Here is a 144,179-nt window from a genome sequence, read left to right on the forward strand (position 1 = left end):
ATCAAAAGTATGGTTTAACTCTGTTAGCTGAATGCACAGATCAGAAAAAAGTTTCACAGAATGATTCTGTGTAGTTTATATTTGGAGACATTCATTTTTCCACTATTACCCTCTTAGCGCTCCGAATCTCCACTTGTATTTTCTACAGAAAGAGTGTTTCAGAACGGCTCAATCAAAACTAAGGTTCAACTCTTTTAGTTGAACAAACAGAACAGAAAGAAGTTTCACACAATTCTTCTGTGTAGCTTTTATTTGTAGACATTCTTTTTCCCAATATAGGCCTCTTAGCGCTCAGAATGTCCAATTGCAGTTTCTACAGAAAGAGTGTTTCAGAACGGCTCAATCAAAAGTAAGGTTCAACTCTGTTAGTTGAATGCACAGAACAGAAAGAAGTTTCATACAATGCTTCTGTGTAGTTCATATTTGAACATATTCTTTTTTCCACTATTACCCACTTAGCGCTACGAATGTCCAGTTGCATTTTCTACAGACAGAGTGTTTCAAAACTGCTCAATCAAAAGCATGGTTTAACTCTGTTAGCTGAATGCTCAGATCAGAAAGAAGTTTCACAGAATGCTTCTGTGTAGTTTATATTTGAATATATTCCTTTTTCCACTACTACGCTCTTAGCGCTCCAAATGTCCAGTTGCATTTTCTACAGAAAGAGTGTTCAGATCTGCTCAATCAAAAGTATGGTTTAACTCTGTTAGCTGAATGCACAGATCAGAAAGAAGTTTCACCGAATGATTCTGTGTAGTTTATATTTGAAGACATTCATTTTTCCACTGTTACCCTCTTAGCGCTCCGAATCTCCACTTGCATTTTCTACAAAAAGAGTGTTTCATAACTGCTCAATCAAAAATATGTTTTATATCTGTTAACTGAATTTACAGATCAGAAATAAGTTTCACAGAATGCATCTGTGTAGTTTTTATTTGAAGATATTCTTTTTCCCAATGTAGGCCTCTTAGCGCTTAGCATGTCCAATTGCAGTTACTACAGAAAGAGTGTTTCAGAACGGCTCAATCAAAAGTAAGGTTCAACTCTGTTAGTTGAATGCACAGAACAGAAAGTATTTTCACAGAATGCTACTGTGTAGTTTATATTTGAATATATTCCTTTTTCCACTATTACCCTCTTAGCGCTCCGAATGTCCACTTGCATTTTCTACAGAAAGAGTGTTCAGAACTGCGCAATCAAAAGTATGGTTTAACTCTGTTAGCTTAATGAACATATCAGAAATAAGTTTCACACAATGATTCTGAGTAGTTTTTATTTGAAGATATTATTTTTCCCAATAGAGGCCTCTTAGCGCTCAGAATGTCCAATTGCAGTTTCTACAGAAAGAGTGTTTCAGAAAGGCTCAATCAAAAGTAAGGTTCAACTCTGTTAGTTGAATGCACAGAACAGAAAGAAGTTTCATACAATGCTTCTGTGTAGTTTATATTTGAACATATTCTTTTTTCCACTATTACCCACTTAGCGCTACGAATGTCCAGTTGCATTTTCTACAGACAGAGTGTTTCAAAACTGCTCAATCAAAAGTATGGTTTAACTCTGTTAGCTGAATGCTCAGATCAGAAAGAAGTTTCACAGAATGCTTCTGTGTAGTTTATATTTGAATATATTCCTTTTTCCACTACTACATTCTTAGCGCTCCAAATGTCCAGTTGCATTTTCTACAGAAAGAGTGTTCAGATCTGCTCAATCAAAAATATGTTTTAACTCTGTTAGCTGAATGCACAGATCAGAAAGAAGTTTCACAGAATGATTCTGTGTAGTTTATATTTGGAGACATTCCTTTTTCCACTATTACCCTCTTAGCGCTCCGAATCTCCACTTGCATTTTCTACAGAAAGAGAGTTTCAGAACGGCTCAATCAAAACTAAGGTTCAACTCTTTTAGTTGAACAAACAGAACAGAAAGAAGTTTCACACAATTCTTCTGTGTAGTTTTTATTTGTAGACATTCTTTTTCCCAATAGAGGCCTCTTAGCGCTCAGAATGTCCAATTGCAGTTTCTACAGAAAGAGTGTTTCAGAACGGCTCAATCAAAAGTAAGGTTCAACTCTGTTAGTAGAATGCACAGAACAGAAAGAAGTTTCATACAATGCTTCTGTGTAGTTCATATTTGAACATATTCTTTTTTCCACTATTACCCACTTAGCGCTACGAATGTCCAGTTGCATTTTCTACAGACAGAGTGTTTCAAAACTGCTCAATCAAAAGTATGGTTTAACTCTGTTAGCTGTATACTCAGATCACAAAGAAGTTTCACAGAATGCTTCTGTGTAGTTTATATTTGAATATATTCCTTTTTCCACTACTACGCTCTTAGCGCTCCAAATGTCCAGTTGCATTTTCTACAAAAAGAGTGTTCAGATCTGCTCAATCAAAAGTATGGTTTAACTCTGTTAGCTGAATGCACAGATCAGAAAGAAGTTTCACCGAATGATTCTGTGTAGTTTATATTTGAAGACATTCCTTTTTCCACTATTACCCTCTTAGCGCTCCGAATCTCCACTTGCATTTTCTACAAAAAGAGTGTTTCATAACTGCTCAATCAAAAATATGTTTTACCTCTGTTAACTGAATTTACAGATCAGAAATAAGTTTCACAGAATGCATCTGTGTAGTTTTTATTTGAAGATATTTTTTTCCCAATGTAGGCCTCTTAGCGCTTAGCATGTCCAATTGCAGTTTCTACAGAAAGAGTGTTTCAGAACGGCTCAATCAAAAGTAAGGTTCAACTCTGTTAGTTGAATGCACAGAACAGAAAGAATTTTCACAGAATGCTACTGTGTAGTTTATATTTGAGTATATTCCTTTTTCCACTATTACCCTCTTAGCGCTCCGAATGTCCACTTGCATTTTCTACAGAAAGAGTGTTCAGAACTGCACAATCAAAAGTATGGTTTAACTCTGTTAGCTTAATGAACATATCAGAAATAAGTTTCACACAATGCTTCTGTGTAGTTTTTATTTGTAGATATTATTTTTCCCAATAGAGGCCTCTTAGCGCTCAGAATGTCCAATTGCAGTTTCTACAGAAAGAGTGTTTCAGAAAGGCTCAATCAAAAGTAAGGTTCAACTCTGTTAGTTGAATGCACAGAACAGAAAGAAGTTTCATACAATGCTTCTGTGTAGTTTATATTTGAAAATATTCTTTTTTCCACTATTACCCACTTAGCGCTACGAATGTCCAGTTGCATTTTCTACAGACAGAGTGTTTCAAAACTGCTCAATCAAAAGTATGGTTTAACTCTGTTAGCTGAATGCTCAGATCAGAGAGAAGTTTCACAGAATGCTTCTGTGTAGTTTATATTTGAATATATTCCTTTTTCCACTACTACTCTCTTAGCGCTCCAAATGTCCAGTTGCATTTTCTACAGAAAGAGTGTTCAGATCTGCTCAATCAAAAGTATGGTTTAACTCTGTTAGCTGAATGCACAGATCAGAAAGAAGTTTCACAGAATGATTCTGTGTAGTTTATATTTGGAGACATTTCTTTTTCCACTATTACCCTCTTAGCGCTCCGAATCTCCACTTGCATTTTCTACAGAAAGAGTGTTTCAGAACGGCTCAATCAAAACTAAGGTTCAACTCTTTTAGTTGAACAAACAGAAAAGAAAGAAGTTTCACACAATTCTTCTGTGTAGCTTTTATTTGTAGACATTCTTTTTCCCAATATAGGCCTCTTAGCGCTCAGAATGTCCAATTGCAGTTTCTACAGAAAGAGTGTTTCAGAACGGCTCAATCAAAAGTAAGGTTCAATTCCGTTAGTAGAATGCACAGAACAGAAAGAAGTTTCATACAATGCTTCTGTGTAGTTCATATTTGAACATATTCTTTTTTCCACTATTACCCACTTAGCGCTACGAATGTCCAGTTGCATTTTCTACAGACAGAGTGTTTCAAAACTGCTCAACCAAAAGCATGGTTTAACTCTGTTAGCTGAATGCTCAGATCAGAAAGAAGTTTCACAGAATGCTTCTGTGTAGTTTATATTTGAATATATTCCTTTTTCCACTACTACGCTCTTAGCGCTCCAAATGTCCAGTTGCATTTTCTACAGAAAGAGTGTTCAGATCTGCTCAATCAAAAGTATGGTTTAACTCTGTTAGCTGAATGCACAGATCAGAAAGAAGTTTCACGGAATGATTCTGTGTAGTTTATATTTGAAGACATTCCTTTTTCCACTGTTACCCTCTTAGCGCTCCGAATCTCCACTTGCATTTTCTACAAAAAGAGTGTTTCATAACTGCTCAATCAAAAATATGTTTTATATCTGTTAACTGAATTTACAGATCAGAAATAAGTTTCACAGAATGCATCTGTGTAGTTTTTATTTGAAGATATTCTTTTTCCCAATGTAGGCCTCTTAGCGCTTAGCATGTCCAATTGCAGTTACTACAGAAAGAGTGTTTCAGAACGGCTCAATCAAAAGTAAGGTTCAACTCTGTTAGTTGAATGCACAGAACAGAAAGAATTTTCACAGAATGCTACTGTGTAGTTTATATTTGAATATATTCCTTTTTCCACTATTACCCTCTTAGCGCTCCGAATGTCCACTTGCATTTTCTACAGAAAGAGTGTTCAGAACTGCGCAATCAAAAGTATGGTTTAACTCTGTTAGTTTAATGAACATATCAGAAATAAGTTTCACACAATGCTTCTGTGTAGTTTTAATTTGAAGATATTATTTTTCCCAATAGAGGCCTCTTAGCGCTCAGAATGTCCAATTGCAGTTTCTACAGAAAGAGTGTTTCAGAAAGGCTCAATCAAAAGTAAGGTTCAACTCTGTTAGTTGAATGCACAGAACAGAAAGAAGTTTCATACAATGCTTCTGTGTAGTTTATATTTGAACATATTCTTTTTTCCACTATTACCCACTTAGCGCTACGAATGTCCAGTTGCATTTTCTACAGACAGAGTGTTTCAAAACTGCTCAATCAAAAGTATTATTTAACTCTGTTAGCTGAATGCTCAGATCAGAAATAAGTTTCACAGAATGCTTCTGTGTAGTTTATATTTGAATATATTCCTTTTTCCACTACTACTCTCTTAGCGCTCCAAATGTCCAGTTGCATTTTCTACAGAAAGAGTGTTCAGATCTGCTCAATCAAAAGTATGGTTTAACTCTGTTAGCTGAATGCACAGATCAGAAAGAAGTTTCACCGAATGATTCTGTGTAGTTTATATTTGAAGACATTCCTTTTTCCACTATTACCCTCTTAGCGCTCCGAATCTCCACTTGCATTTTCTACAAAAACAGTGTTTCATAACTGCTCAATCAAAAATATGTTTTATCTCTGTTAACTGAATTTACAGATCAGAAATAAGTTTCACAGAATGCATCTGTGTAGTTTTTATTTGAAGATATTTTTTTCCCAATGTAGGCCTCTTAGCGCTTAGCATGTCCAATTGCAGTTTCTACAGAAAGAGTGTTTCAGAACGGCTCAATCAAAAGTAAGGTTCAACTCTGTTAGTTGAATGCACAGAACAGGAAGAATTTTCACAGAATGCTACTGTGTAGTTTATATTTGAATATATTCCTTTTTCCACTATTACCCTCTTAGCGCTCCGAATGTCCACTTGCATTTTCTACAGAAAGAGTGTTCAGAACTGCGCAATCAAAAGTATGGTTTAACTCTGTTAGCTTAATGAACATATCAGAAATAAGTTTCACACAATGCTTCTGTGTAGTTTTTATTTGAAGATATTATTTTCCCAATAGAGGCCTCTTAGCGCTCAGAATGTCCAATTGCAGTTTCTACAGAAAGAGTGTTTCAGAAAGGCTCAATCAAAAGTAAGGTTCAACTCTGTTAGTTGAATGCACAGAACAGAAAGAAGTTTCATACAATGCTTCTGTGTAGTTTATATTTGAACATATTCTTTTTTCCACTATTACCCACTTAGCGCTACGAATGTCCAGTTGCATTTTCTACAGACAGAGTGTTTCCAAACTGCTCAATCAAAAGTATGGTTTAACTCTGTTAGCTGAATGCTCAGATCAGAAAGAAGTTTCACAGAATGCTTCTGTGTAGTTTATATTTGAATATATTCCTTTTTCCACTACTACGCTCTTACCGCTCCAAATGTCCAGTTGCATTTTCAACAGAAAGAGTGTTCAGATCTGCTCAATCAAAAGTATGGTTTAACTCTGTTAGCTGAATGCACAGATCAGAAAGAAGTTTCACCGAATGATTCTGTGTAGTTTATATTTGAAGACATTCCTTTTTCCACTATTACCCTCTTAGCGCTCCGAATCTCCACTTGCATTTTCTACAAAAAGAGTGTTTCATAACTGCTCAATCAAAAATATGTTTTATCTCTGTTAACTGAATTTACAGATCAGAAATAAGTTTCACAGAGTGCATCTGTGTAGTTTTTATTTGAAGATATTGTTTTTCCCAATGTAGGCCTCTTAGCGCTTAGCATGTCCAATTGCAGTTTCTACAGAAAGAGTGTTTCAGAACGGCTCAATCAAAAGTAAGGTTCAACTCTGTTAGTTGAATGCACAGAACAGAAAGTATTTTCACAGAATGCTACTGTGTAGTTTATATTAGAATATATTCCTTTTTCCACTATTACCCTCTTAGCGCTCCGAATGTCCACTTGCATTTTCTACAGAAAGAGTGTTCAGAACTGCGCAATCAAAAGTATGGTTTAACTCTGTTAGCTTAGTGAACATATCAGAAATAAGTTTCAAAGAATGCTTCTGTGTAGTTTTTATTTGAAGATATTATTTTTCCCAATAGAGGCCTCTTAGCGCTCAGAATGTCCAATTGCACTTTCTACAGAAAGAGTGTTTCAGAAAGGCTCAATCAAAAGTAAGGTTCAACTCTGTTAGTTGAATGCACAGAACAGAAAGAAGTTTCATACAATGCTTCTGTGTAGTTTATATTTGAACATATTCTTTTTTCCACTATTACCCACTTAGCGCTACGAATGTCCAGTTGCATTTTCTACAGACAGAGTGTTTCAAAACTGCTCAATCAAAAGTATGGTTTAACTCTGTTAGCTGAATGCTCAGATCAGAGAGAAGTTTCACAGAATGCTTCTGTGTAGTTTATATTTGAATATATTCCTTTTTCCACTACTACTCTCTTAGCGCTCCAAATGTCCAGTTGCATTTTCTACAGAAAGAGTGTTCAGATCTGCTCAATCAAAAGTATGGTTTAACTCTGTTAGCTGAATGCACAGATCAGAAAGAAGTTTCACAGAATGATTCCGTGTAGTTTATATTTGGAGACATTCCTTTTTCCACTATTACCCTCTTAGCGCTCGGAATCTCCACTTGCATTTTCTACAGAAAGAGTGTTTCAGAACGGCTCAATCAAAACTAAGGTTCAACTCTTTTAGTTGAACAAACAGAACAGAAAGAAATTTCACACAATTCTTCTGTGTAGTTTTTATTTGTAGACATTCTTTTTCCCAATATAGGCCTCTTAGCGCTCAGAATGTCCAATTGCAGTTTCTACAGAAAGAGTGTTTCAGAACGGCTCAATCAAAAGTAAGGTTCAACTCTGTTAGTTGAATGCACAGAACAGAAAGAAGTTTCATACAATGCTTCTGTGTAGTTTATATTTGAATATATTCTTTTTTCCTCTATTACCCACTTAGCGGTACGAATGTCCAGTTGCATTTTCTACAGACAGAGTGTTTCAAAACTGCTCAATCAAAAGTATGGTTTAACTCTGTTAGCTGAATGCTCAGATCAGAAAGAAGTTTCACAGAATGCTTCTGTGTAGTTTATATTTGAATATATTCCTTTTTCCACTAATACGCTCTTAGCGCTCCAAATGTCCAGTTGCATTTTCTACAGAAAGAGTGTTCAGATCTGCTCAATCAAAAGTATGGTTTAACTCTGTTAGCTGAATGCACAGATCAGAAAGAAGTTTCACCGAATGATTCTGTGTAGTTTATATTTGAAGACATTAATTTTTCCAATATTACCCTCTTAGCGCTCCGAATCTCCACTTGCATTTTCTACAAAAAGAGTGTTTCATAACTGCTCAATCAAAAATATGTTTTATCTCTGTTAACTGAATTTACAGATCAGAAATAAGTTTCACAGAATGCATCTGTGTAGTTTTTATTTGAAGATATTCTTTTTCCCAATGTAGGCCTCTTAGCGCTTAGCATGTCCAATTGCAGTTTCTACAGAAAGAGTGTTTCAGAACGGCTCAATCAAAAGTAAGGTTCAACTCTGTTAGTTGAATGCACAGAACAGAAAGAATTTTCACAGAATGCTACTGTGTAGTTTATATTTGAATATATTCCTTTTTCCACTATTACCCTCTTAGCGCTCCGAATGTCCACTTGCATTTTCTACAGAAAGAGTGTTCAGAACTGCGCAATCAAAAGTATGGTTTAACTCTGTTAGCTTAATGAACATATCAGAAATAAGTTTCAAACAATGCTTCTGTGTAGTTTTTATTTGAAGATATTATTTTTCCCAATAGATGCCTCTTAGCGCTCAGAATGTCCAATTGCAGTTTCTACAGAAAGAGTGTTTCAGAAAGGCTCAATCAAAGTAAGGTTCAACTCTGTTAGTTGAATGCACAGAACAGAAAGAAGTTTCATACAATGCTTCTGTGAAGTTTATATTTGAACATATTCTTTTTTCCACTATTACCCACTTAGCGCTACGAATGTCCAGTTGCAAATTCTACAGACAGAGTGTTACAAAACTGCTCAATCAAAAGTATGGTTTAACTCTGTTAGCTGAATGCTCAGATCACAAATAAGTTTCACAGAATGCTTCTGTGTAGTTTATATTTGAATATATTCCTTTTTCCACTAGTACTCTCTTAGCGCTCCAAATGTCCAGTTGCATTTTCTACAGAAAGAGTGTTCAGATCTGCTCATTCAAAAGTATGGTTTAACTCTGTTAGCTGAATGCACAGATCAGAAATAAGTTTCACCGAATGATTCTGTGTAGTTTATATTTGAAGACATTCCTTTTTCCACTATTACCCTCTTAGCGCTCCGAATCTCCACTTGCATTTTCTACAAAAAGAGTGTTTCATAACTGCTCAATCAAAAATATGTTTTATCTCTGTTAACTGAATTTACAGATCAGAAATAAGTTTCACAGAATGCATCTGTGTAGTTTTTATTTGAAGATATTCTTTTTCCCAATGTAAGCCTCTTAGCGCTTAGCATGTCCAATTGCAGTTTCTACAGAAAGAGTGTTTCAGAACGGCTCAATCAAAAGTAAGGTTCAACTCTGTTAGTTGAATGCACAGAACAGAAAGAATTTTCACAGAATGCTACTGTGTAGTTTATATTTGAATATATTCCTTTTTCCACTATTACCCTCTTAGCGCTCCGAATGTCCACTTGCATTTTCTACAGAAAGAGTGTTCAGAACTGCGCAATCAAAAGTATGGTTTAACTCTGTTAGCTTAATGAACATATCAGAAATAAGTTTCACACAATGCTTCTGTGTAGTTTTTATTTGAAGATATTATATTTCCCAATAGAGCCCTCTTAGCGCTCAGAATGTCCAATTGCAGTTTCTACAGAAAGAGTGTTTCAGAAAGGCTCAATCAAAAGTAAGGTTCAACTCTGTTAGTTGAATGCACAGAACAGAAAGTAGTTTCATACAATGCTTCTGTGTAGTTTATATTTGAACATATTTTTTTTCCACTATTACCCACTTAGCGCTACGAATGTCCAGTTGCATTTTCTACAGACAGAGTGTTTCAAAACTGCTCAATCAAAAGTATGGTTTAACTCTGTTAGCTGAATGCTCAGATCAGAAAGAATTTTCACAGAATGCTTCTGTGTAGTTTATATTTGAATATATTCCTTTTTCCACTACTACTCTCTTAGCGCTCCAAATGTCCAGTTGCATTTTCTACAGAAAGAGTGTTCAGATCTGCTCAATCAAAAGTATGGTTTAACTCTGTTAGCTGAATGCACAGATCAGAAAGAAGTTTCACAGAATGATTCTGTGTAGTTTATATTTGGAGACATTCCTTTTTCCACTATTACCCTCTTAGCGCTCCGAATCTCCACTTGCATTTTCTACAGAAAGAGTGTTTCAGAACGGCTCAAACAAAACTAAGGTTCAACTCTTTTAGTTGAACAAACAGAACAGAAAGAAGTTTCACACAATTCTTCTGTGTAGTTTTTATTTGTAGACATTCTTTTTCCCAATATAGGCCTCTTAGCGCTCAGAATGTCCAATTGCAGTTTCTACAGAAAGAGTGTTTCAGAACGGCTCAATCAAAAGTAAGGTTCAACTCTGTTAGTTGAATGCACAGAACAGAAAGGAGTTTCATACAATGCTTCTGTGTAGTTTATATTTGAACATATTCTTTTTTCCACTATTACCCACTTAGCGCTCCGAATGTCCACTTGCATTTTCTACAGAAAGAGTGTTCAGAACTGCGCAATCAAAAGTATGGTTTAACTCTGTTAGCTTAATGAACATATCAGAAATAAGTTTCACACAATGCTTCTGTGTAGTTTTTATTTGAAGATATTATTTTTCCCAATAGAGGCCTCTTAGCGCTCAGAATGTCCAATTGCAGTTTCTACAGAAAGAGTGTTTCAGAAAGGCTCAATCAAAAGTAAGGTTCAACTCTGTTAGTTGAATGCACAGAACAGAAAGAAGTTTCATACAATGATTCTGTGTAGTTTATATTTGAAAATATTCTTTTTTCCACTATTACCCACTTAGTGCTACGAATGTCCAGTTGCATTTTCTACAGACAGAGTGTTTCAAAACTGCTCAATCAAAAGTATGGTTAAACTCTGTTAGCTGAATGCTCAGATCAGAAAGAAGTTTCACAGAATGCTTCTGTGTAGTTTATATTTGAATATATTCCTTTTTCCACTACTACTCTCTTAGCGCTCCAAATGTCCAGTTGCATTTTCTACAGAAAGAGTGTTCAGATCTGCTCAATCAAAAGTATGGTTTAACTCTGTTAGCTGAATGCACAGATCAGAAAGAAGTTTCACAGAATGATTCTGTGTAGTTTATATTTGGAGACATTCCTTTTTCCACTATTACCCTCTTAGTGCTCCGAATCTCCACTTGCATTTCCTACAGAAAGAGTGTTTCAGAACGGCTCAATCAAAACTAAGGTTCAACTCTTTTAGTTGAACAAACAGAACAGAAAGAAGTTTCACACAATTCTTCTGTGTAGTTTTTATTTGTAGACATTCTTTTTCCCAATATAGGCCTCTTAGCGCTCAGAATGTCCAATTGCAGTTTCTACAGAAAGAGTGTTTCAGAACGGCTCAATCAAAAGTAAGGTTCAACTCTGTTAGTTGAATGCACAGAACAGAAAGAAGTTTCATACAATGCTTCTGTGTAGTTTATATTTGAACATATTCTTTTTTCCACTATTACCCACTTAGCGCTACGAATGTCCAGTTGCATTTTCTACAGACAGAGTGTTTCAAAACTGCTCAATCAAAAGTATGGTTTAACTCTGTTTGCTGAATGCTCAGATCAGAAAGAAGTTTCACAGAATGCTTCTGTGTAGTTTATATTTGAATATATTCCTTTTTCCACTACTACGCTCTTAGCGCTCCAAATGTCCAGTTGCATTTTCTACAGAAAGAGTGTTCAGATCTGCTCAATCAAAAGTATGGTTTAACTCTGTTAGCTGAATGCACAGATCAGAAAGAAGTTTCACCGAATGATTCTGTGTAGTTTATATTTGAAGACATTCCTTTTTCCACTATTACCCTCTTAGCGCTCCGAATCTCCATTTGCATTTTCTACAAAAAGAGTGTTTCATAACTGCTGAATCAAAAATATGTTTTATCTCTGTTAACTGAATTTACAGATCAGAAATAAGTTTCACAGAATGCATCTGTGTAGTTTTTATTTGAAGATATTCTTTTTCCCAATGTAGGCCTCTTAGCGCTTAGCATGTCCAATTGCAGTTTCTACAGAAAGAGTGTTTCAGAACGGCTCAATCAAAAGTAAGGTTCAACTCTGTTAGTTGAATGCACAGAACAGAAAGAATTTTCACAGAATGCTACTGTGTAGTTTATATTTGAATATATTCCTTTTTCCACTATTACCCTCTAAGCGCTCCGAATGTCCACTTGCATTTTCTACAGAAAGAGTGTTCACAACTGCGCAATCAAAAGTATGGTTTAACTCTGTTAGCTTAATGAACATATCAGAAAAAAGTTTCACACAATGCTTCTGTGTAGTTTTTATTTGAAGATATTATATTTCCCAATAGAGGCCTCTTAGCGCTCAGAATGTCCAATTGCAGTTTCTACAGAAAGAGTGTTTCAGAAAGGCTCAATCAAAAGTAAGGTTCAACTCTGTTAGTTGAATGCACAGAACAGAAAGAAATTTCATACAATGCTTCTGTGTAGTTTATATTTGAACATACTCTTTTTTCCACTATTACCCACTTAGCGCTACGAATGTCCAGTTGCATTTTCTACAGACAGAGTGTTTCAAAACTGCTCAATCAAAAGTATGGTTTAACTCTGTTAGCTGAATGCTCAGATCAGAAAGAAGTTTCACAGAAGGCTTCTGTGTAGTTTATATTTGAATATATTCCTTTTTCCACTAGTACTCTCTTTGCGCTCCAAATGTCCAGTTGCATTTTCTACAGAAAGAGTGTTCAGATCTGCTCAATCAAAAGTATGGTTTAACTCTGTTAGCTGAATGCACAGATCAGAAAGAAGTTTCACAGAATGATTCTGTGTAGTTTATATTTGGAGACATTCCTTTTTCCACTATTACCCTATTAGCGCTCCGAATCTCCACTTGCATTTTCTACAGAAAGAGTGTTTCAGAACGGCTCAATCAAAACTAAGGTTCAACTCTTTTAGTTGAACAAACAGAACAGAAAGAAGTTTCACACAATTCTTCTGTGTAGTTTTTATTTGTAGACATTCTTTTTCCCAATATACGCCTCTTAGCGCTCAGAATGTCCAATTGCAGTTTCTACAGAAAGAGTGTTTCAGAACGGCTCAATCAAAAGTAAGGTTCAACTCTGTTAGTTGAATGCACAGAACAGAAAGGAGTTTCATACAATGCTTCTGTGTAGTTTATATTTGAACATATTCTTTTTTCCACTATTACCCACTTAGCGCTCCGAATGTCCACTTGCATTTTCTACAGAAAGAGTGTTCAGAACTGCGCAATCAAAAGTATGGTTTAACTCTGTTAGCTTAATGAACATATCAGAAATAAGTTTCACACAATGCTTCTGTGTAGTTTTTATTTGAAGATATTATTTTTCCCAATAGAGGCCTCTTAGCGCTCAGAATGTCCAATTGCAGTTTCTACAGAAAGAGTGTTTCAGAAAGGCTCAATCAAAAGTAAGGTTCAACTCTGTTAGTTGAATGCACAGAACAGAAAGAAGTTTCATACAATGATTCTGTGTAGTTTATATTTGAAAATATTCTTTTTTCCACTATTACCCACTTAGTGCTACGAATGTCCAGTTGCATTTTCTACAGACAGAGTGTTTCAAAACTGCTCAATCAAAAGTATGGTTAAACTCTGTTAGCTGAATGCTCAGATCAGAAAGAAGTTTCACAGAATGCTTCTGTGTAGTTTATATTTGAATATATTCCTTTTTCCACTACTACTCTCTTAGCGCTCCAAATGTCCAGTTGCATTTTCTACAGAAAGAGTGTTCAGATCTGCTCAATCAAAAGTATGGTTTAACTCTGTTAGCTGAATGCACAGATCAGAAAGAAGTTTCACAGAATGATTCTGTGTAGTTTATATTTGGAGACATTCCTTTTTCCACTATTACCCTCTTAGTGCTCCTAATCTCCACTTGCATTTCCTACAGAAAGAGTGTTTCAGAACGGCTCAATCAAAACTAAGGTTCAACTCTTTTAGTTGAACAAACAGAACAGAAAGAAGTTTCACACAATTCTTCTGTGTAGTTTTTATTTGTAGACATTCTTTTTCCCAATATAGGCCTCTTAGCGCTCAGAATGTCCAATTGCAGTTTCTACAGAAAGAGTGTTTCAGAACGGCTCAATCAAAAGTAAGGTTCAACTCTGTTAGTTGAATGCACAGAACAGAAAGAAGTTTCATACAATGCTTCTGTGTAGTTTATATTTGAACATATTCTTTTTTCCACTATTACCCACTTAGCGCTACGAATGTCCAGTTGCATTTTCTACAGACAGAGTGTTTCAAAACTGCTCAATCAAAAGTATGGTTTAACTCTGTTTGCTGAATGCTCAGATCAGAAAGAAGTTTCACAGAATGCTTCTGTGTAGTTTATATTTGAATATATTCCTTTTTCCACTACTACGCTCTTAGCGCTCCAAATGTCCAGTTGCATTTTCTACAGAAAGAGTGTTCAGATCTGCTCAATCAAAAGTATGGTTTAACTCTGTTAGCTGAATGCACAGATCAGAAAGAAGTTTCACCGAATGATTCTGTGTAGTTTATATTTGAAGACATTCCTTTTTCCACTATTACCCTCTTAGCGCTCCGAATCTCCATTTGCATTTTCTACAAAAAGAGTGTTTCATAACTGCTGAATCAAAAATATGTTTTATCTCTGTTAACTGAATTTACAGATCAGAAATAAGTTTCACAGAATGCATCTGTGTAGTTTTTATTTGAAGATATTCTTTTTCCAAATGTAGGCCTCTTAGCGCTTAGCATGTCCAATTGCAGTTTCTACAGAAAGAGTGTTTCAGAACGGCTCAATCAAAAGTAAGGTTCAACTCTGTTAGTTGAATGCACAGAACAGAAAGAATTTTCACAGAATGCTACTGTGTAGTTTATATTTGATTATATTCCTTTTTCCACTATTACCCTCTAAGCGCTCCGAATGTCCACTTGCATTTTCTACAGAAAGAGTGTTCACAACTGCGCAATCAAAAGTATGGTTTAACTCTGTTAGCTTAATGAACATATCAGAAAAAAGTTTCACACAATGCTTCTGTGTAGTTTTTATTTGAAGATATTATATTTCCCAATAGAGGCCTCTTAGCGCTCAGAATGTCCAATTGCAGTTTCTACAGAAAGAGTGTTTCAGAAAGGCTCAATCAAAAGTAAGGTTCAACTCTGTTAGTTGAATGCACAGAACAGAAAGAAATTTCATACAATGCTTCTGTGTAGTTTATATTTGAACATACTCTTTTTTCCACTATTACCCACTTAGCGCTACGAATGTCCAGTTGCATTTTCTACAGACAGAGTGTTTCAAAACTGCTCAATCAAAAGTATGGTTTAACTCTGTTAGCTGAATGCTCAGATCAGAAAGAAGTTTCACAGAATGCTTCTGTGTAGTTTATATTTGAATATATTCCTTTTTCCACTAGTACTCTCTTTGCGCTCCAAATGTCCAGTTGCATTTTCTACAGAAAGAGTGTTCAGATCTGCTCAATCAAAAGTATGGTTTAACTCTGTTAGCTGAATGCACAGATCAGAAAGAAGTTTCACAGAATGATTCTGTGTAGTTTATATTTGGAGACATTCCTTTTTCCACTATTACCCTATTAGCGCTCCGAATCTCCACTTGCATTTTCTACAGAAAGAGTGTTTCAGAACGGCTCAATCAAAACTAAGGTTCAACTCTTTTAGTTGAACAAACAGAACAGAAAGAAGTTTCACACAATTCTTCTGTGTAGTTTTTATTTGTAGACATTCTTTTTCCCAATATACGCCTCTTAGCGCTCAGAATGTCCAATTGCAGTTTCTACAGAAAGAGTGTTTCAGAACGGCTCAATCAAAAGTAAGGTTCAACTCTGTTAGTTGAATGCACAGAACAGAAAGAAGTTTCACAGAATGCTACTGTGTAGTTTATATTTGAATATATTCCTTTTTCCACTATTACCCTCTTAGCGCTCCGAATGTCCACTTGCATTTTCTGCAGAAAGAGTGTTCAGAACTGCGCAATCAAAAGTATGGTTTAACTCTGTTAGCTTAATGAACATATCAGAAATAAGTTTCACACAATGCTTCTGTGTAGTTTTTATTTGAAGATATTATTTTTCCCAATAGAGGCCTCTTAGCGCTCAGAATGTCCAATTGCAGTTTCTACAGAAAGAGTGTTTCAGAAAGGCTCAATCAAAAGTAAGGTTCAACTCTGTTAGTTGAATGCACAGAACAGAAAGAAGTTTCATACAATGCTTCTGTGTAGTTTATATTTGAACATATTCTTTTTTCCACTATTACCCACTTAGCGCTACGAATGTCCAGTTGCATTTTCTACAGACAGAGTGTTTCAAAACTGCTCAATCAAAAGTATGGTTTAACTCTGTTAGCTGAATTCTCAGATCAGAAAGAAGTTTCACAGAATGCTTCTGTGTAGTTTATATTTGAATATATTCCTTTTTCCACTACTACGCTCTTAGCGCTCCAAATGTCCAGTTGCATTTTCTATAGAAAGAGTGTTCAGATCTGCTCAATCAAAAGTATGGTTTAACTCTGTTAGCTGAATGCACAGATCAGAAAGAAGTTTCACCGAATGATTCTGTGTAGTTTATATTTGAAGACATTCCTTTTTCCACTATTACCCTCTTAGCGCTCCGAATCTCCATTTGCATTTTCTACAAAAAGAGTGTTTCATAACTGCTGAATCAAAAATATGTTTTATATCTGTTAACTGAATTTACAGATCAGAAATAAGTTTCACAGAATGCATCTGTGTAGTTTGTATTTGAAGATATTCTTTTTCCCAATGTAGGCCTCTTAGCGCTTAGCATGTCCAATTGCAGTTTCTACAGAAAGAGTGTTTCAGAACGGCTCAATCAAAAGTAAGGTTCAACTCTGTTAGTTGAATGCACAGAACAGAAAGAATTTTCACAGAATGCTACTGTGTAGTTTATATTTGAATATATTCCTTTTTCCACTATTACCCTCTAAGCGCTCCGAATGTCCACTTGCATTTTCTACAGAAAGAGTGTTCACAACTGCGCAATCAAAAGTATGGTTTAACTCTGTTAGCTTAATGAACATATCAGAAAAAAGTTTCACACAATGCTTCTGTGTAGTTTTTATTTGAAGATATTATATTTCCCAATAGAGGCCTCTTAGCGCTCAGAATGTCCAATTGCAGTTTCTACAGAAAGAGTGTTTCAGAAAGGCTCAATCAAAAGTAAGGTTCAACTCTGTTAGTTGAATGCACAGAACAGAAAGAAATTTCATACAATGCTTCTGTGTAGTTTATATTTGAACATACTCTTTTTTCCACTATTACCCACTTAGCGCTACGAATGTCCAGTTGCATTTTCTACAGACAGAGTGTTTCAAAACTGCTCAATCAAAAGTATGGTTTAACTCTGTTAGCTGAATGCTCAGATCAGAAAGAAATTTCACAGAATGCTTCTGTGTAGTTTATATTTGAATATATTCCTTTTTCCACTAGTACTCTCTTTGCGCTCCAAATGTCCAGTTGCATTTTCTACAGAAAGAGTGTTCAGATCTGCTCAATCAAAAGTATGGTTTAACTCTGTTAGCTGAATGCACAGATCAGAAAGAAGTTTCACAGAATGATTCTGTGTAGTTTATATTTGGAGACATTCCTTTTTCCACTATTACCCTATTAGCGCTCCGAATCTCCACTTGCATTTTCTACAGAAAGAGTGTTTCAGAACGGCTCAATCAAAACTAAGGTTCAACTCTTTTAGTTGAACAAACAGAACAGAAAGAAGTTTCACACAATTCTTCTGTGTAGTTTTTATTTGTAGACATTCTTTTTCCCAATATACGCCTCTTAGCGCTCAGAATGTCCAATTGCAGTTTCTACAGAAAGAGTGTTTCAGAACGGCTCAATCAAAAGTAAGGTTCAACTCTGTTAGTTGAATGCACAGAACAGAAAGAAGTTTCACAGAATGCTACTGTGTAGTTTATATTTGAATATATTCCTTTTTCCACTATTACCCTCTTAGCGCTCCGAATGTCCACTTGCATTTTCTACAGAAAGAGTGTTCAGAACTGCGCAATCAAAGGTATGGTTTAACTCTGTTAGCTTAATGAACATATCAGAAATAAGTTTCACACAATGCTTCTGTGTAGTTTTTATTTGAAGATATTATTTTTCCCAATAGAGGCCTCTTAGCGCTCAGAATGTCCAATTGCAGTTTCTACAGAAAGAGTGTTTCAGAAAGGCTCAATCAAAAGTAAGGTTCAACTCTGTTAGTTGAATGCACAGAACAGAAAGAAGTTTCATACAATGCTTCTGTGTAGTTTATATTTGAACATATTCTTTTTTCCACTATTACCCACTTAGCGCTACGAATGTCCAGTTGCATTTTCTACAGACAGAGTGTTTCAAAACTGCTCAATCAAAAGTATGGTTTAACTCTGTTAGCTGAATGCTCAGATCAGAAAGAAGTTTCACAGAATGCTTCTGTGTAGTTTATATTTGAATATATTCCTTTTTCCACTACTACTCTCTTAGCGCTCCAAATGTCCAGTTGCATTTTCTACAGAAAGAGTGTTCAGATCTGCTCAATCAAAAGTATGGTTTAACTCTGTTAGCTGAATGCACAGATCAGAAAGAAGTTTCACAGAATGATTCTGTGTAGTTTATATTTGGAGACATTCCTTTTTCCACTATTACCCTCTTAGCGCTCCGAATCTCCACTTGCATTTTCTACAGAAAGAGTGTTTCAGAACGGCTCAATCAAAACTAAGGTTCAACTCTTTTAGTTGAACAAACAGAACAGAAAGAAGTTTCACACAATTCTTCTGTGTGGTTTTTATTTGTAGACATTCTTTTTCCCAATATAGGCCTCTTAGCGCTCAGAATGTCCAACTGCAGTTTCTACAGAAAGAGTGTTTCAGAGCGGCTCAATCAAAAGTAAGGTTCAACTCTGTTAGTTGAATGCACAGAACAGAAAGAAGTTTCATACAATTCTTCTGTGTAGTTTATATTTGAACATATTCTTTTTTCCACTATTACCCACTTAGCGCTACGAATGTCCAGTTGCATTTTCTACAGACAGACTGTTTCAAAACTGCTCAATCAAAAGTATGGTTTAACTCTGTTAGCTGAATGCTCAGATCAGAAAGAAGTTTCACAGAATGCTTCTGTGTAGTTTATATTTGAATATATTCCTTTTTCCACTACTACTCTCTTAGCGCTCCAAATGTCCAGTTGCATTTTCTACAGAAAGAGTGTTCAGATCTGCTCAATCAAAAGTATGGTTTAACTCTGTTAGCTGAATGCACAGATCAGAAAGAAGTTTCACCGAATGATTCTGTGTAGTTTATATTTGAAGACATTAATTTTTCCAATATTACCCTCTTAGCGCTCTGAATCTCCACTTGCATTTTCTACAAAAAGAGTGTTTCATAACTGCTCAATCAAAAATATGTTTTATCTCTGTTAACTGAATTTACAGATCAGAAATAAGTTTCACAGAATGCATCTGTGTAGTTTTTATTTGAAGATATTCTTTTTCCCAATGTAGGCCTCTTAGCGCTTAGCATGTCCAATTGCAGTTTCTACAGAAAGAGTGTTTCAGAACGGCTCAATCAAAAGTAAGGTTCAACCCTGTTAGTTGAATGCACAGAACAGAAAGAATTTTCACAGAATGCTACTGTGTAGTTTATATTTGAATATATTCCTTTTTCCACTATTACCCTCTTAGCGCTCCGAATGTCCACTTGCATTTTCTACAGAAAGAGTGTTCACAACTGCGCAATCAAAAGTATGGTTTAACTCTGTTAGCTTAATGAACATATCAGAAATAAGTTTCACACAATGCTTCTGTGTAGTTTTTATTTGAAGATATTATATTTCCCAATAGAGGCCTCTTAGCGCTCAGAATGTCCAATTGCAGTTTCTACAGAAAGAGTGTTTCAGAAAGGCTCAATCAAAAGTAAGGTTCAACTCTGTTAGTTGAATGCACAGAACAGAAAGAAATTTCATACAATGCTTCTGTGTAGTTTATATTTGAACATACTCTTTTTTCCACTATTACCCACTTAGCGCTACGAATGTCCAGTTGCATTTTGTACAGACAGAGTGTTTCAAAACTGCTCAATCAAAAGTATGGTTTAACTCTGTTAGCTGAATGCTCAGATCAGAAAGAAGTTTCACAGAATGCTTCTGTGTAGTTTATATTTGAATATATTCCTTTTTCCACTAGTACTCTCTTAGCGCTCCAAATGTCCAGTTGCATTTTCTACAGAAAGAGTGTTCAGATCTGCTCAATCAAAAGTATGGTTTAACTCTGTTAGCTGAATGCACAGATCAGAAAGAAGTTTCGCAGAATGATTCTGTGTAGTTTATATTTGGAGACATTCCTTTTTCCACTATTACCCTCTTAGCGCTCCGAATCTCCACTTGCATTTTCTACAGAAAGAGTGTTTCAGAACGGCTCAATCAAAACTAAGGTTCAACTCTTTTAGTTGAACAAACAGAACAGAAAGAAGTTTCACACAATTCTTCTGTGTAGTTTTTATTTGTAGACATTCTTTTTCCCAATATAGGCCTCTTAGCGCTCAGAATGTCCAACTGCAGTTTCTACAGAAAGAGTGTTTCAGAGCGGCTCAATAAAAAGTAAGGTTCAACTCTGTTAGTTGAATGCACAGAACAGAAAGAAGTTTCATACAATGCTTCTGTGTAGTTTATATTTGAACATATTCTTTTTTCCACTATTACCCACTTAGCGCTACGAATGTCCAGTTGCATTTTCTACAGACAGAGTGTTTCAAAACTGCTCAATCAAAAGTATGGTTTAACTCTGTTAGCTGAATGCTCAGATCAGAAAGAAGTTTCACAGAAGGCTTCTGTGTAGTTTATATTTGAATATATTCCTTTTTCCACTACTACGCTCTTAGCGCTCCAAATGTCCAGTTGCATTTTCTACAGAAAGAGTGTTCAGATCTGCTCAATCAAAAGTATGGTTTAACTCTGTTAGCTGAATGCACAGATCAGAAAGAAGTTTCACCGAATGATTCTGTGTAGTTTATATTTGAAGACATTCCTTTTTCCACTATTACCCACTTAGCGCTCCGAATCTCCACTTGCATTTTCTACAAAAAGAGTGTTTCATAACTGCTCAATCAAAAATATGATTTATCTCTGTTAACTGAATTTACAGATCAGAAATAAGTTTCACAGAATGCATCTGTGTAGTTTTTATTTGAAGATATTCTTTTTCCCAATGTAGGCCTCTTAGCGCTTAGCATGTCCAATTGCAGTTTCTACAGAAAGAGTGTTTCAGAACGGCTCAATCAAAAGTAAGGTTCAACTCTGTTAGTTGAATGCACAGAACAGAAAGAATTTTCACAGAATGCTACTGTGTAGTTTATATTTGAATATATTCCTTTTTCCACTATTACCCTCTTAGCGCTCCGAATGTCCACTTGCATTTTCTACAGAAAGAGTGTTCACAACTGCGCAATCAAAAGTATGGTTTAACTCTGTTAGCTTAATGAACATATCAGAAAAAAGTTTCACACAATGCTTCTGTGTAGTTTTTATTTGAAGATATTATATTTCCCAATAGAGGCCTCTTAGCGCTCAGAATGTCCAATTGCAGTTTCTACAGAAAGAGTGTTTCAGAAAGGCTCAATCAAAAGTAAGGTTCAACTCTGTTAGTTGAATGCACAGAACAGAAAGAAATTTCATACAATGCTTCTGTGTAGTTTATATTTGAACATACTCTTTTTTCCACTATTACCCACTTAGCGCTACGAATGTCCAGTTGCATTTTCTACAGACAGAGTGTTTCAAAACTGCTCAATCAAAAGTATGGTTTAACTCTGTTAGCTGAATGCTCAGATCAGAAAGATGTTTCACAGAATGCTTCTGTGTAGTTTATATTTGAATATATTCCTTTTTCCACTAGTACTCTCTTAGCGCTCCAAATGTCCAGTTGCATTTTCTACAGAAAGAGTGTTCAGATCTGCTCAATCAAAAGTATGGTTTAACTCTGTTAGCTGAATGCACAGATTAGAAAGAAGTTTCACAGAATGATTCTGTGTAGTTTATATTTGGAGACATTCCTTTTTCCACTATTACCCTATTAGCGCTCCGAATCTCCACTTGCATTTTCTACAGAAAGAGTGTTTCAGAACGGCTCAATCAAAACTAAGGTTCAACTCTTTTAGTTGAACAAACAGAACAGAAAAAAGTTTCACACAATTCTTCTGTGTAGTTTTTATTTGTAGACATTCTTTTTCCCAATATAGGCCTCTTAGCGCTCAGAATGTCCAATTGCAGTTTCTACAGAAAGAGTGTTTCAGAAAGGCTCAATCAAAAGTAAGGTTCAACTCTGTTAGTTGAATGCACAGAACAGAAAGAAGTTTCATACAATGCTTCTGTGTAGTTTATATTTGAACATATTCTTTTTTCCACTATTACCCACTTAGCGCTACGAATGTCCAGTTGCATTTTCTACAGACAGAGTGTTTCAAAACTGCTCAATCAAAAGTATGGTTTAACTCTGTTAGCTGAATGCTCAGATCAGAAAGAAGTTTCACAGAATGCTTCTGTGTAGTTTATATTTGAATATATTCCTTTTTCCACTACTACTCTCTTAGCGCTCCAAATGTCCAGTTGCATTTTCTACAGAAAGAGTGTTCAGATCTGCTCAATCAAAAGTATGGTTTAACTCTGTTAGCTGAATGCACAGATCAGAAAGAAGTTTCGCAGAATGATTCTGTGTAGTTTATATTTGGAGACATTCCTTTTTCCACTATTACCCTCTTAGCGCTCCGAATCTCCACTTGCATTTTCTACAGAAAGAGTGTTTCAGAACGGCTCAATCAAAACTAAGGTTCAACTCTTTTAGTTGAACAAACAGAACAGAAAGAAGTTTCACACAATTCTTCTGTGTAGTTTTTATTTGTAGACATTCTTTTTCCCAATATAGGCCTCTTAGCGCTCAGAATGTCCAACTGCAGTTTCTACAGAAAGAGTGTTTCAGAGCGGCTCAATAAAAAGTAAGGTTCAACTCTGTTAGTTGAATGCACAGAACAGAAAGAAGTTTCATACAATGCTTCTGTGTAGTTTATATTTGAACATATTCTTTTTTCCACTATTACCCACTTAGCGCTACGAATGTCCAGTTGCATTTTCTACAGACAGAGTGTTTCAAAACTGCTCAATCAAAAGTATGGTTTAACTCTGTTAGCTGAATGCTCAGATCAGAAAGAAGTTTCACAGAATGCTTCTGTGTAGTTTATATTTGAATATATTCCTTTTTCCACTACTACGCTCTTAGCGCTCCAAATGTCCAGTTGCATTTTCTACAGAAAGAGTGTTCAGATCTGCTCAATCAAAAGTATGGTTTAACTCTATTAGCTGAATGCACAGATCAGAAAGAAGTTTCACAGAATGATTCTGTGTAGTTTATATTTGGAGACATTCCTTTTTCCACTATTACCCTATTATCGCTCCGAATCTCCACTTGCATTTTCTACAGAAAGAGTGTTTCAGAACGGCTCAATCAAAACTAAGGTTCAACTCTTTTAGTTGAACAAACAGAACAGAAAGAAGTTTCACACAATTCTTCTGTGTAGTTTTTATTTGTAGGCATTCTTTTTCCCAATATAGGCCTCTTAGCGCTCAGAATGTCCAATTGCAGTTTCTACAGAAAGAGTGTTTCAGAACGGCTCAATCAAAAGTAAGGTTCAACTCTGTTAGTTGAATGCACAGAACAGAAAGAAGTTTCATACAATGCTTCTGTGTAGTTTATATTTGAACATATTCTTTTTTCCACTATTACCCACTTAGCGCTACGAATGTCCAGTTGCATTTTCTACAGACAGAGTGTTTCAAAACTGCTCAATCAAAAGTATGGTTTAACTCTGTTAGCTGAATGCTCAGATCAGAAAGAAGTTTCACAGAAGGCTTCTGTGTAGTTTATATTTGAATATATTCCTTTTTCCACTACTACGCTCTTAGCGCTCCAAATGTCCAGTTGCATTTTCTACAGAAAGAGTGTTCAGATCTGCTCAATCAAAAGTATGGTTTAACTCTGTTAGCTGAATGCACAGATCAGAAAGAAGTTTCACCGAATGATTCTGTGTAGTTTATATTTGAAGACATTCCTTTTTCCACTATTACCCCCTTAGCGCTCCGAATCTCCACTTGCATTTTCTACAAAAAGAGTGTTTCATAACTGCTCAATCAAAAATATGATTTATCTCTGTTAACTGAATTTACAGATCAGAAATAAGTTTCACAGAATGCATCTGTGTAGTTTTTATTTGAAGATATTCTTTTTCCCAATGTAGGCCTCTTAGCGCTTAGCATGTCCAATTGCAGTTTCTACAGAAAGAGTGTTTCAGAACGGCTCAATCAAAAGTAAGGTTCAACTCTGTTAGTTGAATGCACAGAACAGAAAGAATTTTCACAGAATGCTACTGTGTAGTTTATATTTGAATATATTCCTTTTTCCACTATTACCCTCTTAGCGCTCCGAATGTCCACTTGCATTTTCTACAGAAAGAGTGTTCACAACTGCGCAATCAAAAGTATGGTTTAACTCTGTTAGCTTAATGAACATATCAGAAAAAAGTTTCACACAATGCTTCTGTGTAGTTTTTATTTGAAGATATTATATTTCCCAATAGAGGCCTCTTAGCGCTCAGAATGTCCAATTGCAGTTTCTACAGAAAGAGTGTTTCAGAAAGGCTCAATCAAAAGTAAGGTTCAACTCTGTTAGTTGAATGCACAGAACAGAAAGTAATTTCATACAATGCTTCTGTGTAGTTTATATTTGAACATACTCTTTTTTCCACTATTACCCACTTAGCGCTACGAATGTCCAGTTGCATTTTCTACAGACAGAGTGTTTCAAAACTGCTCAATCAAAAGTATGGTTTAACTCTGTTAGCTGAATGCTCAGATCAGAAAGAAGTTTCACAGAATGCTTCTGTGTAGTTTATATTTGAATATATTCCTTTTTCCACTAGTACTCTCTTTGCGCTCCAAATGTCCAGTTGCATTTTCTACAGAAAGAGTGTTCAGATCTGCTCAATCAAAAGTATGGATTAACTCTGTTAGCTGAATGCACAGATCAGAAAGAAGTTTCACAGAATGATTCTGTGTAGTTTATATTTGTAGACATTCCTTTTTCCACTATTACCCTATTAGCGCTCCGAATCTCCACTTGCATTTTCTACAGAAAGAGTGTTTCAGAACGGCTCAATCAAAACTAAGGTTCAACTCTTTTAGTTGAACAAACAGAACAGAAAGAAGTTTCACACAATTCTTCTGTGTAGTTTTTATTTGTAGACATTCTTTTTCCCAATATACACCTCTTAGCGCTCAGAATGTCCAATTGCAGTTTCTACAGAAAGAGTGTTTCAGAACGGCTCAATCAAAAGTAAGGTTCAACTCTGTTAGTTGAATGCACAGAACAGAAAGAAGTTTCACAGAATGCTACTGTGTAGTTTATATTTGAATATATTCCTTTTTCCACTATTACCCTCTTAGCGCTCCGAATGTCCACTTGCATTTTCTACAGAAAGAGTGTTCAGAACTGCGCAATCAAAAGTATGGTTTAACTCTGTTAGCTTAATGAACATATCAGAAATAAGTTTCACACAATGCTTCTGTGTAGTTTTTATTTGAAGATATTATTTTTCCCAATAGAGGCCTCTTAGCGCTCAGAATGTCCAATTGCAGTTTCTACAGAAAGAGTGTTTCAGAAAGGCTCAATCAAAAGTAAGGTTCAACTCTGTTAGTTGAATGCACAGAACAGAAAGAAGTTTCATACAATGCTTCTGTGTAGTTTATATTTGAACATATTCTTTTTTCCACTATTACCCACTTAGCGCTACGAATGTCCAGTTGCATTTTCTACAGACACAGTGTTTCAAAACTGCTCAATCAAAAGTATGGTTTAACTCTGTTAGCTGAATGCTCAGATCAGAAAGAAGTTTCACAGAATGCTTCTGTGTAGTTTATATTTGAATATATTCCTTTTTCCACTAGTACTCTCTTAGCGCTCCAAATGTCCAGTTGCATTTTCTACAGAAAGAGTGTTCAGATCTGCTCAATCAAAAGTATGGTTTAACTCTGTTAGCTGAATGCACAGATTAGAAAGAAGTTTCACAGAATGATTCTGTGTAGTTTATATTTGGAGACATTCCTTTTTCCACTATTACCCTCTTAGCGCTCCGAATCTCCACTTGCATTTTCTACAGAAAGAGTGTTTCAGAACGGCTCAATCAAAACTAAGGTTCAACTCTTTTAGTTGAACAAACAGAACAGAAAGAAGTTTCACACAATTCTTCTGTGTAGTTTTTATTTGTAGACATTCTTTTTCCCAATATACGCCTCTTAGCGCTCAGAATGTCCAATTGCAGTTTCTACAGAAAGAGTGTTTCAGAACGGCTCAATCAAAAGTAAGGTTCAACTCTGTTAGTTGAATGCACAGAACAGAAAGAAGTTTCACACAATGCTACTGTGTAGTTTATATTTGAATATATTCCTTTTTCCACTATTACCCTCTTAGCGCTCCGAATGTCCACTTGCATTTTCTACAGAGAGAGTGTTCAGAACTGCGTAATCAAAAGTATGGTTTAACTCTGTTAGCTTAATGAACATATCAGAAATTAGTTTCACACAATGCTTCTGTGTAGTTTTTATTTGAAGATATTATTTTTCCCAATAGAGGCCTCTTAGCGCTCAGAATGTCCAATTGCAGTTTCTACAGAAAGAGTGTTTCAGAAAGGCTCAATCAAAAGTAAGGTTCAACTCTGTTATTTGAATGCACAGAACAGAAAGAAGTTTCATACAATGCTTCTGTGTAGTTTATATTTGAACATATTCTTTTTTCCACTATTACCCACTTAGCGCTACGAATGTCCAGTTGCATTTTCTACAGACAGAGTGTTTCAAAACTGCTCAATCAAAAGTATGGTTTAACTCTGTTAGCTGAATGCTCAGATCAGAAAGAAGTTTCACAGAATGCTTCTGTGTAGGTTATATTTGAATATATTCCTTTTTCCACTACTACGCTCTTAGCGCTCCAAATGTCCAGTTGCATTTTCTACAGAAAGAGTGTTCAGATCTGCTCAATCAAAAGTATGGTTTAACTCTGTTAGCTGAATGCACAGATCAGAAAGAAGTTTCACAGAATGATTCTGTTTAGTTTATATTTGGAGACATTCCTTTTTCCACTATTACCCTATTAGCGCTCCGAAACTCCACTTGCATTTTCTACAGAAAGAGTGTTTCAGAACGGCTCAATCAAAACTAAGGTTCAACTCTTTTAGTTGAACAAACAGAACAGAAAGAAGTTTCACACAATTCTTCTGTGTAGTTTTTATTTGTAGACATTCTTTTTCCCAATATAGGCCTCTTAGCGCTCAGAATGTCCAATTGCAGTTTCTACAGAAAGAGTGTTTCAGAAAGGCTCAATCAAAAGTAAGGTTCAACTCTGTTAGTTGAATGCACAGAACAGAAAGAAGTTTCATACAATGCTTCTGTGTAGTTTATATTTGAACATATTCTTTTTTCCACTATTACCCACTTAGCGCTACGAATGTCCAGTTGCATTTTCTACAGACAGAGTGTTTCAAAACTGCTCAATCAAAAGTATGGTTTAACTCTGTTAGCTGAATGCTCAGATCAGAAAGAAGTTTCACAGAATGCTTCTGTGTAGTTTATATTTGAATATATTCCTTTTTCCACTACTACTCTCTTAGCGCTCCAAATGTCCAGTTGCATTTTCTACAGAAAGAGTGTTCAGATCTGCTCAATCAAAAGTATGGTTTAACTCTGTTAGCTGAATGCACAGATCAGAAAGAAGTTTCACAGAATGATTCTGTGTAGTTTATATTTGGAGACATTCCTTTTTCCACTATTACCCTCTTAGCGCTCCGAATCTCCACTTGCATTTTCTACAGAAAGAGTGTTTCAGAACGGCTCAATGAAAACTAAGGTTCGACTCTTTTAGTTGAACAAACAGAACAGAAAGAAGTTTCACACAATTCTTCTGTGTAGTTTTTATTTGTAGACATTCTTTTTCCCAATATAGGCCTCTTAGCGCTCAGAATGTCCAACTGCAGTTTCTACAGAAAGAGTGTTTCAGAGCGGCTCAATCAAAAGTAAGGTTCAACTCTGTTAGTTGAATGCACAGAACAGAAAGAAGTTTCATACAATGCTTCTGTGTAGTTTATATTTGAACATATTCTTTTTTCCACTATTACCCACTTAGCGCTACGAATGTCCAGTTGCATTTTCTACAGACAGAGTGTTTCAAAACTGCTCAATCAAAAGTATGGTTTAACTCTGTTAGCTGAATGCTCAGATCAGAAAGAAGTTTCACAGAATGCTTCTGTGTAGTTTATATTTGAATATATTCCTTTTTCCACTACTACGCTCTTAGCGCTCCAAATGTCCAGTTGCATTTTCTACAGAAAGAGTGTTCAGATCTGCTCAATCAAAAGTATGGTTTAACTCTATTAGCTGAATGCACAGATCAGAAAGAAGTTTCACAGAATGATTCTGTGTAGTTTATATTTGGAGACATTCCTTTTTCCACTATTACCCTATTATCGCTCCGAATCTCCACTTGCATTTTCTACAGAAAGAGTGTTTCAGAACGGCTCAATCAAAACTAAGGTTCAACTCTTTTAGTTGAACAAACAGAACAGAAAGAAGTTTCACACAATTCTTCTGTGTAGTTTTTATTTGTAGACATTCTTTTTCCCAATATAGGCCTCTTAGCGCTCAGAATGTCCAATTGCAGTTTCTACAGAAAGAGTGTTTCAGAACGGCTCAATCAAAAGTAAGGTTCAACTCTGTTAGTTGAATGCACAGAACAGAAAGAAGTTTCATACAATGCTTCTGTGTAGTTTATATTTGAACATATTCTTTTTTCCACTATTACCCACTTAGCGCTACGAATGTCCAGTTGCATTTTCTACAGACAGAGTGTTTCAAAACTGCTCAATCAAAAGTATGGTTTAACTCTGTTAGCTGAATGCTCAGATCAGAAAGAAGTTTCACAGAAGGCTCCTGTGTAGTTTATATTTGAATATATTCCTTTTTCCACTACTACGCTCTTAGCGCTCCAAATGTCCAGTTGCATTTTCTACAGAAAGAATGTTCAGATCTGCTCAATCAAAAGTATGGTTTAACTCTGTTAGCTGAATGCACAGATCAGAAAGAAGTTTCACCGAATGATTCTGTGTAGTTTATATTTGAAGACATTCCTTTTTCCACTATTACCGCCTTAGCGCTCGGAATCTCCACTTGCATTTTCTACAAAAAGAGTGTTTCATAACTGCTCAATCAAAAATATGATTTATCTCTGTTAACTGAATTTACAGATCAGAAATAAGTTTCACAGAATGCATCTGTGTAGTTTTTATTTGAAGATATTATTTTTCCCAATGTAGGCCTCTTAGCACTTAGCATGTCCAATTGCAGTTTCTACAGAAAGAGTGTTTCAGAACGGCTCAATCAAAAGTAAGGTTCAACTCTGTTAGTTGAATGCACAGAACAGAAAGAATTTTCACAGAATGCTACTGTGTAGTTTATATTTGAATATATTCCTTTTTCCACTATTACCCTCTTAGCGCTCCGAATGTCCACTTGCATTTTCTACAGAAAGAGTGTTCACAACTGCGCAATCAAAAGTATGGTTTAACTCTGTTAGCTTAATGAACATATCAGAAAAAAGTTTCACACAATGCTTCTGTGTAGTTTTTATTTGAAGATATTATATTTCCCAATAGAGGCCTCTTAGCGCTCAGAATGTCCAATTGCAGTTTCTACAGAAAGAGTGTTTCAGAAAGGCTCAATCAAAAGTAAGGTTCAACTCTGTTAGTTGAATGCACAGAACAGAAAGAAATTTCATACAATGCTTCTGTGTAGTTTATATTTGAACATACTCTTTTTTCCACTATTACCCACTTAGCGCTACGAATGTCCAGTTGCATTTTCTACAGACAGAGTGTTTCAAAACTGCTCAATCAACAGTATGGTTTAACTCTGTTAGCTGAATGCTCAGATCAGAAAGAAGTTTCACAGAATGCTTCTGTGTAGTTTATATTTGAATATATTCCTTTTTCCACTAGTACTCTCTTTGCGCTCCAAATGTCCAGTTGCATTTTCTACAGAAAGAGTGTTCAGATCTGCTCAATCAAAAGTATGGTTTAACTCTGTTAGCTGAATGCACAGATCAGAAAGAAGTTTCACAGAATGATTCTGTGTAGTTTATATTTGGAGACATTCCTTTTTCCACTATTACCCTATTAGCGCTCCGAATTTCCACTTGCATTTTCTACAGAAAGAGTGTTTCAGAACGGCTCAATCAAAACTAAGGTTCAACTCTTTTAGTTGAACAAACAGAACAGAAAGAAGTTTCACACAATTCTTCTGTGTAGTTTTTATTTGTAGACATTCTTTTTCCCAATATACGCCTCTTAGCGCTCAGAATGTCCAATTGCAGTTTCTACAGAAAGAGTGTTTCAGAACGGCTCAATCAAAAGTAAGGTTCAACTCTGTTAGTTGAATGCACAGAACAGAAAGAAGTTTCACAGAATGCTACTGTGTAGTTTATATTTGAATATATTCCTTTTTCCACTATTACCCTCTTAGCGCTCCGAATGTCCACTTGCATTTTCTACAGAAAGAGTGTTCAGAACTGCGCAATCAAAAGTATGGTTTAACTCTGTTAGCTTAATGAACATATCAGAAATAAGTTTCACACAATGCTTCTGTGTAGTTTTTATTTGAAGATATTATTTTTCCCAATAGAGGCCTCTTAGCGCTCAGAATGTCCAATTGCAGTTTCTACAGAAAGAGTGTTTCAGAAAGGCTCAATCAAAAGTAAGGTTCAACTCTGTTAGTTGAATGCACAGAACAGAAAAAGTTTCATACAATGCTTCTGTGTAGTTTATATTTGAACATATTCTTTTTTCCACTATTACCCACTTAGCGCTACGAATGTCCAGTTGCATTTTCTACAGACAGAGTGTTTCAAAACTGCTCAATCAAAAGTATGGTTTAACTCTGTTAGCTGAATGCTCAGATCAGAAAGAAGTTTCACAGAATGCTTCTGTGTAGTTTATATTTGAATATATTCCTTTTTCCACTACTACTCTCTTAGCGCTCCAAATGTCCAGTTGCATTTTCTACAGAAAGAGTGTTCAGATCTGCTCAATCAAAAGTATGGTTTAACTCTGTTAGCTGAATGCACAGATCAGAAAGAAGTTTCACAGAATGATTCTGTGTAGTTTATATTTGGAGACATTCCTTTTTCCACTATTACCCTCTTAGCGCTCCGAATCTCCACTTGCATTTTCTACAGAAAGAGTGTTTCAGAACGGCTCAATCAAAACTAAGGTTCAACTCTTTTAGTTGAACAAACAGAAAAGAAAGAAGTTTCACACAATTCTTCTGTGTAGTTTTTATTTGTAGACATTCTTTTTCCCAATATAGGCCTCTTAGCGCTCAGAATGTCCAACTGCAGTTTCTACAGAAAGAGTGTTTCAGAGCGGCTCAATCAAAAGTAAGGTTCAACTCTGTTAGTTGAATGCACAGAACAGAAAGAAGTTTCATACAATGCATCTGTGTAGTTTATATTTGAACATATTCTTTTTTCCACTATTACCCACTTAGCGCTACGAATGTCCAGTTGCATTTTCTACAGACAGAGTGTTTCAAAACTGCTCAATCAAAAGTATGGTTTAACTCTGTTAGCTGAATGCTCAGATCAGAAAGAAGTTTCACAGAATGCTTCTGTGTAGTTTATATTTGAATATATTCCTTTTTCCACTACTACGCTCTTAGCGCTCCAAATGTCCAGTTGCATTTTCTACAGAAAGAGTGTTCAGATCTGCTCAATCAAAAGTATGGTTTAACACTGTTAGCTGAATGCACAGATCAGAAAGAAGTTTCACCGAATGATTCTGTGTAGTTTATATTTGAAGACATTCCTTTTTCCACTATTACCCTCTTAGCGCTCCGAATCTCCATTTGCATTTTCTACAAAAAGAGTGTTTCATAACTGCTGAATCAAAAATATGTTTTATCTCTGTTAACTGAATTTACAGATCAGAAATAAGTTTCACAGAATGCATCTGTGTAGTTTTTATTTGAAGATATTCTTTTTCCCATTGTAGGCCTCTTAGCGCTTAGCATGTCCAATTGCAGTTTCTACAGAAAGAGTGTTTCAGAACGGCTCAATCAAAAGTAAGGTTCAACTCTGTTAGTTGAATGCACAGAACAGAAAGAATTTTCACAGAATGCTACTGTGTAGTTTATATTTGAATATATTCCTTTTTCCACTAATACCCTCTTAGCGCTCGGAATGTCCACTTGCATTTTCTACAGAAAGAGTGTTCAGAACTGCGCAATCAAAAGTATGGTTTAACTCTGTTAGCTTAATGAACTTATCAGAAATAAGTTTCACACAATGCTTCTGTGTAGTTTTTATTTGAAGATATTATTTTTCCCAATAGAAGCCTCTTAGCGCTCAGAATGTCCAACTGCAGTTTCTACAGAAAGAGTGTTTCAGAAAGGCTCAATCAAAAGTGAGGTTCACCTCTGTTAGTTGAATGCACAGAACAGAAAGGAGTTTCATACAATGCTTCTGTGTAGTTTATATTTGAACATATTCTTTTTTCCACTATTACCCACTTAGCGCTATGAATGTCCAGTTGCATTTTCTACAGACAGAGTGTTTCAAAACTGCTCAATCAAAAGTATGGTTTAACTCTGTTAGCTGAATGCTCAGATCAGAAAGAAGTTTCACAGAATGCTTCTGTGTAGTTTATATTTGAATATATTCCTTTTTCCACTACTACTCTCTTAGCGCTCCAAATGTCCAGTTGCATTTTCTACAGAAAGAGTGTTCAGATCTGCTCAATCAAAAGTATGGTTTAACTCTGTTAGCTGAATGCACAGATCAGAAAGAAGTTTCACCGAATGATTCTGTGTAGTTTATATTTGAAGACATTAATTTTTCCAATATTACCCTCTTAGCGCTCCTAATCTCCACTTGCATTTTCTACAAAAAGAGTGTTTCATAACTGCTCAATCAAAAATATGTTTTATCTCTGTTAACTGAATTTACAGATCAGAAATAAGTTTCACAGAATGCATCTGTGTAGTTTTTATTTGAAGATATTCTTTTTCCCAATGTAGGCCTCTTAGCGCTTAGCATGTCCAATTGCAGTTTCTACAGAAAGAGTGTTTCAGAACGGCTCAATCAAAAGTAAGGTTCAACTCTGTTAGTTGAATGCACAGAACAGAAAGAATTTTCACAGAATGCTACTGTGTAGTTTATATTTGAATATATTCCTTTTTCCACTATTACCCTCTTAGCGCTCCGAATGTCCACTTGCATTTTCTACAGAAAGAGTGTTCACAACTGCGCAATCAAAAGTATGGTTTAACTCTGTTAGCTTAATGAACATATCAGAAATAAGTTTCACACAATGCTTCTGGGTAGTTTTTATTTGAAGATATTATTTTTCCCAATATAGGCCTCTTAGCGCTCAGAATGTCCAATTGCAGTTTCTACAGAAAGAGTGTTTCAGAAAGGCTCAATCAAAAGTAAGGTTCAACTCTGTTAGTTGAATGCACAGAACAGAAAGAAATTTCATACAATGCTTCTGTGTAGTTTATATTTGAAGATATTCTTTTTTCCACTATTACCCACTTGGCGCTACGAATGTCCAGTTGCATTTTCTACAGACAGAGTGTTTCAAAACTGCTCAATCAAAAGTATGGTTTAACTCTGTTAGCTGAATGCTCAGATCAGAAAGAAGTTTCACAGAATGCTTCTGTGTAGTTTATATTTGAATATATTCCTTTTTCCACTACTACTCTCTTAGCGCTCCAAACGTCCAGTTGCATTTTCTACAGAAAGAGTGTTCAGATCTGCTTAATCAAAAGTATGGTTTAACTCTGTTAGCTGAATGCACAGATCAGAAAGAAGTTTCACAGAATGATTCTGTGTAGTTTATATTTGGAGACATTCCTTTTTCCACTATTACCCTCTTAGCGCTCCGAATCTCCACTTGCATTTTCTACAGAAAGAGTGTCTCAGAACGGCTCAATCAAAACTAAGGTTCAACTCTTTTAGTTGAACAAACAGAACAGAAAGAAGTTCCACACAATTCTTCTGTGTAGTTTTTATTTGTAGACATTCTTTTTCCCAATATAGGCCTCTTAGCGCTCAGAATGTCAAATTGCAGTTTCTACAGAAAGAGTGTTTCAGAACGGCTCAATCAAAAGTAAGGTTCAACTCTGTTAGTTGAATGCACAGAACAGAAAGAAGTTTCATACAATGCTTCTGTGTAGTTTATATTTGAATATATTCTTTTTTCCACTATTACCCACTTAGCGCTACGAATGTCCAGTTGCATTTTCTACAGACAGAGTGTTTCAAAACTGCTCAATCAAAAGTATGGTTTAACTCTGTTAGCTGAATGCTCAGATCAGAAAGAAGTTTCACAGAATGCTTCTGTGTAGTTTATATTTGAATATATTCCTTTTTCCACTACTACGCTCTTAGCGCTCCAAATGTCCAGTTGCATTTTCTACAGAAAGAGTGTTCAGATCTGCTCAATCAAAAGTATGGTTTAACTCTGTTAGCTGAATGCGCAGATCAGAAAGAAGTTTCACCGAATGTTTCTGTGTAGTTTATATTTGAAGACATTCCTTTTTCCACTATTACCCACTTAGCGCTCCGAATCTCCACTTTCATTTTCTACAAAAAGAGTGTTTCATAACTGCTCAATCAAAAATATGTTTTATCTCTGTTAACTGAATTTACAGATCAGAAATAAGTTTCACAGAATGCATCTGTGTAGTTTTTATTTGAAGATATTCTTTTTCCCAATGTAGGCCTCTTAGCGCTTAGCATGTCCAATTGCAGTTTCTACAGAAAGAGTGTTTCAGAACGGCTCAATCAAAAGTAAGGTTCAACTCTGTTAGTTGAATGCACAGAACAGAAAGGATTTTCACAGAATGCTACAGTGTAGTTTATATTTGAATATATTCCTTTCTCCACTATTACCCTCTTAGCGCTCCGAATGTCCACTTGCATTTTCTACAGAAAGAGTGTTCAGAACTGCGCAATCAAAAGTATGGTTTAACTCTGTTAGCTTAATGAACATATCAGAAATAAGTTTCACACAATGCTTCTGTGTAGTTTTTATTTGAAGATATTATTTTTCCCAATAGAGGCCTCTTAGCGCTCAGAATGTCCAATTGCAGTTTCTACAGAAAGAGTGTTTCAGAAAGGCTCAATCAAAAGTAAGGTTCAACTCTGTTAGTTGAATGCACAGAACAGAAAGAAGTTTCATACAATGATTCTGTGTAGTTTATATTTGAATATATTCCTTTTTCCACTACTACTCTCTTAGCGCTCCAAATGTCCAGTTGCATTTTCTACAGAAAGGGTGTTCAGATCTGCTCAATCAAAAGTATGTTTTAACTCTGTTAGCTGAATGCACAGATCAGAAAGAAGTTTCACAGAATGATTCTGTGTAGTTTATATTTGGAGACATTCCTTTTTCCACTATTACCCTCTTAGCGCTCCGAATCTCCACTTGCATTTCCTACAGAAAGAGTGTTTCAGAACGGCTCAATCAAAACTAAGGTTCAAATCTTTTAGTTGAACAAACAGAACAGAAAGAAGTTTCACACAATTCTTCTGTGTAGTTTTTATTTGTAGACATTCTTTTTCCCAATATAGGCCTCTTAGCGCTCAGAATGTCCAATTGCAGTTTCTACAGAAAGAGTGTTTCAGAACGGCTCAATCAAAAGTAAGGTTCAACTCTGTTAGTTGAATGCACAGAACAGAAAGAAGTTTCATACAATGCTTCTGTGTAGTTTATATTTGAACATATTCTTTTTTCCACTATTACCCACTTAGCGCTACGAATGTCCAGTTGCATTTTCTACAGACAGAGTGTTTCAAAACTGCTCAATCAAAAGTATGGTTTAACTCTGTTACCTGAATGCTCAGATCAGAAAGAAGTTTCACAGAATGCTTCTGTGTAGTTTATATTTGAATATATTCCTTTTTCCACTACTACTCTCTTAGCGCTCCAAATGTCCAGTTGCATTTTCTACAGAAAGAGTGTTCAGATCTGCTCAATCAAAAGTATGGTTTAACTCTGTTAGCTGAATGCACAGATCAGAAAGTAGTTTCACCGAATGTTTCTGTGTAGTTTATATTTGAAGACATTCCTTTTCCCACTATTACCCACTTAGCGCTCCGAATCTCCACTTGCATTTTCTACAAAAAGAGTGTTTCATAACTGCTCAATCAAAAATATGTTTTATCTCTGTTAACTGAATTTACAGATCAGAAATAAGTTTCACAGAATGCATCTGTGTAGTTTTTATTTGAAGATATTCTTTTTCCCAATGTAGGCCTCTTAGCGCTTAGCATGTCCAATTGCAGTTTCTACAGAAAGAGTGTTTCAGAACGGCTCAATCAAAAGTAAGGTTCAACTCTGTTAGTTGAATGCACAGAACAGAAAGAATTTTCACAGAATGCTACTGTGTAGTTTATATTTGAATAAATTCCTTTCTCCACTATTACCCTCTTAGCGCTCCGAATGTCCACTTGCATTTTCTACAGAAAGAGTGTTCAGAACTGCGCAATCAAAAGTATGGTTTAACTCTGTTAGCTTAATGAACATATCAGAAATATGTTTCACACAATACTTCTGTGTAGTTTTTATTTGAAGATATTATTTTTCCCAATAGAGGCCTCTTAGCGCTCAGAATGTCCAATTGCAGTTTCTACAGAAAGAGTGTTTCAGAAGGCTCAATCAAAAGTAAGGTTCAACTCTGTTAGTTGAATGCACAGAACAGAAAGATGTTTCATACAATGCTTCTGTGTAGTTTATATTTGAAGATATTCTTTTTTCCACTATTACCCACTTGGCGCTACGAATGTCCAGTTGCATTTTCTACAGACAGAGTGTTTCAAAACTGCTCAATCAAAAGTATGGTTTAACTCTGTTAGCTGAATGCTCAGATCAGAAAGAAGTTTCACAGAATGCTTCTGTGTAGTTTATATTTGAATATATTCCTTTTTCCACTACTACTCTCTTAGCGCTCCAAACGTCCAGTTGCATTTTCTACAGAAAGAGTGTTCAGATCTGCTTAATCAAAAGTATGGTTTAACTCTGTTAGCTGAATGCACAGATCAGAAAGAAGTTTCACAGAATGATTCTGTGTAGTTTATATTTGGAGACATTCCTTTTTCCACTATTACCCTCTTAGCGCTCCGAATCTCCACTTGCATTTTCTACAGATAGAGTGTTTCAGAACGGCTCAATCAAAACTAAGGTTCTACTCTTTTAGTTGAACAAACAGAACAGAAAGAAGTTTCACACAATTCTTCTGTGTAGTTTTTATTTGTAGACATTCTTTTTCCCAATATAGGCCTCTTAGCGCTCAGAATGTCCAATTGCAGTTTCTACAGAAAGAGTGTTTCAGAACGGCTCAATCAAAAGTAAGGTTCAACTCCGTTAGTTGAATGCACAGAACAGAAAGAAGTTTCATACAATGCTTCTGTGTAGTTTATATTTGAACATATTCTTTTTTCCACTATTACCCACTTAGCGCTACGAATGTCCAGTTGCATTTTCTACAGACAGAGTGTTTCAAAACTGCTCAATCAAAAGTATGGTTTAACTCTGTTAGCTGAATGCTCAGATCAGAAAGAAGTTTCACAGAAGGCTTCTGTGTAGTTTATATTTGAATATATTCCTTTTTCCACTACTACGCTCTTAGCGCTCGAAATGTCCAGTTGCATATTCTACAGAAAGAGTGTTCAGATCTGCACAATAAAAAGTATGGTTTAACTCTGTTAGCTGAATGCACAGATCAGAAAGAAGTTTCACCGAATGATTCTGTGTAGTTTATATTTGAAGACATTCCTTTTTCCACTATTACCCTCTTAGCGCTCCGAATCTCCACTTGCATTTTCTACAAAAAGAGTGTTTCATAACTGCTCAATCAAAAATATGTTTTATCTCTGTTAACTGAATTTACAGATCAGAAATAAGTTTCACAGAATGCATCTGTGTAGTTTTTATTTGAAGATATTCTTTTTCCCAATGTAGGCCTCTTAGCGCTTAGCATGTCCAATTGCAGTTTCTACAGAAAGAGTGTTTCAGAACGGCTCAATCAAAAGTAAGGTTCAACTCTGTTAGTTGAATGCACAGAACAGAAAGAATTTTCACAGAATGCTACTGTGTAGTTTATATTTGAATAAATTCCTTTCTCCACTATTACCCTCTTAGCGCTCCGAATGTCCACTTGCATTTTCTACAGAAAGAGTGTTCAGAACTGTGCAATCAAAAGTATGGTTTAACTCTGTTAGCTTAATGAACATATCAGAAATAAGTTTCACACAATGCTTCTGTGTAGTTTTTATTTGAAGATATTATTTTTCACAATAGAGGCCTCTTAGCACTCAGAATGTCCAATTGCAGTTTCTACAGAAAGAGTGTTTCAGAAAGGCTCAATCAAAAGTAAGGTTCAACTCTGTTAGTTGAATGCACAGAACAGAAAGAAGTTTCATACAATGCTTCTGTGTAGTTTATATTTGAACATATTCTTTTTTCCACTATTACCCACTTGGCGCTAAGAATGTCCAGTTGCATTTTCTACAGACAGAGTGTTTCAAAACTGCTCAATCAAAAGTATGGTTTAACTCTGTTAGCTGAATGCTCAGATCAGAAAGAAGTTTCACAGAATGCTTCTGTGTAGTTTATATTTGAATATATTCCTTTTTCCACTACTACGCTCTTAGCGCTCCGAATGTCCAGTTGCATTTTCTACAGAAAGAGTGTTCAGATCTGCTCAATCAAAAGTATGGTTTAACTCTGTTAGCTGAATGCACAGATCAGAAAGAAGTTTCACAGAAGGATTCTGTGTACTTTATATTTGAAGACATTCCTTTTTCCACTATTTCCCTCTTAGCGCTCCGAATCTCCACTTGCATTTTCTACAAAAAGAGTGTTTCATAACTGCTCAATCAAAAATATGTTTTATCTCTGTTAACTGAATTTACAGATCAGAAATAAGTTTCACAGAATGCATCTGTGTAGTTTTTATTTGAAGATATTATTTTTCCCAATGTAGGCCTCTTAGCGCTTAGCATGTCCAATTGCACTTTCTACAGAAAGAGTGTTTCAGAACGGCTCAATTAAAAGTAAGGTTCAACTCTGTTAGTTGAATGCACAGAACAGAAAGTATTTTCACAGAATGCTACTGTGTAGTTTATATTTGAATATATTCCTTTTTCCACTATTACCCTCTTAGCGCTCCGAATGTCCACTTGCATTTTCTACAGAAAGAGTGTTCAGAACTGCACAATCAAAAGTATGGTTTAACTCTGTTAGCTTAATGAACATATCAGAAATAAGTTTCACACAATGCTTCTGTGTAGTTTTTATTTGAAGATATTATTTTTCCCAATAGAGGCCTCTTAGCGCTCAGAATGTCCAATTGCAGTTTCTACAGAAAGAGTGTTTCAGAAAGGCTCAATCAAAAGTAAGGTTCAACTCTGTTAGTTGAATGCACAGAACAGAAAGGAGTTTCATACAATGCTTCTGTGTAGTTTATATTTGAACATATTCTTTTTTCCACTATTACCCACTTGGCGCTAAGAATGTCCAGTTGCATTTTCTACAGACAGAGTGTTTCAAAACTGCTCAATCAAAAGTATGGTTTAACTCTGTTAGCTGAATGCTCAGATCAGAAAGAAGTTTCACAGAATGCTTCTGTGTAGTTTATATTTGAATATATTCCTTTTTCCACTACTACGCTCTTAGCGCTCCGAATGTCCAGTTGCATTTTCTACAGAAAGAGTGTTCAGATCTGCTCAATCAAAAGTATGGTTTAACTCTGTTAGCTGAATGCACAGATCAGAAAGAAGTTTCACAGAAGGATTCTGTGTACTTTATATTTGAAGACATTCCTTTTTCCACTATTTCCCTCTTAGCGCTCCGAATCTCCACTTGCATTTTCTACAAAAAGAGTGTTTCATAACTGCTCAATCAAAAATATGTTTTATCTCTGTTAACTGAATTTACAGATCAGAAATAAGATTCACAGAATGCATCTGTGTAGTTTTTATTTGAAGATATTATTTTTCCCAATGTAGGCCTCTTAGCGCTTAGCATGTCCAATTGCACTTTCTACAGAAAGAGTGTTTCAGAACGGCTCAATTAAAAGTAAGGTTCAACTCTGTTAGTTGAATGCACAGAACAGAAAGTATTTTCACAGAATGCTACTGTGTAGTTTATATTTGAATATATTAATTTTTCCACTATTACCCTCTTAGCGCTCCGAATGTCCACTTGCATTTTCTACAGAAAGAGTGTTCAGAACTGCACAATCAAAAGTATGGTTTAACTCTGTTAGCTTAATGAACATATCAGAAATAAGTTTCACACAATGCTTCTGTGTAGTTCTTATTTGAAGATATTATTTTTCCCAATAGAGGCCTCTTAGCGCTCAGAATGTCCAATTGCAGTTTCTACAGAAAGAGTGTTTCAGAAAGGCTCAATCAAAAGTAAGGTTCAACTCTGTTAGTTGAATGCACAGAACAGAAAGGAGTTTCATACAATGCTTCTGTGTAGTTTATATTTGAACATATTCTTTTTTCCACTATTACCCACTTAGCGCTACGAATGTCCAGTTGCATTTTCTACAGACAGAGTGTTTCAAAACTGCTCAATCAAAAGTATGGTTTAACTCTGTTAGCTGAATGCACAGATCAGAAAGAAGTTTCACAGAATGATTCTGTGTAGTTTATATTTGTAGACATTCCTTTTTCCACTATTACCCTCTTAGCGCTCCGAATCTCCACTTGCATTTTCTACAGAAAGAGTGTTTCAGAACGGCTCAATCATAAATAAGTTTCAACTCTTTTAGTTGAACAAACAGAACAGAAAGAAGTTTCACACAATTCTTCTGTGTAGTTTTTATTTGTAGACATTCTTTTTCCCAATATAGGCCTCTTAGCGCTCAGAATGTCCAATTGCAGTTTCTACAGAAAGAGTGTTTCAGAACGGCTCAATCAAAAGTAAGGTTCAACTCTGTTAGTTGAATGCACAGAACAGAAAGAAGTTTCATACAATGCTTCTGTGTAGTTTATATTTGAACATATTCTTTTTTCCTCTATTACCCACTTAGCGCTACGAATATCCAGTTGCATTTTCTACAGACAGAGTGTTTCAAAACTGCTCAATCAAAAGTATGGTTTAAATCTGTTAGCTGAATGCTCAGATCAGAAAGAAGTTTCACAGAATGCTTCTGTGTAGTTTATATTTGAATATATTCCTTTTTCCACTACTACGCTCTTAGCGCTCCGAATGTCCAGTTGCATTTTCTACAGAAAGAGTGTTCAGATCTGCTCAATCAAAAGTATGGTTTAACACTGTTAGCTGAATGCACAGATCAGAAAGAAGTTTCACCGAATGATTCTGTGTAGTTTATATTTGAAGACATTCCTTTTTCCACTATTACCCTCTTAGCCCTCCGAATCTCCACTTGCATTTTCTACAAAAAGAGTGTTTCATAACTGCTCAATCAAAAATATGTTTTATCTCTGTTAACTGAATTTACAGATCAGAAATAAGTTTCACAGAATGCATCTGTGTAGTTTTTATTTGAAGATATTCTTTTTCCCAATGTAGTCCTCTTAGCGCTTAGCATGTCCAATTGCAGTTTCTACAGAAAGAGTGTTTCAGAACGGCTCAATGAAAAGTAAGGTTCAACTCTGTTAGTTGAATGCACAGAACAGACAGAATTTTCACAGAATGCTACTGTGTAGTTTATATTTGAATATATTCCTTTCTCCACTATTACCCTCTTAGCGCTCCGAATGTCCACTTGCATTTTCTACAGAAAGAGTGTTCAGAACTGCGCAAACAAAAGTATGGTTTAACTCTGTTAGCTTAATGAACATATCAGAAATAAGTTTCACACAATGCTTCTGGGTAGTTTTTATTTGAAGATATTATTTTTCCCAATATAGGCCTCTTAGCGCTCAGAATGTCCAATTGCAGTTTCTACAGAAAGAGTGTTTCAGAAAGGCTCAATCAAAAGTAAGGTTCAACTCTGTTAGTTGAATGCACAGAACAGAAAGAAATTTCATACAATGCTTCTGTGTAGTTTATATTTGAATATATTCTTTTTTCCACTATTACCCACTTGGCGCTACGAATGTCCAGTTGCATTTTCTACAGACAGAGTGTTTCAAAACTGCTCAATCAAAAGTATGGTTTAACTCTGTTAGCTGAATGCTCAGATCAGAAAGAAGTTTCACAGAATGCTTCTGTGTAGTTTATATTTGAATATATTCCTTTTTCCACTACTACTCTCTTAGCGCTCCAAACGTCCAGTTGCATTTTCTACAGAAAGAGTGTTCAGATCTGCTTAATCAAAAGTATGGTTTAACTCTGTTAGCTGAATGCACAGATCAGAAAGAAGTTTCACAGAATGATTCTGTGTAGTTTATATTTGGAGACATTCCTTTTTCCACTATTACCCTCTTAGCGCTCCGAATCTCCACTTGCATTTTCTACAGAAAGAGTGTTTCATAACTGCTCAATCAAAAATATGTTTTATCTCTGTTAACTGAATTTACAGATCAGAAATAAGTTTCACAGAATGCATCTGTGTAGTTTTTATTTGAAGATATTCTTTTTCCCAATGTAGGCCTCTTAGCGCTTAGCATGTCCAATTGCAGTTTCTACAGAAAGAGTGTTTCAGAACGGCTCAATCAAAAGTAAGGTTCAACTCTGTTAGTTGAATGCACAGAACAGAAAGAATTTTCACAGAATGCTACTGTGTAGTTTATATTTGAATATATTCCTTTTTCCACTATTACCCTCTTAGCGCTCCGAATGTCCACTTGAATTTCCTACAGAAAGAGTGTTCAGAACTGCACAATCAAAAGTATGGTTTAACTCTGTTAGCTTAATGAACATATCAGAAATAAGTTTCACACAATGCTTCTGTGTAGTTTTTATTTGAAGATATTATTTTTCCCAATAGAGGCCTCTTAGCGCTCAGAATGTCCAATTGCAGTTTCTACAGAAAGAGTGTTTCAGAAAGGCTCAATCAAAAGTAAGGTTCAACTCTGTTAGTTGAATGCACAGAACAGAAAGAAATTTCATACAATGCTTCTGTGTAGTTTATATTTGAAGATATTCTTTTTTCCACTATTACCCACTTGGCGCTACGAATGTCCAGTTGCATTTTCTACAGACAGAGTGTTTCAAAACTGCTCAATCAAAAGTATGGTTTAACTCTGTTAGCTGAATGCTCAGATCAGAAAGAAGTTTCACAGAATGCTTCTGTGTAGTTTATATTTGAATATATTCCTTTTTCCACTACTACTCTCTTAGCGCTCCAAATGTCCAGTTGCATTTTCTACAGAAAGAGTGTTCAGATCTGCTCAATCAAAAGTATGGTTTAACTCTGTTAGCTGAATGCACAGATCAGAAAGAAGTTTCACAGAATGATTCTGTGTAGTTTATATTTGGAGACATTCCTTTTTCCACTATTACCCTCTTAGCGCTCCGAATCTCCACTTGCATTTTCTACAGAAAGAGTGTTTCAGAACGGCTCAATCAAAACTAAGGTTCAACCCTTTTAGTTGAACAAACAGAACAGAAAGAAGTTTCACACAATTCTTCTGTGTAGTTTTTATTTGTAGACATTCTTTTTCCCAATATAGGCCTCTTAGCGCTCAGAATGTCCAACTGCAGTTTCTACAGAAAGAGTGTTTCAGAACGGCTCAATGAAAAGTAAGGTTCAGCTCTGTTAGTTGAATGCACAGAACAGAAAGAAGTTTCATACAATGCTTCTGTGTAGTTTATATTTGAACATATTCTTTTTTCCACTATTACCCACTTAGCGCTACGAATGTCCAGTTGCATTTTCTACAGACAGAGTGTTTCAAAACTGCTCAATCAAAAGTATGGTTTAACTCTGTTAGCTGAATGCTCAGATCAGAAAGAAGTTTCACAGAATGCTTCTGTGTAGTTTATATTTGAATATATTCCTTTTTCCACTACTATGCTCTTAGCGCTCCAAATTTCCAGTTGCATTTTCTACAGAAAGAGTGTTCAGATCTGCTCAATCAAAAGTATGTTTTAACTCTGTTAGCTGAATGCACAGATCAGAAAGAAGTTTCACCGAATGATTCTGTGTAGTTTATATTTGAAGACATTCCTTTTTCCACTATTACCCTCTTAGCGCTCCGAATCTCCACTTGCATTTTCTACAAAAAGAGTGTTTCATAACTGCTCAATCAAAAATATGTTTTGTCTCTGTTAACTGAATTTACAGATCAGAAATAAGTTTCACAGAATGCATCTGTGTAGTTTTTATTTGAAGATATTCTTTTTCCCAATGTAGGCCTCTTAGCGCTTAGCATGTCCAATTGCAGTTTCTACAGAAAGAGTGTTTCAGAACGGCTCAATCAAAAGTAAGGTTCAACTCTGTTAGTTGAATGCACAGAACAGAAAGAATTTTCACAGAATGCTACTGTGTAGTTTATATTTGAATATATTCCTTTCTCCACTATTACCCTCTTAGCGCTACGAATGTCCACTTGCATTTTCTACAGAAAGAGTGTTCAGAACTGCGCAATCAAAAGTATGGTTTAACTCTGTTAGCTTAATGAACATATCAGAAATAAGTTTCACACAATGCTTCTGTGTAGTTTTTATTTGAAGATATTATTTTTCCCAATAGGGGCCTCTTAGCGCTCAGAATGTCCAATTGCAGTTTCTACAGAAAGAGTGTTTCAGAAAGGCTCAATCAAAACTAAGGTTCAACTCTGTTATTTGAATGCACAGAACAGAAAGTAATTTCAAACAATGCTTCTGTGTAGTTTATATTTGAAAATATTCTTTTTTCCACTATTACCCAATTGGCGCTACGAATGTCCAGTTGCATTTTCTACAGACAGAGTGTTTAAAAACTGCTCAATCAAAAGTATGGTTTAACTCTGTTAGCTGAATGCTCAGATCAGAAAGAAGTTTCACAGAATGCTTCTGTGTAGTTTATATTTGAATATATTCCTTTTTCCACTACTACGCTCTTAGCGCTAAGAATGTCCAGTTGCATTTTCTACAGAAAGAGTGTTCAGATCTGCTCAATCAAAAGTATGGTTTAACTCTGTTAGCTGAATGCACAGATCAGAAAGAAGTTTCACCGAATGATTCTGTGTAGTTTATATTTGAAGACATTCCTTTTTCCACTATTACCCTCTTAGCGCTCCGAATTTCCACTTGCATTTTCTACAAAAAGAGTGTTTCATAACTGCTCAATCAAAAATATGTTTTATCTCTGTTAACTGAATTTACAGATCAGAAATAAGTTTCACAGAATGCATCTGTGTAGTTTTTATTTGAAGATATTATTTTTCCCAATGTAGGCCTCTTAGCGCTTAGCATGTCCAATTGCAGTTTCTACAGAAAGAGTGTTTCAGAACGGCTCAATTAAAAGTAAGGTTCAACTCTGTTAGTTGAATGCACAGAACAGAAAGTATTTTCACAGAATGCTACTGTGTAGTTTATATTTGAATATATTCCTTTTTCCACTATTACCCTCTTAGCGCTCCGAATGTCCACTTGCATTTTCTACAGAAAGAGTGTTCAGAACTGCACAATCAAAAGTATGGTTTAACTCTGTTAGCTTAATGAACATATCAGAAATAAGTTTCACACAATGCTTCTGTGTAGTTTTTATTTGAAGATATTATTTTTCCCAATAGAGGCCTCTTAGCGCTCAGAATGTCCAATTGCAGTTTCTACAGAAAGAGTGTTTCAGAAAGGCTCAATCAAAAGTAAGGTTCAACTCTGTTAGTTGAATGCACAGAACAGAAAGAAGTTTCATACAATGCTTCTGTGTAGTTTATATTTGAACATATTCTTTTTTCCACTATTACCCACTTAGCGCTACGAATGTCCAGTTGCATTTTCTACAGACAGAGTGTTTCAAAACTGCTCAATCAAAAGTATGGTTTAACTCTGTTAGCTGAATGCACAGATCAGAAAGAAGTTTCACATAATGATTCTGTGTAGTTTATATTTGTAGACATTACTTTTTCCACTATTACCCTCTTAGCGCTCCGAATCTCCACTTGCATTTTCTACAGAAAGAGTGTTTCAGAACGGCTCAATCATAACTAAGGTTCAACTCCTTTAGTTGAACAAACAGAACAGAAAGAAGTTTCACACAATTCTTCTGTGTAGTTTTTATTTGTAGACATTCTTTTTCCCAATATAGGCCTCTTAGCGCTCAGAATGTCCAATTGCAGTTTCTACAGAAAGAGTGTTTCAGAACGGCTCAATCAAAAGTAAGGTTCAACTCTGTTAGTTGAATGCACAGAACAGAAAGAAGTTTCATACAATGCTTCTGTGTAGTTTATATTTGAACATATTCTTTTTTCCTCTATTACCCACTTAGCGCTACGAATGTCCAGTTGCATTTTCTACAGACAGAGTGTTTCAAAACTGCTCAATTAAAAGTAAGGTTTAACTCTGTTAGCTGAATGCTCAGATCAGTAAGAAGTTTCACAGAATGCTTCTGTGTAGTTTATTTTTGAATATATTCCTTTTTCCACTACTACGCTCTTAGCGCTCCAAATGTCCAGTTGCATTTTCTACAGAAAGAGTGTTCAGATCTGCACAATCAAAAGTATGGTTTAACTCTGTTAGCTGAATGCACAGATCAGAAAGAAGTTTCACCAAATGATTCTGTGTAGTTTATATTTGAAGACATTCCTTTTTCCACTATTACACTCTTAGCGCTCCGAATCTCCACTGCATTTTCTACAAAAAGAGTGTTTCATAACTGCTCAATCAAAAATATGTTTTATCTCTGTTAACTGAATTTACAGATCAGAAATAAGTTTCACAGAATGCATCTGTGTAGTTTTTATTTGAAGATATTCTTTTTCCCAATGTAGGCCTCTTAGCGCTTAGCATGTCCAATTGCAGTTTCTACAGAAAGAGAGTTTCAGAACGGCTCAATCAAAAGTAAGGTTCAACTCTGTTAGTTGAATGCACAGAACAGAAAGAATTTTCACAGAATGCTACTGTGTAGTTTATATTTGAATATATTCCTTTCTCCACTATTACCCTCTTAGCGCTACGAATGTCCACTTGCATTTTCTACAGAAAGAGTGTTCAGAACTGCGCAATCAAAAGTATGGTTTAACTCTGTTAGCTTAATGAACATATCAGAAATAAGTTTCACACAATGCTTCTGTGTAGTTTTTATTTGAAGATATTATTTTTCCCAATATAGGCCTCTTAGCGCTCAGAATGTCCAATTGCAGTTTCTACAGAAAGAGTGTTTCAGAAAGGCTCAATCAAAACTAAGGTTCAACTCTGTTAGTTGAATGCACAGAACAGAAAGAAATTTCAAACAATGCTTCTGTGTAGTTTATATTTGAACATATTTTTTTTCCACTATTACCCACTTGGCGCTACGAATGTCCAGTTGCATTTTCTACAGACAGAGTGTTTCAAAACTGCTCAATCAAAAGTATGGTTTAACTCTGTTAGCTGAATGCTCAGATCAGAAAGAAGTTTCACAGAATGCTTCTGTGTAGTTTATATTTGAATATATTCCTTTTTCCACTACTACGCTCTTAGCGCTCCGAATGTCCAGTTGAATTTTCTACAGAAAGAGTGTTCAGATCTGCTCAATCAAAAGTATGGTTTAACTCTGTTAGCTGAATGCACAGATCAGAAAGAAGTTTCACCGAATGATTCTGTGTAGTTTATATTTGAAGACATTCCTTTTTCCACTATTACCCTCTTAGCGCTCCGAATCTCCACTTGCATTTTCTACAAAAAGAGTGTTTCATAACTGCTCAATCAAAAATATGTTTTATCTCTGTTAACTGAATTTACAGATCAGAAATAAGTTTCACAGAATGCATCTGTGTAGTTTTTATTTGAAGATATTATTTTTCCCAATGTAGACCTCTTAGTGCTTAGCATGTCCAATTGCAGTTTCTACAGAAAGAGTGTTTCAGAACGGCTCAATTAAAAGTAAGGTTCAACTCTGTTAGTTGAATGCACAGAACAGAAAGTATTTTCACAGAATGCTACTGTGTAGTTTATATTTGAATATATTCCTTTTTCCACTATTACCCTCTTAGCGCTCCGAATGTCCACTTGCATTTTCTACAGAAAGAGTGTTCAGAACTGCACAATCAAAAGTATGGTTTAACTCTGTTAGCTTAATGAACATATCAGAAATAAGTTTCACACAATGCTTCTGTGTAGTTTTTATTTGAAGATATTATTTTTCCCAATAGAGGCCTCTTAGCGCTCAGAATATCCAATTGCAGTTTCTACAGAAAGAGTGTTTCAGAAAGGCTCAATCAAAAGTAACGTTCAACTCTGTTAGTTGAATGCACAGAACAGAAAGAAGTTTCATACAATGCTTCTGTGTAGTTTATATTTGAACATATTCTTTTTTCCACTATTACCCACTTAGCGCTATGAATGTCCAGTTGCATTTTCTACAGACAGAGTGTTTCAAAACTGCTCAATCAAAAGTATGGTTTAACTCTGTTAGCTGAATGCACAGATCAGAAAGAAGTTTCACTGAATGATTCTGTGTAGTTTATATTTGTAGACATTCCTTTTTCCACTATTACCCTCTTAGCGCTCCGAATCTCCACTTGCATTTTCTACAGAAAGAGTGTTTCAGAACGGCTCAATCATAACTAAGGTTCAACTCTTTTAGTTGAACAAACAGAACAGAAAGAAGTTTCACACAATTCTTCTGTGTAGTTTTTATTTGTAGACATTCTTTTTCCCAATATAGGCCTCTTAGCGCTCAGAATGTCCAATTGCAGTTTCTACAGAAAGAGTGTTTCAGAACGGCTCAATCAAAAGTAAGGTTCAAATCTGTTAGTTGAATGCACAGAACAGAAAGAAGTTTCATACAATGCTTCTGTGTAGTTTATATTTGAACATATTCTTTTTTCCTCTATTACCCACTTAGCGCTACGAATGTCCAGTTGCATTTTCTACAGACAGAGTGTTTCAAAACTGCTCAATCAAAAGTATGGTTTAACTCTGTTAGCTGAATGCTCAGATCAGAAAGAAGTTTCACAGAATGCTTCTGTGTAGTTTATATTTGAATATATTCCTTTTTCCACTACTACGCTCTTAGCGCTCCGAATGTCCAGTTGAATTTTCTACAGAAAGAGTGTTCAGATCTGCTCAATCAAAAGTATGGTTTAACTCTGTTAGCTGAATGCACAGATCAGAAAGAAGTTTCACCGAATGATTCTGTGTAGTTTATATTTGAAGACATTCCTTTGTCCACTATTACCCTCTTAGCGCTCCGAATCTCCACTTGCATTTTCTACAAAAAGAGTGTTTCACAACAGCTCAATCAAAAATATGTTTTATCTCTGTTAACTGAATTTACAGATCAGAAATAAGTTTCACAGAATGCATCTGTGTAGTTTTTATTTGAAGATATTTTTTTTCCCAATGTAGACCTCTTAGCGCTTAGCATGTCCAATTGCAGTTTCTACAGAAAGAGTGTTTCAGAAAGGCTCAATCAAAAGTAAGGTTCAACTCTGTTATTTGAATGCACAGAACAGAAAGAAATTTCAAACAATGCTTCTGTGTAGTTTATATATGAACATATTCTTTTTTCCACTATTACCCACTTGGCGCTACGAATGTCCAGTTGCATTTTCTACAGACAGAGTGTTTAAAAACTGCTCAATCAAAAGTATGGTTTAACTCTGTTAGCTGAATGCTCAGATCAGAAAGAAGTTTCACAGAATGCTTCTGTGTAGTTTATATTTGAATATATTCCTTTTTCCACTACTACGCTCTTAGCGCTAAGACTGTCCAGTTGCATTTTCTACAGAAAGAGTGTTCAGATCTGCTCAATCAAAAGTATGGTTTAACTCTGTTAGCTGAATGCACAGATCAGAAAGAAGTTTCACCGAATGATTCTGTGTAGTTTATATTTGAAGACATTCCTTTTTCCACTATTACCCTCTTAGCGCTCCGAATTTCCACTTGCAGTTTCTACAAAAAGAGTGTTTCATAACTGCTCAATCAAAAATATGTTTTATCTCTGTTAACTGAATTTACAGATCAGAAATAAGTTTCACAGAATGCATCTGTGTAGTTTTTATTTGAAGATATTATTTTTCCCAATGTAGGCCTCTTAGCGCTTAGCATGTCCAATTGCAGTTTCTACAGAAAGAGTGTTTCAGAACGGCTCAATTAAAAGTAAGGTTCAAATCTGTTAGTTGAATGCACAGAACAGAAAGTATTTTCACAGAATGCTACTGTGTAGTTTATATTTGAATATATTCCTTTTTCCACTATTACCCTCTTAGCGCTCCGAATGTCCACTTGCATTTTCTACAGAAAGAGTGTTCAGAACTGCACAATCAAAAGTATGGTTTTACTCTGTTAGCTTAATGAACATATCAGAAATAAGTTTCACACAATGCTTCTGTGTAGTTTTTATTTGAAGATATTATTTTTCCCAATAGAGGCCTCTTAGCGCTCAGAATGTCCAATTGCAGTTTCTACAGAAAGAGTGTTTCAGAAAGGCTCAATCAAAAGTAAGGTTCAACTCTGTTAGTTGAATGCACAGAACAGAAAGAAGTTTCATACAATGCTTCCGTGTAGTTTATATTTGAACATATTCTTTTTTCCACTATTACCCACTTAGCGCTACGAATGTCCAGTTGCATTTTCTACAGACAGAGTGTTTCAAAACTGCTCAATCAAAAGTGTGGTTTAACTCTGTTAGCTGAATGCACAGATCAGAAAGAAGTTTCACAGAATGATTCTGTGTAGTTTATATTTGTAGACATTCCTTTTTCCACTATTACCCTCTTAGCGCTCCGAATCTCCACTTGCATTTTCTACAGAAAGAGTGTTTCAGAACGGCTCAATCATAACTAAGGTTCAACTCCTTTAGTTGAACAAACAGAACAGAAAGAAGTTTCACACAATTCTTCTGTGTAGTTTTTATTTGTAGACATTCTTTTTCCCAATATAGGCCTCTTAGCGCTCAGAATGTCCAATTGCAGTTTCTACAGAAAGAGTGTTTCAGAACGGCTCAATCAAAAGTAAGGTCCAACTCTGTTAGTTGAATGCACAGAACAGAAAGAATTTTCACAGAATGCTACTGTGTAGTTTATATTTGAATATATTCCTTTCTCCACTATTACCCTCTTAGCGCTACGAATGTCCACTTGCATTTTCTACAGAAAGAGTGTTCAGAACTGCGCAATCAAAAGTATGGTTTAACTCTGTTAGCTTAATGAACATATCAGAAATAAGTTTCACACAATGCTTCTGTGTAGTTTTTATTTGAAGATATTATTTTTCCCAATATAGGCCTCTTAGCGCTCAGAATGTCCAATTGCAGTTTCTACAGAAAGAGTGTTTCAGAAAGGCTCAATCAAAACTAAGGTTCAACTCTGTTAGTTGAATGCACAGAACAGAAAGAAATTTCAAACAATGCTTCTGTGTAGTTTATATTTGAACATATTCTTTTTTCCACTATTACCCACTTGGCGCTACGAATGTCCAGTTGCATTTTCTACAGACAGAGTGTTTCAAAACTGCTCAATCAAAAGTATGGTTTAACTCTGTTAGCTGAATGCTCAGATCAGAAAGAAGTTTCACAGAATGCTTCTGTGTAGTTTATATTTGAATATATTCCTTTTTCCACTACTACGCTCTTAGCGCTCCGAATGTCCAGTTGAATTTTCTACAGAAAGAGTGTTCAGATCTGCTCAATCAAAAGTATGGTTTAACTCTGTTAGCTGAATGCACAGATCAGAAAGAAGTTTCACCGAATGATTCTGTGTAGTTTATATTTGAAGACATTCCTTTTTCCACTATTACCCTCTTAGCGCTCCGAATCTCCACTTGCATTTTCTACAAAAAGAGTGTTTCATAACTGCTCAATCAAAAATATGTTTTATCTCTGTTAACTGAATTTACAGATCAGAAATAAGTTTCACAGAATGCATCTGTGTAGTTTTTATTTGAAGATATTATTTTTCGCAATGTAGACCTCTTAGCGCTTAGCATGTCCAATTGCAGTTTCTACAGAAAGAGTGTTTCAGAACGGCTCAATTAAAAGTAAGGTTCAACTCTGTTAGTTGAATGCACAGAACAGAAAGTATTTTCACAGAATGCTACTGTGTAGTTTATATTTGAATATATTCCTTTTTCCACTATTACCCTCTTAGCGCTCCGAATGTCCACTTGCATTTTCTACAGAAAGAGTGTTCAGAACTGCACAATCAAAAGTATGGTTTAACTCTGTTAGCTTAATGAACATATCAGAAATAAGTTTCACACAATGCTTCTGTGTAGTTTTTATTTGAAGATATTATTTTTCCCAATAGAGGCCTCTTAGCGCTCAGAATGTCCAATTGCAGTTTCTACAGAAAGAGTGTTTCAGAAAGGCTCAATCAAAAGTAAGGTTCAACTCTGTTAGTTGAATGCACAGAACAGAAAGAAGTTTCATACAATGCTTCTGTGTAGTTTATATTTGAACATATTCTTTTTTCCACTATTACCCACTTAGCGCTACGAATGTCCAGTTGCATTTTCTACAGACAGAGTGTTTCAAAACTGCTCAATCAAAAGTATGGTTTAACTCTGTTAGCTGAATGCACAGATCAGAAAGAAATTTCACTGAATGATTCTGTGTAGTTTATATTTGTAGACATTCCTTTTACCACTATTACCCTCTTAGCGCTCCGAATCTCAACTTGCATTTTCTACAGAAAGAGTGTTTCAGAACGGCTCAATCATAACTAAGGTTCAACTCTTTTAGTTGAACAAACAGAACAGAAAGAAGTTTCACACAATTCTTCTGTGTAGTTTTTATTTGTAGACATTCTTTTTCCCAATATAGGCCTCTTAGCGCTCAGAATGTCCAATTGCAGTTTCTACAGAAAGAGTGTTTCAGAACGGCTCAATCAAAAGTAAGGTTCAACTCTGTTAGTTGAATGCACAGAACAGAAAGAAGTTTCATACAATGCTTCTGTGTAGTTTATATTTGAACATATTCTTTTTTCCTCTATTACCCACTTAGCGCTACGAATGTCCAGTTGCATTTTCTACAGACAGAGTGTTTCAAAACTGCTCAATCAAAAGTATGGTTTAACTCTGTTAGCTGAATGCTCAGATCAGAAAGAAGTTTCACAGAATGCTTCTGTGTAGTTTATATTTGAATATATTCCTTTTTCCACTACAACGCTCTTAGCGCTCCGAATGTCCAGTTGAATTTTCTACAGAAAGAGTGTTCAGATCTGCTCAATCAAAAGTATGGTTTAACTCTGTTAGCTGAATGCACAGATCAGAAAGAAGTTTCACCGAATGATTCTGTGTAGTTTATATTTGAAGACATTCCTTTGTCCACTATTACCCTCTTAGCGCTCCGAATCTCCACTTGCATTTTCTACAAAAAGAGTGTTTCACAACAGCTCAATCAAAAATATGTTTTATCTCTGTTAACTGAATTTACAGATCAGAAATAAGTTTCACAGAATGCATCTGTGTAGTTTTTATTTGAAGATATTTTTTTTCCCAATGTAGACCTCTTAGCGCTTAGCATGTCCAATTGCAGTTTCTACAGAAAGAGTGTTTCAGAAAGGCTCAATCAAAAGTAAGGTTCAACTCTGTTATTTGAATGCACAGAACAGAAAGAAATTTCAAACAATGCTTCTGTGTAGTTTATATATGAACATATTCTTTTTTCCACTATTACCCACTTGGCGCTAAGAATGTCCAGTTGCATTTTCTACAGACAGAGTGTTTAAAAACTGCTCAATCAAAAGTATGGTTTAACTCTGTTAGCTGAATGCTCAGATCAGAAAGAAGTTTCACAGAATGCTTCTGTGTAGTTTATATTTGAATATATTCCTTTTTCCACTACTACGCTCTTAGCGCTAAGAATGTCCAGTTGCATTTTCTACAGAAAGAGTGTTCAGATCTGCTCAATCAAAAGTATGGTTTAACTCTGTTAGCTGAATGCACAGATCAGAAAGAAGTTTCACCGAATGATTCTGTGTAGTTTATATTTGAAGACATTCCTTTTTCCACTATTACCCTCTTAGCGCTCCGAATTTCCACTTGCAGTTTCTACAAAAAGAGTTTTTCATAACTGCTCAATCAAAAATATGTTTTATCTCTGTTAACTGAATTTACAGATCAGAAATAAGTTTCACAGAATGCATCTGTGTAGTTTTTATTTGAAGATATTATTTTTCCCAATGTAGACCTCTTAGCGCTTAGCATGTCCAATTGCAGTTTCTACAGAAAGAGTGTTTCAGAACGGCTCAATTAAAAGTAAGGTTCAACTCTGTTAGTTGAATGCACAGAACAGAAAGTATTTTCACAGAATGCTACTGTGTAGTTTATATTTGAATATATTCCTTTTTCCACTATTACCCTCTTAGCGCTCCGAATGTCCACTTGCATTTTCTACAGAAAGAGTGTTCAGAACTGCACAATCAAAAGTATGGTTTAACTCTGTTAGCTTAATGAACATATCAGAAATAAGTTTCACACAATGCTTCTGTGTAGTTTTTATTTGAAGATATTATTTTTCCCAATAGAGGCCTCTTAGCGCTCAGAATGTCCAATTGCAGTTTCTACAGAAAGAGTGTTTCAGAAAGGCTCAATCAAAAGTAAGGTTCAACTCTGTTAGTTGAATGTACAGAACAGAAAGAAGTTTCATACAATGCTTCTGTGTAGTTTATATTTCAACATATTCTTTTTTCCACTATTACCCACTTAGCGCTACGAATGTCCAGTTGCATTTTCTACAGACAGAGTGTTTCAAAACTGCTCAATCAAAAGTATGGTTTAACTCTGTTAGCTGAATGCACAGATCAGAAAGAAGTTTCACAGAATGATTCTGTGTAGTTTATATTTGTAGACATTCCTTTTTCCACTATTACCCTCTTAGCGCTCCGAATCTCCACTTGCATTTTCTACAGAAAGAGTGTTTCAGAACGGCTCAATCATAACTAAGGTTCAACTCTTTTAGTTGAACAAACAGAACAGAAAGAAGTTTCACACAATTCTTCTGTGTAGTTTTTATTTGTAGACATTCTTTTTCCCAATATAGGCCTCTTAGCGCTCAGAATGTCCAATTGCAGTTTCTACAGAAAGAGTGTTTCAGAACGGCTCAATCAAAAGTAAGGTTCAACTCTGTTAGTTGAATGCACAGAACAGAAAGAAGTTTCATACAATGCTTCTGTGTAGTTTATATTTGAACATATTCTTTTTTCCTCTATTACCCACTTAGCGCTACGAATGTCCAGTTGCATTTTCTACAGACAGAGTGTTTCAAAACTGCTCAATCAAAAGTATTGTTTAACTCTGTTAGCTGAATGCTCAGATCAGAAAGAAGTTTCACAGAATGCTTCTGTGTAGTTTATTTTTGAATATATTCCTTTTTCCACTACTACGCTCTTAGCGCTCCAAATGTCCAGTTGCATTTTCTACAGAAAGAGTGTTCAGATCTGCTCAATCAAAAGTATGGTTTAACTCTGTTAGCTGAATGCACAGATCAGAAAGAAGTTTCACCGAATGATTCTGTGTAGTTTATATTTGAAGACATTCCTTTTTCCACTATTACCCTCTTAGCGCTCCGAATCTCCACTTGCATTTTCTACAAAAAGAGTGTTTCATAACTGCTCAATCAAAAATATGTTTTATCTCTGTTAACTGAATTTACAGATCAGAAATAATTTTCACAGAATGCATCTGTGTAGTTTTTATTTGAAGATATTCTTTTTCCCAATGTAGGCCTCTTAGCGCTTAGCATGTCCAATTGCAGTTTCTACAGAAAGAGTGTTTCAGAACGGCTCAATCAAAAGTAAGGTTCAACTCTGTTAGTTGAATGCACAGAACAGAAAGATTTTTCACAGAATGCTACTGTGTTGTTTATATTTGAATATATTCCTTTCTCCACTATTACCCTCTTAGCGCTCCGAATGTCCACTTGCATTTTCTACAGAAAGAGTGTTTAGAACTGTGCAATCAAAAGTATGGTTTAACTCTGTTAGCTTAATGAACATATCAGAAATAAGTTTCACACAATGCTTCTGTGTAGTTTTTATTTGAAGATATTATTTTTCTCAATATAGGCCTCTTAGCGCTCAGAAAGTCCAACTGCAGTTTCTACAGAAAGAGTGTTTCAGAAAGGCTCAATCAAAACTAAGGTTCAACTCTGTTAGTTGAATGCACAGAACAGAAAGAAATTTCAAACAATGCTTCTGTGTAGTTTATATTTGAACATATTCTTTTTTCCACTATTACCCACTTGGCGCTACGAATGTCCAGTTGCATTTTCTACAGACAGAGTGTTTCAAAACTGCTCAATCAAAAGTATGGTTTAACTCTGTTAGCTGAATGCACAGATCAGATAGAAGTTTCACAGAATGATTCTGTGTAGTTTATATTTGTAGACATTCCTTTTTCCACTATTACCCTCTTAGCGCTCCGAATCTCCACTTGCATTTTCTACAGAAAGAGTGTTTCAGAACGGCTCAATAATAACTAAGGTTCAACTCTTTTAGTTGAACAAACAGAACAGAAAGAAGTTTCACACAATTCTTCTGTGTAGTTTTTATTTGTAGACATTCTTTTTCCCAATATAGGCCTCTTAGCGCTCAGAATGTCCAATTGCAGTTTCTACAGAAAGAGTGTTTCAGAACGGCTCAATCAAAAGTAAGGTTCAACTCTGTTAGTTGAATGCACAGAACAGAAAGATGTTTCATACAATGCTTCTGTGTAGTTTATATTTGAACATATTCTTTTTTCCTCTATTACCCACTTAGCGCTACGAATGTCCAGTTGCATTTTCTACAGACAGAGTGTTTCAAAACTGCTCAATCAAAAGTATGGTTTAACTCTGTTAGCTGAATGCTCAGATCAGAAAGAAGTTTCACAGAATGCTTCTGTGTAGTTTATATTTGAATATATTACTTTTTCCACTACTACGCTCTTAGCGCTCCGAATGTCCAGTTGAATTTTCTACAGAAAGAGTGTTCAGATCTGCTCAATCAAAAGTATGGTTTAACTCTGTTAGCTGAATGCACAGATCAGAAAGAAGTTTAACCGAATGATTCTGTGTAGTTTATATTTGAAGACATTCCTTTGTCCACTATTACCCTCTTAGCGCTCCGAATCTCCACTTGCATTTTCTACAAAAAGAGTGTTTCATAACTGCTCAATCAAAAATATGTTTTATCTCTGTTAACTGAATTTACAGATCAGAAAGAAGTTTCACAGAATGCATCTGTGTAGTTTTTATTTGAAGATATTATTTTTCCCAATGTAGACCTCTTAGCGCTTAGCATGTCCAATTGCAGTTTCTACAGAAAGAGTGTTTCAGAACGGCTCAATTAAAAGTAAGGTTCAACTCTGTTAGTTGAATGCACAGAACAGAAAGTATTTTCACAGAATGCTACTGTGTAGTTTATATTTGAATATATTCCTTTTTCCACTATTACCCTCTTAGCGCTCCGAATGTCCACTTGCATTTTCTACAGAAAGAGTGTTCAGAACTGCACAATCAAAAGTATGGTTTAACTCTGTTAGCTTAATGAACATATCAGAAATAAGTTTCACACAATGCTTCTGTGTAGTTTTTATTTGAAGATATTATTTTTCCCAATAGAGGCCTCTTAGCGCTCAGAATGTCCAATTGCAGTTTCTACAGAAAGAGTGTTTCAGAAAGGCTCAATCAAAAGTAAGGTTCAACTCTGTTAGTTGAATGCACAGAACAGAAAGAAGTTTCATACAATGCTTCTGTGTAGTTTATATTTGAACATATTTTTTTTCCACTATTACCCACTTAGCGCTACGAATGTCCAGTTGCATTTTCTACAGACAGAGTGTTTCAAAACTGCTCAATCAAAAGTATGGTTTAACTCTGTTAGCTGAATGCACAGATCAGAAAGAAGTTTCACAGAATGATTCTGTGTAGTTTATATTTGTAGACATTCCTTTTTCCACTATTACCCTCTTAGCGCTCCGAATCTCCACTTGCATTTTCTACAGAAAGAGTGTTTCAGAACGGCTCAATCATAACTAAGGTTCAACTCTTTTAGTTGAACAAACAGAACAGAAAGAAGTTTCACACAATTCTTCTGTGTAGTTTTTATTTGTAGACATTCTTTTTCCCAATATAGGCCTCTTAGCGCTCAGAATGTCCAATTGCAGTTTCTACAGAAAGAGTGTTTCAGAACGGCTCAATCAAAAGTAAGGTCCAACTCTGTTAGTTGAATGCACAGAACAGAAAGAAGTTTCATACAATGCTTCTGTGTAGTTTATATTTGAACATATTCTTTTTTCCTCTATTACCCACTTAGCGCTACGAATGTCCAGTTGCATTTTCTACAGACAGAGTGTTTCAAAACTGCTCAATCAAAAGTATGGTTTAACTCTGTTAGCTGAATGCTCAGATCAGAAAGAAGTTTCACAGAATGCTTCTGTGTAGTTTATTTTTGAATATATTCCTTTTTCCACTACTACGCTCTTAGCGCTCCAAATGTCCAGTTGCATTTTCTACAGAAAGAGTGTTCAGATCTGCTCAATCAAAAGTATGGTTTAACTCTGTTAGCTGAATGCACAGATCAGAAAGAAGTTTCACCGAATGATTCTGTGTAGTTTATATTTGAAGACATTCCTTTTTCCACTATTACCCTCTTAGCGCTCCGAATCTCCACTTGCATTTTCTACAAAAAGAGTGTTTCATAACTGCTCAATCAAAAATATGTTTTATCTCTGTTAACTGAATTTACAGATCAGAAATAATTTTCACAGAATGCATCTGTGTAGTTTTTATTTGAAGATATTCTTTTTCCCAATGTAGGCCTCTTAGCGCTTAGCATGTCCAATTGCAGTTTCTACAGAAAGAGTGTTTCAGAACGGCTCAATCAAAAGTAAGGTTCAACTCTGTTAGTTGAATGCACAGAACAGAAAGAATTTTCACAGAATGCTACTGTGTTGTTTATATTTGAATATATTCCTTTCTCCACTATTACCCTCTTAGCGCTCCGAAAGTCCACTTGCATTTTCTACAGAAAGAGTGTTCAGAACTGCGCAATCAAAAGTATGGTTTAACTCTGTTAGCTTAATGAACATATCAGAAATATGTTTCACACAATGCTTCTGTGTAGTTTTTATTTGAAGATATTATTTTTCCCAATAGAGGCCTCTTAGCGCTCAGAATGTCCAATTGCAGTTTCTACAGAAAGAGTGTTTCAGAAAGGCTCAATCAAAAGTAAGGTTCAACTCTGTTAGTTGAATGCACAGAACAGAAAGAAGTTTCATACAATGCTTCTGTGTAGTTTATATTTGAACATATTCTTTTTTCCACTATTACCCACTTGGCACTACGAATGTCCAGTTGCATTTTCTACAGACAGAGTGTTTCAAAACTGCTCCATCAAAAGTATGGTTTAACTCTGTTAGCTGAATGCTCAGATCAGAAAGAAGTTTCACAGAATGCTTCTGTGTAGTTTATATTTGAATATATTCCTTTTTCCACTACTACTCTCATAGCGCTCCAAATGTCCAGTTGCATTTTCTACAGAAAGAGTGTTCAGATCTGCTCAATCAAAAGTATGGTTTAACTCTGTTAGCTGAATGCACAGATCAGAAAGAAGTTTCACAGAATGATTCTGTGTAGTTTATATTTGGAGACATTCATTTTTCCACTATTACCCTCTTAGCGCTCCGAATCTCCACTTGCATTTGCTACAGAAAGAGTGTTTCAGAACGGCGCAATCAAAACTAAATTTCAACTCTTTTAGTTGAACAAACAGAACAGAAAGAAGTTTCACACAATTCTTCTGTGTAGTTTATATTTGTAGACATTCTTTTTCCCAATATAGGCCTCTTAGCGCTCAGTATGTCCAATTGCAGTTTCTACAGAAAGAGTGTTTCAGAACGGCTCAATCAAAAGTAAGGTTCAACTCTGTTATTTGAATGCACAGAACAGAAAGAAGTTTCATACAATGCTTCTGTGTAGTTTATATTTGAACATATTCTTTTTTCCACTATTACCCACTTAGCGCTACGAATGTCCAGTTGCATTTTCTACAGACAGAGTGTTTCAAAACTTCTCAATCAAAAGTATGGTTTAACTCTGTTAGCTGAATGCTCAGATCAGAAAGAAGTTTCACAGAATGCTTCTGTGTAGTTTATATTTGAATATATTCCTTTTTCCACTACTACGCTCTTAGCGCTATAAATGTCCAGTTGCATTTTCTACAGAAAGAGTGTTCAGATCTGCTCAATCAAAAGTATGGTTTAACTCTGTTAGCTGAACGCACAGATCAAAAAGAAGTTTCACCGAATGATTCTGTGTAGTTTATATTTGAAGACATTCCTTTTTCCACTATTACCCTCTTAGCGCTCCGAAACTCCACTTGCATTTTCTACAAAAAGAGTGTTTCATAACTGCTCAATCAAAAATATGTTTTATCTCTGTTAACTGAATTTACAGATCAGAAATAAGTTTCACAGAATGCATCTGTGTAGTTTTTATTTGAAGATATTCTTTTTCCCAATGTAGGCCTCTTAGCGCTTAGCATGTCCAATTGCAGTTTCTACAGAAAGAGTGTTTCAGAACGGCTCAATTAAAAGTAAGGTTCAACTCTGTTAGTTGAATGCACAGAACAGAAAGTATTTTCACAGAATGCTACTGTGTAGTTTATATTTGAATATATTCCTTTTTCCACTATTACCCTCTTAGCGCTCCGAATGTCTACTTGCATTTTCTACAGAAAGAGTGTTCAGAACTGCACAATCAAAAGTATGGTTTAATTCTGTTAGCTTGATGAACATATCAGAAATAAGTTTCACACAATGCTTCTGTGTAGTTTTTATTTGAAGATATTATTTTTCCCAATAGAGGCCTCTTAGCGCTCAGAATGTACAATTGCAGTTTCTACAGAAAGAGTGTTTCAGAAAGGCTCAATCAAAAGTAAGGTTCAACTCTGTTAGTTGAATGCACAGAACAGAAAGAAGTTTCATACAATGCTTCTGTGTAGTTTATATTTGAACATATTCTTTTTTCCACTATTACCCACTTAGCGCTACGAATGTCCAGTTGCATTTTCTACAGACAGAGTGTTTCAAAACTGCTCAATCAAAAGTATGGTTTAACTCTGTTAGCTGAATGCACAGATCAGAAAGAAGTTTCACAGAATGATTCTGTGTAGTTTATATTTGTAGACATTCCTTTTTCCACTATTACCCTCTTAGCGCTCCGAATCTCCACTTGCATTTTCTACAGAAAGAGTGTTTCAGAACGGCTCAATCAAAACTAAGGTTCAACTCTTTTAGTTGAACAAACAGAACAGAAAGAAGTTTCACACAATTCTTCTGTGTAGTTTTTATTTGTAGACATTCTTTTTCCCAATATAGGCCTCTTAGCGCTCAGAATGTCCAATTGCAGTTTCTACAGAAAGAGTGTTTCAGAACGGCTCAATCAAAAGTAAGGTTCAACTCTGTTAGTTTAATGCACAGAACAGAAAGAAGTTTCATACAATGCTTCTGTGTAGTTTATATTTGAACATATTCTTTTTTCCTCTATTACCCACTTAGCGCTACGAATGTCCAGTTGCATTTTCTACAGACAGAGTGTTTCAAAACTGCTCAATCAAAAGTATGGTTTAACTCTGTTAGCTGAATGCTCAGATCAGAAAGAAGTTTCACAGAATGCTTCTGTGTAGTTTATATTTGAATATATTCCTTTTTCCACTACTACGCTCTTAGCGCTCCAAATGTCCAGTTGCATTTTCTACAGAAAGAGTGTTCAGATCTGCTCAATCAAAAGTATGGTTTAACTCTGTTAGCTGAATGCACAGATCAGAAAGAAGTTTCACCGAATGATTCTGTGTAGTTTATATTTGAAGACATTCCTTTTTCCACTATTACCCTCTTAGCGCTCCGAATCTCCACTTGCATTTTCTACCAAAAGGGTGTTTCATAACTGCTCAATCAAAAATATGTTTTATCTCTGTTAACTGAATTTACAGATCAGAAATAAGTTTCACAGAATGCATCTGTGTAGTTTTTATTTGAAGATATTCTTTTTCCCAATGTAGGCCTCTTAGCGCTTAGCATGTCCAATTGCAGTTTCTACAGAAAGAGTGTTTCAGAACGGCTCAATCAAAAGTAAGGTTCAACTCTGTTAGTTGAATGCACAGAACAGAAAGAATTTTCACAGAATGCTACTGTGTAGTTTATATTTGAATATATTCCTTTCTCCACTATTACCCTCTTAGCGCTCCGAATGTGCACTTGCATTTTCTACAGAAAGAGTGTTCAGAACTGCGCAATCAAAAGTATGGTTTAACTCTGTTAGCTTAATGAACATATCAGAAATAAGTTTCACACAATGCTTCTGTGTAGTTTTTATTTGAAGATATTATTTTTCCCAATAGAGGCCTCTTAGCGCTCAGAATGTCCAATTGCAGTTTCTACAGAAAGAGTGTTTCAGAAAGGCTCAATCAAAAGTAAGGTTCAACTCTGTTAGTTGAATGCACAGAACAGAAAGAAGTTTCATACAATGCTTCTGTGTAGTTTATATTTGAACATATTCTTTTTTCCACTATTACCCACTTGGCGCTACGAATGTCCAGTTGCATTTTCTACAGACAGAGTGTTTCAAAACTGCTCCATCAAAAGTATGGTTTAACTCTGTTAGCTGAAGGCTCAGATCAGAAAGAATTTTCACAGAATGCTTCTGTGTAGTTTATATTTGAATATATTCCTTTTTCCACTACTACTCTCTTAGCGCTCCAAATGTCCAGTTGCATTTTCTACAGAAAGAGTGTTCAGATCTGCTCAATCAAAAGTATGGTTTAACTCTGTTAGCTGAATGCACAGATCAGAAAGAAGTTTCACAGAATGATTCTGTGTAGTTTATATTTGGAGACATTCCTTTTTCCACTATTACCCTCTTAGCGCTCCGAATCTCCACTTGCATTTTCTACAGAAAGAGTGTTTCAGAACGGCTCAATCAAAACTACGGTTCAACTCTTTTAGTTGAACAAACAGAACAGAAAGAAGTTTCACACAATTCTTCTGTGTAGTTTTTATTTGTAGACATTCTTTTTCCCAATATAGGCCTCTTAGCGCTCAGAATGTCCAATTGCAGTTTCTACAGAAAGAGTGTTTCAGAACGGCTCAATCAAAAGTAAGGTTCAACTCTGTTATTTGAATGCACAGAACAGAAAGAAGTTTCATACAATGCTTCTGTGTAGTTTATATTTGAACATATTCTTTTTTCCACTATTACCCACTTAGCGCTACGAATGTCCAGTTGCATTTTCTACAGACAGAGTGTTTCAAAACTGCTCAATCAAAAGTATGGTTTAACTCTGTTAGCTGAATGCTCAGATCAGAAAGAAGTTTCACAGAATGCTTCTGTGTAGTTTATATTTGAATATATTCCTTTTTCCACTACTACGCTCTTAGCGCTATAAATGTCCAGTTGCATTTTCTACAGAAAGAGTGTTCAGATCTGCTCAATCAAAAGTATGGTTTAACTCTGTTAGCTGAATGCACAGATCAGAAAGAAGTTTCACCTAATGATTCTGTGTAGTTTATATTTGAAGACATTCCTTTTTCCACTATTACCCTCTTAGCGCTCCAAATCTCCACTTGCATTTTCTACAAAAAGAGTGTTTCATAACTGCTCAATCAAAAATATGTTTTATCTCTGTTAACTGAATTTACAGATCAGAAATAAGTTTCACAGAATGCATCTGTGTAGTTTTTATTTGAAGATATTCTTTTTCCCAATGTAAGCCTCTTAGCGCTTAGCATGTCCAATTGCAGTTTCTACAGAAAGAGTGTTTCAGAACGGCTCAATTAAAAGTAAGGTTCAACTCTGTTAGTTGAATGCACAGAACAGAAAGTATTTTCACAGAATGCTACTGTGTAGTTTATATTTGAATATATTCCTTTTTCCACTATTACCCTCTTAGCGCTCCGAATGTCTACTTGCATTTTCTACAGAAAGAGTGTTCAGAACTGCACAATCAAATGTATGGTTTAACTCTGTTAGCTTGATGAACATATCAGAAATAAGTTTCACACAATGCTTCTGTGTAGTTTTTATTTGAAGATATTATTTTTCCCAATAGAGGCCTCTTAGCGCTCAGAATGTACAATTGCAGTTTCTACAGAAAGAGTGTTTCAGAAAGGCTCAATCAAAAGTAAGGTTCAACTCTGTTAGTTGAATGCACAGAACAGAAAGAAGTTTCATACAATGCTTCTGTGTAGTTTATATTTGAACATATTCTTTTTTCCACTATTACCCACTTAGCGCTACGAATGTCCAGTTGCATTTTCTACAGACAGAGTGTTTCAAAACTGCTCAATCAAAAGTATGGTTTAACTCTGTTAGCTGAATGCACAGATCAGAAAGAAGTTTCACAGAATGATTCTGTGTAGTTTATATTTGTAGACATTCCTTTTTCCACTATTACCCTCTTAGCGCTCCGAATCTCCACTTGCATTTTCTACAGAAAGAGTGTTTCAGAACGGCTCAATCAAAACTAAGGTTCAACTCTTTTAGTTGAACAAACAGAACAGAAAGAAGTTTCACACAATTCTTCTGTGTAGTTTTTATTTGTAGACATTCTTTTTCCCAATATAGGCCTCTTAGCGCTCAGAATGTCCAATTGAAGTTTCTACAGAAAGAGTGTTTCAGAACGGCTCAATCAAAAGTAAGGTTCAACTCTGTTAGTTGAATGCACAGAACAGAAAGAAGTTTCATACAATGCTTCTGTGTAGTTTATATTTGAACATATTCTTTTTTCCTCTATTACCCACTTAGCGCTACGAATGTCCAGTTGCATTTTCTACAGACAGAGTTTTTCAAAACTGCTCAATCAAAAGTATGGTTTAACTCTGTTAGCTGAATGCTCAGATCAGAAAGAAGTTTCACAGAATGCTTCTGTGTAGTTTATATTTGAATATATTCCTTTTTCCACTACTACGCTCTTAGCGCTCCAAATGTCCAGTTGCATTTTCTACAGAAAGAGTGTTCAGATCTGCTCAATCAAAAGTATGGTTTAACTCTGTTAGCTGAATGCACAGATCAGAAAGAAGTTTCACCGAATGATTCTGTGTAGTTTATATTTGAAGACATTCCTTTTTCCACTATTACCCTCTTAGCGCTCCGAATCTCCACTTGCATTTTCTACCAAAAGTGTGTTTCATAACTGCTCAATCAAAAATATGTTTTATCTCTGTTAACTGAATTTACAGATCAGAAATAAGTTTCACAGAATGCATCTGTGTAGTTTTTATTTGAAGATATTCTTTTTCCCAATGTAGGCCTCTTAGCGCTTAGCATGTCCAATTGCAGTTTCTACAGAAAGAGTGTTTCAGAACGGCTCAATCAAAAGTAAGGTTCAACTCTGTTAGTTGAATGCACAGAACAGAAAGAATTTTCACAGAATGCTACTGTGTAGTTTATATTTGAATATATTCCTTTCTCCACTATTACCCTCTTTGCGCTCCGAATGTCCACTTGCATTTTCTACAGAGTGTTCAGAACTGCGCAATCAAAAGTATGGTTTAACTCTGTTAGCTTAATGAACATATCAGAAATAAGTTTCACACAATGCTTCTGTGTAGTTTTTATTTGAAGATATTATTTTTCCCAATAGAGGCCTCTTAGCGCTCAGAATGTCCAATTGCAGTTTCTACAGAAAGAGTGTTTCAGAAAGGCTCAATCAAAAGTAAGGTTCAACTCTGTTAGTTGAATGCACAGAACAGAAAGAAGTTTCATACAATGCTTCTGTGTAGTTTATATTTGAACATATTCTTTTTTCCACTATTACCCACTTGGCGCTACGAATGTCCAGTTGCATTTTCTATAGACAGAGTGTTTCAAAACTGCTCAATCAAAAGTATGGTTTACCTCTGTTAGCTGAAGGCTCAGATCAGAAAGAATTTTCACAGAATGCTTCTGTGTAGTTTATATTTGAATATATTCCTTTTTCCACTACTACTCTCTTAGCGCTCCAAATGTCCAGTTGCATTTTCTACATAAAGTGTGTTCAGATCTGCTCAATCAAAAGTATGGTTTAACTCTGTTAGCTGAATGCACAGATCAGAAAGAAGTTTCACAGAATGATTCTGTGTAGTTTATATTTGGAGACATTCCTTTTTCCACTATTACCCTCTTAGCGCTCCGAATCTCCACTTGCATTTTCTACAGAAAGAGTGTTTCAGAACGACTCAATCAAAACTAAGGTTCAACTCTTTTAGTTGAACAAACAGAACAGAAAGAAGTTTCACACAATTCTTCTGTGTAGTTTTTATTTGTAGACATTCTTTTTCCCAATATAGGCCTCTTAGCGCTCAGAATGTCCAATTGCAGTTTCTACAGAAAGAGTGTTTCAGAACGGCTCAATCAAAAGTAAGGTTCAACTCTGTTAGTTGAATGCACAGAACAGAAAGAAGTTTCATACAATGCTTCTGTGTAGTTTATATTTGAACATATTCTTTTTTCCTCTATTACCCACTTAGCGCTACGAATGTCCAGTTGCATTTTATACAGACAGAGTGTTTCAAAACTGCTCAATCAAAAGTATGGTTTAACTCTGTTAGCTGAATGCTCAGATCAGAAAGAAGTTTCACAGAATGCTTCTGTGTAGTTTATATTTGAATATATTCCTTTTTCCACTAGTACGCTCTTAGCGCTCCAAATGTCCAGTTGCATTTTCTACAGAAAGAGTGTTCAGATCTGCTCAATCAAAAGTATGGTTTAACACTGTTAGCTGAATGCACAGATCAGAAAGAAGTTTCACCGAATGATTCTGTGTAGTTTATATTTGAAGACATTCCTTTTTCCACTATTACCCTCTTAGCGCTCCGAATCTCCACTTGCATTTTCTACCAAAAGGGTGTTTCATAACTGCTCAATCAAAAATATGTTTTATCTCTGTTAACTGAATTTACAGATCAGAAATAAGTTTCACAGAATGCATCTGTGTAGTTTTTATTTGAAGATATACTTTTTCCCAATGTAGGCCTCTTAGCGCTTAGCATGTCCAATTGCAGTTTCTACAGAAAGAGTGTTTCAGAACGGCTCAATCAAAAGTAAGGTTCAACTCTGTTAGTTGAATGCACAGAACAGAAAGAATTTTCACAGAATGCTACTGTGTAGTTTATATTTGAATATATTCCTTTCTCCACTATTACCCTCTTAGCGCTCCGAATGTCCACTTGCATTTTCTACAGAAAGAGTGTTCAGAACTGCGCAATTAAAAGTATGGTTTAACTCTGTTAGCTTAATGAACATATCAGAAATAAGTTTCACACAATGCTTCTGTGTAGTTTTTATTTGAAGATATTATTTTTCCCAATAGAGGCCTCTTAGCGCTCAGAATGTCCAATTGCAGTTTCTACAGAAAGAGTGTTTCAGAAAGGCTCAATCAAAAGTAAGGTTCAACTCTGTTAGTTGAATGCACAGAACAGAAAGAAGTTTCATACAATGCTTCTGTGTAGTTTATATTTGAACATATTCTTTTTTCCACTATTACCCACTTGGCGCTACGAATGTCCAGTTGCATTTTCTACAGACAGAGTGTTTCAAAACTGCTCAATCAAAAGTATGGTTTAACTCTGTTAGCTGAATGCTCAGATCAGAAAGAAGTTTCACAGAATGCTTCTGTGTAGTTTATATTTGAATATATTCCTTTTTCCACTACTACGCTCTTAGCGCTCCAAATGTCCAGTTGCATTTTCTACAGAAAGAGTGTTCAGATCTGCTCAATCAAAAGTATGGTTTAACTCTGTTAGCTGAATGCACAGATCAGAAAGAAGTTTCACCGAATGATTCTGTGTAGTTTATATTTGAAGACATTCCTTTTTCCACTATTACCCTCTTAGCGCTCCGAATCTCCACTTGCATTTTCTACCAAAAGTGTGTTTCATAACTGCTCAATCAAAAATATGTTTTATCTCTGTTAACTGAATTTACAGATCAGAAATAAGTTTCACAGAATGCATCTGTGTAGTTTTTATTTGAAGATATTCTTTTTCCCAATGTAGGCCTCTTAGCGCTTAGCATGTCCAATTGCAGTTTCTACAGAAAGAGTGTTTCAGAACGGCTCAATCAAAAGTAAGGTTCAACTCTGTTAGTTGAATGCACAGAACAGAAAGAATTTTCACAGAATGCTACTGTGTAGTTTATATTTGAATATATTCCTTTCTCCACTATTACCCTCTTTGCGCTCCGAATGTCCACTTGCATTTTCTACAGAGTGTTCAGAACTGCGCAATCAAAAGTATGGTTTAACTCTGTTAGCTTAATGAACATATCAGAAATAAGTTTCACACAATGCTTCTGTGTAGTTTTTATTTGAAGATATTATTTTTCCCAATAGAGGCCTCTTAGCGCTCAGAATGTCCAATTGCAGTTTCTACAGAAAGAGTGTTTCAGAAAGGCTCAATCAAAAGTAAGGTTCAACTCTGTTAGTTGAATGCACAGAACAGAAAGAAGTTTCATACAATGCTTCTGTGTAGTTTATATTTGAACATATTCTTTTTTCCACTATTACCCACTTGGCGCTACGAATGTCCAGTTGCATTTTCTATAGACAGAGTGTTTCAAAACTGCTCAATCAAAAGTATGGTTTACCTCTGTTAGCTGAAGGCTCAGATCAGAAAGAATTTTCACAGAATGCTTCTGTGTAGTTTATATTTGAATATATTCCTTTTTCCACTACTACTCTCTTAGCGCTCCAAATGTCCAGTTGCATTTTCTACATAAAGTGTGTTCAGATCTGCTCAATCAAAAGTATGGTTTAACTCTGTTAGCTGAATGCACAGATCAGAAAGAAGTTTCACAGAATGATTCTGTGTAGTTTATATTTGGAGACATTCCTTTTTCCACTATTACCCTCTTAGCGCTCCGAATCTCCACTTGCATTTTCTACAGAAAGAGTGTTTCAGAACGACTCAATCAAAACTAAGGTTCAACTCTTTTAGTTGAACAAACAGAACAGAAAGAAGTTTCACACAATTCTTCTGTGTAGTTTTTATTTGTAGACATTCTTTTTCCCAATATAGGCCTCTTAGCGCTCAGAATGTCCAATTGCAGTTTCTACAGAAAGAGTGTTTCAGAACGGCTCAATCAAAAGTAAGGTTCAACTCTGTTAGTTGAATGCACAGAACAGAAAGAAGTTTCATACAATGCTTCTGTGTAGTTTATATTTGAACATATTCTTTTTTCCTCTATTACCCACTTAGCGCTACGAATGTCCAGTTGCATTTTATACAGACAGAGTGTTTCAAAACTGCTCAATCAAAAGTATGGTTTAACTCTGTTAGCTGAATGCTCAGATCAGAAAGAAGTTTCACAGAATGCTTCTGTGTAGTTTATATTTGAATATATTCCTTTTTCCACTACTACTCTCTTAGCGCTCCAAATGTCCAGTTGCATTTTCTACAGAAAGAGTGTTCAGATCTGCTCAATCAAAAGTATGTTTTAACACTGTTAGCTGAATGCACAGATCAGAAAGAAGTTTCACAGAATGATTCTGTGTAGCTTGTATTTGGAGACATTCTTTTTCCACTATTACCCTCTTAGCGCTCCGAATCTCCACTTGCATTTTCTACAGAAAGAGTGTTTCAGAACGGCTCAATCAAAACTAAGGTTCAACTCTTTTAGTTGAACAAATAGAACAGAAAGAAGTTTCACACAATTCTTCTGTGTAGTTTTTATTTGTAGACATTCTTTTTCCCAATATAGGCCTCCTAGCGCTCAAAATGTCCAATTGCAGTTTCTACAGAAAGAGTGTTTCAGAACGGCTCAATCAAAAGTAAGGTTCCACTCTGATAGTTGAATGCACAGAACAGAAAGAAGTTTCATACAATGCTTCTGTGTAGTTTATATTTGAACATATTCTTTTTTCCACTATTTCCCACTTAGCGCTACGAATGTCCAGTTTCATTTTCTACAGACAGAGTGTTTCAAAACTGCTCAATCAAAAGTGTGGTTTAACTCTGTTAGCTGAATGCTCAGATCAGAAAGAAGTTTCACAGAATGCTTCTGTGTAGTTTATATTTGAATATATTCCTTTTTCCACTACTACTCTCTTAGGGCTCCAAATGTCCAGTTGCATTTTCTACAGAAAGATTGTTCAGATCTGCTCTATCAAAAGTATGGTTTAACTCTGTTAGCTGAATGCACAGATCAGAAAGAAGTTTCACAGAATGATTCTGTGTAGTTTATATTTGGAGACATTCCTTTTTCCACTATTACCCTCTTAGCGCTCCGAATCTCCACTTGCATTTTCTACAGAAAGAGTTTCTCAGAACGGCTCAATCAAAACTAAGGTTCAACCCTTTTTGTTGAACAAAAAGAACAGAAAGAAGTTTCACACAATTCTTCTCTGTAGTTTTTATTTGTAGACATTCTTTTTCCCAATATAGGCCTCCTAGCGCTCAGAATGTCCAATTGCAGTTCCTACAGATAGAGTGTTTCAGAAAGGCTCAATCAAAAGTAAGGTTCAACTCTGTTAGTTGAATGCACAGAACAGAAAGAAGTTTCATACAATGCTTCTGTGTAGTTTATATTTGAACATATTCTTTTTTCCACTATTACCCACTTAGCGCTACGAATGTCCAGTTGTATTTTCTACAGACAGAGTGTTTCAAAACTGCTCAATCAAAAGTATGGTTTAACTCTGTTAGCTGAATGCTCAGATCAGAAAGAAGTTTCACAGAATGCTTCTGTGTAGTTTATATTTGAATATATTCCTTTTTCCACTACTACGCTCTTAGCGCTCCAAATGTCCAGTTGCATTTTCTACAGAAAGAGTGTTCAGATCTGCTCAATCAAAAGTATGGTTTAACTCTGTTAGCTGAATGCACAGATCAGAAAGAAGTTTCACCGAATGATTCTGTGTAGTTTATATTTGAAGACATTCCTTTTTCCACTATTACCCTCTTAGCGCTCCGAATCTCCACTTGCATTTTCTACAAAAAGAGTGTTTCATAACTGCTCAATCAAAAATATGTTTTATCTCTGTTAACTGAATTTACAGATCAGAAATAAGTTTCACAGAATGCATCTGTGTAGTTTTTATTTGAAGATATTCTTTTTCCCAATGTAGGCCTCTTAGCGCTTAGCATGTCCAATTGCAGTTTCTACAGAAAGGGTGTTTCAGAACGGCTGAATCAAAAGTAAGGTTCAACTCTGTTAGTTGAATGCACAGAACAGAAAGGATTTTCACAGAATGCTACTGTGTAGTTTGTATTTGAATATATTCCTTTTTCCACTATTACCCTCTTAGCGCTCCGAATGTTCACTTGCATTTTCTACAGAAAGAGTGTTCAGAACTGCGCAATCAAAAGTATGGTTTAACTCTGTTAGCTTAATGAACATATCAGAAATAAGTTTCACACAATGTTTCTGTGTAGTTTTTATTTGAAGATATTATTTTTCCCAATATAGGCCTCTTAGCGCTCAGAATGTCCAATTGCAGTTTCTACAGAAAGAGTGCTTCAGAAAGGCTCAATCAAAAGTAAGGTTCAACACTGTTAGTTGAATGCAGAGAACAGAAAGAAGTTTCATACAATGCTTCTGTGTAGTTTATATTTGAACATATTCTTTTTTCCACTATTACCCACTTAGCGCTACGAATGTCCAGTTGCATTTTCTACAGACAGAGTGTTTCAAAACTGCTCAATCAAAAGTATGGTTTAACTCTGTTAGCTGAATGCTCAGATCAGAAAGAAGTTTCACAGAATGCTTCTGTGTAGTTTATATTTGAATATATTCCTTTTTCCACTACTACTCTCTTAGCGCTCCAAATGTCCAGTTGCATTTTCTACAGAAAGAGTCTTCAGATCTGCTCAATCAAAAGTATGGTTTAACTCTGTTAGCTGAATGCACAGATCAGAAAGAAGTTTCACAGAATGATTCTGTGTAGTTTATATTTGGAGACATTCTTTTTCCACTATTACCCTCTTAGCGCTCCGAATCTCCACTTGCATTTTCTACAGAAAGAGTGTTTCAGAACGGCTCAATCAAAACTAAGGTTCAACTCTTTTAGTTGAACAAACAGAACAGAAAGAAGTTTCACACAATTCTTCTGTGTAGTTTTTATTTGTAGACATTCTTTTTCCCAATATAGGCCTCCTAGCGCTCAAAATGTCCAATTGCAATTTCTACAGAAAGAGTGTTTCAGAACGGCTCAATCAAAAGTAAGGTTCAACTCTGTTAGTTGAATGCACAGAACAGAAAGAAGTTTCATACAATGCTTATGTGTAGTTTATATTTGAACATATTCTTTTTTCCACTATTACCCACTTAGCGCTACGAATGTCCAGTTGCATTTTCTACAGACAGAGTGTTTCAATACTGCTCAATCAAAAGTATGGTTTAACTCTGTTAGCTGAATGCTCAGATCAGAAAGAAGTTTCACAGAATGCTTCTGTGTAGTTTATATTTGAATATATTCCTTTTTCCACTACTACTCTCTTAGCGCTCCAAATGTCCAGTTGCATTTTCTACAGAAAGAGTCTTCAGATCTGCTCAATCAAAAGTATGGTTTAACTCTGTTAGCTGAATGCACAGATCAGAAAGAAGTTTCACAGAATGATTCTGTGTAGTTTATATTTTTAGACATTCTTTATCCACTATTAACCTCTTAGCGCTCCGAATCTCCACTTGCAATTTCTACAGAAAGAGTGTTTCAGAACGGCTCAATCAAAACTAAGGTTCAACTCTTTTAGTTGAACAAACAGAACAGAAAGAAGTTTCACACAATTCTTCTGTGTAGTTTTTATTTGTAGACATTCTTTTTCCCAATATAGGCCTCCTAGCGCTCAGAATGTCCAATTGCAGTTTCTACAGAAAGAGTGTTTCAGAACGGCTCAATCAAAAGTAAGGTTCAACTCTGTTAGTTGAATGCACAGAACAGAAAGAAGTTTCATACAATGCTTCTGTGTAGTTTATATTTGAACATATTCTTTTTTCCACTATTACCCACTTAGCGATACGAATGTCCAGTTGCATTTTCTACAGACAGAGTGTTTCAAAACTGCTCAATCAAAAGTATGGTTTAACTCTGTTAGCTGAATGCTCAGATCAGAAAGAAGTTTCACAGAATGCTTCTGTGTAGTTTATATTTGAATATATTCCTTTTTCCACTACTACGCTCTTAGCGCTCCAAATGTCCAGTTGCATTTTCTACAGAAAGAGTGTTCAGATCTGCTCAATCAAAAGTATGGTTTAACTCTGTTAGCTGAATGCACAGATCAGAAGGAATTTTCACCGAATGATTCTGTGTAGTTTATATTTGAAGACATTCCTTTTTCCACTATTACCCTCTTAGCGCTCCGAATCTCCACTTGCATTTTCTACAAAAAGAGTGTTTCATAACTGCTCAATCAAAAATATGTTTTATCTCTGTTAACTGAATTTACAGATCAGAAATAAGTTTCACAGAATGCATCTGTGTAGTTTTTATTTGAAGATATTCTTTTTCCCAATGTAGGCCTCTTAGCGCTTAGCATGTCCAATTGCAGTTTCTACAGAAAGAGTGTTTCAGAACGGCTGAATCAAAAGTAAGGTTCAACTCTGTTAGTTGAATGCACAGAACAGAAAGAATTTTCACAGAATGCTATTGTGTAGTTTAAATTTGAATATACTCCTTTTTCCACTATTACCCTCTTAGCGCTCCGAATGTCCCCTTGCATTTTCTACAGAAAGAGTGTTCAGAACTGCGCAATCAAAAGTATGGTTTAACTCTGTTAGCTTAATGAACATATCAGAAATAAGTTTCACACAATGCTTCTGTGTAGTTTTTATTTGAAGATATTATTTTTCCCAATAGAGGCCTCTTAGCGCTCAGAATGTCCAATTGCAGTTTCTACAGAAAGAGTGTTTCAGAAAGGCTCAATCAAAAGTAAGGTTCAACTCTGTTAGTTGAATGCACAGAACAGAAAGAAGTTTCATACAATGCTTCTGTGTAGTTTATATTTGAACATATTCTTTTTTCCACTATTACCCACCTAGCACTACGAATGTCCAGTTGCATTTTCTACAGACAGAGTGTTTCAAAACTGCTCAATCAAAAGTATGGTTTAACTCTGTTAGCTGAATGCTCAGATCAGAAAGAAGTTTCACAGAATGCTTCTGTGTAGTTTATATTTGAATATATTCCTTTTTCCACTACTACTCTCTTAGCGCTCCAAATGTCCAGTTGCATTTTCTACAGAAAGAGTGTTCAGATCTGCTCAATCAAAAGTATGTTTTAACACTGTTAGCTGAATGCACAGATCAGAAAGAAGTTTCACAGAATGATTCTGTGTAGTTTGTATTTGGAGACATTCTTTTTCTACTATTACCCTCTTAGCGCTCCGAATCTCCACTTGCATTTTCTACAGAAAGAGTGTTTCAGAACGGCTCAATCAAAACTAAGGTTCAACTCTTTTAGTTGAACAAACAGAACAGAAAGAAGTTTCACACAATTCTTCTGTGTAGTTTTTATTTGTAGACATTCTTTTTCCCAATATAGGCCTCCTAGCGCTCAAAATGTCCAATTGCAGTTTCTACAGAAAGAGTGTTTCAGAACGGCTCAATCAAAAGTAAGGTTCCACTCTGATAGTTGAATGCACAGAACAGAAAGAAGTTTCATACAATGCTTCTGTGTAGTTTATATTTGAACATATTCTTTTTTCCACTATTACCCACTTAGCGCTACGAATGTCCAGTTGCATTTTCTACAGACAGAGTGTTTCAAAACTGCTCAATCAAAAGTATGGTTTAACTCTGTTAGCTGAATGCTCAGATCAGAAAGAAGTTTCACAGAATGCTTCTGTGTAGTTTATATTTGAATATATTCCTTTTTCCACTACTACTCTCTTAGCGCTCCAAATGTCCAGTTGCATTTTCTACAGAAAGATTGTTCAGATCTGCTCTATCAAAAGTATGGTTTAACTCTGTTAGCTGAATGCACAGATCAGAAAGAAGTTTCACAGAATGATTCTGTGTAGTTTATATTTGGAGACATTCCTTTTTCCACTATTACCCTCTTAGCGCTCCGAATCTCCACTTGCATTTTCTACAGAAAGAGTTTCTCAGAACGGCTCAATCAAAACTAAGGTTCAACCCTTTTAGTTGAACAAAAAGAACAGAAAGATGTTTCACACAATTCTTCTCTGTAGTTTTTATTTGTATACATTCTTTTTCCCAATATAGGCCTCCTAGCGCTCAGAATGTCCAATTGCAGTTCCTACAGATAGAGTGTTTCAGAACGGCTCTATCAAAAGTAAGGTTCAACTCTGTTAGTTGAATGCACAGAACAGAAAGAAGTTTCATACAATGCTTCTGTGTAGTTTATATTTGAACATATTCTTTTTTCCACTATTACCCACTTAGCGCTACGAATGTCCAGTTGTATTTTCTACAGACAGAGTGTTTCAAAACTGCTCAATCAAAAGTATGGTTTAACTCTGTTAGCTGAATGCTCAGATCAGAAAGAAGTTTCACAGAATGCTTCTGTGTAGTTTATATTTGAATATATTACTTTTTCCACTACTACGCTCTTAGCGCTCCAAATGTCCAGTTGCATTTTCTACAGAAAGAGTGTTCAGATCTGCTCAATCAAAAGTATGGTTTAACTCTGTTAGCTGAATGCACAGATCAGAAAGAAGTTTCACCGAATGATTCTGTGTAGTTTATATTTGAAGACATTCCTTTTTCCACTATTACCCTCTTAGCGCTCCGAATCTCCACTTGCATTTTCTACAAAAAGAGTGTTTCATAACTGCTCAATCAAAAATATGTTTTATCTCTGTTAACTGAATTTACAGATCAGAAATAAGTTTCACAGAATGCATCTGTGTAGTTTTTATTTGAAGATATTCTTTTTCCCAATGTAGGCCTCTTAGCGCTTAGCATGTCCAATTGCAGTTTCTACAGAAAGGGTGTTTCAGAACGGCTGAATCAAAAGTAAGGTTCAACTCTGTTAGTTGAATGCACAGAACAGAAAGGATTTTCACAGAATGCTACTGTGTAGTTTATATTTGAATATATTCCTTTTTCCACTATTACCCTCTTAGCGCTCCGAATGTCCACTTGCATTTTCTACAGAAAGAGTGTTCAGAACTGCGCAATCAAAAGTATGGTTTAACTCTGTTAGCTTAATGAACATATCAGAAATAAGTTTCACACAATGTTTCTGTGTAGTTTTTATTTGAAGATATTATTTTTCCCAATATAGGCCTCTTAGCGCTCAGAATGTCCAATTGCAGTTTCTACAGAAAGAGTGTTTCAGAAAGGCTCAATCAAAAGTAAGGTTCAACTCTGTTAGTTGAATGCCGAGAACAGAAAGAAGTTTCATACAATGCTTCTGTGTAGTTTATATTTGAACATATTCTTTTTTCCACTATTACCCACTTAGCGCTACGAATGTCCAGTTGCATTTTCTACAGACAGAGTGTTTCAAAACTGCTCAATCAAAAGTATGGTTTAACTCTGTTAGCTGAATGCTCAGAACAGAAAGAAGTTTCACAGAATGCTTCTGTGTAGTTTATATTTGAATATATTCCTTTTTCCACTACTACTCTCTTAGCGCTCCAAATGTCCAGTTGCATTTTCTACAGAAAGAGTGTTCAGATCTGCTCAATCAAAAGTATGGTTTAACTCTGTTAGCTGAATGCACAGATCAGAAAGAAGTTTCACAGAATGATTCTGTGTAGTTTATATTTGGAGACATTCTTTTTCCACTATTACCCTCTTAGCGCTCCGAATCTCCACTTGCATTTTCTACAGAAAGAGTGTTTCAGAACGGCTCAATCAAAACTAAGGTTCAACTCCTTTAGTTGAACAAACAGAACAGAAAGAAGTTTCACACAATTCTTCTGTGTAGTTTTTATTTGTAGACAATCTTTTTCCCAATATAGGCCTCCTAGCGATCAAAATGTCCAATTGCAATTTCTACAGAAAGAGTGTTTCAGAACGGCTCAATCAAAAGTAAGGTTCAACTCTGTTAGTTGAATGCACAGAACAGAAAGAAGTTTCATACAATGCTTATGTGTAGTTTATATTTGAACATATTCTTTTTTCCACTATTACCCACTTAGCGCTACGAATGTCCAGTTGCATTTTCTACAGACAGAGTGTTTCAAAACTGCTCAATCAAAAGTATGGTTTAACTCTGTTAGCTGAATGCTCAGATCAGAAAGAAGTTTCACAGAATGCTTCTGTGTAGTTTATATTTGAATATATTCCTTTTTCCACTACTACTCTCTTAGCGCTCCAAATGTCCAGTTGCATTTTCTACAGAAAGAGTCTTCAGATCTGCTCAATCAAAAGTATGGTTTAACTCTGTTAGCTGAATGCACAGATCAGAAAGAAGTTTCACAGAATGATTCTGTGTAGTTTATATTTTTAGACATTCTTTATCCACTATTAACCTCTTAGCGCTCCGAATCTCCACTTGCAATTTCTACAGAAAGAGTGTTTCAGAACGGCTCAATCAAAACTAAGGTTCAACTCTTTTAGTTGAACAAACAGAACAGAAAGAAGTTTCACACAATTCTTCTGTGTAGTTTTTATTTGTAGACATTCTTTTTCCCAATATAGGCCTCCTAGCGCTCAAAATGTCCAATTGCAGTTTCTACAGAAAGAGTGTTTCAGAACGGCTCAATCAAAAGTAAGGTTCAACTCTGTTAGTTGAATGCACAGAACAGAAAGAAGTTTCATACAATGCTTCTGTGTAGTTTATATTTGAACATATTCTTTTTTCCACTATTACCCACTTAGCGCTACGAATGTCCAGTTGCATTTTCTACAGACAGAGTGTTTCAAAACTGCTCAATCAAATGTATGGTTTAACTCTGTTAGCTGAATGCTCAGATCAGAAAGAAGTTTCACAGAATGCTTCTGTGTAGTTTATATTTGAATATATTCCTTTTTCCACTACTACTCTCTTAGGGCTCCAAATGTCCAGTTGCATTTTCTACAGAAAGAGTGTTCAGATCTGCTCTATCAAAAGTATGGTTTAACTCTGTTAGCTGAATGCATAGATCAGAAAGAAGTTTCACAGAATGATTCTATGTAGTTTATATTTGGAGACATTCCTTTTTCCACTATTACCCTCTTAGCGCTCCGAATCTCCACTTCCATTTTCTACAGAAAGAATGTTTCAGAACGGCTCAATCAAAACTGAGGTTCAACTCTTTTAGTTGAACAAACAGAACAGAAAGAAGTTTCACACAATTATTCTCTGTAGTTTTTATTTGTAGACATTCTTTTTCCCAATATAGGCCTCCTAGCGCTCAGAATGTCCAATTGCAGTTTCTACAGAAAGAGTGTTTCAGAACGGCTCAATCAAAAGTAAGGTTCAACTCTGTTAGTTGAATGCACAGAACAGAAAGAAGTTTCATACAATGCTTCTGTGTAGTTTATATTTGAACATATTCTTTTTTCCACTATTACCCACTTAGCGCTACGAATGTCCAGTTGCATTTTCTACAGACAGAGTGTTTCAAAACTGCTCAATCAAAAGTATGGTTTAACTCTGTTAGCTGAATGCTCAGATCAGAAAGAAGTTTCACAGAATGCTTCTGTGTAGTTTATATTTGAATATATTCCTTTTTCCACTACTACTCTCTTAGCGCTCCAAATGTCCAGTTGCATTTTCTACAGAAAGATTGTTCAGATCTGCTCTATCAAAAGTATGGTTTAACTCTGTTAGCTGAATGCACAGATCAGAAAGAAGTTTCACAGAATGATTCTGTGTAGTTTATATTTGGAGACATTCCTTTTTCCACTATTACCCTCTTAGCGCTCCGAATCTCCACTTGCATTTTCTACAGAAAGAGTTTCTCAGAACGGCTCAATCAAAACTAAGGTTCAACCCTTTTAGTTGAACAAAAAGAACAGAAAGAAGTTTCACACAATTCTTCTCTGTAGTTTTTATTTGTAGACATTCTTTTTCCCAATATAGGCCTCCTAGCGCTCAGAATGCCCAATTGCAGTTCCTACAGATAGAGTGTTTCAGAACGGCTCAATCAAAAGTAAGGTTCAACTCTGTTAGTTGAATGCACAGAACAGAAAGAAGTTTCATACAATGCTTCTGTGTAGTTTATATTTGAACATATTCTTTTTTCCACTATTACCCACTTAGCGCTACGAATGTCCAGTTGTATTTTCTACAGACAGAGTGTTTCAAAACTGCTCAATCAAAAGTATGGTTTAACTCTGTTAGCTGAATGCTCAGATCAGAAAGAAGTTTCACAGAATGCTTCTGTGTAGTTTATATTTGAATATATTCCTTTTTCCACTACTACGCTCTTAGCGCTCCAAATGTCCAGTTGCATTTTCTACAGAAAGAGTGTTCAGATCTGCTCAATCAAAAGTATGGTTTAACTCTGTTAGCTGAATGCACAGATCAGAAAGAAGTTTCACCGAATGATTCTGTGTAGTTTATATTTGAAGACATTCCTTTTTCCACTATTACCCTCTTAGCGCTCCGAATCTCCACTTGCATTTTCTACAAAAAGAGTGTTTCATAACTGCTCAATCAAAAATATGTTTTATCTCTGTTAACTGAATTTACAGATCAGAAATAAGTTTCACAGAATGCATCTGTGTAGTTTTTATTTGAAGATATTCTTTTTCCCAATGTAGGCCTCTTAGCGCTTAGCATGTCCAATTGCAGTTTCTACAGAAAGGGTGTTTCAGAACGGCTGAATCAAAAGTAAGGTTCAACTCTGTTAGTTGAATGCACAGAACAGAAAGGATTTTCACAGAATGCTACTGTGTAGTTTATATTTGAATATATTCCTTTTTCCACTATTACCCTCTTAGCGCTCCGAATGTCCACTTGCATTTTCTACAGAAAGAGTGTTCAGAACTGCGCAATCAAAAGTATGGTTTAACTCTGTTAGCTTAATGAACATATCAGAAATAAGTTTCACACAATGTTTCTGTGTAGTTTTTATTTGAAGATATTATTTTTCCCAATATAGGCCTCTTAGCGCTCAGAATGTCCAATTGCAGTTTCTACAGAAAGAGTGTTTCAGAAAGGCTCAATCAAAAGTAAGGTTCAACTCTGTTAGTTGAATGCAGAGAACAGAAAGAAGTTTCATACAATGCTTCTGTGTAGTTTATATTTGAACATATTCTTTTTTCCACTATTACCCACTTAGCGCTACGAATGTCCAGTTGCATTTTCTACAGACAGAGTGTTTCAAAACTGCTCAATCAAAAGTATGGTTTAACTCTGTTAGCTGAATGCTCAGATCAGAAAGAAGTTTCACAGAATACTTCTGTGTAGTTTATATTTGAATATATTCCTTTTTCCACTACTACTCTCTTAGCGCTCCAAATGTCCAGTTGCATTTTCTACAGAAAGAGTCTTCAGATCTGCTCAATCAAAAGTATGGTTTAACTCTGTTAGCTGAATGCACAGATCAGAAAGAAGTTTCACAGAATGATTCTGTGTAGTTTATATTTGGAGACATTCTTTTTCTACTATTACCCTCTTAGCGCTCCGAATCTCTACTTGCATTTTCTACAGAAAGAGTGTTTCAGAACGGCTCAATCAAAACTAAGGTTCAACTCTTTTAGTTGAACAAACAGAACAGAAAGAAGTTTCACACAATTCTTCTGTGTAGTTTTTATTTGTAGACATTCTTTTTCCCAATATAGGCCTCCTAGCGCTCAAAATGTCCAATTGCAATTTCTACAGAAAGAGTGTTTCAGAACGGCTCAATCAAAAGTAAGGTTCAACTCTGTTAGTTGAATGCACAGAACAGAAAGAAGTTTCATACAATGCTTATGTGTAGTTTATATTTGAACATATTCTTTTTTCCACTATTACCCACTTAGCGCTACGAATGTCCAGTTGCATTTTCTACAGACAGAGTGTTTCAAAACTGCTCAATCAAAAGTATGGTTTAACTCTGTTAGCTGAATGCTCAGATCAGAAAGAAGTTTCACAGAATGCTTCTGTGTAGTTTATATTTGAATATATTCCTTTTTCCACTACTACTCTCTTAGCGCTCCAAATGTCCAGTTGCATTTTCTACAGAAAGAGCCTTCAGATCTGCTCAATCAAAAGTATGGTTTAACTCTGTTAGCTGAATGCACAGATCAGAAAGAAGTTTCACAGAATGATTCTGTGTAGTTTATATTTTTAGACATTCTTTATCCAGTATTAACCTCTTAGCGCTCCGAATCTCCACTTGCAATTTCTACAGAAAGAGTGTTTCTGAACGGCTCAATCAAAACTAAGGTTCAACTCTTTTAGTTGAACAAACAGAACAGAAAGAAGTTTCACACAATTCTTCTGTGTAGTTTTTATTTGTAGACATTCTTTTTCCCAATATAGGCCTCCTAGCGCTCAAAATGTCCAATTGCAGTTTCTACAGAAAGAGTGTTTCAGAACGGCTCAATCAAAAGTAAGGTTCAACTCTGTTAGTTGAATGCACAGAACAGAAAGAAGTTTCATACAATGCTTCTGTGTAGTTTATATTTGAACATATTCTTTTTTCCACTATTACCCACTTAGCGCTACGAATGTCCAGTTGCATTTTCTACAGACAGAGTGTTTCAAAACTGCTCAATCAAATGTATGGTTTAACTCTGTTAGCTGAATGCTCAGATCAGAAAGAAGTTTCACAGAATGCTTCTGTGTAGTTTATATTTGAATATATTCCTTTTTCCACTACTACTCTCTTAGGGCTCCAAATGTCCAGTTGCATTTTCTACAGAAAGAGTGTTCAGATCTGCTCTATCAAAAGTATGGTTTAACTCTGTTAGCTGAATGCACAGATCAGAAAGAAGTTTCACAGAATGATTCTATGTAGTTTATATTTGGAGACATTCCTTTTTCCACTATTACCCTCTTAGCGCTCCGAATCTCCACTTGCATTTTCTACAGAAAGAATGTTTCAGAACGGCTCAATCAAAACTGAGGTTCAACTCTTTTAGTTGAACAAACAGAACAGAAAGAAGTTTCACACAATTATTCTCTGTAGTTTTTATTTGTAGACATTCTTTTTCCCAATATAGGCCTCCTAGCGCTCAGAATGTCCAATTGCAGTTTCTACAGAAAGAGTGTTTCAGAACGGCTCAATCAAAAGTAAGGTTCAACTCTGTTAGTTGAATGCACAGAACAGAAATAAGTTTCATACAATGCTTCTGTGTAGTTTATATTTGAACATATTTTTTTTCCACTATTACCCACTTAGCGCTACGAATGTCCAGTTGCATTTTCTACAGACAGAGTGTTTCAAAACTGCTCAATCAAAAGTATGGTTTAATTCTGTTAGCTGAATGCTCAGATCAGAAAGAAGTTTCACAGAATGCTTCTGTGTAGTTTATATTTGAATATATTCCTTTTTCCACTACTACGCTCTTAGCGCTCCAAATGTCCAGTTGCATTTTCTACAGAAAGAATGTTCAGATCTGCTCAATCAAAAGTATGGTTTAACTATGTTAGCTGAATGCACAGATCAGAAAGAAGTTTCACCGAATGATTCTGTGTAGTTTATATTTGAAGACATTCCTTTTTCCACTATTACCCTCTTAGCGCTCCGAATCTCCACTTGCATTTTCTACAAAAAGAGTGTTTCATAACTGCTCAATCAAAAATATGTTTTATCTCTGTTAACTGAATTTACAGATCAGAAATAAGTTTCACAGAATGCATCTGTGTAGTTTTTATTTGAAGATATTCTTTTTCCCAATGTAGGCCTCTTAGCGCTTAGCATGTCCAATTGCAGTTTCTACAGAAAGAGTGTTTCAGAACGGCTCAATCAAAAGTAAGGTTCAACTCTGTTAGTTGAATGCACAGAACAGAAAGAATTTTCACAGAATGCTACTGTGTAGTTTATATTTGAATATATTCCTTTTTCCACTATTACCCTCTTAGCGCTCCGAATGTCCACTTGCATTTTCTACAGAAAGAGTGTTCAGAACTGCGCAATCAAAAGTATGGTTTAACTCTGTTAGCTTAATGAATATAACAGAAATAAGTTTCACACAATGCTTCTGTGTAGTTTTTATTTGAAGATATTATTTTTCCCAATAGAGGCCTCTTAGCGCTCAGAATGTCCAATTGCAGTTTCTACAGTAAGAGTGTTTCAGAAATGCTCAGTCAAAAGTAAGGTTCAACTCTGTTAGTTGAATGCACAGAACAGAAAGAAGTTTCATACAATGCTTCTGTGTAGTTTATATTTGAACATATTCTTTTTTCCACTATTACCCACTTAGCGCTACGAATGTCCAGTTGCATTTTCTACAGACAGTGTGTTTCAAAACTGCTCAATCAAAAGTATGGTTTAACTCTGTTAGCTGAATGCACAGATCAGAAAGAAGTTTCACAGAATGATTCTGTGTAGTTTATATTTGGAGACATTCCTTTTTCCACTATTACCCTCTTAGCGCTCCGAATCTCCACTTGCATTTTCTACAGAAAGAGTGTTTCAGAACGGCTCAATCAAAACTAAGGTTCAACTCTTTTACTTGAACAAACAGAACACAAAGAAGTTTCACACAATTCTTCTGTGTAGTTTTTATTTGTATACATTCTTTTTCCCAATATAGGCCTCCTAGCGCTCAGAATGTCCAATTGCAGTTTCTATAGAAAGAGTGTTTCAGAACGGCTCAATCAAAAGTAAGGTTCAACTCTGTTAGTTGAATGCACAGAACAGAAATAAGTTTCATACAATGCTTCTTTGTAGTTTATATTTGAACATATTTTTTTTCCACTATTACCCACTTAGCGCTACGAATGTCCAGTTGCATTTTCTACAGACAGAGTGTTTCAAAACTGCTCAATCAAAAGTATGGTTTAACTCTGTTAGCTGAATGCTCAGATCAGAAAGAAGTTTCACAGAATGCTTCTGTGTAGTTTATATTTGAATATATTCCTTTTTCCACTACTACGCTCTTAGCGCTCCAAATGTCCAGTTGCATTTTCTACAGAAAGAGTGTTCAGATATGCTCAATCAAAAGTATGGTTTAACTCTGTTAGCTGAATGCACAGATCAGAAAGAAGTTTCACCGAATGATTCTGTGTAGTTTATATTTGAAGACATTCCTTTTTCCACTATTACCCTCTTAGCGCTCCGAATCTCCACTTGCATTTTCTACAAAAAGAGTGTTTCATAACTGCTCAATCAAAAATATGTTTTATCTCTGTTAACTGAATTTACAGATCAGAAATAAGTTTCACAGAATGCATCTGTGTAGTTTTTATTTGAAGATATTCTTTTTCCCAATGTTGGCCTCTTAGCGCTTAGCATGTCCAATTGCAGTTTCTACAGAAAGAGTATTTCAGAACGGCTCAATCAAAAGTAAGGTTCAACTCTGTTAGTTGAATGCACAGAACAGAAAGAATTTTCACAGAATGCTACTGTGTAGTTTATATTTGAATATATTCCTTTTTCCACTATTACCTTCTTAGCGCTCCAAATGTCCACCTGCATTTTCTACAGAAAGAGTGTTCAGAACTGCGCAATCAAAAGTATGGTTTAACTCTGTTAGCTTAATGAACATAACAGAAATAAGTTTCACACAATGCTTCTGTGTAGTTTTTATTTGAAGGTATTATTTTTCCCAATAGAGGCCTCTTAGCGCTCAGAATGTCCAATTGCAGTTTCTACAGTAAGAGTGTTTCAGAAATGCTCAGTCAAAAGTAAGGTTCAACTCTGTTAGTTGAATGCACAGAACAGAAAGAAGTTTCATACAATGCTTCTGTGTAGTTTATATTTGAACATATTCTTTTTTCCACTATTACCCACTTAGCGCTACGAATGTCCAGTTGCATTTTCTACAGACAGAGTGTTTCAAAACTGCTCAATCAAAAGTATGGTTTAACTCTGTTAGCTGAATGCTCAGATCAGAAAGAAGTTTCACAGAATGCTTCTGTGTAGTTTATATTTGAATATATTCCCTTTTCCACTACTACTATCTTAGCGCTCCAAATGTCCAGTTGCATTTTTACAGAAAGAGTGTTCAGATCTGCTCAATCAAAAGTATGTTTTAACTCTGTTAGCTGAATGCACAGATCAGAAAGAATTTTCACAGAATGATTCTGTGTAGTTTATATTTGGAGACATTCCTTTTTCCACTATTACCCTGTTAGCGCTCCGAATCTCCACTTGCATTTTCTACAGAAAGAGTGTTTCAGAACCGCTCAATCAAAACTAAGGTTCAACTCTTTTAGTTGAACAAACAGAACAGAAAGAAGTTTCACACAATTCTTCTGTGTAGTTTTTATTTGTAGACATTCTTTTTCCCAATATAGGCCTCCTAGCGCTCAGAATGTCCAATTGCAGTTTCTACAGAAAGAGTGTTTCAGAACGGCTCAATCAAAAGTAAGGTTCAACTCTGTTAGTTGAATGCACAGAACAGAAAGAAGTTTCATACAATGCTTCTGTGTAGTTTATATTTGAACATATTCTTTTTTCCACTATTACCCACTTAGCGCTACGAATGTCCAGTTGCATTTTCTACATACAGAGTGTTTCAAAACTGCTCAATCAAAAGTATGGTTTAACTCTGTTAGCTGAATGCTCAGATCAGAAATAAGTTTCACAGAATGCTTCTGTGTAGTTTATATTTGAATATATTCCTTTTTCCACTACTACGCTCTTAGCGCTCCAAATGTCCAGTTGCATTTTCTACAGAAAGAGTGTTCAGATCTGCTCAATCAAAAGTATGGTTTAACTCTGTTAGCTGAATGCACAGATCAGAAAGAAGTTTCACCGAATGATTATGTGTAGTTTATATTTGAAGACATTCCTTTTTCCACTATTACCCTCTTAGCGCTCCGAATCTCCACTTGCATTTTCTACAAAAAGAGTGTTTCATAACTGCTCAATCAAAAATATGTTTTATCTCTGTTAACTGAATTTACAGATCAGAAATAAGTTTCACAGAATGCATCTGTGTAGTTTTTATTTGAAGATATTCTTTTTCCCAATGTAGGCCTCTTAGCGCTTAGCATGTCCAATTGCAGTTTCTACAGAAAGAGTGTTTCAGAACGGCTCAATCAAAAGTAAGGTTCAACTCTGTTAGTTGAATGCACAGAACAGAAAGAATTTTCACAGAATGCTACTGTGTAGTTTATATTTGAATATATTCCTTTTTCCACTATTACCTTCTTAGCCCTCCGAATGTCCACTTGCATTTTCTACAGAAAGAGTGTTCAGAACTGCGCAATCAAAAGTATGGTTTAACTCTGTTAGCTTAATGAACATATCAGAAATAAGTTTCACACAATGCTTCTGTGTAGTTTTTATTTGAAGATATTATTTTTCCCAATATAGGCCTCTTAGCGCTCAGAATGTCCAATTGCAGTTTCTACAGAAAGAGTGTTTCAGAAAGGATCAATCACAAGTAAGGTTCAACTCTGTTAGTTGAATGCACAGAACAGAAAGAAGTTTCATACAATGCTTCTGTGTAGTTTATATTTGAACATATTATTTTTTCCACTATTACCCACTTAGCGCTACGAATGTCCAGTTGCATTTTCTACAGACAGAGTGTTTCAAAACTGCTCAATCAAAAGTATGGTTTAACTCTGTTAGCTGAATGCTCAGATCAGAAAGAAGTTTCACAGAATGCTTCTGTGTAGTTTATATTTGAATATATTCCTTTTTCCACTACTACGCTCTTAGCGCTCCAAATGTGCAGTTGCATTTTCTACAGAAAGAGTGTTCAGATCTGCTCAATCAAAAGTATGGTTTAACTCTGTTAGCTGAATGCACAGATCAGAAAGAAGTTTCACCGAATGATTCTGTGTAGTTTATATTTGAAGACATTTCTTTTTCCACTCTTACCCTCTTAGCGCTCCGAATCTCCACTTGCATTTTCTACAAAAAGAGTGTTTCATAACTGCTCAATCAAAAATATGTTTTATCTCTGTTAACTGAATTTACAGATCAGAAATAAGTTTCACAGAATGCATCTGTGTAGTTTTTATTTGAAGATATTATTTTTCCCAATATAGACCTCTTAGCGCTCAGAATGTCCAATTGCAGTTTCTACAGAAAGAGTGTTTCAGAACGGCTCAATCAAATGTAAGTTTCAACTCTCTTAGTTGAATGCACAGAACAGAAAGAAGTTTCACTGAATGCTTCTGTGTAGTATTTAGTTGAAGATACTCCTTTTTGGACTATTACACACTTAGCGCTCCAAATATCCACTGGCAGTTTCTACACAAAGAGTGTTTCAGAACTGCTCCTTCAAAAGTAAGGCTCAACTCTGTTAGTTGAATGCGGAGAACAGAAAGGGGTTTCAGAGAATGCTTCTGTGTAGTTTTTAATTGGAGATATTCCTTTTTCCTCTATTACAATCTTAGCGCTCTGAATGTCCACTTGCATTTTCTACAAAAAGAGTGTTTCACAACTGCTCCATCAAAAATATGGTTTAGCTCTGTTAACTGAATTTACAGATCAGAAATAAGTTTCACAGAATGCATCTGTGTAGTTTTTATTTGAAGATATTCTTTTTCCCAATGTAGGCCTCTTAGCGCTTAGAATGTCCAATTGCAGTTTCTACAGAAAGAGTGTTTCAGAACGGCTCAATCAAAAGTAAGGTTCAACTCTGTTAGTTGAATGCACAGAACACTAAGAAGTTTCATACAATGCTTCTGTGTAGTTTATATTTGAACATATTCTTTTTTCCACTATTACCCACTTAGTGCTACGAATGTCCAGTTGCATTTTCTACAGACAGAGTGTTTCAAAACTGCTCAATCAAAAGCATGGTTTAACTCTGTTAGCTGAATGCTCAGATCAGAAAGAAGTTTCACAGAATGATTCTGTGTAGTTTATATTTGAAGACATTCCTTTTTCCACTATTACCCTCTTAGCGCTCCGAATCTCCACTTGCATTTTCTACAGAAAGACTGTTTCAAAACGGCTCCATCAAAACTAACGTTCAAATCTTTTAGTTGAATGAACAGAACAGAAAGAAGTTTCACAGAATGCTTCTGTGTAGTTTTTATTTGTAGATATTCTTTTTCCCAATATAGGCCTCTTAGCACTCAGAATGTCCAATTGCAGTTTCTACAGAAAGAGTGTTTCAGAACGGCTCAATCAAAAGTAAGGTTCAACCCTGGTAGTTGAATGCACAGAACAGAAGGAAGTTTCACAGAATGCTTCTGTGTAGTTTATATTTGAATATGTTCCTTTTTCCACTATTACCCTCTTAGCGCTCCGAATGTCCACTTGCATTTTCTACAGAAAGAGTGTTCTGAACTGCGCAATCAAAAGTATGGTTTAACTCTGTTAGCTGAATGCACATATCAGAAATAAGTTTCAAACAATGCTTCTGTGTAGTTTTTATTTGATGATATTATTTTTCCCAATATAGGCCTCTTAGCGCTCAGAATGTCCAATAGCATTTTCTACAGAAAGAGTGTTTCAGAACGGCTCAATCAAATGTAAGGTTCAACTTTCTTAGTTGAATGCACAGAACAGAAAGATGTTTCACAGAATGCTTCTGTGTAGTATTTAGTTGAAGATACTACTTTTTGGACTATTACCCACTTAGCGCTCCGAATATCCACTGGCAGTTTCTACACAAAGTGTGTTTCAGAACTGCTCCTTCAAAAGTAAGGCTCAACTCTGTTAGTTGAATGCGGAGAACAGAAAGGGGTTTCAGAGAATGCTTCTGTGTAGTTTTTAATTGGAGATATTCGTTTTTACTCTATTACAATCTTAGCGCTCCGAATTTCCACTTGCATTTTCTACAAAAAGATTGTTTCATAACTGCTCAATCAAAAATATGTTTTAGCTCTGCTAATTGAATTTACAGATCAGAAATAAGTTTCACAGAATGCATCTGTGTAGTTTTTATTTGAAGATATTCTTTTTCCCAATGTAGGCCTCTTAGCGCTTAGAATGTCCAATTGCAGTTTCTACAGAAAGAGTGTTTCAGAACGGCTCAGTCAAAAGTAAGGTTCAACGCTGTTAGTTGAATGCACAGAAGAGAAAGCAGTTTCACAGAATGCTACTGTGTAGTTTATATTTGAATATATCCCTTTTTCCACTATTACCCTCTTAGCGCTCCGAATGTCAACTTGCATTTTCTACAGAAAGAGTGTTCTGAACTGCGCAATCAAAAGTATTGTTTAACTCTGTTAGCTGAATGCACATATCAGAAATGAGTTTTAAACAATGCTTCTGGGTAATTTTTATTTGAAGATATTATTTTTCCCAATATAGGCCTCTTAGCGCTCAGAATGTCCAATTGCAGTTTCTACAGAAAGAGTGTTTCAGAACGGCTGAATCAAATGTAAGGTTCAACTATCTTAGTTGAATGCACAGAAGAGAAAGAAGTTTCACTGAATGCTTCTGTGTAGTATTTAGTTGAAGATACTGCTTTTTGGACTATTACACACTTAGCGCTTCGAATATCCACTGGCAGTTTCTACACAAAGAGTTTTTCAGAACTGCTCCTTCAAAAGTAAGGCTCAACTCTGTTAGTTGAATGCGGAGAACTGAAAGGGGTTTCAGAGAATGCTTCTGTGTAGTTTTTAATTGGAGATATCCCTTTTTCCTCTATTACAATCTTAGTGCTCTGAATGTCCACTTGCATTTTCTACAAAAAGATTGTTTCAGAACGGCTCATTCAAAAATATGGTTTAGCTCTGTTAACTGAATTTACAGATCAGAAATAAGTTTCACAGAATGCATCTGTGTAGTTTTTATTTGAAGATATTCTTTTTCCCAATGTAGGCCTCTTAGCGCTTAGAATGTCCAATTGCAGTTTCTACAGAAAGAGTGTTTCAGAACGGCTCAATCAAAAGTAAGGTTCAACGCTGTTAGTTGAATGCACAGAACAGAAAGAAGTTTCACAGAATGCTACTGTGTAGTTTATATTAGAATATATTCCTTTTTCCAATATTACCCTCTTAGCACTCCGAATGTCCACTTGCATTTTCTACAGAAAGAGTGTTCGGAACTGCACAATCAAAAGTATGGTTTAACTCTGTTAGCTGAATGCACATATCAGAAATAAGTTTCACACAATGCTTCTGTGTAGTTTTTATTTGAAGATATTATTTTTCCCAATAGAGGCCTCTTAGCGCTCAGAATGTCCAATTGCAGTTTCTACAGAAAGAGTGTTTCAGAACGGCAAAAATCAAAAGTAAGTTTCAACTCTGTTAGTTGAATGCACAGAACAGAAAGAAGTTTCATACAATGCTTCTGTGTAGTTTATATTTGAACATATTCTTTTTTCCACTATTACCCACTTAGCGCTACGAATGTCCAGTTGCATTTTCTACAGACAGAGTGTTTCAAAACTGCTCAATCAAAAGTATGGTTTAACTCTGTTAGCTGAATGCTCAGATCACAAAGAAGTTTCACAGAACGCTTCTGTGTAGTTTATATTTGAATATATTCTTTTTCCACTACTACCCTCTTAGCGCTCAAAATGTCCAGTTGCATTTTCTACAGAAAGAGTTTTCAGATCTGCTCAATCAAAAGTATGGTTTAACTCTGTTAGCTGAATGCACAGATCAGAAAGAAGTTTCACAGAATGATTCTTTGTAGTTTATATTTGAAGACATTCCTTTTTCCACTATTACCCACTTAGCGCTCCGAATTTCCACTTGCATTTTCTACAGAAAGAGTGTTTCAGAAAGGCTCAATCAAAACTAAGGTTCAAATCTTTTAGTTGAATGAACAGAACAGAAAGAAGTTTCACAGAATGCTTCTGTGTAGTTTTTATTTGTATATATTCTTTTTCCCAATATAGGCCTCTTAGCGCTCAGAATGTCCAATTGCAGTTTCTACAGAAAGAGTGTTTCAGAACGGCTCAATCAAAAGTAAGGTTCAACCCTGGTACTTGAATGCACAGAACAGAAAGAAGTTTCACAGAATGCTTCTGTGTAGTTTATATTTGAATATATTCCTTTTTCCATTATTACCCTCTTAGCGCTCCAAATGTCCACTTGCATTTTCTACAGAAAGAGTGTTCTGAACTGCACAATCAAAAGTATGGTTTAACTCTGTTAGCTGAATGGACATATCAGAAATAAGTTTCACACAATGCTTCTGTGTAGCTTTTATTTGAAGATATTTTTTTTCCCAATATTGTCCTCTTAGCGCTCAGAATGTCCAATTGCAGTTTCTACAGAAAGAGTGTTTCAGAACGGCTCAATCAAATGTAAGGTTCAACTTTCTTAGTTGAATGCACAGAACAGAAAGAAGTTTCACAGAATGCTTCTGTGTAGTATTTAGTTGAAGATACTACTTTTTGGACTATTACCCACTTAGCGCTCCGAATATCCACTGGCAGTTTCTACACAAAGAGTGTTTCAGAACTGCTCCTTCAAAAGTAAGGCTCAACTCTGTTAGTTGAATGCGGAGAACAGAAAGGGGTTTCAGAGAATGCTTCTGTGTAGTTTTTAATTGGAGATATTCCTTTTTCCTCTATTACAATCTTAGCGCTCCGAATGTCCACTTGCATTTTCTAAAAAAGAGTGTTTCATAACTGCTCAATCAAAAATATGGTTTAGCTCTGTTAACTGAATTTACAGATCAGAAATAAGTTTCACAGAATGCATCTGTGTAGTTTTTATTTGAAGATATTCTTTTTCCCAATGTAGGCCTCTTAGCGCTTAGAATGTCCAATTGCAGTTTCTACAGAAAGAGTGTTTCAGAAAGGCTCAATCAAAAGTAAGGTTCAACGCTGTTAGTTGAATGCACAGAAGAGAAAGAAGTTCTACAGAATGCTTCTGTGTAGTTTATATTTGAATATATCCCTTTTTCCACTATTACCCTCTTAGCGCTCCGAATGTCCACTTGCATTTTCTACAGAAAGAGTGTTCTGAACTGCGCAATCAAAAGTATGGTTTAACTCTGTTAGCTGAATGCTCAGATCAGAAAGAAGTTTCACAGAATGCTTCTGTGTAGTTTATATTGAATATATTACTTTTTCCACTACTACCCTCTTAGCGCTCCAAATGTCCAGTTGCATTTTCTACAGAAAGAGTGTTCAGATCTGCTCAATCAAAAGTATGGTTTAACTCTGTTAGCTGAATGCACAGATCAGAAAGTAGTTTCACAGAATGATTCTGTGTAGTTTATATTTGAAGACATTTCTTTTTTCACTATTACCATATTAGCGCTCCGAATCTCCACTTGCATTTTCTACAGAAAGAGTGTTTCAGAACGGCTCAATCAAAACTAAGGTTCAACACTTTTAGTTGAATGAACAGAACAGAAAGAAGTTTCACAGAATGCTTCTGTGTAGTTTTTATTTGTAGATATTCTTTTTCCCAATATAGGCCTCTTAGCGCTCAGAATGTCCAATTGCAGTTTCTACAGAAAGAGTGTTTCAGAACGGCTCAATGAAAAGTAAGGTTCAAACCCGGTAGTTGAATGCACAGAACAGAAAGACGTTTCACAGAATGCTTCTGTGTAGTTTTATTTGTACATATTCCTTTTTCCAATATTACCCTCTTAGCGCTCCGAATGTCCACTTGCATTTTCTACAAAAGAGTGTTCTGAACTGCGCAATGAAAAGTATGGTTTAACTCTGTTAGCTGAATGCACATATCAGAAATAAGTTTCAAACAATGCTACTGTGTAGTTTTTATTTGAAGACATTATTTTTCCCAATATAGGCCTCTTAGCGCTCAGAATGTCCAATTGCAGTTTCTACAGAAAGAGTGTTTCAGAACGGCTCAATCAAATGTAAGGTTCAACTCTCTTAGTTGAATGCACAGAACAGAAAGAAGTTTCACAGAATGCTTCTGTGTAGTATTTAGTTGAAGATACTCCTTTTTGGACTATTACCCACTTAGCGCTCCGAATATCCACTGGCAGTTTCTACAAAAACAGTGTTTCAGAACTGCTCCTTCAAAAGTAAGGTTCAACTCTGTTAGTTGAATGCGGAGAACAGAGGGGGTTTCAGAGAATGCTTCTGTGTAGTTTTTAATTGGAGATATTCCTTTTTCCTCTATTACAATCTTAGCGCTCCGAATGTCCACTTGCATTTTCAACAAAAAGAGTATTTCATAGCTGCCCAATCAAAAATATGGTTAAGCTCTGTTAACTGAATTTACAGATCATAAATAAGTTTCACAGAATGCATCTGTGTAGTTTTTATTTGAAGATATTCTTTTTCCCAATGTAGGCCTCTTAGCGCTTAGAATGTCCAATTGCAGTTTCTACAAAAAGAGTGTTTCACAATGACTCAATCAAAAGTAAGGTTCAAATCTGTTAGTTGAATGCACAGAACAGAAAGAAGTTTCACAGAATGCTACTGTGTAGTTTATATTTGAATATATTCCTTTTTCCACTATTACCCTCTTAGCGCTCCGAATGTCCACTTGCATTTTCTACAGAAATAGTGTTCGGAACTGCGCAATCAAAAGTATGGTTTAACTCTGTTAGCTGAATGCACATATCAGTAATAAGTTTCACACAATGCTTCTGTGTAGTTTTTATTTGAAGATATTATTTTTCCCAATATAGGCCTCTTAGCGCTCAGAATGTCCAATTGCAGTTTCTACAGAAAGAGTGTTTCAGAACGGCTCAATCAAAAGTAAGGTTCAACTCTTTTAGTTGAATGAACAGAACAGAATGAAGTTTCACAGAATGCTTCTGTGTAGTTTTTATTTGTAGATATTCTTTTTCCCAATATAGGCCTCTTAGCGCTCAGAATGTCCAATTGCACTTTCTACAGAAAGAGTGTTTCAGAACGGCTCAATCAAAAGTAAGGTTCAACTCTGTTAGTTGAATGCACAGAACAGAAAGAAGTTTCATACAATGCTTCTGTGTAGTTTATATTTGAACATATTCTTTTTTCCACTATTACCCACTAAGCGCTACGAATGTCCAGTTGCATTTTCTACAGACAGAGTGTTTCAAAACTGCTCAATCAAAGGTATGGTTTAACTGTGTTAGCTTAATGCTCAGATCAGAAAAATTTTCACAGAATGCTTCTGTGTAGTTTATATTTGAATATATTACTTTTTCCACTACTACCCTCTTAGCTCTCCAAATGTCCAGTTGCATTTTCTATAGAAAGAGTGTTCAGATCTGCTCAATCAAAAGTATGGTTTAACTCTGTTAGCTGAATGCACAGATCAGAAATAAGTATCACAGAATGCTTCTGTGTAGTTTTTATTTGTAGATATTCTTTTTCCCAATATAGGCCTCTTAGCGCTCAGAATGTCCAATTGCAGTTTCTACAGAAAGAGTCTTTAAGAACGGCTCAATCAAAACTAAGGTACAAATCTTTTAGTTGAATGAACAGAACAGAAAGAAGTTTCACAGAATGCTTCTGTGTACTTTTTATTTGTAGATATTCATTTTCCCAATATAGGCCTCTTAGCGCTCAGAATGTCCAATTGCAGTTTCTACAGAAAGAGTGTTTCAGAACGGCTCAATCATAAGTAAGGTTCAACCCTGGAAATTGAATGCACAGAACAGAAAGAAGTTTCATACAATGCTTCTGTGTAGTTTATATTTGAACATATTCTTTTTTCCACTATTACCCACTTAGCGCTACGAATGTCCAGTTGCATTTTCTACAGACAGAGTGTTTCAAAACTGGTCAATCAAAAGTATGGTTTAACTCTGTTAGCTGAATGCTCAGATCAGAAAGAAGTTTCACAGAATGCTTCTGTGTAGTTTATATTTGAATATATTCCTTTTCCACTACTACCCTCTTAGCGCTCCAAATATCCAGTTGCATTTTCGACAGAAACAGTGTTCACATCTGCTCAATCAAAAGTATGGTTTAACTCTGTTAGCTGAATGCACAGATCAGAAAGAAGTTTCACCGAATGATTCTGTGTAGTTTATATTTGAAGACATTCCTTTTTCCACTATTACCCTCTTAGCGCTCCGAATCTCCACTTGCATTTTCTACAGAAAGAGTGTTTCAGAACGGCTCAATCAAAACTAAGGTTCAACTCTTTTAGTTGAATGAACAGAACAGAAAGAAGTTTCACAGAATGCTTCTGTGTAGTTTTTATTTGTAGATATTCTCTTTCCCAATATAGGCCTCTTAGCGCTCAGAATGTCCAATTGCAGTTTCTACAGAAAGAGTGTTTCAGAACGGCTCAATCAAAACTAAGGTTCAACTCTTTTAGTTGAATGAACAGAACAGAAAGAAGTTTCACAGAATGCTACTGTGTAGTTTATATTTGAATATATTCCTTTTTCCACTCTTACCCTCATAGCGCTCCGAATGTCCACTTGCATTTTCCACAGAAAGAGTGTTCTGAACTGCGCAATCAAAAGTATTGTTTCACTCTGTTAGCTGAATGCACATATCAGAGATAAGTTTCAAACAATGCTTCTGTGTAGTTTTTATTTGAAGATATTATTTTTCCCAATATAGGCCTCTTAGCACTCAGAATGTCCAATTCCAGATTCTACAGAAAGAGTGTTTCAGAACGGCTCAATCAAATGTAAGGTTCAACTCTCTTAGTTGAATGCACAGAACAGAAAGAAGTTTCACAGAATGCTTCTGTGTAGTATTTAGTTGAAGATACTCCTTTTTGGACTATTACCCACTTAGCGCTCCGAATATCCACTGGCAGTTTCTACACAAAGAGTGTTTCAGAACTGCTCCTTCGAAAGTAAGGCTCAACTCTCTTAGTTGAATGCGGAGAACAGAAAGGGGTTTCAGAGAATGCTTCTGTGTAGTTTTTAATTGGAGATATTCCTTTTTCCTCTATTACAATCTTAGCGCTCCGAATGTCCACTTGCATTTTCTACAAAAAGAGGGTTTCATAACTGCTCAATCAAAAATATGGTTTAGCTCTGTTATCTGAATTTACAGATCATAAATAAGTTTCACAGAATGCATCTGTGTAGTTTTTATTTGAAGATATTATTTTTCCCAATGTAGGCCTCTTAGTGCTTAGAATGTCCAATTGCAGTTTCTACAGAAAGAGTGTTTCAGAACGGCTCAATCAAAAGTAAGGTTCAACTCTTTTAGTTGAATGCACAGAACAGAAAGAAGTTTCATACAATGCTTCTGTGTAGTTTATATTTGAACATATTCTTTTTTCCAATATTACCCACTTAGCGCTACGAATGACCAGTTGCATTTTCTACAGACAGAGTGTTTCAAAACTGCTCAATCAAAAGTATGGTTTAACTCTGTTAGCTGAATGCTCAGATCAGAAAGAAGTTTCACAGAATGCTTCTGTGTAGTTTATATTTGAATATATTCCTTTTTCCACTACTAGCCTCTTAGCGCTCCAAATGTCCAGTTGCATTTTCTACAGAAAGAGTGTTCAGATCTGCTGAATCAAAAGTATGGTTTAACTCTGTTAGCTGAATGCACAGATCAGAAAGAAGTTTCACAGAATGATTCTGTGCAGTTTATATTTGAAGACATTCCATTTTCCACTATTACCCTCTTAGCGCTCCGAATCTCCACTTGCATTTTCTACAGAAAGAGTGTTTCAGAACGGCTCAATCAAATCTAAGGTTCAAATCTGTTACTTGAATGCACAGAACAGAATGTATTTTCACAGATTGCTTCTGTGTAGTTTGTATTTGAAGATATTCCTTTTTCCACTGTTACCCTCTTAGAGCTCAGAATGTCCACTTGCATTTTCTACAGAAAGTGTGTTCAGAACTGCTCTATCAAAAGTATGATTTAACTCTGTTAGGTGAATGCACAGATCAGAAATAAGTTTCACAGAATTCTTCTGTGTAGTTTATATATGAAGATATTCCGTTTTCCACTATTACCCACTTAGCTCTCTGAATGTCCAGTTGCATTTTCTACAGAAAGAGTGTTTCAGAACTGCTCAATCAAAAGTATGGTTTAGCTCTGTTAGCTGAATGCACAGATCAGAAAGATGTTTCACAGAATGCTGCTGTGTAGTGTTTATATGGAGATATTCTTTTTACCAATATAGGCCTCTTAGCGCACAGAATGTCCAATTGCAGTTTCTACAGAAAGAGTGTTTCAGAAAGGCTCAATCAAAAGTAAGGTTCAACTCTGTTAGTTGAATGAACAGAACAGAAAGAAGTTTCAGAGAATGATTCTGTGTAGTTTATATTTGAAGATATTCCTTTTTCCACTATTACCTTCTAAGCGCTCCGAATGTCCACTTGCATTTTCTACAGAAAGAGTGTTTCCGAACTGCTCAATCAAAAGTATGGTTTAACTCTGTTAGCTGAATGCACTGATCAGTACGAAGTTTCACAGAATGTTTCTGTGTAGTTTTCATTTGAAGATAGTCCTTTCTCATATATAGGCCTCTTAGCGCTCCGAATATCCAATTGCAGTTTCTACAGAAAGAGTGTTTCAGAACGGCTCAATGAAAAGTAGGGTTCAACTCCTTTAGTTGAATTCACAGAACAGAAAGAAGTTTCACAGAATGCTTCTGTGTAGTATTTATTTGAAGGTATTCCTTTTTCCACTATTAACCTCTTAGCGCTCCAAATGTCCAGTTGCATTTTCTACAGAAGGAGTGTTCAGAACTGCTCAAACATAAGTGTGTTTTAACCCTTTTAGGTGAATGCACAGATCAGAAAGAAGTTTCACAGAATTCTTCTGTGTAGTTTATATTTGAAGATATTCCATTTTTCACTATTACCCACTTAGCGCTCTGAATCTCCAGTTGCATTATCTACAGAAAGATTGTTTCAGAACTGCTCAATCAAAAGAATGGTTTAACTCTGTTAGCTGAATGCATAGAACAGAAAGAAGTTTCACAGAATGCTGCGGTGTAATGTTTATATGAAGATATTCTTTTTACCAATATAGGCCTCTTAGTGCTCAGAATGTCCAATTGCAGTTTCTACAGAAAGGGTGTTTCAGAAAAGCTCAATCAAAAGTAAGGTTCAACTATGTTAGTTGAATGCACAGAACAAAAAGAAGTTTCATAGAATGATTCTGTGTAGTTTATATTTGAATATATTGCTTTTTCCAATACTACCCTCTTAGCGCTCCAAATGTCCAGTTGCATTTTCTACAGAAAGAGTGTTCAGAACTGCTCAATCAAATGTATGATTTAACTCTCTTTGCTGAATGCACAGATTAGAAAGAAGTTGCACAGAATGCTTCTGTGTAATTTTTATTTGAAGATATTCTTTTTCCCAATATAGGCCTCTAGCGCTCAGATTGTCCAATTGCAGTTTCTACACAAAGAGTGTTTCAGAACTGCTCCTTCAAAAGTAGGGCTCAACTCTTTTATTTGAATGCACAGAACAGAAAGTAGTTTCACAGAATGCTTCTCTGTAATTCATATTTGACGATATTACTTTTTCCACTATTACCCACTTAGAGCTCCGAATGTCCACTTGCATTTTCTACAGAAAGAGTGTTCAGAACTGCTCAATCAAAAGTATGGTTTAACTTTGTTAGTTGAATGCACAGATCAGAAAGAAGTTTCACAGAATTCTTCTGTGTAGTTTTTATTTGAAGATATTCCTTTTTCCAATATAGGTCTCTTAGCGCTCAGAATGTCCAATTGCAGTATCTGCAGAAAGAGAGTTTCAGAACTGCTCAATCAAAAGTAAGGTTCAATACTGTTAGTTGAATGCACGGAACAGAAAGAAGTTTCAGAGAATGCTTCTGTGTAGTTTATATTTGAAGATATTCCTTTTTTCACTATTACCCTCTTAGCGCTCCGAATCACCACTTGCATTTTCTACAGAAAGAGTGTTTCAGAACGGCTCAATCAAAAGTAAGGTTCAACTCTTTTAGTTGAATGAACAGAACAGAAAGAAGTTTCACAGAATGCTTCTGTGTAGTATTTAGTTATAGATATTCCTTTTTCAACTATTACCCTCTTAGCGTTCCGAATGTCCACTGGCAGTTTCTACACAATGAGTGTTTCAGAACAGCTCCTTCAAAGTAAGGCTCAAATCTGTTAGTTGAATGCAGAGAACAGAAAAGAGTTTCAGAGAATGCTTCTGTGTAGTTTTAATTTGGGGATATTCCTTTTTCCACTAATACAATCTTAGCGCTCCGAATGTCCACTTGCATTTTCTACAGAAAGAGTGTCTCATAAATTCTCAATCAAAAGTATCGTTTAACTCTGTTAGCTGAATGCACAGATCAGAAATAAGTTTCACAGAATGCTTCTGAGTAGTTTTTATTTGGAGATATTCTTTTTCCCAATATAGGCCACTTAGCGCTCAGAATGTCCAATTGCAGTTTCTACAGAATGAGTGTTTCAGAAGGCTCAATCAAAAGTAAGGTTCAACTCTGTTAGTTGAATGCACAGAACAGAAAGAAGTTTCACAGAATGCTTCTGTGTAGTTTATATTTGAATGTATTCCTTTTTCCACTATTACCATCTTAGCGCTCCGAATGTCCACTTGCATTTTCTACAGAAAGAGGGTTTCAGAACGGTTCCATCAAAAGTAAGGTTCAACTCTGTTACTTGAATGCACAGAACAGCAAGAAGTTTCACAGAATGCTTCTGTGTAGTTTATATTTGAATATATTCCTTTTTCCAGTATTACCCTCTTAGTGCTCCGAATGTCCACTTGCATTTTCTACAGAAAGAGTGTTCAGAACGGCTCAATCAAAAGTATGGTTTTATTCTGTTATTTGAATGCACATATCAGAAATAAGTTTCACAGAATCCTTCCGTGTAGTATTTTGTTGAAGATATTCCTTTTTCGACTATTATCCTCTTAGCTCTCCGAATGTCCAATTTCAGTTTCTACACAAAGAGTGTTTCAGAACTGCTCCTTCAAAAGTAGGGCTCAACTCTGTTATTTGAATGCAGAGAACAGAAAGGAGTTACACAGAATGCCTCTGTGTAGTTTATATTTGAATATATTCCCTTTTTCAGTATTACCCTCTTAGCGCTCCGAATGTCCACTTGCATTTTCTACAGAAAGAGTGTTCAGAACTGCTCAATCAAAAGTATGGTTTAACTCTGTTAGCTGAATGCACAGATCAGAAAGAATTTTCACAGAATGCTTCTGTGTACTTTTTATTTGAAGATATTCCTTTCTCCAATATAGGAGTCTTAGCGCTCAGTATGTCCAATTGCAGTATCTACAGAAAGAGTGTTTCTGAACTGCTCAATCAAATGTAAGGTTCAACTCTGTTAGTTGAATGAACGGAACAGAAAGAAGTTTCATAGAATGCTTCTGTGTAGTTTATATTTGAAGATGTTCCTTTTTCCACTATTACCTTCTAAGCGCTCCGAATGTCCACTTGCATTTTCTACAGAAAGAGTGTTTCCAAACTGCTCAATCAAAAGTATGGTTTAATTCTGTTAGCTGAATGCACAGATCAGTACGAAGTTTCACGGAATGCTTCTGTGTAGTTTTTATTTGAAGATAGTCCTTTTTCCAATATAGGCCTCTTAGCGCTCCGAATATCCAATTGCAGTTTCTACAGAAAGAGTGTTTCAGAATGGCTCAATCAAAAGTAGGGTTCAACTCTTTTAGTTGAATGCACAGAACAGAAAGTAGTTTCACAGAATGCTTCTGTGTAGTATTTATTTGAATATATTCCTTTTTCCACTATTACCCTCTTAGCGCTCCGAATGTCCACTTGCAGTTTCTACAGAAAGAGTGTTTCAGGACTGCTCCTTCAAAAATAAGGCTCAACCCTGTTAGTTGAAAGCAGAGAACAGAAACAAGTTTCAGAGAATGCCTCTGTGTAGTTTTTATTTGAAGATATTCCTTTTTCCACAATTACCATATTAGCGCACCGAATGACCACTTGCATTTTCTACAGAAAGAGTGTTTCAGAACTGCTAAATCAAAAGTATCGTTTAACTCTGTTAGCTGAATGCACAGATAAGAAAGAAGTTTCACAGAATGCATCTGTTTAGTTTTTATTTTAAGATATTCTTTATCCCAATATAGGCATCATAGCGCTCAGTATGTTAAATTGCAGTTTCTACAGAAAGAGTGTTTCAGAACGGCTCAATCAAAAGTAAGGTTCAACTCTGTTAGTTGAATGCACAGAACAAAAAGAAGTTTCACAGAATGCTTCTCAGTAGTTTATATTTGAATATATTCCTTTTTCCACTATTACCCTCTTAGTGCTCCGAATGTCCACTTGCATTTTCTACATAAAGAGTGTTCAGAACGGCTCAATCAAAAATATGGTTTTACTCTGTTAGTTAAATGCACATATCAGAAATAAGTTTCAGAGAAGGCTTCTGTGTAGTATTTAGTTGAAGATATTCCTTTTTTGAATATTAACCTCTTAGCACTCCGAATGTCCACTGGCAGTTTCTACACAAAGAGTTTTTCAGAACTGCTCCTTCAAAAGTAATGCTCAACACTGTAAGTTGAATGCAGAGAACAAAAAGAAGTTTCACAGAATGCTTCTGTGTAGTTTATATTTGAATATATTCCTTTTTTCAGTATTACCCTCTTAGCGCTCCGAATGTCCACCTGCATTTTCTACAAAAAGAGTGTTCAGAACTGCTCAATCAAAAGTATGGTTTATCTCTGTTAGCTGAATGCACATATCAGTACGAAGTTTCACAGAATGCTTCTGTGTAGTTTTTATTTGAAGATAGTCCTTTTTCAAATATAGGCCTCTTAGCGCTCCGAATATCCAATTGCAGTTTCTACAGAAAGAGTGTTTCAGAACGGCAAAATGAAAAGTAGGGTTCAACACTTTTAGTTGAATTCACAGAACAGAAAGTAGTTTCACAGATTGCTTCTGTGTAGTATTTATTTGAAGGTATTCCTTTTTCCACTATTACCCTAGTAGCGCTCGGAATGTCCACTTGCAGTTTCTACAGAAAGTGTGTTTCAGGGCTGCTCCTTCAAAAATAAGGCTCAACTCTGTTAGTTGAATGCAGAGAACAGAAAGAAGTTTCAGAGAATGCCTCTGTGTAGTTTTTATTTGAAGATATTACTTTTTCCACAATTACCAACTTAGCGCACCGAATGTCCACTTGCATTTTCTACAGAAAGAGTGTTTCAGAACTGCTAAATCAAATGTATCATTTAATTCTGTTAGCTGAATGCACAGATCAGAAAGTAGTTTCAGAGAATGCATCTCTGAAGTTTTTATTTGAAGATATTATTTTTCTCAATATAGGACTCTTAGCGTTCAGAAATCCAATTACACTTTCTACAGAAAGAGTGTTTCAGAACTGCTCAATCAAAATTAAGGTTCAACTCTGTTAGTTGAATGCACAGAACAGAATGTAGTTTCACAGAATGCTTCTGTGTAGTTTATATTTGAATATATTCCATTTTCCACTATTACCCACTTAGCGCTCTGAATGTCCAGTTGCATTTTCTACAGAAAGAGTGTTTCAGAACTGCTCAATCAAAAGTATGGTTTAACTCTGTTAGCTGAATGCACAGATCAGAAAGAAGCTTCACAGAATGCTGCTGTGTTGTGTTTATATGAAGATATACTTTTTACCAATATAGGCCTCTTAGATCTCCCAATGTCCACTTGCATTCTCTACAGAAAGTGTGTTCAGAACTGCTCTATCAAAAGTATGGTTTAACTGTGTTAGGTGAATGCACAGATCAGAAATAAGTTTCACAGAATTATTCTGTGTAGTTTATATTTGAAGATATTCCATTTTCCACTATTACCCACTTAGCGCTCTGAATGTCCAGTTGCATTTTCTACAGAAAGAGTGTTTCAGAACTGCTCAATCAAAAGTATGGTTTAACTCTGTTAGCTGAATGCACAGATCAGAAAGAAGTTTCACAGAATGCTGCTGTGTAGTGTTTATATGAAGATATTCTTTTTACCAATATAGGCCTCTTAGCGCTCAGAATGTCCAATTGCATTTTCTACAGAAAGAGTGTTTCAGAAAGGCTCAATCAAAAGTAAGGTTCAACTATGTTAGTTGAATGCACAGAACAGAAACAAGTTTCACAGAATGCTTCTGTGTAGTTTATATTTGAATATATTCCTTTTTGCACTACTACCCTCTTAGCGCTCCAAATGTCCAGTTGTATTTTCTACAGAAAGAGTGTTCAGAACTGATCAATCAAATGTATGATTTAACTCTGTTAGCTGAATGCACAGATCAGAAAAAGTGTCACAGAATGCTTCTGTGTAGTTTTTATTTGAAGATATTCTTTTTCCCAATGTAGGCCTCTTATCGCTCAGATAGTCCAATTGAATTTTCTACAGAAAGAGTGTTTCAGAATGGCTCTATCAAAAGTAAGGTTCAACTCTGTTATTTGAATGCACAGAACAGAAAGTAGTTTCACAGAATGCTTGTCTGTAGTTCTTATTTGACGATATTACTTTTTCCACTATTACCCTCTTAGAGCTCCGAATGTCCACTTGCATTTTCTACAGAAAGAGTGTTCAGAACTGCTCAATCAAAAGTATGGTTTAACTCTGTTAGTTGAATGCACAGATCAGAAAGAAGTTTCAAAGAATTCTTCTGTGTAGTTTTTATTTGAAGATATTCCTTTTTCCAATATAGGACTCTTAGCGTTCAGAATTTCCAATTGCAGTATCTACAGAAAGAGAGTTTCAGAACTGGTCAATCAAAAGTAAGGTTCAATATTGTTAGTTGAATGCAAGGAACAGAAAGAAGTTCTACAGAATGCTTCTGTGTAGTTTATATTTGAAGATATTCCTTTTTCCTCTATTACCCTCTTAGCGCTCCGAATCACCACTTGCATTTTCTACAGAAAGAGTGTTTCAGAACGGCTCAATCAAAAGTAAGGTTCAAATCTTTTAGTTGAACAAACAGAACAGAAAGAAGTTTCCCACAATTCTTCTGTGTAGTTTTTATTTGTAGACATTCTTTTTCCCAATATAGGCCTCTTAGCGCTCAGAATGTCCAATTGCAGTTTCTACAGAAAGAGTGTTTCAGAACGGCTCAATGAAAAGTAAGGTTCAAACCCGGTAGTTGAATGCACAGAACAGAAAGACGTTTCACAGAATGCTTCTGTGTAGTTTTATTTGTACATATTCCTTTTTCCAATATTACCCTCTTAGCGCTCCGAATGTCCACTTGCATTTTCTACAAAAGAGTGTTCTGAACTGCGCAATGAAAAGTATGGTTTAACTCTGTTAGCTGAATGCACATATCAGAAATAAGTTTCAAACAATGCTACTGTGTAGTTTTTATTTGAAGACATTATTTTTCCCAATATAGGCCTCTTAGCGCTCAGAATGTCCAATTGCAGTTTCTACAGAAAGAGTGTTTCAGAACGGCTCAATCAAATGTAAGGTTCAACTCTCTTAGTTGAATGCACAGAACAGAAAGAAGTTTCACAGAATGCTTCTGTGTAGTATTTAGTTGAAGATACTCCTTTTTGGACTATTACCCACTTAGCGCTCCGAATATCCACTGGCAGTTTCTACAAAAACAGTGTTTCAGAACTGCTCCTTCAAAAGTAAGGTTCAACTCTGTTAGTTGAATGCGGAGAACAGAGGGGGTTTCAGAGAATGCTTCTGTGTAGTTTTTAATTGGAGATATTCCTTTTTCCTCTATTACAATCTTAGCGCTCCGAATGTCCACTTGCATTTTCAACAAAAAGAGTATTTCATAGCTGCCCAATCAAAAATATGGTTAAGCTCTGTTAACTGAATTTACAGATCATAAATAAGTTTCACAGAATGCATCTGTGTAGTTTTTATTTGAAGATATTCTTTTTCCCAATGTAGGCCTCTTAGCGCTTAGAATGTCCAATTGCAGTTTCTACAAAAAGAGTGTTTCACAATGACTCAATCAAAAGTAAGGTTCAAATCTGTTAGTTGAATGCACAGAACAGAAAGAAGTTTCACAGAATGCTACTGTGTAGTTTATATTTGAATATATTCCTTTTTCCACTATTACCCTCTTAGCGCTCCGAATGTCCACTTGCATTTTCTACAGAAATAGTGTTCGGAACTGCGCAATCAAAAGTATGGTTTAACTCTGTTAGCTGAATGCACATATCAGTAATAAGTTTCACACAATGCTTCTGTGTAGTTTTTATTTGAAGATATTATTTTTCCCAATATAGGCCTCTTAGCGCTCAGAATGTCCAATTGCAGTTTCTACAGAAAGAGTGTTTCAGAACGGCTCAATCAAAAGTAAAGTTCAACTCTTTTAGTTGAATGAACAGAACAGAATGAAGTTTCACAGAATGCTTCTGTGTAGTTTTTATTTGTAGATATTCTTTTTCCCAATATAGGCCTCTTAGCGCTCAGAATGTCCAATTGCACTTTCTACAGAAAGAGTGTTTCAGAACGGCTCAATCAAAAGTAAGGTTCAACTCTGTTAGTTGAATGCACAGAACAGAAAGAAGTTTCATACAATGCTTCTGTGTAGTTTATATTTGAACATATTCTTTTTTCCACTATTACCCACTAAGCGCTACGAATGTCCAGTTGCATTTTCTACAGACAGAGTGTTTCAAAACTGCTCAATCAAAGGTATGGTTTAACTGTGTTAGCTTAATGCTCAGATCAGAAAAATTTTCACAGAATGCTTCTGTGTAGTTTATATTTGAATATATTACTTTTTCCACTACTACCCTCTTAGCTCTCCAAATGTCCAGTTGCATTTTCTATAGAAAGAGTGTTCAGATCTGCTCAATCAAAAGTATGGTTTAACTCTGTTAGCTGAATGCACAGATCAGAAATAAGTATCACAGAATGCTTCTGTGTAGTTTTTATTTGTAGATATTCTTTTTCCCAATATAGGCCTCTTAGCGCTCAGAATGTCCAATTGCAGTTTCTACAGAAAGAGTCTTTAAGAACGGCTCAATCAAAACTAAGGTACAAATCTTTTAGTTGAATGAACAGAACAGAAAGAAGTTTCACAGAATGCTTCTGTGTACTTTTTATTTGTAGATATTCATTTTCCCAATATAGGCCTCTTAGCGCTCAGAATGTCCAATTGCAGTTTCTACAGAAAGAGTGTTTCAGAACGGCTCAATCATAAGTAAGGTTCAACCCTGGAAATTGAATGCACAGAACAGAAAGAAGTTTCATACAATGCTTCTGTGTAGTTTATATTTGAACATATTCTTTTTTCCACTATTACCCACTTAGCGCTACGAATGTCCAGTTGCATTTTCTACAGACAGAGTGTTTCAAAACTGGTCAATCAAAAGTATGGTTTAACTCTGTTAGCTGAATGCTCAGATCAGAAAGAAGTTTCACAGAATGCTTCTGTGTAGTTTATATTTGAATATATTCCTTTTCCACTACTACCCTCTTAGCGCTCCAAATATCCAGTTGCATTTTCGACAGAAACAGTGTTCACATCTGCTCAATCAAAAGTATGGTTTAACTCTGTTAGCTGAATGCACAGATCAGAAAGAAGTTTCACCGAATGATTCTGTGTAGTTTATATTTGAAGACATTCCTTTTTCCACTATTACCCTCTTAGCGCTCCGAATCTCCACTTGCATTTTCTACAGAAAGAGTGTTTCAGAACGGCTCAATCAAAACTAAGGTTCAACTCTTTTAGTTGAATGAACAGAACAGAAAGAAGTTTCACAGAATGCTTCTGTGTAGTTTTTATTTGTAGATATTCTCTTTCCCAATATAGGCCTCTTAGCGCTCAGAATGTCCAATTGCAGTTTCTACAGAAAGAGTGTTTCAGAACGGCTCAATCAAAACTAAGGTTCAACTCTTTTAGTTGAATGAACAGAACAGAAAGAAGTTTCACAGAATGCTACTGTGTAGTTTATATTTGAATATATTCCTTTTTCCACTCTTACCCTCATAGCGCTCCGAATGTCCACTTGCATTTTCCACAGAAAGAGTGTTCTGAACTGCGCAATCAAAAGTATTGTTTCACTCTGTTAGCTGAATGCACATATCAGAGATAAGTTTCAAACAATGCTTCTGTGTAGTTTTTATTTGAAGATATTATTTTTCCCAATATAGGCCTCTTAGCACTCAGAATGTCCAATTCCAGATTCTACAGAAAGAGTGTTTCAGAACGGCTCAATCAAATGTAAGGTTCAACTCTCTTAGTTGAATGCACAGAACAGAAAGAAGTTTCACAGAATGCTTCTGTGTAGTATTTAGTTGAAGATACTCCTTTTTGGACTATTACCCACTTAGCGCTCCGAATATCCACTGGCAGTTTCTACACAAAGAGTGTTTCAGAACTGCTCCTTCGAAAGTAAGGCTCAACTCTCTTAGTTGAATGCGGAGAACAGAAAGGGGTTTCAGAGAATGCTTCTGTGTAGTTTTTAATTGGAGATATTCCTTTTTCCTCTATTACAATCTTAGCGCTCCGAATGTCCACTTGCATTTTCTACAAAAAGAGGGTTTCATAACTGCTCAATCAAAAATATGGTTTAGCTCTGTTATCTGAATTTACAGATCAGAAATAAGTTTCACAGAATGCATCTGTGTAGTTTTTATTTGAAGATATTATTTTTCCCAATGTAGGCCTCTTAGTGCTTAGCATGTCCAATTGCAGTTTCTACAGAAAGAGTGTTTCAGAACGGCTCAATCAAAAGTAAGGTTCAACTCTTTTAGTTGAATGCACAGAACAGAAAGAAGTTTCATACAATGCTTCTGTGTAGTTTATATTTGAACATATTCTTTTTTCCAATATTACCCACTTAGCGCTACGAATGACCAGTTGCATTTTCTACAGACAGAGTGTTTCAAAACTGCTCAATCAAAAGTATGGTTTAACTCTGTTAGCTGAATGCTCAGATCAGAAAGAAGTTTCACAGAATGCTTCTGTGTAGTTTATATTTGAATATATTCCTTTTTCCACTACTAGCCTCTTAGCGCTCCAAATGTCCAGTTGCATTTTCTACAGAAAGAGTGTTCAGATCTGCTGAATCAAAAGTATGGTTTAACTCTGTTAGCTGAATGCACAGATCAGAAAGAAGTTTCACAGAATGATTCTGTGCAGTTTATATTTGAAGACATTCCATTTTCCACTATTACCCTCTTAGCGCTCCGAATCTCCACTTGCATTTTCTACAGAAAGAGTGTTTCAGAACGGCTCAATCAAATCTAAGGTTCAAATCTGTTACTTGAATGCACAGAACAGAATGTATTTTCACAGATTGCTTCTGTGTAGTTTGTATTTGAAGATATTCCTTTTTCCACTGTTACCCTCTTAGAGCTCAGAATGTCCACTTGCATTTTCTACAGAAAGTGTGTTCAGAACTGCTCTATCAAAAGTATGATTTAACTCTGTTAGGTGAATGCACAGATCAGAAATAAGTTTCACAGAATTCTTCTGTGTAGTTTATATATGAAGATATTCCGTTTTCCACTATTACCCACTTAGCTCTCTGAATGTCCAGTTGCATTTTCTACAGAAAGAGTGTTTCAGAACTGCTCAATCAAAAGTATGGTTTAGCTCTGTTAGCTGAATGCACAGATCAGAAAGATGTTTCACAGAATGCTGCTGTGTAGTGTTTATATGGAGATATTCTTTTTACCAATATAGGCCTCTTAGCGCACAGAATGTCCAATTGCAGTTTCTACAGAAAGAGTGTTTCAGAAAGGCTCAATCAAAAGTAAGGTTCAACTCTGTTAGTTGAATGAACAGAACAGAAAGAAGTTTCAGAGAATGATTCTGTGTAGTTTATATTTGAAGATATTCCTTTTTCCACTATTACCTTCTAAGCGCTCCGAATGTCCACTTGCATTTTCTACAGAAAGAGTGTTTCCGAACTGCTCAATCAAAAGTATGGTTTAACTCTGTTAGCTGAATGCACTGATCAGTACGAAGTTTCACAGAATGTTTCTGTGTAGTTTTCATTTGAAGATAGTCCTTTCTCATATATAGGCCTCTTAGCGCTCCGAATATCCAATTGCAGTTTCTACAGAAAGAGTGTTTCAGAACGGCTCAATGAAAAGTAGGGTTCAACTCCTTTAGTTGAATTCACAGAACAGAAAGAAGTTTCACAGAATGCTTCTGTGTAGTATTTATTTGAAGGTATTCCTTTTTCCACTATTAACCTCTTAGCGCTCCAAATGTCCAGTTGCATTTTCTACAGAAGGAGTGTTCAGAACTGCTCAAACATAAGTGTGTTTTAACCCTTTTAGGTGAATGCACAGATCAGAAAGAAGTTTCACAGAATTCTTCTGTGTAGTTTATATTTGAAGATATTCCATTTTTCACTATTACCCACTTAGCGCTCTGAATCTCCAGTTGCATTATCTACAGAAAGATTGTTTCAGAACTGCTCAATCAAAAGAATGGTTTAACTCTGTTAGCTGAATGCATAGAACAGAAAGAAGTTTCACAGAATGCTGCGGTGTAATGTTTATATGAAGATATTCTTTTTACCAATATAGGCCTCTTAGTGCTCAGAATGTCCAATTGCAGTTTCTACAGAAAGGGTGTTTCAGAAAAGCTCAATCAAAAGTAAGGTTCAACTATGTTAGTTGAATGCACAGAACAAAAAGAAGTTTCATAGAATGATTCTGTGTAGTTTATATTTGAATATATTGCTTTTTCCAATACTACCCTCTTAGCGCTCCAAATGTCCAGTTGCATTTTCTACAGAAAGAGTGTTCAGAACTGCTCAATCAAATGTATGATTTAACTCTCTTTGCTGAATGCACAGATTAGAAAGAAGTTGCACAGAATGCTTCTGTGTAATTTTTATTTGAAGATATTCTTTTTCCCAATATAGGCCTCTAGCGCTCAGATTGTCCAATTGCAGTTTCTACACAAAGAGTGTTTCAGAACTGCTCCTTCAAAAGTAGGGCTCAACTCTTTTATTTGAATGCACAGAACAGAAAGTAGTTTCACAGAATGCTTCTCTGTAATTCATATTTGACGATATTACTTTTTCCACTATTACCCACTTAGAGCTCCGAATGTCCACTTGCATTTTCTACAGAAAGAGTGTTCAGAACTGCTCAATCAAAAGTATGGTTTAACTTTGTTAGTTGAATGCACAGATCAGAAAGAAGTTTCACAGAATTCTTCTGTGTAGTTTTTATTTGAAGATATTCCTTTTTCCAATATAGGTCTCTTAGCGCTCAGAATGTCCAATTGCAGTATCTGCAGAAAGAGAGTTTCAGAACTGCTCAATCAAAAGTAAGGTTCAATACTGTTAGTTGAATGCACGGAACAGAAAGAAGTTTCAGAGAATGCTTCTGTGTAGTTTATATTTGAAGATATTCCTTTTTTCACTATTACCCTCTTAGCGCTCCGAATCACCACTTGCATTTTCTACAGAAAGAGTGTTTCAGAACGGCTCAATCAAAAGTAAGGTTCAACTCTTTTAGTTGAATGAACAGAACAGAAAGAAGTTTCACAGAATGCTTCTGTGTAGTATTTAGTTATAGATATTCCTTTTTCAACTATTACCCTCTTAGCGTTCCGAATGTCCACTGGCAGTTTCTACACAATGAGTGTTTCAGAACAGCTCCTTCAAAGTAAGGCTCAAATCTGTTAGTTGAATGCAGAGAACAGAAAAGAGTTTCAGAGAATGCTTCTGTGTAGTTTTAATTTGGGGATATTCCTTTTTCCACTAATACAATCTTAGCGCTCCGAATGTCCACTTGCATTTTCTACAGAAAGAGTGTCTCATAAATTCTCAATCAAAAGTATCGTTTAACTCTGTTAGCTGAATGCACAGATCAGAAATAAGTTTCACAGAATGCTTCTGAGTAGTTTTTATTTGGAGATATTCTTTTTCCCAATATAGGCCACTTAGCGCTCAGAATGTCCAATTGCAGTTTCTACAGAATGAGTGTTTCAGAAGGCTCAATCAAAAGTAAGGTTCAACTCTGTTAGTTGAATGCACAGAACAGAAAGAAGTTTCACAGAATGCTTCTGTGTAGTTTATATTTGAATGTATTCCTTTTTCCACTATTACCATCTTAGCGCTCCGAATGTCCACTTGCATTTTCTACAGAAAGAGGGTTTCAGAACGGTTCCATCAAAAGTAAGGTTCAACTCTGTTACTTGAATGCACAGAACAGCAAGAAGTTTCACAGAATGCTTCTGTGTAGTTTATATTTGAATATATTCCTTTTTCCAGTATTACCCTCTTAGTGCTCCGAATGTCCACTTGCATTTTCTACAGAAAGAGTGTTCAGAACGGCTCAATCAAAAGTATGGTTTTATTCTGTTATTTGAATGCACATATCAGAAATAAGTTTCACAGAATCCTTCCGTGTAGTATTTTGTTGAAGATATTCCTTTTTCGACTATTATCCTCTTAGCTCTCCGAATGTCCAATTTCAGTTTCTACACAAAGAGTGTTTCAGAACTGCTCCTTCAAAAGTAGGGCTCAACTCTGTTATTTGAATGCAGAGAACAGAAAGGAGTTACACAGAATGCCTCTGTGTAGTTTATATTTGAATATATTCCCTTTTTCAGTATTACCCTCTTAGCGCTCCGAATGTCCACTTGCATTTTCTACAGAAAGAGTGTTCAGAACTGCTCAATCAAAAGTATGGTTTAACTCTGTTAGCTGAATGCACAGATCAGAAAGAATTTTCACAGAATGCTTCTGTGTACTTTTTATTTGAAGATATTCCTTTCTCCAATATAGGAGTCTTAGCGCTCAGTATGTCCAATTGCAGTATCTACAGAAAGAGTGTTTCTGAACTGCTCAATCAAATGTAAGGTTCAACTCTGTTAGTTGAATGAACGGAACAGAAAGAAGTTTCATAGAATGCTTCTGTGTAGTTTATATTTGAAGATGTTCCTTTTTCCACTATTACCTTCTAAGCGCTCCGAATGTCCACTTGCATTTTCTACAGAAAGAGTGTTTCCAAACTGCTCAATCAAAAGTATGGTTTAATTCTGTTAGCTGAATGCACAGATCAGTACGAAGTTTCACGGAATGCTTCTGTGTAGTTTTTATTTGAAGATAGTCCTTTTTCCAATATAGGCCTCTTAGCGCTCCGAATATCCAATTGCAGTTTCTACAGAAAGAGTGTTTCAGAATGGCTCAATCAAAAGTAGGGTTCAACTCTTTTAGTTGAATGCACAGAACAGAAAGTAGTTTCACAGAATGCTTCTGTGTAGTATTTATTTGAATATATTCCTTTTTCCACTATTACCCTCTTAGCGCTCCGAATGTCCACTTGCAGTTTCTACAGAAAGAGTGTTTCAGGACTGCTCCTTCAAAAATAAGGCTCAACCCTGTTAGTTGAAAGCAGAGAACAGAAACAAGTTTCAGAGAATGCCTCTGTGTAGTTTTTATTTGAAGATATTCCTTTTTCCACAATTACCATATTAGCGCACCGAATGACCACTTGCATTTTCTACAGAAAGAGTGTTTCAGAACTGCTAAATCAAAAGTATCGTTTAACTCTGTTAGCTGAATGCACAGATAAGAAAGAAGTTTCACAGAATGCATCTGTTTAGTTTTTATTTTAAGATATTCTTTATCCCAATATAGGCATCATAGCGCTCAGTATGTTAAATTGCAGTTTCTACAGAAAGAGTGTTTCAGAACGGCTCAATCAAAAGTAAGGTTCAACTCTGTTAGTTGAATGCACAGAACAAAAAGAAGTTTCACAGAATGCTTCTCAGTAGTTTATATTTGAATATATTCCTTTTTCCACTATTACCCTCTTAGTGCTCCGAATGTCCACTTGCATTTTCTACATAAAGAGTGTTCAGAACGGCTCAATCAAAAATATGGTTTTACTCTGTTAGTTAAATGCACATATCAGAAATAAGTTTCAGAGAAGGCTTCTGTGTAGTATTTAGTTGAAGATATTCCTTTTTTGAATATTAACCTCTTAGCACTCCGAATGTCCACTGGCAGTTTCTACACAAAGAGTTTTTCAGAACTGCTCCTTCAAAAGTAATGCTCAACACTGTAAGTTGAATGCAGAGAACAAAAAGAAGTTTCACAGAATGCTTCTGTGTAGTTTATATTTGAATATATTCCTTTTTTCAGTATTACCCTCTTAGCGCTCCGAATGTCCACCTGCATTTTCTACAAAAAGAGTGTTCAGAACTGCTCAATCAAAAGTATGGTTTATCTCTGTTAGCTGAATGCACATATCAGTACGAAGTTTCACAGAATGCTTCTGTGTAGTTTTTATTTGAAGATAGTCCTTTTTCAAATATAGGCCTCTTAGCGCTCCGAATATCCAATTGCAGTTTCTACAGAAAGAGTGTTTCAGAACGGCAAAATGAAAAGTAGGGTTCAACACTTTTAGTTGAATTCACAGAACAGAAAGTAGTTTCACAGATTGCTTCTGTGTAGTATTTATTTGAAGGTATTCCTTTTTCCACTATTACCCTAGTAGCGCTCGGAATGTCCACTTGCAGTTTCTACAGAAAGTGTGTTTCAGGGCTGCTCCTTCAAAAATAAGGCTCAACTCTGTTAGTTGAATGCAGAGAACAGAAAGAAGTTTCAGAGAATGCCTCTGTGTAGTTTTTATTTGAAGATATTACTTTTTCCACAATTACCAACTTAGCGCACCGAATGTCCACTTGCATTTTCTACAGAAAGAGTGTTTCAGAACTGCTAAATCAAATGTATCATTTAATTCTGTTAGCTGAATGCACAGATCAGAAAGTAGTTTCAGAGAATGCATCTCTGAAGTTTTTATTTGAAGATATTATTTTTCTCAATATAGGACTCTTAGCGTTCAGAAATCCAATTACACTTTCTACAGAAAGAGTGTTTCAGAACTGCTCAATCAAAATTAAGGTTCAACTCTGTTAGTTGAATGCACAGAACAGAATGTAGTTTCACAGAATGCTTCTGTGTAGTTTATATTTGAATATATTCCATTTTCCACTATTACCCACTTAGCGCTCTGAATGTCCAGTTGCATTTTCTACAGAAAGAGTGTTTCAGAACTGCTCAATCAAAAGTATGGTTTAACTCTGTTAGCTGAATGCACAGATCAGAAAGAAGCTTCACAGAATGCTGCTGTGTTGTGTTTATATGAAGATATACTTTTTACCAATATAGGCCTCTTAGATCTCCCAATGTCCACTTGCATTCTCTACAGAAAGTGTGTTCAGAACTGCTCTATCAAAAGTATGGTTTAACTGTGTTAGGTGAATGCACAGATCAGAAATAAGTTTCACAGAATTATTCTGTGTAGTTTATATTTGAAGATATTCCATTTTCCACTATTACCCACTTAGCGCTCTGAATGTCCAGTTGCATTTTCTACAGAAAGAGTGTTTCAGAACTGCTCAATCAAAAGTATGGTTTAACTCTGTTAGCTGAATGCACAGATCAGAAAGAAGTTTCACAGAATGCTGCTGTGTAGTGTTTATATGAAGATATTCTTTTTACCAATATAGGCCTCTTAGCGCTCAGAATGTCCAATTGCATTTTCTACAGAAAGAGTGTTTCAGAAAGGCTCAATCAAAAGTAAGGTTCAACTATGTTAGTTGAATGCACAGAACAGAAACAAGTTTCACAGAATGCTTCTGTGTAGTTTATATTTGAATATATTCCTTTTTGCACTACTACCCTCTTAGCGCTCCAAATGTCCAGTTGTATTTTCTACAGAAAGAGTGTTCAGAACTGATCAATCAAATGTATGATTTAACTCTGTTAGCTGAATGCACAGATCAGAAAAAGTGTCACAGAATGCTTCTGTGTAGTTTTTATTTGAAGATATTCTTTTTCCCAATGTAGGCCTCTTATCGCTCAGATAGTCCAATTGAATTTTCTACAGAAAGAGTGTTTCAGAATGGCTCTATCAAAAGTAAGGTTCAACTCTGTTATTTGAATGCACAGAACAGAAAGTAGTTTCACAGAATGCTTGTCTGTAGTTCTTATTTGACGATATTACTTTTTCCACTATTACCCTCTTAGAGCTCCGAATGTCCACTTGCATTTTCTACAGAAAGAGTGTTCAGAACTGCTCAATCAAAAGTATGGTTTAACTCTGTTAGTTGAATGCACAGATCAGAAAGAAGTTTCAAAGAATTCTTCTGTGTAGTTTTTATTTGAAGATATTCCTTTTTCCAATATAGGACTCTTAGCGTTCAGAATTTCCAATTGCAGTATCTACAGAAAGAGAGTTTCAGAACTGGTCAATCAAAAGTAAGGTTCAATATTGTTAGTTGAATGCAAGGAACAGAAAGAAGTTCTACAGAATGCTTCTGTGTAGTTTATATTTGAAGATATTCCTTTTTCCTCTATTACCCTCTTAGCGCTCCGAATCACCACTTGCATTTTCTACAGAAAGAGTGTTTCAGAACGGCTCAATCAAAAGTAAGGTTCAACTCTTTTAGTTGAATGCACAGAAAAGAAAGAAATTTCACAGAATGCTTCTGTTTAGTATTTAGTTGAAGATATTCCTTTTTCGACTATTACCCTCTTAGCGTTCCGAATGTCCACTGGCAGTTTCTACACAAAGAGTGTTTCAGAACAGCTCCTTCAAAAGTAAGGCTCAACTCTGTTAGTTTAATGCAGAGAACAGAAAGGAGTTTCAGAGAATGCTTCTGTGTAGTTTTTATTTGGGGATATTCCTTTTTCCACTATTACAATCTTAGCGCTCCTAATGTCCACTTGCATTTCCTACAGAAACAGTGTTTAATAACTGCTCAATCAAAAGTATGGTTTAACTCTGTTAGCTGAATGCACAGATCAGAAATAAGTTTCACAGAATTCTTCTGAGTAGTTTTTATTTGGAGATATTCTTTTTCCCAATATAGGCCACTTAGCGCTCAGAATGTCCAATTGCAGTTTCTACAGAATGAGTGTTTCAGGACGGCTCAATCAAAAGTAAGGTTCAACTCTGTTAGTTGAATGCACAGAACAGAAAGAAGTTTCACAGAATTCTTCTGTGTAGTTTATATTTGAATATATTCCTTTTTCCTGTATTACCTTCTTAGTGCTCCGAATGTCCACTTGCATTTTCTTCAGAAAGAGTGTTCATAATGGCTCAATCAAAAGTATGGTTTTACTCTGTTAGTTGAATGCACATATCAGAAATAAGTTTCACAGAATGCTTCTGTGTAGTATTTAGCTGAAGATATTCCTTTTTCGACTTTTATCCTCTTAGCTCTCCGAATGTCCAATTTCAGTTTCTACACAAAGAGTGTTTCGGAACTGCTCCTTCAAAAGTAAGGCTCAACTCTGTTAGTTGAATGCAGAGAACAGAAAGAAGTTGCAGAGAACAGAAAGAAATTTCACAGAATGCTTCTGTTTACTTTATATTTGAATATATTCCTTTTTCCACTACTACCCTCTTAGCGCTGCAAATGTCCTGTTGCATTTTCTACAGAAAGAGTGTTCAGAACTGCTCAATCAAAAGTACGGTTTAACTCTGTTAGCTGAATGCACAGATCAGAAAGATGTTTCACAGAATGATTCTGTGTAGTTTATATTTGAAGATATTCCTTTCTGTTCTCTGCATTAAAATCAATCAAAAAATTATATTGAAATTGAAATACTGAATTTTATACTAAAGACAAGGCATACAACTGAAAATGAAATTTTCCAGGTGAAAATTTCCAAATCATAAATATGTAGGGACAAAAAACTTTATTTATAAAGAAAAAGATAATTCTAATTAATTGATGATTCAAAGGTTTACAACTTTAAAAGTAAATATTATCTTTGAAGTAAAGTCCATTTAAATTATTTATGCCGCCAAAATTTTAGTAATTGTATATGTATATCATGTAAACTTTTTCGAGAAAGATGGAATTGGAAATGTTAGAGTATTATGCGGAAAAAATCACCTAAAGGAAAAAATTATCTCCTCATGAAATATTACTTTAGCCACTTTGACAGGTGTAGGTAAAAGAACACTTAATGCACATCAATATGATTAGGAGATGCGCGCTTAGAAATACGTTATCATTGAAAAGAGAATTGTATTATCAGGTTTGCAGGGGCCCTTCTTATCCTTCATATTTATGTAACTTTGTCATCTATAGAAAGATTATAAGAATTTTAAAAATAGCTGATAGTTAAGAAACATCACCATAACACTGTGCTGAATGCATAATAAAACATTTCCCTTCTCTCTAAAAGCCTTTTAAAATTATGTACCATAATCAGTATGGCCAGCAGAGGGTCATTTCCATGTTCAAGTTCCTCTGTTTCTCGAGGGTGAGAATCCTTCTATAGTCTTCTGAGGGTGACACTGTAGTGTTTTCTTAGCCTGATTATTTTTATCTATTTTTTCCGATCCTTTCCTTTGTATATTTACATTTTACATATTGAAAGTTATTTTTTCAAATATTTTATATGCAAATTTACAAAGTACAATGACTGTACATTAAAATAACTTATTTATGCCATATGGAAGATTAAATATAATTTTACAATATCTAATATTGATTGTTTAGTTTCTAATCATTGATACTTGACATGATTTTTCCCAGCATACCTCAAAATATTCTTCAAAATCCTGCGAATTAATTCCTGTAACACTTCTGAGGTGTATTAATAAGCTAGAGATGTAAAGAAGATTTGCAGAGAAAATTAGGTTCCCAAATTAGAAATTTTGTCCCACTATCGACTAGAAACCTCTTGAAATGATCAAAAACAATAATAATGCATGTCATAGAGGAAAACCAATAAGGCTGCTGCAGCATGACTACCTCTGTGACCTCATACAAGTTACGTGTGGGTCCCTACTTCTGTGACCTCAGACAAGTTACGTGTGGGTCCGCACTTATTTTCTTCATCTCTAATAAATATTTGACAAATCTCATTTTCAAAAGTCTTTTAAGGCCTATCCACCTTTATTTTTCAGATGGAGTTTTGCTCTCATTGCCCAGGCTGCAGTGCAATGTCATGGTCTCGGCTCACACAACCTCCGACTCCCGGGTTCATGTGATTCTCCTGCCTCCACCTCCTGAGTAGCTGGGATTACAGGTGCGCAACACAACGCCCAGCTAATTTTTTGTATTTTTAGTAGAGATGGGGTTTCACCATGTTGGTCAGGCTGGTCTTGAACTCCCGACCTCAGGTGATCTGCACGCCTCGGCCTCTCAAAGTGCTGGGATTACAGGCATGAGCAACCGCGGCCTGTGAGGGCTTTCTACTTTTAAGATGTCAGGACGTATAGCCTGGGAGGTAAATGGTAGTATATATATACATATATATATATATGTATATATATATACACACACACACTGTATATATATACATATATACGGTATATTATACTATATATACATATATACTGAATATTATACTCTATATATACATATCTACTGTATATTATATGTATATATATATATACACATACACACATACACACATGAGACAGAGAGAAGAGATAGACAATTTCATGTGAAAATATAAACTGTTAACATAATATTTTGCTTCTCTGAGGAATATTTAGCATTGTTCTCAATCTTCTCTGCAGAATTTAAGCATTTTTCTCAGAACTCACCAGATAGAATGAGGGAGGGGCCATATGATACGAGCCAGAGATGAAGGGAGAACAATAGAGAGGGTGCTTTGGGAAAAATAGTACAGTAAGGCTAGGGAATACTTCTCTCCAACAAAAAGACCAAGGTCACAGCTGTATCTCTTCAGAAGCCAAACTTTCTTTTAAAATGTCAATTTCCATCTATTTCTTGCTTCACAGACATTCCATTCATTGCTGGATTTCAAATAAAGCCTTTCCATGTGCAACCTTTCTATAGAAAAAGAGAAATATGGGGGACAGTACAGTCTAAGAAGTGATTAAGAATATCTAGTGGACTTTCCCAGACTGTAAATCTTTACATATATCTGAGCCTAATGAGGTGATTTATTGTGCTATAATGCACAGTGAACTATACAGATGCTTCTTTTTGATCATGCTGCAGAATGGAACTAAATACTAAATACCAAATAGCACTCCCATGATTCTTATACATGTCATTCATATGGCATATTTATGCTTTTTTATATAGCAATTCTTATTCTTAGCTCTTAGGCAATTACGGAATCTTTTTGTCATTTTAATAATCATGCTCCATTTGAGTTATGCAAGGTAGAAATTCTAAGTAGAAAATCTTGTTTTTATTGAAAGTTTTTAGTAAACATTTTGGAAAAAGTCTGTTTTTTGATGCTACTTCTGCACGCTTTCTCAACATGATATTACTTGGTATTGTCCTTATTAACCATAGTACACCATATTCTGCAAATGTTAGAGAAGGTTAAAAATCAGTCATGTATAAGTAAAGCTAATGAAATAGAAAGGAAACCATATTTAGGAAATGGAAGGCAGAAGCAAATGTATTAACCGTGAGTTAGAAACGGTTTAGTCTTTGGAATGAAGCAGCAAGAGTTTAAAAATCTGGTTTGTGATTCACTAGCTTTGTGACCTTGGAGAATTACTTCAGATTTCTGAGTATCAGTTTAGTAGGTGATATCAATTGCAACTTCGCAGAAATATCACAAGTATTAAATAAAGGACTTAGTATCTGGGAGAGCATAGAAAATTACTAATAGTTACATTTTTGTTAATATTACCGTTATTATTATCATACGTATAGTATTTTCTTTCACTGACAATGCATTTAGGACATAAGGAGAACTATAGAACAGTGCTTCTCCAACTTAAATGCAGAGCATGAATCACCTGGAGTTTTGTCAAAATGCGAATTCTGACTCAGTAGCCCTGCAAACTAAGGAAATCTTGATAATGCTGGTGCTGCTAGTTCACCAACAGACCACACGTTTTGCAACAGCTATATAGAATGTCCTGTTTCTTTTTTTAATCACAAAACATGGCAAGCTCTAAAATAAAGCAGAATAACAGATTTAAATGTTAATACTCATGTCCTCAATTTATAATTTCTCCCTCCCTAACAATGGTATAATTCTGATTAAAAATTAGCAAAGAAAAAAATGGAAATTAATCTTCCTATGTTTATTCTTTTAACAAATTCTGTGTGATTACTACTGGGTTACTTGCTGTAGGAAATAGAAAAATTGCTTTGACATAGATCCTCAAGAATCTGTCCCACTACAAGCTTATTTTTGTAGGAAGCTAAAAGATTTATATAAATAACCGTAATTAAAGAGACAAATGAAGAAGTGCAATGAAAGACGTAGGGAAAGTGCTAGAGGAGTTCGGGGTGGAGGAAAATTATCCTATAATAATATCTATGCGTAACATTATGCTATCTTCCCTAACCAGCGCTTGACCAGATTGTCACAGTGAACTTTGGTCCTTTCTTATATCTTAGTTTTGGTTCCCACATCCTTCTGTTTGGGGAAGTTCTTGTTTTCCTCATGTAATGACAACAACACTTAAACAATGTATACTAGATAAAAGGAACTATATTGCTTTATTTACATAGTTAATTTAATTTGTACAATGAACTATGAAGTAATCAGCATTATTTCCTTCATTTTACATATGAGAAAATGGAGAATCAGCGACATTGAATCATCTCAAGTTTCTAAAATATCCACTCTCACCAGGCTGTTTACCCTGTTTTTGTCTGTATGCTGCTATAACAAAATGCCACAGATTGAGTAATTCATAAAAAACAGAAATGTATTTCTCACAGTTCTGGGGCTGAGAAGTCCGAAATCAAGGCAGTGGAGATTTGGCAGTTGGTCCCGAGGTGGCACCTTCTTGCTTCGTCTTCACGTGACAAAAGTGGGCAAAAACGGACAATGTAACGACATGGCAGAAGAGACTGAGGAGCCCGGCATTCCTCTAAAGCATCTTTTACGAGGACGTTTATCTCATTCATGAGGGTGGATCCTTCTTCATTTAATCACTTAACCAAAAGCCCCATCTCTTGATGTCATTGTCCTGGGATTTTAGTTTCAACATACAAACTTTGGATGGGCACATAGGTTCAAATCATAGCACCCTCCAAATTATAATGCCTCTCTCATGCCTGTTCTCCTTGAAGTACCCTCTGGTTTTGCTCTCTTCATTCTTGCCATCACAGTTAACCCTTCAGTTCCATTTCTTTAAGTAATCTCTAAATTTGTAAGATGGTTCCATCTTTTTTTTTTGTATATGGCAGTCTCTCAAACATATTTGTCATATGAACTAAGCAGGTAAATATGTAAATGCCAGCTAAATTTTAGTGAATGATATAATGGCCTAAAGTTGTATCTACCCTTCAGCCAAATATATTTACTTTTAGTAGCAATCTCCTGTCATATACAAAGTCACGACTCTAGGGGTAAACATTTTAGCCTGTGGGTAAGATGTAAAGCAGTGGTATGTTATAGTGACAACTCACTGTCATAGCACTGGGACATGCTCCTCTATCTGCTACAAATTGAATCAATAAAATATATATGATTTTGTCAGATTTAAATGTATGCTCCTGTTAGTAAAATAAAAGTATGGGAAAACTTTACGGAGTAGATTTAATAGAAATGTTTTCCTGAGTTATCTGCCTTCTTTATTTTTATGTTATGCTTTAAGTCTATGGTCAATGTATAGAGCTATGATTGATGTGCTTTTCCAATTCTGTTCAGATCAGACAGGTTAATTTTCTTCTTTTAAATCTTCTTGAATTTTGTCTAACACTTTTTGTTCCAATTTCTTACTAGATTATACTCCCTTCCCTAACTGCTTCATGATTACTTATACACAAACAATATTATGATATTGACACATTGAATTCATTTTAGGTGATGATTTTGGTCATAAACATGAGCAGGTTGTGAAGTGTTTCAGCCATCCCAGGGCATGGCTGTGAGTCCCTTGTCTAATGTTTCAAAAAAATCTTGAATTTGTGATGATGCTGTGATGGTCCCTCAGATATTCTTACACACATCTTTGCCCCTTGTTCCCTCTAACTTTCCTCTTCTGATAAAAAAGCAAACACTGCCAAGCTCAAATGGAATTACATTTGGATGCAAGTGTCACTATGCAATGGTTGCCAATAAAAGTACACAAGGAATTTCATTATGGTGAATTAAAGGCAAACAGACTTCAGAGAAATGAGCACGAACATGAAAATGGCGCATGGTACGCGGATCTCACTGGAAAGTCATTCGGTACACAATGTTTTCACTAGAAAAATCCATTAGCTTTAGCTAGAAATTGAAATTACTTTGTAGGAAATCAGAATAAAATATGTGAAAACATTATATTCTGTGCAAGATTAATACCACGCCTGGTGTTGAAAGGTTTGTGGTCTTGCTTCGACGATGCTAAAAGGTCAGAAACCACAAAGATGCATATGTGTTGTCGTTTGCACAGTTACTAATTTTTCTCATTATTTCCATAATGCGATGTGCTGTTTCAACAGAGAAACCCTCTGGAGAGTGGCTTGCACTGTTTTCAGGCAGCTCTTTTGCTTTCATGTTTTGGCCTTGGCCAGGGAATTCAGACAGACTTTTCAGTTATTTTCGACAAGAATGTATTCATTGATTGTTTTAAATAATAATAAATAGATTTTAAAATTACTGTACATTACTGCACTTTAAACGCCATGAGGTCAAGGACTCTAAAGTCTGGACATCATTGTATACCCTACATCTTGCACAAGGTTTAGAAAAAATGGCATGGACACCTATTTTTTGAATCAATAAATGAATACATAAAAGAATTCCAAACTCTAGTCCAAGGTTTTAGATTAATAATGTATTAAAATGCGTAAAATTTATAGACAAAACTCTTCTTATTTAGAAGTTTATTCTTTAGTTGGAGAGATAAAATATATGCACATAAAAGCTTAAGGAAAAATAATAAGGGTTTTGAAGTACTTACTATGTGAAAAATTTAGCATAAATCTTACATCCATTTATTTAACACATTTTATACGTTGCATTATTTATATATAGTGCTGATTGGTAGAATTCATATGTGAACGGAACTATAAAAATTTTGAGGATAAGCACTAGAAACACAGAATAAATAGAGTGTTAACATGCAAAACACAGAAATACTTCAATTGACTAGGTGAAAGAAAAGATTTCTGGTTCCATGTACACTGATTATTGAGGGATGAGTATGACATTATTATGCCAGAATCAATAAATATTTTAAATAGGGAGAAAACTATAATTATATATCTTTGTGTTCAACAGGAGTAGCAGTACTGATAAAGTAGAAGTTTGTTATACCTTTTTTATAGTCTTTTAAAGTTGTTTATAAATAAAATCTACTCTTAGTTAATTAATGGTTGATGTTCATTGAAGTGTTTTCAAATTTTTGACCTCTGAATTGCCTTGTACATATGGAGAAATAAAGCTTGCCTAGCATAATTTCTTGAGTGGAGAATGAATGATCTGGATAGATTTGTTGACAATATGTCTGTACTTATTTTATTAATTCTTTAATCTTCATGAAGAAAAATATAAAATTCATATTCTAGTATTTTATACCATGGAAAAAATGTCTTATCCTTTTCCTAAGGAAAAATACATCATGACACAAAAGTAAAGTTAATTAAATTACTTACTTTATTAATTAACTGTCTATTATTTCTATGGGTTGAAGTAAATTTGATACTCAATGCTATTTAATCTAATTCTAAAAGCTTGAATGAGTAATGATTTTTTCATGTAAGGTTAGTTGAAATAAATTATCACTGATTTTCAGATTTAATATTAATTAGCTATTGCATATTCTTAATGGGAAATAAGTGTTTAAAAAGCCCTTTTTGGTTGCGAAAAGACCACGCCCATTGTAGACTTCTTAGAATACATCACATCTGGCCTCCTTTTTAGAGTGGGGAATTCAACTCATAAGTGGCTGGACATTGATTCTGAACATTTTGAACATTATTTGCCTGTCTTCACTCATACTGGTTGCTGTTCTTTTATAAGTAATCACCATGTTTAGCATGCACTTGAACTATTGTTACTTAGGGTGCTTGACTATTTACAAGTCTCACTAGGATTCTAGGTATTCATTAGTCTCGTGGTGTGTATTTGCTGATGGTCCTATTATCTTTGTTGGTTCAGTTACACAGTACCATCCAAGATGCTGCAACACATTATACACAGGCTATGGGTTGTGGGAGCTACAGATTTCAGTTATTATTTAGGCTCAGAAACTTAGAATCTCTGCAAGGTTGGACATGATCCTTAGTCTTGTTTTAAGACCGTCTTGTTTTAAAAGTTAAACCCAAATTCTTAAAATATAGAATAGGGGTGCTAGTAGTGCTCACAGAATTGTAGTAAAGATCAGCTGGGAAAGAAGAGCCTATTAAACAGAGCCTGGTATTTAATAAGTATCAGCTGCCTTCAATTAGGAATCTGTGTTGTCATGATTAGAAGATTGCTGGTTTATTTTACAGATCTGTAAGTATAGCCAAAATATGTCAAAATAACCACCAGAAAGAATCATATACCGTCCCTTGAACATTTCATCCCTAGAATCTAGCCAGATTAGCATCTCTATACTGGCAATACTGTTAACACAGATTGTGCTCAAACCCCTCATTGACTTTTCAGCACCTGTAAATTACTGGAGATTTAGGAAGAAGTCTGGGGTTATGGCTTAGTTAAGCTGAGTGGCCAGAAAGTGTGAGATGCTGGATGCCTCCTCCAGTTCATTTCTCCAGCGGCCGCACCAGGCGTATCCATAGCTCCGCTCCCGGGAGCTCGTCTCCGGCGTGGGGTGTGTGCGCACCCCTGGCCGGGCGGAGCCTGGAGCCTGCTCATTAGCAGCGCGGGCAGCTCGTGCGCCCGCAGGAGGGAGGCGGAAGCACAGCCCTGAGCCGCCAGCAGGAGGAGGGAGCGCGGCGGCTGCAGGCAGGGGAGGGAGAGGAAAGAACGGAGGGACGGTTCCCGGACAGAGCGGGAGGAATCGGGGAGCGGCCAGTCCAGGGGGAGCTGCTCCGCTGCGCTGCGCTCGTTATTCACAGGACGCGGCGGCGCTTCCCGGGGCCGCTTCCCGGTCCCCTGGGTGGAGGCTGCCATCTAAACCTGACTCCAGGTGAGTTCCCCAAAGAGGCGAAGCGAGGGGTCTCGAACCAGAGACTTGGAACTGGCGAGGCTGCTCGGCTCCCCAAGCGCTGCTGCCTTGACATTTCCCGATTCACGGGAGGTTTTGGGGGCGGCTGCACAGGCTGGAGGGGCGGATGGGCGGTTGCGATCCTCAGCCGGCGTGGGGGCGTTCGGGAGGAATTAGCTTCAGTGAACGGGGTTTTAGGAGATGTCCGCAAGGCACGCGCTATGTACGCGTTTCTAGACGAGCTTTTGAGACAGAAATTTGGCTTCCCGGATGCCCGTTTTGGCCTTCTGTCCTTCCTTTTGCTTGCCTCATGCCCAATTTTCCAAGCCGAGGAAAGGACTGGAAGGGCGTGGAAGTAGGAGGTCTGGGCACAGCATTCGGCAGGGCAGCCCTGGTCTCCAAGTTTGGGGGTGGGGGGTGGGACTCTTTTCCTTTCAGCCTAATTTACCAGGGGAAAACCCGCAGAGCACCTTGAGGTGCCTTTGCTCCGCACCCTCCATAAGCTTATTAGAGGGAACTTGAGGCTCGCTAGACAACCTGTGACAGGTGACGGCAATTTAGCTTAAAAGCCATGTTGGTTCACTTCGTCTCCTCTTTATCCTTTGTTGCAAAATTGATACCTTTTTGGATTTCTTTAACAGCACAAAGTTTAAGTGGCCGGCTGACAGGAAATATTTCTTTTGAAAATGCTATGAGAAAAGTGATGAGTTAACGTTGAGAGAAAGGCAACTTTATTTTCTCGGAAGAACTTTGGGGAAAGAGATTGATAGGGAAATTCTGGGCATGAAATTATGGACATTTCCCACAGAACTTCCTTCATTTATTTATTTTTTTACATTTCCTTCATTTTTTTTTTAATCGTGTGTGTGTGTATCAGAGAGACAAAATTCGTTGGAGGTATTAGGACTTTATTTGGTTTAGAAATTTCTTTCTTACTAATAGCACTAATTTGTGATCTTCATGATTATAAGAATTTACTAAGTGTTTTGCTTTTAGGTGTTTTGGGTCTGTTTTTTAAAAAAATTCAATACTTACTTTGTGGGCCTTGCTGAATACCTCTCAATAAAATCGGTGGGCATACAGTTAGTGACATGACCCCTGTGGATTTAATAGCAGGTAAGTATACAAATGATAAGTTTAGGAAATAAATGTCAGAATCAACATTTAGGTATGAAATTGAAATATCTTTCAAATATTTACCAAACTCTCTTATAGGATCCAATGTCATTTTATGGTCAAGAGAGCTTAAAGGTTTCTCAGATTGAGATATATGTATCTACTTTGTTAATCCAAATGTAATGTTTTATTTTGTTCTTTAATGACTGTTTGAATTCAACAAATAAAACTTGCATATTTAATGTAAGGTTCTTTCACATATATTACTTCTCCAATTTTTAATATAAATTTAAGGAGAAAAGCAATATTCCATTTTGTAGATGAAGAGACTCTGTCACAGAAGTATTACTTTACCTAGATTTCTGTAATTATTATGTTATAAACTTAGAAATTACATATTATTCTGGAACATATAAAATATATGAATGTTATAAACCATAAGAATTCAGACCTATGCTATTTAACTTCAAGTTTAGTTCTTTACCCAAACAATTGCATGACTACATTGAGACTACTGAAGTAATTATATATGAACACGCTATACGAAAAAATACTTAAAACATTTCTTATTTTTGTCGTTTCTCTTTGATATAAAATATACTATAATTTAATGGAGTTATATTCCATATTTAGATGCTCCTAACTTCCAAATAACACCTAAACTCCTAAAAACTGACCTGTGTCCTTCTTAATAGAAGTGGCTTGACCGGGAGACCCAATTTTTACTAAGAATATTCTTGGGATAATTTATGTCTTATAATCAAGATAAAGACAGGCCACATTTAGTTGTATTTTTAAACCACTTAGTGTGAAGTTGCAACGCAGACATAACTTGCTTTCAGGCTACACTGCCAGCTTTGCAGTGAATAGTCTTTAAGATTCCGTGGAAACATTGGCAGATATAGCTAATGTCTATCTGATGTAGGATTTATGAGAAAAGGAGAGGTAGAAACTGAATGCTCTTATATTTCATATGTGACCACATTCATAAAACTTTATTGATAAGTACTTTGTTGTCTGACACGGGCTGATACAAATAGGCTTCTTCAAGAGTTGAGGAAGAAAACTAAATCCCTATAATACAGCCTTTTTCCTCCTTTTCTTTCTTAAGCGGTAATAGTTGATCCTAGCTTTTGTGTGTCTATGCATGCTCAATACAGTTAGGGGTATAAGGAGAAGTTAAGCAAGAATATTGAATGCTAGCTAGGAAAGTTTTTGGAGTCTCAAATACTTTGGAACGATTTTTCACATTATATACATAAAATTCCTAGTTACATTTGGGAACTAAGTATATTATACACAACTTTGCATCTGATTACAGGATTCCCTGTACATTTATAGCTCAGGTATTCTGGAAAGAGTCAAGATAATTAGTTTTATGGCTCTTGCCCGTGTGACCTGTTTCTTTCTGGTCCTGATATTAAAAGGATGACTTAAATTTTCTGGAATGTCAAAATTTTCTCTTCCCTTGGATCCTACAAAATACTTCAAGCAGTGTATGTGTGATACTCGCTGTCATTCCAACATTTCCAATCCTCCTGAGAATGCTAAACAATGCCCTAGATTTCTTCCTTTGTAATTCTTTCAGATAGAGGGTTAGCTGAGTTAGGAAGAAAGGAGAGAGGGAGAGAAGAAGAGAGATGACATTTTATCCCTCAGGAAAGAACAAGACCAATTGTATTCCTAATTTAGAAATATTATTCTACAAACATTCCTGAACAAGAGGGCTTTGCATATACATTAAAGCAGAATACCTAGTCAACTTCTAGTTATGCCATGTAGTGAAATGGAAGTAAGATGAGCAGGCCGAGATCATTTTTGTTGGAGAACTGAGACCACATGAAATAGGTAACAGAGTTACCCCAACTGGGGGGCAAGAGGACTTGAAAGTTTCCTCCATAAATTTGCAGTTAGTACAGGGCTGCTCCAGTGATCAGAGTCATGAATGCCCTAGAGTGTCTGTATAACCCTGTACACAGGCTGAGACAGCTCTAACGGCCCAGAAAAGCCTCTGGACAGAATCACTGCACCCTTGGACATTGTCCGACCGCATGTATGAGAATAGTGAGTGCTGAGGAGTTGTGGGTAGCTCGGTACAACTCTTGCTAAAGGAGTGTCATCAACATTCATTGCTGAAAGTGAATTTTTTCATTCACATATGTGATGCCTATTAGGTCATGATTTCTTGGATACCAATTTGTACAAGATATGAATTAATTTTTGAACATCCTTTCTTAAAAGTACCATGTTCATATAGTTGCTCATTTTAATATGAGTAGTTCAGATGGGACATAATAGAGTAAGGAAATGATTGAACATCCTAAGATCTAGTGTACATACCTTTGTTCATGATGAGATTCATCCCCTGTCCCCCTTTGTAGTGATACTGATGGCATAAGGAGTATTAGATGAAATTTAATGCAGAAAACAATGGGATATATGAATGGTAGATATGGTTGACAACCACCATTTTCACTGAAGTTGTTTCAAAGCAAAGAAATTTGGGATAAATTCATTTTATTTGCTCCTGAAGGGTAATTAGGAATAAGTAGGAATTGTGAAGAGGCTGTAGTGTTGACATTAAGAGAAGTTTTTGATTCTTAAAATAGGATATATTACACAAGAGTGAACAAACAGAAGATACTGAACAAATATTCTGTCATAAGTAAGTGATGGATTATTCGGACTTGTTGAACTATGTTTTTAAATGTATTATTTAAATATTTAAATATTATTAAAACCTTAAATAATATTTAAATATTATAAAAGTTGTAGAAAATTATGTTTTCAATACAAATATACACTTATAAGCTATATTGTAGATATGGGAGTAAACAATGCAATTTTTTTTAACTGAGTGAAAAATTTAGTTTTTTAAAATTCCAAATGGAGCTAACAGCTTAGTGTGATACATATTTTGAATTTCAAAATTTGTAACCAAATAGGACAAATGTGTTGAACTGTACTTTTCTTGAAGAACCGTGATAAGAATGAGCGGTGAAAAAATTACAGCATACTTACCAGGGATCAAATACTTGCTTAGGGTTAATAAGAAAAATCTCAGCAAACGCTAGAAATGAGGTACACGATCTATCAGAGACCCATGATTAAAGTGGTATCTTGTTAGGTATATGACCTTGAAAAGAAACGGCATAGCTTCACTTTACCCCAGTTGCTTCTTTTGTAAAACGGGGAGACTAAGAGTGTGGTAACTCAAAATCCTTTGTTAATGATTTTCTTCTTAGAACAGTGCCAGGTCCAATTAGGATTAGATTGCTATTTTTATTATTGATATTTGCCCTAGTTCTGCCTTTTATTGACTGTGTGACATTGGTGAAGATCCCTTTCTGAAGCTTTGTTTCTTACCTACAAGCTGGGAATAGAATACCTGCTATGAAGAGTGGTTGTTAGTACATTAGAAAGGCTGGATATTTGTTTATATAAGGGGCTCAGCGCATGGTAGAAATTTGATAGCATTTTTTGCTTGCCCTCCCATGTATTACTGTGAAGACATCCCACATATTATGTCCAAGTTTTTATTTTCCCCTCAAATGCAATGTCAAGCACAAAACATTCCCATCTCCCAATTCTCTTCTGATGTTCTACAACCATTAAAGTATAGAAAACTAGAATGAGTGTTTTTATAACTTTTGCTGTACTTAAGCATGTGGAGAGAAGAGCGCTAGATCACAGGACACACTTTGATAGGAAAAGGGAAATATTTACACTGCAAACAACTTTCTCCTCATGCTTAACAGTTTTATGCTGTCATTCTGTCAGCACCAAGTGAGATTTTTCTATTTAAATAGTTTTCTATTTGTGGTATGATAATTCATGTATGGACTTCATGTAACTAACATAAATATAATGGATGGTTGAGAAGTGGTTTATTTTTACCAAGAGGAAAAAATGTGTACACGATTTTTTAAAATATTGCTTTGAAAATATTTAAAATTAATTTTGATTCAGTTGGTGGAAGATAGCGTCACAAACTCACTGCTAGTGGTATTCTTGAGAAGTAATGTTTGAATTTTCTAGGTATTGTCCCCAGACTGCCTTAAAAGAATTTAATTTTAGATGTAAATTTTCTGCTTAACATGGAAGATTTTCCCTGAAAATATTAGCTTCATCAGATACATAGTTGCTTAGGGGTAGCTGCATGGAATTATGGGAAGAGTGAAATAGAAAAAAATTTTCATGTCTAAGTTATACATACTGGTGTAATCATATTGATTGGATGATAATGATAATTACAGCAATAATGTGATTGAAAGGGTAAGCAAGTAACATATACTACAGTTACTAATATAATCCTGTGATTGAGTTTACCACTTCGTTTCTCTTTCCTGGAAACCCTTAAGTTTGTCACTATTGCACTTTATTTCCTTTGCTTATTGTAGTGGTGTATTAGTTGTATTACTGCTGCTATAACAAATTACGACACATTTACATAACTTAACACATATTTATTGTCTTGCAGTTTCAAAGGTCAGAAGTCCAAAATCACTTTAATTAGGCTAAGTCAATGTGTCTGCAGTGTGGGTTCCTTCTCGAGGTGCTGAGGGGAGAATCCATTCTCTTGCATTTTCTGCTTCTGGTGGCACCTGTCTTCATTGTCTTTTCCCCATTCCTCCATTTTCAAGGTGCGTTGCTTTTATTTCTGTTTCTGTCTCCGCGCTGTCTCCTCCTTTAACTTTGAGTCCTTCTCTCCACTTCATCTAAGGACTCCTGTGATTACTTTGGACTCACGTGGATGATCTGGGATAATCACCTTGTCTCCAGATCCTTAAATGAATCGTATCTACAAGTCCTTTGGCTGTGTAAGGCAGCACATTCCCAGGGCCGGGAGATTAGGTGAAGAACATCTTTTGGGACTATTATGCAGCCTATCACAAGTGGTAATATCACTTTTATGCCTTGAGACCCTGAAATTAATGTACTTGCTTACGCATGGAAAAACAATGTATCTGTGGGGGTAACAGTTTATTTTTGAACCATTAGAAGGTATTGATGGGGAAGTTTTCATCTGACAACAGATACTGATAAATTAAATACCCTTAGATTTGTCAAAACTAGCTTTAGTAAAATATAAGTAAAAGTATTTGCACTGCTAGGGTCAAAAATATTAATTAAACCCATTATTTATCAAGGCCAAGTCCTGGATTAGTTAGGTTTAAATTAACCTAGAACATTATCTTCCATAGTGCTTAATTGTGAAGCTTAGTTCTTGTTGACAAAAGCTCATCCATATAAGAAAGCATCGAAAGGTTGGTGTTTTTTTAACCTTTGCAGAATATAACTTTTCAAAGGGATGTTAGACAGTAGTTCCATCACAATTGATGCAGTTCACAGACATTCTTTGTGAATATTTTATCTCATGAGTTATATCTATGACACTAATCATAGACTTCTAGAAGAAATTTAGCAATGGTCATGTCAGCCTTTCAAATCTTTCTGTAACCTAGAAGAGGATCATTGCATAAGATAGATTCATTTTCCCCTTTATTCCATTGTTGCCAGAGAGAACTTGAAATGCCCTGTTCAAATTAATTTAATGCAAATGAATTCTTGCTGCCTCACAAGTAGTTTGTCCTTCATTTTTCTTAAAATTATATTGAAAATGGATGTGACCTGCTTTACTGGTTGTTGTGCAGGAAGCGTTGTCCTTCCTGAAAGCTCCCTCCGTTGTCAAAATGAAGCCATTAAGAGTAAAGTAAATTATATTATCTGATCATAGTATCACAATTGACCTTAAAACAATAAATTTTATAATCAGTGCAAATTGCTGAATAGTGTTTGCAGTTGTAGAAATTTCAAAGGAAACCCTGGTTGAGATACAAAGCTGCTATAATCATTTTTAAAATCTTTGTTTTTCTTTTACTTTGGAACAGTAGTGCAGTAAGTACTTTTGCCTTATTGTTCTCTCTGCCTTCCAGAAACCCTCATTCAAATATTCTAAGTTTTTAAGTCTTTTTCATTTCTTTTAATATTGTAACATTTAACAATGTCAAAGAAAGTATAATTTTTCTGGAAATCAAGCTAAAAATAAAGAGAAGCCGATGTAAATGAACATCAAATTAACAAGATTGATTAGGAAAAGTAATTTTTGAAAAGGGCCCAAAATCCCTTTGCACATAAATGCAAAAGAATTTAGTGAAAGAAGGTGAAACTGGAGTAAAGAACTCTACGGATGCGTAAGTAACTCTTAATAAGAATGAGTAACGTACATGCGTATCTTTAGCTCCCAGTTTCAGAGATACAGTAGTTGTACAACAAATGGTCCTTTCCTGCTCTTAAGGAAGCCTCTCCTCCTCCAGCCATGCCATTCCTCAGAGCAAGCTCTTCCACTGAGTTTTCAGCAACCATAAGTAAGAAGGATGGTACGATAGGCTGCGTGTACATATGGCCCTCATTAGCAGGCCAACTGTTCCTTTTGCCCACCCACATCACTGGGGACATATGGCGTTACTTTGACTGTTGAAACAAGTGTGTGTGGACATATCTTGGTATGAGTAAAAGACTGTTGATTGTCTTTCTCTTGTCGCTCGTGCAACCGTCTCCTTGTGGAGATCGTATTATCCATAACACTAGATTTGAGGATGATAAATGACGTTGTTATTATTAACTGAATTTGCCTCTCTAGTTTGATCACAAAACCAGCGAATGTTTGCTTATGGAACATGTAAAGCTTATAGAAGACGGAAAGCTTACAGAAAGAAATGATGGCTTTTCTAAGCATAAGAGTCAGGTCTTTTTCAATCAAAAACTAACTCATTCAAAAATTCAAGAGTTCTGTAAAACCAGAACAGCAGAGGTTTCAGAAATGCTATTGAGATCATTTATTATAAAATAGCCATTAATGAAATGTAATAGTGAGTCTGTTGTTGTGACTATGTGGAGAAATGAATGAGAAAATATAAGATAGGCTGGAATGAAGAGAGTCATCGGATCCCAACATAATTCATTTTGTATAGTTCACAGTATTGTAGCTTTAAAAAAATTATGAATTTTTTCAGTACTGTGAATTCTGAATTTGCAATATGAGGCTTTTCAATCCTTGCAACAAGTGTGTATTTTTCAGTGGTTCTAGAATTATCGGGGCTTTCGAGCTGCTTCTGATAAGAAGGCAAGGCTAGAGGACTCGTGTTGAGGTGGCATTTGCACAGGACTTTAGATAACATACATCGATGATGTAGAGAGAAGAGCGGGTGATGTTGCTGTGGATTATAGTGGAAAGGCACCTTTTGCTCCCTCTGCTGACCTATTTGTGTATTCAGCTGTGTAGCATATTTCTTGTATAATTACATAGTAATTTCACACACTACATTAAGAAAATCTGAACAATTTTTACTAAACTCATGTTTTCTAAATATTAAGTAAATAAAACCAATATTTGGCTAGGTAACATTTATAAAAACAGGATTTCTAGATAGATGATGATAAATTTTCATCTATATCTATAGAGCTGATAAATTTTCAAAACCCTTTGAATATCACTTGTACTACAAAGTCTCGTTTCAGTTTCAGTGCCATGGCACATTGATTAATCACCACTAAAGCGGTACATGAAATATTTGGCAATATAGGTATTTGGTAATGGTGATTGATGCACAGAATACGGCACCGTTATTATGCACTGGCCTTGAGAACTTTAGTTTTCATCTTCGATCACCTGATAGAGAACAAACTAACAGCTTTTTTCTTTCACCTTGCTGGAGAATAAACTAACAACTTCAAATTATCTGATCCATCCGAAAACTTATTTCCGTGAAACTCACTGATTTATTTATTATTTCGTGGGGATCACTATTATTTGCTGTAGTAAAATATCAAATGATCGATGTTTTATACCAACATGGCAGCTCACATGGTAGGCAACAGAATGAAAACAAACAGGTTTACTACCAAGAATTATACTAGATTGCTTTTATTGACAGAAAAAGCATACAGATAATTTTATTCAGAGATTTTATGTGAATTATTTTGATAAGTGTACACATATATTTATAACTGACCTTTCTTTGTCAAGTGTGTGCCCACACACGTATTCATACTAAATCAATCTTAGAGATCTTATCCAAAGATTGAATTTCTTAAAGTGACTGTTCCAAATATGTATAATTTATGGCAAAAAAGTCACAAAATGGCAATACAAGGAGGCATAAAAGTGAAGATAAAGGGGGAGATGATGGTTAAAAACACCTGTAAATGAATAATTGATTTTGATTTAAATTCTTTTTAGTTCTTAGCTGATGAAATGAATATAAATGAAATTATTATGCAAAACACCTCTATTTGTTGTATATGCATGTACATATATGTGTTACAAATACAAAACTGATAGGATATTATTTAACATATATTCACACTCATAATGTGCATATATGTACATAATGAAAATGAGTGCTTGTTTTATATGTATGTATACACACACATACACATATTGCATACTTTCATTTTTTAAAATTTTACTTTAAGTCCTGGGATACATGTGCTGAACATGCAGGTTTGTTACATAGGTATACTTGTGCCATGGTAATTTGCTGCACCCATCAACCCGTCATCTAGGTTTTAAGCTCCACATGCATTAGCTATTTGTCCTAATGCTCTCCCTCCCCTTTCCCCACACCCACCTACAGACCCCAGTGTGTGATGTTCCTCTCCCTGTGTCAACATGTTCTCATTGTTCAGCACCCACTTATGAGTGAGAACATGCAGTGTTTGGTTTTCTGTTCCTGTGTTAGTTTGCTGAGGATGATGGTTTCCAGCTTCATCCATATCCCCGCAAAGGACGTGAACTCATCCTTTTTTATGGCTGTGTAGTATTCCATGGTGAATATGTGCCACATTTTCTTCATCCAGTCTATCATTGATGGGCATTATGTTGGTTCCAAGTCTTTGCTATTGTAAATAGTCCCATGATAAACATATATGTACATGTGTCTTTAGAGTAGAATGATGTATAATCCTTTGGTATATACCCAGTAATGGGATTGCTGGGTCAAATGGTATTTCTGGTTTTATATCCTTGAGGAATCACCACATTGTATTCCACAATGGTTGAACTATTTTACAAGCCCACCAACAGTGTAAAAGTGTTCCTATTTCTCTGCATCTTCTCCAGCATCTGTTTCCAGAATTTTTAATGATCACCATTCTAACTGGTGTGAGATGGTATGTCATTGTGGTTTTGATTTGCATTTCTCTAATGAACAGTGATAATGAGCTTTTTTCATATGTTTATTGGCCACATACATATCTTCTTTTGAGGAGTGTCTGTTCATATCCTTTGCCCACTTTTTGATGGGGTTGTTTGTTTTTTTTTTCTTGTAAATTTGTTTAAGTTCCTTCTAGATTCTGGATATTAGACCTTTGGCAGATGGATAGATTGCAAAAATTTTCTCATATTTTGTAGGTTGCCTGTTCACTCTTGTGATAGTTTATTTTACTGAGCAGAAGCTCTTTAGTTTGATTAGATTCCATCTGTCAATTTTGGCTGTTGTTTCAAGCGCTGTTGGTGATTTAGTCATGAAGTCTTTGCCCACACCTATGTCCTGAATCATATTGCCTAGGTTTTCTTCTAGGGTTTTTATAGTTTTAGGTTTTACATTTATGTTTTTAATCCACCTTGAGTTAATTCTTTTATAAGGTATAATGAAGGGGTCTAGTTTCTCTTTTCTGCATATGGCTACCCAGTTTTCCCAGCGCCATTTATTACATAGGGAATCCTTTCCCCATTGCTTGCTTTTGTCAGGTTTGTTGAAGATCAGATTGTTGTAGATGTGTGGTGTTATTTCTGAGGCCTCTATTCTGTTTCATTGGTCTATATATCTGTTTTGGTATTAGCACCATGCTGTTTTGGTTACTTTAGCTTTGTAATATAGTTTGAAGTCAGGCAGCGTCATGCCTCCAGCTTTGTTCTTTTTGCTTAGGTTAGCCTTGGCTCCACAGGCTCTTTTTTGCTTCCATATGAAATTTAACATAGTTTTTTTCTAGTTCTGTGAAGGAAGTCAATGGTAGCTTGATGGGAGTAGCATTGAATCTATAAATTACTTTGGGCAATATGGCCATTTTCATGATATTGAGTCTTCCTATCCATAAGGATGGAGTGTTTCTCTATATGTTTGTGTCCTGTCATTTCCTTGAGCTCTGGTTTGTAGTTTTCTTTGAAGAGGTCCTTCACATCCCTTGTAGGTTGTATTCCTAGGTATTTTGTTTTCTTTTTAGCAATTGTGAATGGGAGTTTACTAATGATTTGGCTCTCTGCTTGTCTGTTATTGGTATATAAGAATGATTGTGATTTTTGCACATTAATTTTATATCCTGAGACTTTGCCAAAGTTGCTTATCAGGTTAAGGAATTTTTGGGCTGAGGTGGTGGCGTTTTGTAAATATACAATCATGTCATCTGCAGACAGAGACAATTTGATTTCCTCTCTTCCTATTTGCATGCTTTTATTTCTTTCTCTTACTCGATTGCCCTGGCCAGAACTTCCAATACTATCTTGATAAGAGTGGGGAGAGAGGGCATCCTACTCTTGGGCCAGTTTTCAAAGGTAATGCTTCCAGCTTTTGGCCATTTAGCATGATATTAGCTATGCATTTGTCATAAATAGCTCTTATTTTTGTGAGATATATTCCATCAATACCTAGTTTATTGAGAGTTTTTAGTATGAGGGGTGTTGAATTTTATTGAAGGCCTTTTCTGCATCTATTGAGATAATCATGTGGTTTTTGTCATTGGTTCTGTTTATGTGATGGATTATGTTTATTGATTTGCATATGTTGAACCAGCCTTGCATGCCAGGCATGAAGCCAACTTGATCGTGGTGGATAAGTTTTTGATGTGCTGCTGGATTCTCTTGCCGGTATTTTATTCAGGATTTTCGCATCGATGTTCATCAGTGATATTGGCCTGAAATTTTCTTTTTCTATTGGGTCTCTGCCAGGTTTTGGAATCAGAGTGATGCTGGCCTCATAAAATGATTTAGGGAGGAGTCTTTCTTTTTCTATTGTTCAGAATAGTTTCAGAAGGAATGGTACCAGCTCCTCTTTGTACCTCTGGTAGAACTCGGCTGTGAAGACATCTGGTCCTGGGCTTTTTTTGGTTGGTAGGCTAGTAATTACTGAGTCAATTTCAGAACTTGTTATTGGTCTATTCAGGGATTTGACTTCTTCCTGCTTTAGTCTTGGGAGGGTGTATGTGTCCAGGACTTTATCCATTTCTTCTAGATTTTCTAGTTTATTTGTGTAGAGGTGTTTACAGTATTCTCTAATAATAGTTTGTATTTCTGTGGGATCAGTGGTGATATACCCTTTATCGTTTTTTAATGTGTCTATTTGATCTTTCTCTCTTTTCTTCCTTGTTAGTCTGGCTACTGGTCTATCTATTTTGTTAATCTTTTCAAAAAACCCACTCCTAGATTCATTGATTTTTTTTTGAAGGTTTTTTTGTGTTTCTCTCCCATTCGGTTCTGCTGTGATCTTAGTTATTTCTTGTTTTATACTAGGTTTTTAATGTGTTTTCCATTGCTTCTTTTGATTGTGATGTTAGGGTGTCTATTTTAGATCTTTCCCACTTTCTAATGTGGACATTTAATGCTGTAAATTTCCCTCTAAACACTGTTTTAACTGTATCCCAGAAATTCTGATATGTTGTGTCTTTGTTCTCATTGGTTTCAAAGAACTTATTTATTTCTGCCTTAATTTTGCTATTTACCCAGTAGTCATTCATAAGCAGGTTGTTCAGTTTCCATGTAGTTGTGCAGTTTTGAGTGAGCTTCTTAATTCTGAGTTCTAATTTGATTACACTGTGGTGTGAGAGATTGTTTGTTATGATTTTCATTCTTTTGCATTTGCTGAGGAGTGTTTTACTTCCAATTATGTGGTTGATTTCAGAATAAGTGCTATGTGGTGCTGAGAAGAATATACATTCTGTTGATTTGGGGTGGAGGGTTCTGTAGGTATCTATTAGGTCCACTTGGACCAGAGCTGAGTTCAAGTCTGAATATCCTTGTTAATTTCCTTTCTTGTTGATCTGTCTAATATTGATAGTGGGTTGTTAAAGTTTCCCACTATTATTGTGTGGGAGTCTAAGTCTCCTTGTAGGTCTCTAGGAACTCGTTTTATGAATCCTGGTGCTCCTGTATTTGGCATATATATATATTTAGGATACTCAGCTCTTCTTGTTGCATTGATCCCTTTACTACTATGTAATGCCCTTCTTTGTCCTTTTTTATCCTTGTTGGTTTAAAGTCTGTTTTATTAGGGACTAGGATTGCAACTCCTGCTTTTTTTTCTTTCTTTCCATTTACTTGGTAAATATTCCTCCATCCCTTTATTTTGAGCCTATGTGTGTCCTTGCAAGTGAGATGTGTCTCCTGAATACAGCACACCTGTGGATATTGACTCTTTATCCAATTTGCCAGTGTATGTCTTTTAATTGGGGCATTTAGCTCATTTATATTTACCGTTAATATTGTTATGTGTGAATTTGGTCCTGTCATCATGATGTTAGCTGGTTATTCTGCACATTAGTTGAAGCAGTTTCTTCCTAGTTTCATTGGTTTATATATTTTGGTGTGTTTTTGCAGTGGCTGGTACTGGTTTTTCCTTTCCATGTTTAGTGCTTCCTTTAGGAGCTCTTGGAAGGCAGGTCTGATGGTGACTAAATCTGTCAGCATCTGCTTGTCTGTAAAGGATTTTATTTCTCATTCACTTATGAAGCTTAGTTTGGCTGGTTATGAAATTCCATATGTACATCATGGAAACGAGTGCATGTGATACACACACACACACACGCACACACATTGCATACTTTCATTTTTGTGTCCATTACTTTTCTGATTTTATCAGCAGCCAACTAAAGAAAATAGAAAAAAAAATTGGTAATTCGATCTTTCATGTTCTGCATCTTCCAGCTTCACAACTTATAGTTTTCTATTTTTATTGTTATTGTGATCAGAATGAAAATGTATACAATAGAATCAGAATCAGGTCAGAATCAACAAAAATACTATAATGTTTGTACATGCTTTCGATGCAGTTTGTCTCTGCAAAGGGTGTGTGTGTTTCTATGCACATGTGCATGTACACAAGTGTGTAAATAAGTGTTTTATTCATGATGGAGAAAGGCTGGTCAAAATGATTCTGAATGAGATAGCACCACTACAGCAGATAATTAGGTCTCTAGCAATAAAACAAGTCATTAAACATGTTTCTAAGCATCTACTCAGTATCTGGCACAATGTTAAGTAGTGTAAATATAATCATTAGCAAAATTCAGCTTCTACCCTCAATGGTATATGTGTAGAACAAATTGGTAAAGCTGGAGTACATTTCAGGACCAAAAACAGTTTCTGTGTAGTTCCCACTTCATCAAGACCATGTTGTATACCTCTCATACACTTAAGCCATAGGGAAGCAATTATTCCATCCATCCTTTTACAGGGTAGTGGTGGGGAAGAAGAGCTGACTGTCATGCTTGAATTCACATAATTTCATAATTAAATAATTTCATGTTACATAATCTCGATAAACCTAAAATCCAATATATGATAAAGATAGTGTTTCAAATCAGTGGATAAGTGATAAACAGTTCATAAAATGGTGTTCAGATAATTGGCTATATGTATTTTATAGTTGCACAAAGGTATAATATGTCATTAATAAATATTAATTCCATAGTGGATGTCAAATACACTTTTTCAAAATATAAAGAAAAAATACCATAGACAAATATCACTTGCAACATTACGGTTAAAATTAAATATCCAAACATAGCCCTAACCAATAACAGAAAATTTAAAAAAAAAATTATGGATTGGAATTTGTTAAAATATAAAACTTTTCTTTTTCAGAGGATACAATGAATATGTGTAAAAAGCAAATATCAAATCAGCAACAAGTGCTTGCAGTTCACTTGACATATTTAAAATATGAGTAGTTCCAACAAATCATAAATAAATGATTAGTAGTCCAATAAAAAAAAGACAAAGTACATTGACAGGAAACTGTATGAAACTCATGAACACTAAATGTCTTAGATTCTCTATTGTTAAACAAAATGCAAAAACAATAGAGAACATTATGAATATGGAGTTAATATTTAACAAAATTATTTTATCCATGTTATAAGTAAATATTTACATCCAAAAACCCTTGTTTTCTCTGAAAGTTGTCACTTATGAGTCTATTTTGAAAATGTTTAAAGAATAGTAATTAATTAACTTTAATAAATAGGTACTCCTATTGAGGGAAAACAGACATTTCCATAATTTTTCTTCTGTTTCTAATCTAGTAGATGGTAGGAAAATAATGACAATTGCATGTTCATACCTGGAGAATATGCATTCCATTTCTTTTAAACTTTTGCATTCTCAAAACTATATTGATACCTCAAAGCATACCCTTTGCTGTTGAAAACAGCCTTTCAAGTATAAAGACACACACATCACTTTCCTTAAATCTTATATAAGGCAAGGGCCTAGATTCCTATCAGAAAATGTATTTCAAGAATGCTTTTTTAGTAGTTCCTGTGGCCTTATCTTATAGAGGAAGGTTTTTTTTTAAACATACACACAGTATTTGATGCACATTTTTATTGGAAAGAGCTTTTATTTCCTTAAATGTTTTGTTGTCTAAGTGTGAAAAGTATCCTGCAGTGGAATTCAGTGGCACAGATGCTTATTGTGATAGATGAGATGAACTTGCTTCCCTAAGCATGCATGGGCATGAAATGCATCTGGCTTCTGTACATAAAAGTCAGTTATGTTCCCAAATGTGTCTCTGCATTTACACAGACGTTTAGGGGCAGACACCCTACTGTTCCCTCAAAAGGCGGCTCTGCTTAATTATGAAGTTCAAGTTAGACCAGAAGTTGGAAAATACTAAATTCCACATTGCAGACAGAGCCTGAGCAGGTGATGTCACCACTGCATTCTAAGGTGGCAAGTCCTCAGAGAAGTAACTTATCACCTTACCATGGAGAAAAATAACCGTGTCCAGAACACAAGAGGATGCTTAAGGTAGCGTACAATCAAGTGTGCAAACCTGTGCAATACATACCAGATGAAATCCAGTTCAGAGGCTCAGGAAAACAAACAAATGAGGATATGCTTTAAAAAATAGGACTTAATATAAACAGTCGTGAGAGTAAAACTATTGCTAAGCACATAGGAAACATAAACCAGGCTTTCAGGAAGGAGTTTGGCACATGTGTGCACTGGTAGGAGGTGTAATGTGCAGAAATCCGGCCTTTTGTGGCATAGCAACTAAAGTTCCTTTTCTATTGTCCAGACAACCTTAAATATTCCTTTATGCAGTACTATTTTAAAAAGGCCATCTACTGTGCACAATGTGTTAGCATCAAGGACATGAAATTTATCTGGAATATACCAAAACTTTAATCAATAGACTAGGACCAAAGCTTTTAAAAACAGGTTTTCATAGATAAATCATTATAAGTTATTATTTCCTCGCCATAGGTAAGGCATGATAGATAACTTTACTTTTTCTCAGTCACTTAGTGTGTAGGTAGAATAATGACCCTTAGCAGGATGACCTTTTGAATGTGTTGTTAGGCAGCATGGAAGCATTATGGTTAGAGGTGGAATTAAGATTGCTAATCACCTCACCTTAAACTGGAGCGATTATCCTGAATTATCTAGGTGGGCCCACTGTAGTCACAAAGAACCTTCAGACAGGAAGGCGGAGAGACCAGAGTGAGCAGAAGAGCTTGGGGAAACTGGAGCCGAGGCTGAAGTGATGTGCTGTGTCCAAGATGTGCAGAGGCCAAGAGCTCAGGGATACATGTGACCCCTCAAACCTGGCGAATTCTCTCCTGGAATCTCTAGACAAAATATACACTTGATGATACCTTGATTTTAGCACACTAAGACCCATTTTGGACTTCTGACCCCCAGAAGTATAAAGAAAAAAAATGTGTTGTTTTAAGCCTCTGAGTTTATGTTAATTTACTGTAACAGCAGTAAGAAACTAACACAGTAAGACGGCTTTTATTTTTATGTGATGTATAGAATTAAATTGGATATGCTAGGAAATATTGGAAATTTATTGATTTATTTTTTTGTCTGAGCTGGAGTCTGGCTCTGTCGCCCAGGCTGGAGTGCAGTGGCGCGATCTCGGCTCACTGCATGCTCTGCCTCCCGGGTTCCCGCCATTCTCCTGCCTCAGCCTCCCGAGTTGCTGGGACTACAGGCGCCGCCACCACGCCAGCTAATTTTCTGTATTTTTAGTAGAGACGGGGTTTCACCGTGGTCTCGATCTCCTGACCTTGTGATCCGCCCGCCTCGGCCTCCCAAGGTGCTGGGATTACAAGTGTGAGCCACCGCGCCCGGCCAGGAATTTATTTTCTTAATATAGTTCTTCATATTAGAATAATGAGAACCATCGAGTAATGAAGTGTTCTATTTTGTGAAGGATGATTATATAAACAGTACGAAGGTTAAAAACCGGGCGGGACCGGCTGGGCACAATGGCTCGTTCATGTAATCCCAGCACTTTGGGAGGCCGGGGCAGGTGGATCTCTTGAGCCCAGGAGTCTCAGATCAACCTGGGCAACATGTGAAACCCCATCTCCACAAAAATACAAAAACCAGGCAGACGTGGTGGCGGCGCCTGTGGTCCCAGCCACTCAGGAGGCTGCGGTGGAAGGATCGGAGCCCGGCAGGTGCAGGCTGCGGTGGACCGTGATTATGCCACTGCGCTCCAGTCTGGGTGACAGAGTAAGACCCTGTCTCCATTAAATAAATAGATAAATAAATATATATATAAGTAAAAGAGGAGGGTGTCTTTTGAAGGCTATTAAAGTCGTCTAAGTGTCCTCTGATTATATGAGGCTGGAATGGTGCATGGAATGTTGTGTTGAATAACCTGATACAGTCTCTGAAACTATAGAAGCATTAGTAATTTTAGCCTGAGAGTGCTATAATCTGGGATAATTTGGTCCAATACTTCCAGAGAGGGTTGAAGTTTTGAGATAGCTGGAGTTATTTCAGTTGAAGACCTGAATATGAGGCAACTGCATACTCAATTACAATTCAATTTCTACTCTTTATATAAGGTAGAAATGGGTAACATGTGGGACACTGTGTTAAAAGTAATGCAGCCATAGTGTAGTGGTAAAAGCAGATGAAAAGTACTATAATAGTCGTATAGATGAGGTACTGGAAAGAAGCAGATTTGAAAAATTGGAGATAAATGTCAGTTTTCCGGAGCCATGGGATGAAAACCAAACCGGATTACAACAGATTCAATTCACTCAAGATGTCTAACTTGGTAATAGGTCAGAAAACTCAATTTGTCGTATTTTCTTAAAAGTACACAAAAATGTTCCTTTTGATAAAACACGTGTAGTGTACCTTCGGATTTGATTTTTCTTTATGTTCTGTAAACTGCTCACAGTAAAACAGAAAAAAAGTCTGACAAATATGATGGTCCTTAAATCTTGTAGGAGTATGATGCTTCTCCAAAGAATAGAGGTTTTCCTAGGAAGGCCCTAAGCAAGGAATCAAGTTTCCTTTTGCAAGAAATAAAATTCTCAAAAGTTCCCTGCACCTTGGAAAGGCTCTGGTTGAAATTAATAGCACAACGTTATTTATTTAAATTTTAACTTTTAAGTTCAGGGGTACAAGTGTAGGTTTGTTACAGAGGTAAGCTTATGCCATGGGATTGGTTGTACAGTTTATTTCATCACCCAGATATTAAGCCTAATATCCATTAGTTGTTTTTCCTGATCCTCATAGCAAATATGACCCCCATAAAGTTTTATGGTTACTTTTTTCTTATCTTCTGATTAATGCCATTAGATTCACCAATTGAAATTATTTTTCAGTAGTTTAATTCCCTCTAGAAGGTTTAAAAAATGTTTCCGAATTTCCTAAGTCTTCTTTCTTTGTTAGTCTTCTAAAAAGCTATATTCAATAGAATTCATGTGCTTAGGTACAGTTTCACTAAAAGCGTATCTTCAACATTTGATCTGTTTAAAAGTTCTTAAGGTGTTAAGGAACATTAGGTATCAGAGTTTATGGCATTTGATTAATCTGAATAAATCTTGGCATCAAATTGAATTCAGCAAAAGTAACAGTGATAAATCAGAGAGCAATATTTGAAATGTCTCCAGGAAACATTTTAAAACAATTTTTAAGTTCACTAATTTGAGTCATTACACTTGGCCCTAATATGGTAGATTTTAAGTGAAGCTCAGTCGAACCTGGAAGATATCATATACAAACTTTTAATAGTCCTAACAATTCCTGTACCTCATTTGGATAAAGATTATTTCCAGAGCATCAGTGCTTTGACCAGAAAGGCATTTATTATTCTGTAACACTTTTCTTGAGAAATTAGCATGATTCATCATTTGAGTACGCTCTCTCAGATAAGATTCTAATATT

The sequence above is a fragment of the Symphalangus syndactylus genome, chromosome 18 (assembly GCF_028878055.3).
Source record: "Symphalangus syndactylus isolate Jambi chromosome 18, NHGRI_mSymSyn1-v2.1_pri, whole genome shotgun sequence".
Lineage (NCBI taxonomy): Eukaryota > Metazoa > Chordata > Mammalia > Primates > Hylobatidae > Symphalangus > Symphalangus syndactylus.